This window comes from Phocoena phocoena, chromosome 1, assembly GCF_963924675.1.
Source record: "Phocoena phocoena chromosome 1, mPhoPho1.1, whole genome shotgun sequence".
In the NCBI taxonomy this organism is placed as follows: Eukaryota; Metazoa; Chordata; class Mammalia; order Artiodactyla; family Phocoenidae; genus Phocoena; species Phocoena phocoena.
Window position 1 is genome coordinate 127,345,633 of NC_089219.1, and position 144,179 is coordinate 127,489,811.

Genomic DNA, 144,179 nt, shown 5'->3' on the forward strand with positions numbered 1-144,179 from the left:
AGTGGCTGTACCAATTTATACTCCCAGCAACAGTGCAGGAGGGTTCCCTTTTCTCCACACCCTCTCTAGCATTTATTGTTTGTGGATTTTCTGATGATGCCCATTCTAACTGATGTGAGGTGATACCTCATTGCAGTTTTGATTTGCATTTCTCTAATAATTAGTAATGTTGAGCAGCTTTACATGTACCTCTTGGCCATCTGTATGTCTTCTTTGGAGAAATGTCCATTAGGTCTTCTGCCCATTTTTTGATTGGTGTTTTTTCTTCTTTAATACTGAGCCGCATGAGCAGTTTATATATTTTGAAGATGAATCCTTTGTCCGTTAAGTCATTTGCAAATATTTTCTCCTATTCTGAGGGTTGTCTTTTCATCTTGTTTACAGTTTCCTTTGCTGTACAGAAGCTTTCAAGTTTCATTAGGTCCCATTTGTTTATTTTTGTTTAATTTCTATTTCTCTAGGAGGTAGGTCAAAAAAGAGATCGCTGTGATTTATGTCAAAGGGTGTTCTTATGTTTTCCTCTAAGAGTTTTATAGTATCTGGTCTTATATTTAGGTCTTTAATCCATTTTGAGTTTATTTTTGTGTATGGTGTTAGGGAGTGTTCTAACTGTATTCTTTTCCATGTAGTTGTACAGTTTTCTCAGCATCACTTATTGAAGAGACTGTCTTTTCTCCATTGTATATCCTTGCCTCCATAGTCATAGATTAGTTAACCATAGGTGCGTGGGTTTATCTCTGGGCTTCCTATCCTGTTCCATTGATCTATATGTCTGTTTTTGTGCCAGTACCATGTTATCTTGATTATTGTAGCTTTATAGTATAGTCTGACATCAGGGAGTCTGATTCCTCCAGCTCCATTTTTCTTTGTCAAGACTGTTTTGGCTATTTGGGGTCTTTTGTGTTTCCATACAAATTGTGAAATTTTTTGTTCTAGTTCTCTGAAAAATGCCATTGATGGTTTGATAGGGATTGCATTGAATCTGTAGATTGCTTTGGGTGGTATAGTCATTTTCACAATGTTGATTCTTCCAATCCAAGAACATGGTATATCTCTCCATCTGTTTGTGTCATCCTTGATTTCTTTCATCAGTGTCTTATAGTTTTCTGAGTACAGGGCTTTTGCCTCCTTAGGTAGGTTTATTCCTATGTATTTTATCCTTTTTGTTGCAATGGTGAATAGGATTGTTTCCTTAATTTCTCTTTCTGATCTTTCACTGTTATTGTATAGGAATGCAAGAGACTTATGTGCATTAATTTTTTATCCTGCAACTTTACCAAATTCATTGATTAGCTCTAGAAGTTTTCTGGTAGCATCTTTAGGATTATCTATGTATAGTTTCATGTCATCTACAAACAGTGACAGTTTTACTTCTTCTTTACTGATTTGGATTCCTTTTATTTCTTTTTCTTCTGTGATTGCTGTGGCTGATTGCTGTGGCTAGGACTTCCAAAACTGATTGCTGTGGCTGATTGCTGTGGCTAGGACTTCCAAAACTATATTGAATAATAGAGGCAAGAGTGGACATCCTTGTTTTGTTCCTGATCTTAGAGCAAATAGTTTCAGTTTTCCACCATTGAGAACGATGTTTGCTGTGGGTTTGTTGAATATAGCCTTTATTATGTTGAGGTAGGTTCCCTCTATGCCCACCTTCTGGAGAGGTTTTATCATAAATGTGTGTTGAATTTTTTCAATAGCTTTTTCGGCATCTATTGAGATGATCATATGATTTTATTCTTCGATTTATTAATATGATGTATCACATTGATTGATTTGCATATATTGAAGAATCCTTGCATCCCTAGGATAAAACCCACTTGATCATGGTGTATGATCCTTTTAATTTGCTGTTGGATTCTGTTTGCTAGTATTTTGTTGAGGATTTTTGCATCTATATTCATCAGTGATATTGGTCTGTACTTTTCTTTTTTTTGTAGTATCATTGTCTGGTTTTGGTTTCAGGGTGATGATGGCCTCATAGAATGAGTTTGGGAGTGTTCCTTCCTCTGTGATTTTTTGGAAGAGTTTGAGAAGGATGGGTGTTAACTCTTCTCTAAATGTTTGACAGAATTCAACTGTGAAGCCATCTGGTCCTGCACTTTTGTTTATTGGAAGAATTTTAATCACAGTTTCAATTTCATTACTTGTGATTGGTCTGTTCATAATTTCTACTTCTTCCTGGTTCAATCTTAGAAAGTTATGCCTTTCTAAGAATTTGTTGATTTCTTCCCGCTTGTCCATTTTATTGGCATAGAGTTGCTTGTAGTAATCTCTTATGATTCTGTGTATTTCTGTGGTGTCTGTTGTAACTTCTCCTTCTTCATTTCTAATTTTATTGATTTGAGTCCTCTCCCTTTTTTTCTTGACGAGTATGGCTAAAGGTTTATCAATTTTGTTTATCTTCTCAAAGAACAAACATTTAGTTTTATTGATCTTTGCTATTGTTTTCTTTATTTCTATTTCATTTATTTCTGCCCTGATCTTTATGATTTCTTTCCTTCTACTAATTTTGGGTTTTGTTTGTTCTTCTTTCTCTAGCTCCTTTAGGTGTAAGGTTAGATTGTTTATTTGAGATTTTTCTTGTTTCTTGAAGTAGGATTGTATTACTATAAACTTCCCTCTTAGAACGGCTTTTACTGCATCCCATAGGTTTTGGATCATCATGTTTTCATTGTCATTTGTCTCTAGGTATTTTTTCATTTCCTTTTTGATTTCTTCAGTGATCTCTTAGTTTTTTAGTTACATACTCTTTAGCTTTGTTGTGTTTGTGTTTTTTACATTTTTTCCCCTGTAATTGATTTCTAATCAATTTCTAATTGATTTCAATTTTCTTAAATTTACCGAGGCTTGATTTGTGACCCAAGATGGGATCTATCCTGAGAATGTTCCGTGTGCACTTGAGAAGAAAGTGTAATCTTCTGTTTGCGAATGGAATGTCCTATAAATATAATTAAATCTATCTGGTCTATTGTGTCACGTAAAGCTTGTTTTTCCTTATTACTTTTCTGTCTGGATGATCTGTCCATTGGTGTAAGTGAGGTGTTAAAGTTCCGCACTGTTATTGTGTTACTGTCGATTTCCTCTTTTATAGCTGTTAGCAGTTGCTTTATGTATTGAGGTGCTCCTATGTTGAGTGCATATATATTTACAATTGTTATATCTTCTTCTTGGATTGATCCCTTATGTAGTGTCCTTCTTTGTCTCTTGTAATAGTCTTTATTTTAAAGTCTAATTTGTCTGATATGAGTATTGCTACTCCAGGTTTCTTTTAATTTCCATTTACATGGAATCTCTTTTTCCATCCCTTCTCTTTCAGTCTGTATATGTCCCTAGGTCTGAAGTGGGTCTCTTGTAGGTAACATATATATGGGTCATGTTTTTGTATCCATTCAGCAAGACTGTGTCTTTTGGTTGGACCATTTAATCCATTCACATTTAAGATAATTATGGATATGTATATTCCTATTAGCATTTTCTTAATTGTTTTGGGTTGGTTTTTGCAGGTCCTTTTCTTCTCTTGTGTTTCCCACTTAGAGAAGTTACTTTACCATTTGTTGTAGAGCTGATTTTGTGGTGGTGAATTCTCTTAGCATTTGTCTGTAAAACTTTTGATTTCTCTGTCGAATCTGAATGAGATCCTTGCTGGGTAGAGTAATCTTGGTTGTAGGTTCTTCCCTTTCATCATTTTAAATATATCGTGTCACTCCCTTCTGGCTAGTAGATTTTCTGCTGAGAAATCAGCTGTTAACCTTATGGGAGTTCCCTTGTATGTTATTTGTCATTTTTTCCTTGTTGTTTTTAATAATTTTTCTTTGTCTTTAATTTTTGTCAGTTTGATTACTATGTGTCTCGGCATGTTTCTCCTTGGGTTTATCTTGCCTGGGACTCTCTGCACTGCCTGGACTTGGGTGACTGTTTCCTTTCCCATGTTACGGAAGTTTTTGACTATAATCTCTTCAAATATTTTCTCGGGTCCTTTTCTCTCTCTCTCTTCTCCTTCTGGCATGCCTATAGTGCGAATGTTGGTGTGTTTAATGTTGTCCCAGAGGTCTCTTAGGCTGTCATCATTTCTTTTCATTCTTTTTTCTTTATTCTGTTCTGAGGCTGTGAATTCCACTATTTTTCTTCCAGGTCACTTATCCACTCTTCTGCCTCATTTATTCTGCTATTGATTCCTTCCAGTGTAATTTTCTTTTCAGTTATTGTATTGTTCACCTCTGTTTGTTTTTTAAATATTCTAGATGTTTGTTCTTTAATTCTTCTAGGTCTTTGTTAAATATTTCTTGCATCTTCTTAATCTTTGCCACCATTCTTTTTCCGAGGTCCTGGATAACCTTCACTATCATTATTCTGAATTCTTTTTCTGGAAGGTTGCCTATCTCCACTTCATTTAGTTGTTTTTCTGGGGTTTTATGTTGTTCCTTCACCTGGTACATAGTCCTCTGCCTTTTCATTTTGTCTGTCTTTCTGTGAATGTGGTTTTAGTTCTACAGGCTGCAGGATTGTAGTTTTTCTTGCTTCTGCTGTCTGCCCTCTGGTGGATGAGGCTATCTAAGAGGCTTGTGCAAGCTTCCTGATGGGAGGGACTGGTGGTGGGTAGAGCTGGGTGTTGCTCTGGTGAGCAGAGCCCAGTAAAACTTTAATCCACTTGTCTGCTGATGGGTGGGGTTGAGTTACCTCCTTGTTGGTTGTTTGCCCTGAGGCGACCCAGAACTGGAGGCTACATGTTCCTTGGTGGGGCTAATGGCGGACTCCGGGAGGGCTCATGCCAAGGAGCACTTCCCAGAACTTCTGCTGCCAGTGCCCTTTTTCCACAGTGAGCCACAGCTGCCCTCCCCGACCCCCACACAGGATACTGTTCAACACTATCAGGTAGGTTTGGTTCAGTCTCCTGTGGGGTCACTGCTCCTTCCCCTGGGTCCCGATGTGCACACTACTTTGTGTGTGCCCTCCAAGAGTGGAGTCTCTGTTTCTCCCAGTTCTGTCAAAGTCCTGCAATCAAATCCTGCTAGCCTTCAAAGTCTGGTTTTCTGGGAATTCCTCCTCCCATTGCCAGACCCCCAGGTTGGGAAGCCTGACGTGGGGCTCAGAACCTTCACTCCAGTGGGTGGGCTTCTGTGGTATAATTGTTCTCCAGTTTGTGAGTCACCCACCCAGCGGTTATGGGATTTGATTTTACTGTGATTGCGCCCCTCCTACCGTCTCATTGTGGCTTCTCCTTTGTCTTTGGATGTGGGGTATCTTTTTAGGTGTGTTCCAGTGTCTTCCTGTCAATGATTGTTCAGCAGTTAGTTGTGATTCCGATGCTCTCACAAGAGGGAGTGAGTGCACGTCCTTCTACTCTGCCACCTTAGACCAATCTCCCAGAAGTGGGTTTATTTAGAGAGAAACACACTCCACAGACAGAGTGTGGGCCATCTCAGAAGGTGAGAGTGGCACCAGGGTATGGGGTTGTCAGTTTTCATAGGGGTAGGTCATTTCATAAGCCAAAGAGTGGGAGGAGTATTCCACCTGTTTTGGGGAAGGGGTGGGGATTTCCAGGAGTTGGGCCACTGTCCACTTTCTGACCTTTGTGGTCAGCCTTGGAACTGTCATGGTGCCTGTGGATGTGTCATTTAGCTTGCTGATGTGTTACAATGTGTGTGTACTGAGGCTCAAAGTTTAGTGGAAGTCGACTCATCCATCATCTTGGACCTATTTGTTTCTAATCAGTTTATGTTGTGTCCTTGGGCTATGTCATTCTTTTAAAGGTTGTGCCCTGCCCCCTTCCCTCCTGTTTCAGAATCCTTATTCTATTGACTCACTGGTTTGGGCAAGGCACTTGATCCTTCACCTGTACAGTGCTAAGAGGATCACTTAACCTTTTAGGTTTCCAGTTATGATTAAATGACATAACTTAAAGGGCTCAATATAATATTTAGTATATATTCAGTACTCAGTGAATAATAGCTATTTTTATTCCCTCTGAAAAAGAAGCAGAGGAAATTTAAAAGGCAGAAAAAGAGGAAAAAAGAGAAGAACAATGAAGACAAGCAGGGAAACAAATAGCAAAGGAAAGGTAGGTGTTCAGGTGAAAGCTCCAGGGGAGTTTTCTGACTTGAAAGTGAACAATGCTTCAGACAGAGATTTGCCATTGATGCTGAAAACTCGGCCTCTGTGCACTGGTGCTGAATCAAATCTCAGAGACAGAGTTTTGGGTGAAGTAGAAAAGAATAGCTTTATTGCTTTACCAGGCAAAGGGGGACATGGATAGGCTCTGTGCCCTCAAAAACTGTGGGTCCCAACCCCAGAGGATTTGGTGAGGAGTTTTATAGCAATGGTTCAAGGGTGGGGTTGCTGATAAGATTAGGGTGTGTGCAGGGCCTGCACTCCTTTAATCTGGCCTCAGGTGGTCTCCTAATCTTGATGAGCTTCTCTGGTTCCTTTAGTCTGGCCTCAGGTGGTCTTCTGTGGAAGGAATAAAGCTAACATCTTCCATTTGTTGGTGGTTTTAGTTCTGTAAAGAGCTCAAAGATATTGTTGTGTGTATCCCTGCAGAACCAGGACCTGCCCCAAGGCTGCACTATTGTTTCTTGGCTGCTCCTCCCTTGTCTCTGCATCCCCACCCTTCCCTGATTAGCAACTGTTTGAATCTGCCCTTTGGAACTCATGGAAGGTCATGGAGGCTGGAATCTATTCCCTACAAAAAAAAAACCAGGGCATGAAAAGTCTTCTGTGCTGAGGAGCCCCACAGGTTCCTGCTCAGTTTCACCATGAGCAATCTCCTTCACAGAGAGCAGTATCTCCCACTGGTTTCCCAACCTACTTCAGATCTGAAGCATAGGGCTTCCCTGGTGGCACAGAGCCCGCCTGCTGATGCAGGGGACACGGGTTCGTGCCCCGGTCTGGGGAGATCCCATATGCTGCGGAGCAGCTAGGCCCGTGAGCCATGGCCGCTGAGCCTGCACGTCTGGAGCCTGTGCTCGGCAACGGGAGAGGCCACAACGGTGAGAGGCCCACGTACCGAAAAAAAAAAAAAATCTGAAGCATACACTCTCAAGTGAGAAAATGTCAGGGAATGTAAAGAATGAAAGATATGAGTCAGCAAGCAATGGAAAATATGAAGCAAGAAGAAGAAAAAGAAGACATTAATCAAAAAGTGTAGGGCTTCCCTGGTGGCGCGGTGGTTGAGAGTCCGCCTGCCGATGCAAGGGACACGGGTTCGTGCCCCGGTCCGGGAAGATCCCATATGCTGCGGAGTGGCTGGCCCCGTGAGCCATGGCCGCTGAGCCTGCGCGTCTGGAGCCTGTGCTCCTCAATGGGAGAGGCCACAACAGTGAGAGGCCCGCGTACTGCAAAAAAAAAATGTGTAAAGAATATGAAGGATAATGAAAGAATAAAGGCAAAGTTAAATGCTTGGTAGTAATACAGACTAGCAGGCAAAGGACAACCAACTGCCTTTATTAATTAAAAAAACAAGCAGATCTTAGTCCTGTTAAGTTTTGTAGTTTTGACCTTTAAGTCCTTTTTTTTTAGGTTTATGAGTAGGCTGAATCATGACAAATGCCTAATTTAAAATTGAATTAGCTGCCAATCAACCTCTCCTGTGAGAATCAGCTGCCAACTGAACTCTAAAACAAATAAAAATACTTGGATTAATCCATTCAGCAACAGAGAAACATATCTCTTTCTTTCTGGGATCTTGGAGACAAAGTAAATTAACTCTGTTAAGGAGAGAGAGCCACATAAAGGGAGCAGCCTTATAAGGGAATGACTGGATTGGGGTCTCCACTGTCAAAGGCACAGAGGGGATTCAAGGTAACATTTCTTGATTGAAAACATGGTTCAAGCATTGGGCCAAGTAGGGTTTTTAGGGGTCACATGTCTTGGATACTATTCCACATCAAACATTTTATTTCTAGGACACAGTGACCGGAAAGGTTTCTCATTCCAACCAATGTAAAAAAAAAAAACATGGCGTACTCCTCCCTTAATCCCACGCTAGCAGCCCTCCTTGGAACAACTTACAAGGTAAAACATCTTTGCGACAAAATATTATTAAATCTTTCCTTTTAGCCACTTCATTTTTTCTCACTTCAGTAAGATTCTTAACAGGAGTACAAATGCCCTATTTATTAGGAAAGACCTTGACCCTACACAGAGCAAATACAAAAACAGCAAAGTTATTCTAACAAACTATGTAAGTTGGTGATCTCTTCAATCTGCTTTCTTTGTGCCTAACTGTTGGCAGGCCAGTAAAGCTTAGGGCCCATGGCATAGGAAGAAAGAAGTGTAGGGAGCCCATGAGTTTCATGCAATCTGGGAGGGATTTCTGGACAGGGAAACATGGATTCCTGGCTCCAAAGGACTTGAATCTCTGGCTGCTTTGGGAAAGTGTCCTGTTTGTGTTGGAGATGTCCCAGGGCAGGGTTTCATTACAGAAATTGAGAGATGTTGCCTTAGGGTTCAGTGCCTTTCCCAGGCTTGTTAAGTGCCATTCACTCATTCCTTCATTCAGTAGGTATTTATAAAACATTTCTGACTCAGAGCTAGGAAAATGTGAGCCAAGGGCAGGCTGCATCTTAGGAGTTGTCCTAGGAAATGAAAGGTCACTGACTCTGACCTTGTATAGGCACAATTGTGTTTTAGAGGTTAATAACACAGATATTAATTGGAGTTAGGAAGTTCTGGGTCCCCGTCCCACATCCTCCATTTTCTAATATGACCTTGGGCACATTATTAACTTGTCTGGGTTTCCAGTGTGAATAATAGTAATTCTGATGTGAATAATTAGCAACAGTAGGGTTATTATGAGCTTTAAATAAGATAATGCTTTCCCTAGCACATTATAGCCTTACACACTGCCTGACACATTGTAAGTGTTATTAGTATTTGATAGTCTAATATCAAGACATATCTCTTCCGTTCATCAGATCCCTAAATTTAAATAAAGAAGCACAGCAATTATTGCCAGTTATAATTTCATCTGTAATCAGTATCTCCAGAGAGCCTTCTCAGTGTTGGAGTAGAGCCCAAGCCATCTTGGCCAAAATGTCTCAATCTTTGGGTGTCTGAAAATGGCTTATGTTCATTAAAAGTTCTTTTGTTCTCACTGGATTGCCAAGTGCTTTATGAATATAAACTGATCCCAAGAGAGACTGATGCCTATTGTCTCCGAGAGGAGCCCTTTTTCTCCACGCAGCCCATCCTGCCAAATCCAAGACCACTCCAGGTTCGCTGAGAGCTGAGCATTGCTGAACCTCAGAGTTGAAAGGAGCTTTGGAGGACATCAATCTCAGGCCTGCTCCATTGCATGAGCCAAACCACAGAGCTAAGTAAGACACTTAGGTCAACTGATAATATTTCCTCTCAAAGTCTCATATTTTTTTTCAGGCTTTCAGATCCTTAGACTTTCATGGAATAAGCTAGTGATTTTGAAGCACTACCTATGAATTATCATTCAGTAAAGTGAAAAAACAATGGCTCCATTTGGGGGCTCCCCCGCTGTTGTAGATGGCTGAACATCTCTGAACTGGCTGTGGGTTGGTGGGAAAGTGTCAAGAATCCCATTGCTTTTACCATTTATACGGTAGTAAAAGGTATGCATTTGCTTTGTGTGTACTCTTGGGAAATACATTTCTGCACATAAGTTCACGCAAAGTGGTAACAAAAACAGCCACAAAAAGGTTCCAAGAAGGGGTGACCAGAAGACAAGGAGGGAGGCCTCCACGTCATCTCCGAAGCTGAGATGTAGGAGGAGGTGAAGTACCTTTTCAAATAATAATAATATAATAATAATAATAGTGATCATAACCAGCTACACCAAGAAGTAAAGGGTTAAGCGGTGTTGTTCATTGTCACATGATGCTGGGAAAGAGCTGAGCAGGAACCTTGGGGCTGGGGAGGAGGCACATCTTGCCTGCACATGTGGCCTCTACCACAAACACTTCAAAGTGCCTCCTCAGACCGACATAACATTCTGACGCCGACTGTAAATGCCCTTGACACGCAGAGTGGAAAATATCAAACGCTCCACCAGTCCCCAAAATGCAGTGTCTCTGCACTGGGAAAGGCCTTAATGAGCCTGCAGTGAAGGGGGAGGTTGGGGGCCAGGACTCGGAGCCAGGGAGAAGGGAGGGGGGGTAACGGGTGGTTCTGATTTAAGGCTTGTACAGATACACGCCGGCGTGTGCAACTCTGCTCAGACCGCTGTGAATCTAAATGCCCCAGGACCTTGCGGAACAGCCCCAAACATCAATTCCAGGCCTTGCTGAGTCAAGACCCTACTGAGACTATTTCCCCTTGCACATTCCACAGCATATGACTCTTAAGTGGAAGAATTTTCCAGCCCACAGAGCTGTGATTTTTCGCCAAAGAATCTTTGTGCCCTGTTTTCTCCCACACAGTTCCCTTCCATTCTCATGGAGGACACCTTATCACGCTGTCCTCTCTCTGGTAAATTTTCATGATGAAGAAAGTCAGCTGCCTGAAAGGTCTCTCATCCTACCGAGGTGCACCTGCCTTTCTGTGAACAGAGGGTCTTTCCCTGGAGGTCTGTTGTTATCTGTTCCCAGTAAACCTGCTACAAAATAACTCAGGAGAATAGTCCAGACAATGTGAAGGAAGAGGGTGTGTCCCTCTTTAATATCCCATCTTTTCATCATTGGCCCCTCGGGCTGAGTTTGTCATCCACTCATTCTTTAATTCATTCACGATTTTTGAAACACTGGAGCACATAAACTTTATAAAACACCCTACCCTTTGAAGATATCACTGTGTAATAGGGGAAGGGAACATACAAAAAACCAATTACAAATGAGTGAGTACAGCGCTTTAATAGAGGCCTGTTACAAAGTGCCCAAGCACACAGGAGCGAAAGTGAAGAGGTCAGCTCTAGGCATATGGACCTTTCTTCAGGAGACTGTGTTTAAGCTGGACCTTGACGAATGCATGGGATTTTAGCAGGCAAAAGAAACAGCCGGTGTAAAGAATTGGGAGAGAGCAAATCCTAGTGAATTTGGGGAAGCTGTTCCGTGTGGTTGGAGTACAGGGTGTGGGGAGCAGTGATGGTAGATGAGGCTGGGAAGGCACAACATTAAGGGCTCGTGTGCCAGGCTGATGCACTCATTACAAAGTCTAAAGGATCTTAGGTTAAGCTCTGACCTAGAAGGGTAAATCTAGTGGAGTGAAAGATGAACTGGAAAATGGAAAGGCTGGAGTCTTTCCTGTGTGTGGCATGCTCTGTTCATCTTAAGAACATTATTTGCTCATCAGAAAAGACATTTAATTTCTGTTTCTTCCCACGTCTGTTATACTCGCTGGGTGCTGTTTCTCCCAACTCCTTAGAGGCTTAGCATCGAAAACCAGTGTTCTCAAGGCATTTCTTTGGCCGCTGCTCTCGTCTCTCCAGATCGTGTGTTCTAGAAGCAAGAATTTTGGGAAGTAATCAAAACCACTGGTCCATTATAGAGCTCCACCCCAGAGGAAATATGGAGGATGAAGTCCAGTCCCCAGGAGAGAGCAAACACATTCTTATATAAACATGGAGCAAATGCGAAATTTTAGCCAGAAAAATACACTCTGTTACTAAGCTTATATCAAACAGGCCCAAAGGGACCTATCAGAAGTTTTCTTGCAAATTATATTTACATGGCTTTAGATGGTGTTTGGGTGGTTAAAATTCTTCTAGTATAATAACATGGGAACATAAGATAAGTGAATAATAAAAAAGGTAACTGAATCTCATGTGTTAAGTCCTAAAGTTTTTACAGGTATAATTTTTAGGGAATAAGGAGGAATTAACCCATGAATAGGAAGGGTTCTGGAATGATAGAGGCAGTGCTCAGTGGTTTCTCCAGCTTTAATTGTCACTGCTGGAGACAAGACCCCAGAATGCATGAATTGATTTCCCTGCTGAAAACATCAGATTTTATGATTTTGAAAATGGTGGGAACTGCTGTAAAAATAATTACGACTTGATTCTCTCCTCACAGAAAGACTGTAGATGACCAACGTCATTGCTTTGTTTGGAATATTGGCTCTGATTAAAAGTCTTTAGTTAAGATTCAGTGATTTATTATTGGAAACTTGTGTAGCCTGGTCTAGATGTACTGACCACATTGAATATGCTCTTTTGATCTATCTCACCATCTGAATCATTTATACACTGCTCTACAAGTTATAGAACACAAGTTAGTGTGCTATGACTTTTATATGCATCATGTCATTTAAATCAATCTTACAACAGCCCTGTGAGATAAGCTCTACTATTAGCCCTATTTTACACGTGTGGACTGAAGGCTCAGAGGGATGAAGTTAACTTGGAGTTCCCAAGGAGCAGAAATGAGATTCTAATCCAGATCTGACTCACCATACTACATGGCACGCTGATGTTTCTAAAGGACAGTAAAGGCTGTTACCTGAGTATGGGGGCAGGGAAAGGGACTAGATTGGGTTTAACTTAACCAAGTGGCCTGGGTGAGTGAGGGACAGACTCAGAGAGGTACCAAAATATTCATCTCCCTTCTCTTTGGTGTGGGCTCCACTTTTGACTTTCTTGGGTGCTAGAGGCAGTAGGGCACTGTTATCCCTGGGCTTGGAGTTGCGTCTGTAGAGCCAAAGAAAATCACCAACTCAGCAGGCTCAAAGTCTGAAAGCAATTATGCTGGGCCCAAAAAATAAGTGAGCAGCAGGTAAAACAATTTAATAATGTCTATTTAATTTCTAAATCCATTCCTTGCTTTTCCAAAATACTATATATATATATTCTGTGTTTTAGCAAGGGAGGTGTTTTACCAGGATTCTATTCCTCAAAGAAACTGCTCCTGTCAGACAACTTCTCTGGGAGTTAGTCCCACAGGCAGGCTGTCCTTGAGCACTTAGCACCGTTCTCAGCTCTTACTTTAAATGGTCCAGAAGGGCACACGGAGCCCCCAGAGGGCCACCTTGCTCCCCACCACAGAGTCTAAGGAAGAGCCTTCACTGCTGTTCTACTCTCTCACCTGCTGTTCCTGACATGAGCAGAGGAAAATTGAAATTGTAAACTTGGCTTTGGTGAGCATCTTTACATGGCAAGTAGATTTGAAAGGAACCCAAACAAATGCCCTACTTCCTCTAGGAAGAAATAATACCCAGTTTGCAAGAAAAGAGTGAGGTGACAATTGATCTTGTTTCCCATATTGTTCCAACAGAGATTCTAATCCAGCAGGTCCCTTGCAATGGCATGACATCGGTGTTTTAGGTTGGAAAAGGAAATTGGGACAGGGACTTCCCTGGTGGCGCAGTGGTTAAGAATCTGCCTGCCAATGCAGGGGACACAGGTTCGAGCCCTGGTCCGGGAAGATCCCACATGCCTCGGAGAAACTAAGCCTGTATGCCACAACTACTGAGCCTGCGCTCTAGAGCCCACAAGCCACAACTACTGAGCCCGTGAGCCACAACTACTGAAGCCTGCGTGCCTAGAGCCTGTGCTCCACAACAAGAGAGGCCACCGCAATGAGAAGCCCGTGCCCCACAATGAAGAGTAGTCCCTGCTCACTGCAACTAGAGAAAGCCCATGCACAGCAATGAAGACCCAGAGCAGCCAAAAATAATTAATAAAAAAAACAAATTGGGACATAAGAGGACATGATTACCTGGAGGTCTTCAAGACACCTCACCTTCCCCCTGTGAATGTATTCCTTTGCCCATATGTCCTTGATTAGTGAATGGTCCCACCATATACCCAGACAACTGTGTAGGAATCCCAGATTCTTCTTTCTATCTTATCTCCCAGGACATCTTTTTGTTTTCCTCCTGAATATTTCTTTTCTCTACCTTCTTCTTTTCACCACTGTCAACTGTCAAAATCCTCTTTATTAATCTCGCCCCCCCGCCCATCTTCCACACTCTGCCAGGATGATGCCATGACCTCCCACATCCTGTTTTCCTGAAGGTCCCATCTTCCTCTACTTGTCCACTACCTCCCTTTGCTCACTTCTGCCTGAGTCTTGCAGCAGTGTGTCTGCTTGGTGGAACTCAGATCACCTTGGAAACCATAGCTATAAGGAAGTCTGGAAAATATCTTCTTATTTTCCACTATTCCAACCTCTGAAGTACAGGAAGACACATGAGACGGAGGCTGGAGTGGGTGTTGAGAGAACAAGTATGAAGTATTTGCCACTCTGCCAACTCAGCTTTACCTGTGGTTCTTTGTGTCAGAGCTGTCATTGTTCAGAATTGGTGGAGACAAACCGCAACGGGAATATATAGTGGAGTTTGTTTCATGCACGTGATGCTGAGGGAGAAAAATTTACAGAGTATAGGAAATAGAGGAAACAGAACAATCATTAGCATTTAGAGGACCTCAAAAATAATAGCAAATACCAACTAGCTATAGTGGATCCAATAACTGAGTAATTTCAACAGCAACCTAACTGGTCTCCTATTACTACCCCTGTCTCCTTCAATGGCATCTCTACACAATGATCAAAGTGACTTGATAAAACTTAAGGTACATCAGGGTGCTCTTCTGCTCAAAACTCCCCAGTGACATCCCTTCTCACTCCCTTCGCTCAGAGAAAAGCCGTAACCTCCCATCTGCCATTCCGCCCCTTTGTTCTTCCAACGTGGTGGGTGCACTCCACCTCAGCCCTTGCTCTGCTGCTCTCTTTGCCTAGAATACTCTTCCCGCAGGTACCTGTGGGACCTGTTCCCAAATGTCGTCTTCTCAGTAAGCCCTTCACTCGCTACCTTACCTCGAATTGCATCCCCCAGCTTCCCTCAGCTTCCTGTCGATCTTCCTCTTTATTTTCTCCTTAGCATTTGTTTCCAAATGCTTATCTTGTTTAAATCGTCCCTCTCCATCCCCTCAAATGTAAGCTCAATATAGGTAGAGATTGTTATACCCCTTTTTCACTACTATCTCCACAGAAACCAGCACAGTGCCTGGTGCATGACAGGTGCTTCATGAATATTTATTGAATCAAAGAATAAATGAACAAGCTGGTTAAATGAAAGAACTTTTGGATGGATGAAAAAATAAAAAAAACTTTTCCCATAGAGAGATAAAATGTAAAAGGGATTTCTAAGGAGACATAAAGGGAATTTTCTAAAACCGCTTTCCTTCTGGGGTATCGCTGGGGGCACGACCGTGGAGGTGCTTTCTGCCAGCCACCTACTAGAGAACCCTTGGGGCTGGTAGAGCTCTGGTGGAGAAGGAACACTATCCTGGGAGCCAGGACAGCAGGCTCTAGCCCTGCCTCTGCCTCTAGCTAAATAAGTTTGGGGAAGCCCTTTCTGCTCACTTGGGCCCTGATTTTACTGGTGGAGAAAGGCTGCTATGGGCTCTGACTTTCTTCCATGGTGGATTCCACTGAAAGAACAATTCATTGATCAGTGATGTAAACTCTGTGGGTGTATCTCCAAAGACTCAAGAGCTACATTTTTAGCCTATGAATTTCCTCCAGAAGTGCTTGTGGCCCCAGAAATTTCTCCACTCCGCCCCATGGAGCGGGGCTGTGTCCACTGGGCTGTGGCCTCTGCCGGCTTATGTTAACAGTCAGAGCTCATGACGATGTCTGTGGCCTGCCTCTTTAGGACACCGTGTTCCATCTGCTGCAGCAATCTTGTGGTCCAATTTTTATTTCTACTTTAAATACACAAGCTTTCTCTACACATTTCACGTGAGTATCTTGAGGGAATCCAGGGACATTTTTCTTTAACCTGCCTGAAATTTGTTTTGGCAGAAGTTCTGAAGGCTGAAGTCTTGAGAGATTTGGGTTTTGTTAAATTATAGACATAATTTCAGTAAGGTTAAATAGCTCAGGCAAAAATTGGAGTGCCCTCACATCATTTATGCCCGTGAAACTCTACCCATCCTGCAAGGCCCGACTCTAGTGCTGTCTCATCCAGAGAGCTTTCCCAGGTCAGCAGAGCTAGAAGGGCATTCTCTTCTCCCTGAGGCTGTGTGCTGGCAGAGCATGTAAAGGGAAGCCGGACAGATAAGGGTTTGAATCCCAGATCTTGCTAGTGGGTAACCTTGACCAAGTTTTATTCATCCTCTGAAGAACCCTGTGGGACAAGACATTTTATTATGTCTTCTCTATATATGAGGAAACTGAAGGTAAAAATGAAATGATAATTAATATCTCACTGAGTGATGAAGATTAAATTTAAAAAATATGGATCATGGCATTCATTAAGCACTTAATAAATTTAAGTTCCTTCTCCATTGTATTCATTAAACCAGCTTGGGTATGTCATTCTCACAACACTTACCCTGTGTCGCCTTATATTATGACTCTGTAGAAGTAGGGAGATGTACAGGATGGGAAGTAAGAGCCTGGGCTCTAACCCTTGGACATGTTACTTAATCTTTGTGAACGCTGAACTCCTCAACTATAAAATAGGAGGAATTCTACTGTGAAGGTTCATTGAACTGATATATAATCTAAAAGAATGCCTGGCACATAATAGCTATTACTATCGTTATTTATCAAGAATGTTAAAATCTATATTCCTTTTCAGTTTGAAGTTACCTGAGAAATAAAACAGGTCTTTTCCATTGTTGTACCCCTTTGTGACCTCATCCTGTGTGTTGTATGTTACGAAATTACTTCTCAAAGTGCACCCAAAGTGGCACCTGAATTAGAATGTCCTGAAAGCTTGATAAAAGGAAGATTCCTGGGCACCTCCCCAAACTCAATGGATTATGATCTCTGGCAGTGACCCAGGATTTTGTATTTTACCAATCTCCTCAGGGAAGTTCTACGGACCCTGATGTTTGAGGACCACTCTACTCAGGGAACCAAATATCTATGAGTAAAATAAACAAGTGGATGGATGATCAAAGCAATTTTTTTTTTCCCATGTGGCACAGCTTGCATGCTCTTAGTTCCCCCACTAGGACTGAACCCCGGGGCCACGGCAGTGAAAGCGCCGTCACTGGACCGCGAGAAAAATCCCCAAAGCAACTTGTTTAAGTATGCATTTTTCAAAAGTAATGGAAAGAAAAACTACCAATAGTGCTAATAATTTCGGGTTAAAAAGATTCTGGTCTTGCTCTTCAGCATACAGTTTTGGATCCCACTTACTCATTTGGCTTATTCTTGCCCCAAATGCTCCTTCAGTCCATTTCCTTGAGGAGGTGGAGTAGTTATGTATTGAGGCACAGGTCTTCAATAGACTCTGAAAATTTCCTAAGAACTGTGAGTCTCCAGCTGATTCCTCAGCAACATAGACTTACCCACACTCTGGGTGCCTGCCTGTAAGTATCATCTTAAAGCTCTATCGAGATGAATTATATTAATGGAGTCTATAAGAAAACAAACACCTCCAAACTTTCAGAACTTTTAATTGAGATAAAAGTCTTTTCAGCCTCGACATTTTAGCAAAGAAAATGAAATCTTGAGTTACATGAATCATATGAATCATATACATAGACATTTTGGATTTACCTTTTATCCCAAGTTTATTTTTTAAGGACATTTCTTAAAGCACCGCTAAACAAAAGATTATTTTTCTATAAAGACTTGTCATGCCAACATCTCAGTAGAAATGCCGCCCCTTTAGAAATAAAAAGGAGGGAAGACAGAAAGTGATGTGGTCAGCAGAGTAATAAATTAAATTCACCTGGCAGAGTTTGTTCTTCAGGTCTGAAACATGTAAAAGAACACACTTCCAGTGAATGAAAAAAAAAATTCCACAGAAAGAAAGGCCAGTTCTGAAACATGAAAAGAGAGGTTACTGTTCCCAAACCCTGACTCCAGCGTAAATGGCAGGCTCGGGTTAAGAGTCATAATTTCCATACCAAATGTGCAAAATTTTACAAGCCAAAACAAAAGCTGTCAAGCCCAACAAAGCCCAAGCTAATTTAATTTCTCCTACAGAAAAGAAAGATGATAACAACCTAGAATTGAATACTCTTGTCGTTAAAAGTTGCTATGTTTTAAATTTTTAGTTGAGTTGGGTAGTAAAAAACTACACACAAATATATCTTCTTCCAGGAGGTAGTAACTGCTATACGCTAAAGAGCTCAAAGTCAAAAGTTCTATAGGGTTTGTGTAGCATCTGTGCTAGCATATTTCTTACCCAGTAAAGCCTCAATTTCTTCATCTGCAAAACCAGAAACAGACCTGTGCTTTTTTCAAAGGGTGGTTGTGGGGATTAAATGTTAAAATGTCTATAAAGCTCTTAGCACAGTTCCCTGCACACTGTAAGACCTTAATAAATGCTAGTTGTTATAATTATACAAGCTTCAGCCTGGAGACAAAGATTTCTACCTTTATTGGAATGAATAACTGATGCTCATGACCTCAATAATAATGAGATATTATGTTCTGTAGCCCTGGCAGAGGGACTAAAGCAAAAGTGGAGACTAAATAACGTGGAAGAAAAGCCAATTACTTGAGCAGCAGGGGGTGATTGATGTACACTAGTTGGATATATCTTAAAGGAGTTGGTACTTCTAGACATGCTTCATGTCACCAAGAAGCTCTATGCCAACAATAAATTATTGTCATGTATTTAGGCAATAATGCCAAATGCAACACCAGATTTATCTGAGTTCTAGTTTTAGGAAAAATAGCCATCTGTTACCTCCTTTTTCTCTGAGGAATACAAAACACTTCATATGCATTTTTACATTTTCAAAGATTATATTGTGTTAGTGAGGGAGTGGGGAATATTAATTTCTATTTTCTGTTGGGTAGAAGCAGGCCCAAGAAGATAAAACTGCTTTCATAAAATCACATAACTGAAACAGAACCTCAGTCTCTTAATACTAAATTTCAAACTCAATCCAGTAAAGCTCACTGCATTTCACATGGGCTTCACGTGCAGAGTAGCTCTGCTGCTTTTTGGTTTCATTTTCAAGAGTAATAATTCATAAATTTCAACCATTTCCACGGTTTTTGCCATCACTGGCTCTCTGGACATGTTCAGGGTGTTTGTCTTTTCAGCTTCAACGTAAATGCTATGCAAGTGTGAGCCTCGTGCTGGGCAGAATTGGAAAGCAGTGCAGTCGTGAAGGCTCTGGGGAACCACACCTTTGGTTTTTCATTACAAGTGAACCAAGCTGGGATCAAATACGAGATCTGAGGGAGAAGGACCTGAATCACTGGAAGTGGCCTCAGCGTCCAAGCAGGATGTATCAGGTATGGTTGGAGGGAACTTGAGGATCAGAGAGATGGCTGTCCTGAAAGAAGCCCCAGTCCGTGGGGAACATTTTATGCCTGGCAAACGGGTGTGGGGATTTGAGGTAATGATCAGTCAGGATGAGAGAGGTGAGCTAGAAAAATCTTCTAGAAGCTGAGAGGTCATTAAAACAATGCCTATAGTGTTAAAAGAAACAAAAAATAGAATCCATAAAGAAATGATGGCCCTATAACACACAGGCAGAAAGTAAATGAAATAAGAGAAAAAAACTTCTTGGTTCCAGCTTTAGACATCAGTTCCTTTTCTCAGAAATAACAAACATGTATTTCTTGAAAAACATACCTTAGGGAAATAATCAGAAATGCAGCAAAGATTTCTGTTAGAAGATGTTCATCAGTGTGTTATTCATGTTAGTAAAATAATGGAAGAAAATGTAACACTCAACAATAGTAAAATTTAAAATAATTTAAATATTTTATTGATACAATAAATATTGATACAATGAAATAACTATTTTTGATACAATAAATATTGATACAGTGAAATAGTAGACATCCATTAAATAACAAGTTTCCAAAGAATGTTTTATCACAATATTATATTTAGGTGAAAAAGTAAGACATAAAACTGTGCGTACAATATGGTTTTAATTAGGTAAAAGAAACACAAAGACACACACACACACACACACACACACACACACACAAAGATTGGAAGTAAATACACCATAAAGGAAACAATGATACTCTATCTCTGGGTGATGAACTTCTTGGAGATTTTATATTCTTCTTTGTTTAAATTTTTAAAAGACTTGAAAATACAACTCACATATCTTTTCAATAATCTGAAGAAATATTATCTGAAGAAAGATGATGTGACAAACCCACATAGAAAAATGGTCAATGTGCCTGGCAACCAATGTTTTCTACTAAAACAACTTGTGCATTCTAAACCTGGAGAAAAACAATTTCAAATTAATCTTCTGCAACACCACTCCCATGGCTACCTTGATTCAAACTTTCAGAAATTCACAAAGACCACGCCACTCAGCTGGCCTCAGGAATGCAGATGTCTGAGTCATTTCCCTTTGGCCATGTGGGGAACATCATCCCCATATATCCAGAGCTGTAAGCAGGCCAAGTCCTGTCATTTTCTGTGGGCAAAGGGAGGGAAGGAGCTACGTGATGGCATGCACAGAATCACGTATCATCTCTTGTGCCATTACGTCTTACCAGCTTTCTGAAGGCACAAACGTTTCAATGCTCTGTTCATTTTTTCCTCGCAAGAATGTGGCCAAAATTTGACGTGTGTAGAAGATGTCTATTTAGCCTCCCTTCCTCAGCATTCTCCCCAGTCTTTCAAATATGTGGTAGGAAAAGAAAACTGATTTGCATTACAACTTTTTTATTCTCTGCATTGAATTCTCTCTAGTTATTGTTTATTTGGCTTTGAAATGTTCTCCTTTTGAGAGATGAGCATTTGCATACACTGCAGATAGGACTATAAATCGGTATAATATTTTGTGGGAGATCTCTTAATCATAAACAAACACATATAGACGTGTACATATAACTTTACCTATATATATTAAGAGTCTTGAAAGTATCTTTAAAGTACACTTTCACACCAAAATGCCACTTATAATCAGTCAAAAGAAGATAGTTTAAAATTTCTTCCCATTTTGATACTATTGTTCTCAAATGAAATTTGGTTTAAATAACAACAGTGAACATCATGTGTTATTGGCAACTTTTGGATAAAACTACGAAGCTCTGAGAAAGGTAAAAAGAAACCAACATCTGTTGAGAATTTTCTGTGTGCCAGACATTTTCCCAAGCTTATCTTCCTTAATTCTCAAGCTGAGATAGATGATGGACAGCTTCTCTTTAATCCCCCTTGTCCTATAAGCCCTTTGCACTGGAATGTAATTCTTCTGGAACATTTTCTCACAAGGTTCTCATACAAAGTGATTGATACCATCCTGTTTTCTTCAAAACCTTGATGATCAACTGATTGCTGAGGTTGGGACTGGAAACTATCTTATGATGGTGGGATAGGGGTCTTTGAAGGCATCTCAAGCAACACCACAGTGAGGAAGCACAAAGACTTCCAGAAAGGAAATAGTTCATGGGACCAAGAATCAATGTGTAAGATATAACTGTCATTCAACCTAGCCTCAGCAAGGTGTAAACAGATATTTCTACAAAGAACCAGAAGCACTCTTAAGGGACTTGTGTCCATTATCCTTCATTTTGAATCTAATCATTGTAGCATATTACTTGAGAAAATGCACCAAATTACAAAAAAATATAACTTTTCCTCTAATGGGTAAATTACCAGAAAGTTTATGAAATGGAAGAAATGAACATTAATTCCACCTTCTCTAAGTTTAGGAAATTTAATCTTTTTGAACTGATTTGATAGTTTGGTTTTGGCTTTTAAGGTCCTTCACTCTTTTTCTAATCTAGTATTTATAAGGAAGGAAAGACTTGATTTTTATAAATTCCTTCCTCCATTAATTAAAAATACCCTGAGTCTTCCCAGGAGTTGAAGTAAAAAATAAGGTTTCATATAGACTTCTTTCTTCTAATGACCACAGAAGTGGAGTTTAACATTTAGGAAACATGTACATCATTTTCTCTGGAGTGTTATTTATTAGGCATGCATCATTAGTCACTTCATGGAGAATGCTTCCAAGACAGTGTGGCTGGATAACATCTTAACTGCCGTTTGATGCGACTAAAAAAATCCTTTACAATTATAGGGCAGAAAAATAACGCAAGCTTCATTTAGGCAAAGCTTTTTGGCCTAGACGACTTTTAGAACTGAGTGACCCAGGGAGGGTCTGGAACTTTACTTAAGTGAACATGAAAACTGTCATTATAATTGACACCTGGGTTTGGTACCTAAAAGCTGCAAGAAAAGAACACAATTACAGATCACAATAGGACGAGATAGAGTCCCTCTATATATTGCTCTTCACCCAACACTTTTATCATTACCAAGATGAGTACATAAATCACTCCCTGATCATTCTTCATATGTTCCCCAGATTGTAGTTCATCTTCCTGAGCCTCAACTTATTGTACTTTGCTGGACCGTAAGACCAGAATGTGATATTGAAACCAGGCCCATATTCTTCAGAGCTCTACTATTTATATGACTCAACCTCCGTGGTTGTGCTAAGTGCCAAATCTATAGAAAGCTTCCACCCCCATCAAAAGCTTCCTGGATTTTTAAGCAAGATGATACCCTTTATTACTTCTTAGTGGCTCATGTACAATTTAGGGAAACCCTCAAGAAGTCCATTCACCTTGCCTAGTTCTGGTTGCTTCAGAATCCATACCGTATAACACATGTAGTGGCTCTGTGACAGAAAGGTCCTGAAGCTGTGTGGGACCAGGTATATATGTTGCCCTGACAGCTGAAGGGTGCTTTTAACTCTTAGGGAAAGTGCTATGATTGTGGCCAAGTATACACAGATCATTAGCTTTTTTTTTCCTCCTAGGTAAAAAATAATCACTAACTGTGATCTTTCCACCAAGTTTAACTTGAATGACAGGCAGAAAGAACACTGCTAAGAACAAAAGCACTTCTAGGCCTGGAGAAGGGAATGGTGGAGAAAAGAGGTAGCCTTTCTTAAAAGTCTCTTGAGTTGTAAGTGGAGGCACAAAGGAAGCCAGAATCAAAGAGATTCTTTCATAAAACTGGTAATAATTATTATTGGTTATAATTTAAATACTTGATTGCACCAATGTATTCAAAGAAAGCTGTGGTTTGGTCGTGTCTCCAGAAATTACAGAATATAAAACAAAGTTGGAAAGTTGCAAATGGACCTGATTTTGTGAAAGGAAGCAAGAGCATTTGAAATTTAAATAGCAGTCATGGAAATTATTTTGCAAAATAATTTATTAGGGGAAGCAGGAAGAAATCTGAATGAAAAAGAATAAGGTATCACATGCATTTTTTACAAAACAGCATAAAAGGGAACTTTCAGGATGCCTTCCAGGATGTAGTAATTAGAACCGGTAATGTAATGCAGGGATTGGGCCTGATGGGTGGAAGCAGGAAAATAAGTAAACAGTCACACATTAGAATAGATTTCATCTTAGGGGTGAGGAGCCAAATGACAGCTTTTGCAGCGAGACCACCATATTCTTGACATCCCTTGTCTCCATCAAGAAGCTGCAGACGGACCACACCCCGGCGCACCTGGCGCTGCTGGACGAGATCAACACCTGCTACCAGCTCCTCCACCCGCAGGTCCTGCAGCTGCTGGTGAAGCTCTTCGACACGGAGCACTCCCAGCTGGACGTGATGGAGCAGCTCGAGTCGAAGAAGACCCTGCTGGACAGGATGGTGCACCTGCTGAGCCGGGGCTACGCGCTCCCCGTGGTCAGTTACATCCGCAAGTGTCTGGAGAAGCTGGACACCAACATCTCCCTCATTCGCCACTTTGTGACTGAGGTGCTCGACATCATCACGCCCCCCTACACCTCTGACTTCGTTCAGCTTTTCCTTCCTATCCTGGAGAACGACAGCATCGCCAGCACCATTAAAACAGAAGGTGAACACGACCCTGTGACAGAGTTTATAGCTCACTGCAAGTCTAACTTCATCTTGGTGAACTGATTCAGAGCATCCTCCAGAGCTGGAGCAGAACATTCCAGGAGACCTGCTGTGGAAAAACCCTTTCCAGAAGCTATTGTTGAAGAGGCCCAGTCAGCATCTTGGAAATGGGCTCTGGTGGGAGGAGGTGGATAACTTTTTTAAAAAGGAAGATGTTAGCAGTGTAACGGCTATTAGGAACAGTTCCCTCTCCTCGTGAGTCCAGGGCTGCCCCCAAGTCCTGTTTACAGTATTCATTTCTCCCTGTAGTGGAACTAGGTTCCCGTTACCTCTTGGGATGTAGCCAACTGTCAGCCCCTTGGGTGGTGGAAATTCAGAAACTGAGACACTTAGATGAACTATTTTCAGAGTTGCTTTAAGTTTTCTCACAAGGCTCCATTGGTTAGTTCATATTATTGCAATTGCTTTCATTTTCCGAGAACAAGTAAAATGCCCTTCTGCGGTTGGAAGGTGTAGGTCCCGGTGTTAATGTTGTTTTCGTGTGTAAATAAAGCACTCAGATTCAAAAAAAAAAAAAAAAACCATGACCATTTGGCAGAAGATTTCAGCAAGGTCTTGGTCCTTCTATGGCCTTTATGTTTGTCAAGAAGTTCTGAAAAGTCCTTGCTGCCAAACCTTAGACCCTTTACATCTTGAACGTTCTGGGAATTCCAACCCTCCTTGGAGGAATGAGATGTTGATTTTCATCCTTCCCTGCCAGGTCCAGAGAAGTTCAGCACTGCCAAGGGCTGGTGTCAACTATACAATCTTGATATAGCATACAAATATCAAATATAGATCATTAAGTTTGAAGTTGCTAATGATCACTGATTCATTAACAAGTCAACAGAAATATTGACCAAGCATCCCCAATGTGTAAGGCATAATATCAGAGATATATAAATGAATTTAAGATATAGTCGCAATCAAGAAATCTACAATCTCATTGTAGAACAGAGATTAGACATTAGCTCTTAGTAGGTATTGTTAGTTTTTCATGGAAATAAACATAAATGGCATGATCAACAAGAACCATCAAGTTCAGGTAAAGTGATAGATCCCCAGGGACTAGAGGGGCTACCATACCTTCAGGAAATAAGGGGACCTGAGGAAGAAGTAGAGCAAAAAACATACGTTCTTGATAACCTTTTATGGGTCAAGCTCCACATTTATTCTTTCATTTAATCCTCTCACCAAGTGTCTGAGGTAGATTTTATTCTTATTTTTATAGATGAGAGCATGGAAGCCTAAAGATGCTTAGAAACTTGCCAAGGTTACAAAACTAATAGACAGCAGAGTCTGACTGAGTTCACCATCGTATACTCCTAACTTCATTAAGAAGGATGGCTGAAGTTGATAGACTAAGAAGCAGCCACAGAGCAACTTCCACACAGTCTGGCATGTACTTTCTCAATATGCACCTGCACAGATAGTTAAAATTAGTTCAGCGGTTAACGGTTCTCTTAGTGAAGTGGTGGAGAGAGAAATATGATAGCCTAACACATAAGAGGTAAGCGCTACAATTGGGTTTTTAGCTACATTGTTTTCTGGTTTTGTGCTCTCCCAGAAGCAGACCCAGAGATAAGGATTCAAATGCAAATATTCAATAGTATAAAAAGGCAAGCAAGAAATATTCATAGAAAAGTGGGGGAACAAGACAGGAAAGAACATGTAAAGGGTGACGTAGTAAAGCCAGTCACCGTCATGGATGACTGGAACATAATCTTGAAGGGGATCATCTCTGGAAAACAGTGGAGAACACAAACCTCAGAAGCACCCATCCAGGAAGTCATACAGCGGGAGGATTTATACCCTAGCTCCAACCAGTCATCGGTTAAGAGCAGAGGGACGGTGGAGTTGGGGTAGTTAACTCCCTAGTACTTCTTGTCTGCCATGAGCACAGGCAGAGTCCCATCTGAGGCTTGGAGGAAAGCCCCAGGAGAAGGTCATGCAGACACAATTGAGGCTGGCTGTCTTGAGTGACACAGGTAAGACTCAAGGGTTATGGGCAAGGCACTAGCAGCACCTATAAACACCAGTATCTTTGGTGCAGATTTTGTAATATTCTCTATTACTCCAGGCCTTTGGATGTGTAGGATTATGTAGGCCATTGTCTCTCAAACTTCAAAGTGCATAGGAAGCTCTTGGGAAGCTTGTTAACAAAGCAGATTCTGGGACCTCATCCATTGAGAGTCACCTGTGGTTCAGGGATGGAGTCTAGGCATTTATGTCATTAATAAGCATCCCAGGTGATTCTGACCCACATGGTCCATGGGTCACACACTGAGAAACAATGCCTGGAATCTCCATGAATTACATGGAAAACAGATGAACAGGGGAAGGCCATGTGATAAAGTGAAAAGAAGATGGTATTTGGATCAAGATATCCTTGGATATAAATGCTGGCTCCATTACTTAGTGACCTAAGAAAAATTACATAATCTCTTTGTTTCAGTTCTTTTTTTATAACCTATAAAATGGAGAGAAAAGCATACACTTGGACTGTTTTCTATGAGCGTTAAATAAGATAACTGGTAGAATAGTCCAGAGCACTATGTGTCATGTGGTAAACATCAGTGTTAATTCTTTTATTTTTTTCTCAGAAGATTGAAATCTGTTGACAAAGTGATACCAATGGCATTTGACAGTTAATGCTGTTTGACAAATTATACCTGACTAGAAGAAAACTCGATGACAAAATAATGCAGGGCTTAGCTCTAAAATTTCCCCCCAATTTCTCAGTGCACCTACAAATTAAGTTATTTTTTACCTTCCACTTACAACTGCATTACATAATGATTACCCTGGGGCTATAAATAGAAGTGTCCAAGTTCCAAGAGACAGATCAGGTTAAGTTGGCTCCAGATCTGGCTCAAGGACCTGGACTGCAGACTCTCACTCTTAGACACTGACTTTCTATACTGAGAAACTTTGGTTTATTGGTTCTTTGTGTTTCTAGGGAAGATATTTTCAAGTATACACTGAGAACAGAAGGAAAGGTGCCAAGAAAAAGATTAGAGCTAAACCTATGATTTTGAATAGATTGTACTTATTTATTGTTATTATCTCATCAAACTGATTGACAATCAGAATGAGTTTGGGATTATAATGGTATTACCACGATATAGACCTCAAGAGATGAATATTAGAGCAAAAAGCAATATGCTTTGTACTTAATAGATACTCAGGTGTTCACTGAATTTAATGACATCATTCAGGACACATAGTCACCTTCATGCTCCTCCAAGATCTCTAGATAGTTCACTCCCTCTGCCTCATCTTTACCTTGGTCACCTAGTTTGGCTTAAATATTAACCGAATCTCTCTTACCTTAATTTAAAATAAGTGACTTCTACTTGGTCCTCAGGAATTTAGAGGAAAATGTATCAAAGAGCAAAGCTTTTTTAGCTACTCCCAAGATTGGCTGACTTAATCTCATAACCAAAACATGGGTAGGCCAATAGTGAAGATTTTAGAAGAAAAATTTTTTTCTATAAATGTTGATCTCATTTAGTCCTGATATGGATCACAGGGGCCACTTACTGTAGAGTACGATGCTGCCCTCAAGCATGATGCCAGAGCACCTGTTTCTTTAAGCTTAGGTACATGAGCTATGCAGTCACCCTCTTAACATCACCAGAGAGATAAACACTGCTGGACATGAAGCCCGCAGCACAAGCCTCGTGGGAAGTCATGTTTTATCTCACCCCACTCGAGTGCACCTCCCAAATAGTCACTTCCCCATGCTTATGAAACCTCATACAAGCCTCTGTGTCCCTGTCCTTTCAAGTGAAAGCCTTTTGTTTTAGTGTCCCAGGCCTTCCCTGACCCCCAAAAGACTGGCTCAAGAGTTAATGATTAGGAAGTGAAGATTTAGACACAAAGAACAGCCTTTGGGACGGGAAACTGGTAACAATTTAGACTACAAACCAGCCGCATTCTCTGACACACATTCCCAAATTGTTTGCACAGGAAGCAGACCCCACCAGATAAAAACTGCTGACCTTGGGCTTCCCTGGTGGCGCAGTGGTTGGGAGTCCGCCTGCCGATTCAGGGGACGTGGGTTCGTGCCCCGGTCCGGGAAGATCCCACATGCCGCGGAGCGGCTGGGCCCGTGAGCCATGGCCGCTGAGCCTGCGCATCCGGAGCCTGTGCTCCGCAACGGGAGAGGCCACAACAGTGAGAGGCCCGCGTACCGCAAAAAAAAAAAAAAACTGCTGACCTCAAGCGCAGAGACCCCAGACCAGCTGAAACCAGAAGACTGGTGATGCCCACAACTTCACCTTGATGCCAATCAATTCAAGAACTGTGCGCGAGCTGCTCACACACCCTGCAGCCCCGTCTCTCACATTGTCTCTAACAGTCCTTTGCCTGCACCACAATGTCAAGATGGTTTCTAAGGACACTAGTCCACCGTCTTCTTGGTTAGCATGCTTTCTCGAATAAAGTCACTTTCTTTGCCTCAACACCTTGTCACTTGACCCACTGGCCTGTTGTGCAGCGAGTAGCCGAACATGACTTTGGTAACACTTCCACAGGAAAACCAGTGTGGTCTGGTGGTAAAAGGATGGGCTTGAGGGCTGATGCACCTTGTTCTGGTCCAGGTTCTGCCTGACTTTTCTTGTTTAGGGACCTGGATCAAGTCACATCTCTACACTCTCATTTTCTCTAATGTACAATTATGGAGTTTGAATAAATGATCACTAAACTCTCCTTCATCCCTGGAGGTGATTTTTCTAAGGAGAACACATCAGGATAACCAACGATAGATACATCTGATTCTCATTACCTGCAGCCATTATGTCCTCTAAGTAGCCAAGAACACTGAATTAGCAAACACTGAACCATGCTCTTAGGGGAAATACAGAGTTAGGTTCCTGCAAGCCTCAGAGCACAACATTTTCATCAACTGATCAATACCTAACCTTGTTTTATGTGTGTGTCTATTTAAAGACTCCTTATTTAATATATATTGTTCATTTATTAACATTGAACTCATGGCCAACAGCACTATAAACTTGTTCCTGAATAAAACTTATCTAACATTTATTTTCTCCATAAGGTACATTACAGCCTTCTTGTGCTTGGGAGCACAGCATTTCAGCACTCTGCTTGGGGACCATTATCAAACAGATGAATTCACCAACAAAAAGTACAAAATGCTAAAAACACGGCATTAAATAGACTGTGGAAGGGACACATTTACAGTTTGAGAGTTGAAATAAGAAGGCAGAGCGTCGCCTTGTCCGGCCTCAGCTGGGAACGTGTGCATCAGGCTATTCAAATTTTTTGACACTCGGCGCACAGCCAAGAATGACTATGAAAGGACCACAAATATTTATTTGGAAGTTACAAATAAATTTTAGCGAGTAGGCAAATCTGTAAATATGGAACCCACGAATAATGAGAATCAACTGTACCAATGTAAAATAAAAATAAATTATTGTGTTACTTTAAAGTCTCTTGCTTCTAAAAACAGCAGACTTTCTTCCAAATCTTGACTTCAAGCTGTGTAGTAATCTCCTAAATTCCCCTACACGTTCGTTAAAATTACAACTCCATCTCATAGATGGTGACATGTAGAGATGAAGCAGCTTCCTGAATGTCCCCAAGCAATGCAACAGCCAAGCCAGGATAACTCAGGAGTGTGAAACTAAGCCTGTGGTCAGCCCACTGGACTGTCCTGTTCCTGCTCAATTACTCACAGAAAAGATGTTCTCCCTTCCGGACCTGTTAGTTAAGTCCTGTGCTTAGGCTTCGTGGTGGAAGTCTGCAAATTGTTCTGGGACACACCTTTTGGAATTTCAGCAAGTGATTATAATTTTGTCCTCTAAGAGTGTTATCTAAGGATTAACTGGCTGTTCTTTTACCACACTTTTTTTCTTTTTTTTGTCTCAGAGATGGAATAGCTGACATTTTACCCCCACCCCCTGTATACAGGCAAGTTTTAATGCCATAGCCTCAATTAGGACATTCCCATCTGGGCTACTATAATGCATGTACTTGAGAACCATACGGGGCTAATCACTGTTCCTTTTCTGTAGGGCAAGAAACACTTTCTATTCCTTTTTAAAATTTCCCTCTCTTCCCCAGGTTGTCTGTAGCAGTGCCTGGGGCATAGAGCACACTATAAACACGTTGATGAAGTTGAATTCTCTTCCACCATGAAAAATTTCCCAACATTTCCAGTTGGGGAAGTGTAGCTGGAGGGGAACAATGGAGAAACATGTCCAGAAGAATTTACATAACTTGTCTAAAGTCACTAAGCTAGTAAATGCTGAACTATGATTGAAATTTAGAGCCTGTTTTGAGGGGTTTTTTTTTAACCAGGACCTATGGCTTAGTTTATTTGTAGTGGTAATGCCTTATATTTCACCAGGTGTAGTTTCAAATGAATTGGTAATTCCAGTTTACAAAAAAAAATTCTATTCTACTTTTTATTGTCTAGGGCTTCACAGGCAGACAAAAAGGATTGGGAAGTATTCAGGTTAAAAAGAACTGCCATTTACAAGTTGCTCTATGAGATTTACATCAAAGTTCTCTATCAAGAACCAAGAATGTAGCCATTCACTGGGAGAACCATTCTATGATGTTTATCTTTCAAGAAAATGAAAATTAATGAAAGTAATTATATCATAAATTGAGTGCAAACAGTATCAGACAACTCTAAACAGTACACAAAATGGCTTTTATTTCACATCCACTCATCTTTCAAGTAATTGCACAGCTTCTATATTATCACACAAGAAGACAAGTAACTGGCATTCTCTTCTCTCCATTATTAGATGTTGGACATTGTTGGTCTGCCTGGAACTGAGGAGATAATACAAACTTCATTATATAGATGATGTTCAGAAAGCTTAATATTTCCAAAAGATTCTTCTGTATCAGTCATGTGTCAAGCGTTGTGACTAACAGTCAACTCTAGATTTGATGACATTTTAAGATCCCTTCCTTTCAATCAAAAGTCTGTTCTTTTCTGTGGCTACTCTAAGGATGACTAGATTCTCCCAGTATATCTAAACCCATTAAAAGTCTTTGGAAGAATATGTAAGCTCATGAAAGAGATGTTTTTCTCCTTCTTTTGCCATCTGCTGAAACGATTCCAACATTCTCAGGGCTGAGCTTCTTTCTCTTTAAGATCTACTTATAACAGTACATTGATCAAGACACATGAAACCTTTAGAAGAGGCCTTAGAGTTCACCTTGTTCAACTGCGGTCCTCTCTGTAATATCCGTTCTCAGATTTAGCACTTCCAGTGATGAAGATTTCTCTACTGTCAGTACCATTTTGAGAAACTCTTCCTGGTATTTATTTAAAATCCATCTTCCAGTGACCTCTACCTACAAGTCATAACTCTTTCTCCTTGAACCAGAAAGAGTAAGCCCAGATAGTTTTGAAATGACTCTATGGTGTGATCATGAGGCCAGAACAATACTAGTTTATGTGTATTGCCCTGGTTTCCCATCTGGTTTAGTATCTGATCCAGACTTTTCATTGTACAATAAAATTTTACTGTAATAATTGCTTTAGAAAAAGCTTTAAACAGTTGGGCAGATCTCTCCTTTGTTCCTCTAGCTTCTACCATAGTCTTGTCCAGTAGTGGGTGAGACATACTTGTAGGGCACAGGGTTCTTATTCTCATATGTGGGCTAAATCTGAAAGATGCCCAGTGATAGCTTGTCTCTCTTTGCCTCACCTTTCCCCAGTCCTTCATACCTCCCTTTCAAAAACAGTTTTCTGATAAAATGAAGTGTACTCAGATGTGAATTGTTAGGTACAGCTGACCCCTTTCAGTCTCTGATAGTTCTAGGTGTATTCAACACTCTACCACTGCTGGCCACCTGGTGTGGCAATCAGTTGTACTGTGACCAGTTGCAAGGGCTGCAAAATACAGGAAGGCACCAGGTCACAGTCAGCAAGGTGACTGAGAATAAGAAATGTGGCAAATTATAGTTTAGGTACATGTGAAACAAGTGGAGGAAATAAAAACAGGGCAGTCCTGTCTGTGAAGCAGGAAGAGAACAGTTTAAACAGTTGGGTACTGTTGTTTTGTCAGTTATTGTACAGTAAAATAACATTGTTGTTGTAAAATCGACAACTATTTATTTTATTATTTGACAATGATTTTTTATTCTGCAATAATCACTTTTAGCAGCAATAAGTTTAAAAAAGGAAGTATAGGTTTAGTTGAAAAAGAGGAAGTGAATTTTGATTACTCAGGAGAGTTAATGATGAACATGTAACTTGCACAAAATGTTTGTTGACATTTACTATCCACCATGGGGTCATAGTGGTATAAACGACCACATGAAAACCAGAAGACACAAATCTGCTGGAGAAGCATCAGCAGTTACTTCAAAAGTTAGTAACTAATTTATACAGACTGGGCCCTATTTACAACCGAAGAAAGTACCCTTCATATCATTTGGTGAGATACACCTTTTCATTTAGATCAAATGGCTATTCTAAATCACTTTCAATCATTATTTATTCCAAGATTTTTTGTGTGTGCATGAATTCAAAATAAAGTAATAGCTGTTGGTGTGTGGCTTCACGAGCAGAAGAAATTCACAGTTAAATAATGAGAATTTTATGTTGGTCATCAAATAGTCCAAACAGAAAATTAGCTCATCTCAGTTATACTTCTTTTTTCATCAATTTCATGTAATTAAAGCCAACATTTTAGAAACTCATTCTCTTGACAGTGAAATATTTGATGTTATTGTAATATAAATTCAGTTAAAACATTTGACATTGAAGATAAATTATGTTTTTGCAATGATAATACAGCACACATTTTGGTGAAACACAATGTTCTTAATAAATTAAGAAGCTATGAAGGAGAGGTGCCCTTGGAATTGGATATTATGCACACATACTTCATAACTATGTTGAAATACGTTGCGATATTCCACCAGTTGATATAGAAACTGTAGCTTCAAACTGTACAACTGTGTTTTTTATTTAACACACAGAGTAACTAATTCCAAACTTTTGTGATAAAGCTGATTTAAAATTTTAATGAAGTACTTTGGCATGGCAGTTCATGTTTTCTCTCTTTGCTATTTGAAATCAGCTTTTAAAAATGTTTGAGCTTTTGAAGTACTACTTAGTAAAGTAACCCAAGTTACCCGCAATGAAAATAAACATTTTTATAAAGGATTTCTGTAAACTGGGATTTTTTTTTCAAAATCAGTTGGAAATATTGAATAAAAGTGTTCAATGAGTGGATCAGAGAAATACTTCAGCATTTGAAGCTTTGTGTATATTGTATATACTGAGATATATTGAATATTTATATTGACCAGATTGAAAACAAATTTGCAAAGAGAAACGCACTGACATGTATCCCTACACAAGCTAGGAAGAAACTGATCAAATTAAATGGTGAGAGTTCAAACAGTGTATGTAATAACTTTTATAATCAGTAAGGATTAGCTTTGTGCCAACTACTAAGCAAAGCACTTCATATACTTTGTCTTTGATGTTCCCAAGTATGAAAAAACAGTAATTGTAAAAAGGAATAGTAATAACACTACTATATTATTATCCCGGGATTTTGTTTTGGTTTGATCTCAGGGTTTTTTTTTTTTTTTGGATTAAGAGTCTGTAGCTTAAAGAGCAAGGTGAATTTACCCAAGATCATGTGACATGGCCAAAGAGCTAATGCAGCTCCCTCAGACTCCAAATCTGTGCTTGAAACCATTACACTCCAGTGTGGCATGCCTAGCTAGCAATTTGCTGAGCCTTTTAACACCTAAACTATGCTATCAAACTTTACTTTGCATAAATTATTCTATAGAAAAGTACTCAAATGTTTCCCAATGTTCTTTCCCAAATCCAAAAATACATTGCCACATTAAACATTTTTTTTTCATATTAAATATACAGTTCCTTCCTGATTAAAATCCTAATTCACCTTTGGGAAGATATAAGCATTTTTAACTCTTTCATTTTACAAATGAGAACTCTGAAGCCCCCAAAATGCTTAATGCCATCTCAAAGACACAATGCAATCTGAAGGCAGAGCTGGGTCCGGAAGCCAGGAGGCTTAGCTCTCTCCCCTAATGCATTTCCCTATTTCAGAGAGACCTTTAAATCTCCACAGGAACATTAGCATGGGTCTGAATCTTCATTCTTCGCCACAGAGAGGTCAATAGCGCTTCTGCAGAGGTAGAAAAGTCTAATGGGCCTTCAGGGTGTTCACCCAGAAAATTGTAGAGAAATCAAGAAGGGCTGCTCTAGTAAGAAAGAAACACACTTGGGAGAGCAAGAACTGATGGAAATAGGCACTTTGAAGTTGCTTGTATTTTATTAAAGTCCATTGTTTCTGAGAGAACATTTTCATTTGCAGGAAGCAAGGAGTGCAGGTCTGAAAGTCCTGTCTTCCTTGACTCACTTCCAGAGAAATGAAGAACAGGACCAACGTGGCTCCCAGCCACCCATGCTAACAAAGCTCCCCCAAAAGGCCCTTTCCTTGGGTGTTCAGATGATATCATCAGCTTAAAGTGTCTCCAAGTGAGATTGGCTGCTCCCAGAAATCTGTCAGCTGAATGTTTGGAAGAAACTGAGAAATCCTTGAAAAACATGGAGGGATCAAAAGTACTTATTAAAGTATTTTCAAAAGAGCTCTGGATTTAATAAGAAGCAAATGAGATCAGATGGAGAGGATTCCAGAGATTGGTTCTAGTGTGGAAAACTCGTGGCAAAGACCAGGAAAATGGAATATATTGATGGGAACAGCACTTATTTGGAAGCGGGGTGTTAGACAGTGTGTAGTTGAATTGCTCTGCCCTTGAACCTGAAGGAGTATGCAGAAGAAAGCAATTACTTAAACAGTCACATCTTTCCTAAGAGATCTGATCCAAGAAAAATAATGAATTACAACAAAAAATTTTTTTAAGGAAAAGAGAGGAAACACCCAGGCTCCTCTCTTACTGGAGAGCCTTTTGTGTCTCTAGAAGGTTTGCAACACAGAGTCCTAACTTCGTCAGCCATCTAACTGTTAGAGCCATCAGCCCTCTAACAGTTTGGTTAAAAGAATGTTCTTAAGAAATTACAAGTTTTCTTCTCTCATCAACCAACCAACTAACTAACCAACCATACAAACAAAACTACCCTCTGTACACGTTGTTTTAGAGTAAAACATAAGCATGCTATTATGTAGAACAATTGCTCATGGTAATGAGGATCCATTCACTCAATAAACTCCTAATATTTGAATAAGCCAAAAATTAATTAAATGTTCCGGTCCAGGCAAATATTAAGGCATTAGAACTAACATAGAAGATTTCTTCCATGGAGAATTAGGAACCCTGTGAATCTTATCTCCCTGTATTCTCAGTGAAACTTGAAAAGAGGCTGATTTGTAGAGAGATATTTATCCCTAAGGGATGAATCATACTGATGGCAGCAGTCTTCCCTTTTAAATTGCAAGTGTATAATTAATGAAATGTAGTAAGTTGTAACAGTGAAATGAAAAATGAAGTCATAACACCTGGTGTTCATTGGGTATGATAAAAGAGATACTTAAACACAGAATGTAAGATCTTAATTGGCATAACTATTTCTGTAAAAATGGAAGTATTTGCAACAGCTTTCATTTTAAAAGTTTAGCCTTTTTGACAGAAATTCCAGTTTAGAAATGTATTCTAAGGAAATTTTGCGTGCACACAAAATCTTAGCTACAGAGTTGTTCATTATGGCTTTGCTTAAAAAAAATAAGAAATTATCATAAAAGTGAACAAAGGGGGATTAAGTAAATTATGTGCATTCATTCAATAGCCATTTTAAGTAGCCATTAAACAAAAGAATTTCAGTGTATATTTAATAATATCTATTATATCTATCTCTATCTCTATATCTATCTAGCTATCTTGCTAGCTCTATATCCCTAAAAAGGTAAACTATAAAATAGAATCACAATATTCAAAATTGGTTAAAAATATTGAGAATATACATGCCTATGTTGAAACTTGAATGAAATATATTTAATTATATATGGCTATTGTCTCTGAGGGGTAGAATTGCAAGAATTTAAAAATTATTTTTCCTAAGTATTGGTATTTATAGTTTATATGTCTGATTTACTAACCAGCCTTACCTTAAGAGCAAACAACTATTCTTTGGGCATAGGTGACTCTCTTAAGGTCTGGGGTAGTTACCTGACCTAACCTTACCTCATCCTTAGGTTTTTTGGTACACCTTGAGATGGCTCTACTTTTCAAGGGTGATGAGAGGAGAAAGAAGGGAAAAGAGATAGAGGGAGAAAGAGAGAGAGAGAGACCATTGATCCCTAAAGCTGCCTCTGTTTTCCATTTTTAATCATTTCCTAGTGCCAACTATATACCTCACAGTAAACCCTCTTCCTAAAGGTGGCTCAGGTGTTCCTTGTAAACAACAACACAACAAAACAGAAAGCCTAATCTATTATAATCAGGAAAAAATGTTAAATAATATTTTAAATACATCTGTAGCAGAATAATTACACTTTTTCAATTATTAAAAGATAATTAGACACACTTTATATTCTTGTCATCTTGATGAGCAAAGTGCACTTTCTCAGAGAGATTAAAATCACTTGCACTGCTTCTCTGTTTTTATAATTCTGGGCAAATGACAACATTGTTTTACTTGAAACTTGGATAAGATTTTCCTCCTACATGCAAGTTTTAATCTTAGAAAAGTTTACTCTGTATTCCTCCTTCAGTGCAGTTTTCCTTATTTTTAGCCCTTATTCATCGATGTGTCTTTTTTTTTTTTTTTTTTTTTTTTAAATTTATTTATTTTTTTTGGCTGCTTTGGGTCTTCGTTGCTGCGCACGGGCTTTTTCTAGTTGCTGAGAGGGGGGCCTACTCTTCGCTGTGGTGTGTGGGTTTCTCATTGCAGTGGCCTCTTTTGTTGCGGAGCACAGGCTCTAGGTGCGCGGGCTTCAGTAGTTGTGGTGCGCAGGCTCAGTAGTTGTCGCTTATGGGCTCTAGAGCGCAGGCTCAGTAGTCGTGGTGCACGGGCCCAGTTGCTCCACGGCATGTGGGATCCTCCCGGACCAGGGCCCGAACCCATGTTCCCTGCATTGGCAGGTGGACTCTCATCCACTGCGCCACCAGGGAAGTCCTCGATGTGTCTTTCTGAGAGTGGGATTTTAGTAATGTTATTGATCTCCAATTCATTGTGCTTTTGAAACTCTGGGAATCCACCTGTACTATAAGCCGGCAATTATATATTAGAAGAAACAATTACTTCTAATGGATGAATGGATGGATCAATGAATGGATGGATGGACAGATGGAAGAGATCTCAATAACAATCAAGTAGGTTTTTTTATATCTATGATGTGCTTAGCACTGTGCCAGCCTCTGGGAAGCAACGAGGGTAAGTATCATGATTCCCTTTCTCAGGGAGCTTAAAATAATGTTATGTTGGACTACAAGATATCAGGTTAAGAGCCTCCCTAGGAGAAATCTATTGTTTTGAATGGCTCACTCCCTGAAGGCAGGCAAGATCATGCTAAGAAATGTGAAGCTCTGGAAAACTTCGTTTTGCAGGACCCCTACTCACATCAACAATTTGAGTCACCCCAAATCAGTGTCAACCCCATCTGAAGCCCAATCTCATGTGGTCCTGCCAAAGAAATTCCACACCAGTCAGTGGGAGTGATCATCTTGCCAGGTCAGCCTCTTGAGGTCCTGAGATGACCCCATAGGTAGCAGTGTTAGAGCTTCTAGAGGCATCTGATTGATCCTCACAGATGGGATAAAGGGTTGACTGAGGTCCATGTGGATGTCTGTCTTGGCAATGAAAGCCTTGTCTGGATGGCACTGTGGGCTTCACCTTCTCCTAGGCACTGGAAGGGGACTAGAAAATGTTGAGGAAGACAATCCAAAGGCCTGGGGTCCATAAGACATGCGGTTAAGGGCAGAAGTCCTTGATGGTCAGGTCTAATGGTGATAGTACAAGTAGTCATTTCTCTTTTCTTTCAAGTGCTCTTCCCCTGGACTCACTTTGTCCCATATACTAGATACCCACAGTATTTAAGGCACTAATAAATAATGACCTTGGTAATGGAAAATTCCACTTCCCTACTTGGAGTCTGACATGCCATCATTAAATTTCCAAACAGCTCATCATTAATGACAGAAGTCTGAGCACATACTTCTTAAGTGTATCTTCCAAAGCTCCAAACAAATTAAGGGAAAGAGATATGAGGTCTTGCTCCTATATTTAGATCAGGTTACTCTAATATTATATTTTTCTCTGTTGCTTAATTATGTGATTCCGTGGGCCGTGAAGCTAATGAGCTAGATGGCTTTCTTCTTTAAACCAAGAGCCTTCAACCTAATTAAGATCACTTAGCTATTACCACCTGAACAGTACATAAATTCCAGCCAAGTAGTAAAGATCATAGGCAGGAGTTAAAGCTGTTTGGGTAACTGAGGACTTTTGTCCCAGAGGACAAAAGTGGGACATGGAAAAAAGTGTGGCGTCCAGTGCATCCCTTGTCCCAGACACAGAGACATAAGTCTGAGCTCTATGGGAAGAAGAAGCACTAACAAAACTGAAATGGAAAATTTCCTGAGACATTCCGTGACATGGGGCAGTTCAAGCAGTGTAGCTTTAGAGCACAGGAGTGAAATGCAGTATATATTCCTTTAAAGGACCATTCTCCTCTTTCGGTGGGGAATAGAGCATGGCTTTTTCACAGAGATGATCCAAGAGCTGCAATTCCATTTTGAGACTTGGCCTCTTTGGAGGCACTGGGAGATGGTACCCTCAGCACTGGGATCAGTGTCCTTATAGTGAACACTGGCAGAGACGGCAGTGGTCAGTCTTCAAAGAGTTTTGAGCACATCAGCTGTATATAAGTGGGTTCCAGAGCAGAAGAACACAGCAGGTACAACTGCTACTGTGGCCAAACAGGCATCAAAACTTTTCTTTATACACTGAGTTGCTATGGGATTTAATGTAGATCAAACTTCTTCCTTCACTTCCCAGAAAAATATTTCTTAGAAAAATGGAAAGAACTTGGGATTTAGACATAGACCTGAATTCAAATCCTTTCCCTTTCAATTGTGAGTTATGCCTCTTTGAACAGGTCATTTGATCCTTTGGAGACTCAGAATCGGTCATTTGATCCTCAATGGAAATATTGACTTTGTAGAGGCAGCATGAAGATTAACTGCACCTTGTAAGTCTGCTACCACTTTTGTGTTACTAGTCACATGGTTATTCTTTTCTGAGGCCCTACAGTTATCGCTGTGTTCTTCTATGGGTATATGTATCCTGGTTCTTAAAAAATGTGGGCTTCTTTGCTGGATCCTTCCCCTGGCTGCCAGCTATTGTGGTGAGTAATTATGTGCAAATGAGTGTTCTCCACCAAAAGTTGTAAGAGGCAGAAAACTCATTTCTTCAGTGCCCTTGAAAAGCACAAGACACTAATGCATGTCTGTGTGCCAGCAGTTTAGAAATGAAAATTTCCACATTCCTTGTGCCTGGTCTCATTAATTCTCCCCACCCCATTGGTGTTAAGGTTTTATAAATAAGCAAGACAGGATTGATTTGTTCCATTTCAGCAAACTGTAAAAGAAAACAGTCAAGAAATCACTCCCATCATCATTTCCGCTCCCCGCCCCCCATCACATTACTCCTTAAAACTGGGCAAAAGCCTGTATAGCCTTTCCCAATTAGGTGAAAGATGATTTCATTTCAGTAATCTTTAGGGAAGTTATTTCTGGTTTGTGCAAACATGCCAAAATAATGCAGCAGAGACCAGTTTGATTTCTCACTGGCTAAAGGGAGATTCAAGATGCAGGAAGACCTGACCACCAGTATTATTAGTATTTATGATGTTCAGTCAGACCTACATGATGTAGCCTAGAGGAATGGAAGGAACATTGAGGGGAGAATTGGGACACCCCTTAAAGATGTCTGGTACTGGGGTTTGCAAACCTTTTCAGCAAAACCCTGGAGATTCCAGGCAAGGGTTGCCTTTTGGATATACACAGGGAAAGGGGCAAGAATCTTCAGCCAGAGCAGACCTATTTTTGTAGATTCTACATATAGGCTTCCACATACGATCAGTTTCTCATCAGTACAATCTAAACACCCTTCTGTTGTTTGAATTCTCTCTACAGCTTCCCAGCTGTTCATCCTCTTGCCGATGCCTAAACAGCTCCAGTGACAGGGTTCCCAAGGCAGCCATCTTTAGACAGATGTTGTTCCCTAAATTCCCTCCTAGCTCTATTAATCTCTACCAGAGTATGAATGTAAACAGGAAAGACAATGGTGCGAAGACATAGACTGAGCTTTCATTTGTCTAACTTGACTCATCAATCCAAAACATCCTATGCAGTTACTTTTCTGTCTATAACAAATGAGGATAAAAAACAATCTCAAATTTAATTTGTTTTAATATATTTTTAAAACATGTGAAACTACACCCCCCTCTTTGACACAGGGTGTTGCTTTTTCTCTTCAATAGGGAAAACATTCACATCAGGATTGATTTAAATTTTTTCCCCTTTTAAATCATAAACAGTCCCGGTACAAGAAACAGTAGCTGTTATTGATTAAAAGTTCATTTGCCTTGCCTGGGCTGATGATTGATACTTGGAGGGCAGGAGGGGTGTTGGATTTTGGCTGGGAAATTGGAAGTGGGAAAATTTTGTCACGTTACCTGTTCTTTAGAAGAGTGTTAGGGTTGGAGGAAATTTAGGTTTGGGGAGAGAGCTTTTTTTTCTCTGTAAATTTTGGTAGATGTTGGTCCAACTTTTTGTTTTGTTTTGTTTCTTACTCTGCTGGTTTCACCAGCTTTTAAGTACTCGTAGTGCACGTGAGCTGGTGAGAGGCCCTCTAAATGGGTTTTTAATGGTCTGTTGAATAAAGCAGCTACCAGTTCAGGAAATGCATGCATTTTATAGGTGCATATTTTCAAAGCTTCTATTTGTGAATGCTAGTTGAGAGGTGCCTTTGTATATGTTCTTCACAGACCCAGTACAGCAATAAAGACTGCCTCCGGAAGCATTAAAAAACAAGAAATAAATTTCCTTGTCCCATTTATACTTCTAATTTCAAGAATAATAATTTTTGTGGGTAAAAGAAGTATCTTTCCTTTAGGAAAGTTATCTGAGCCCATTGGAAAATTATAATTTCACAAGAGTGTGGCAATCAGATTCATTGAATGCATTTGTCAGTGATATTTGTAATCAAGGCATGGGATTTTTTTTTTTTTTTTTTTGCGGTATGCGGGCCTCTCACTGTTGTGGCCTCTCCCATTGCGGAGCACAGACTCCGGACGCGCAGGCTCAACGGCCATGGCTCACGGGCCCAGCCGCTCCGCGGCACGTGGGATCCTCCCGGACCGGGGCACGAACCCGTGTCCCCTGCATCGGCAGGCAGACTCTCAACCACTGCGCCACCAGGGAAGCCCAAGGCATGGGATTTTAAAGAAAGTAAGACGTGATTAGCAGTTACAACAGAATTCTTAGTCTTCAGTTTTCTAATTTTTATGTGTTGTGAACATTATCTCCCTTTTAGTTTTTAACCGTAGCAAACATCTACCATACACTAGAGATCCTTGAACTTGTCAGTTTGTACAACATCTGGAAATAATAGTGATCTTTGCACAACACCATTTAATATTGACATATTAAATTTAAAATAACAGAATATATAATATGACACCAAGTTTTATTAGATAGTAATAAAAGCAACAAGGAGCAGCACTGAATATTTGAGGGAAAAATGTGGTGAGAAACCTTGGAATTGAAAGATATTCCATTAAGTGTATTTTTCTGAAAAATTGGAAAGACTGCTATTATTCATATTTAATGGCACAATACCTTGGCTAAAATTGTGGAAGAATGGTGTTTCATGGAAGCCTAGTCTTAGAACCAGTATCATAAATAAAGATGAATGGAGATTCTGAGTTTCTAGAGAGTTTGTGTATCATAAGTCAGAACTTTTCAGTTGATTTAAAGTCCTCAGGATGGTCTAAGCCTGAAAACAAAGGGAAAAAACAAAGAAATGCTGATAAATTTGACGACCAAGAAATGTGAAATTTCAGTTTGTTGTATGAAATACCAGAAGAAAAATTAAAAGGCAAAAAACGAGCTGAAAAAAATATTTGCAACATATATTATAATGTATTACAATATTTAAAATAATAAGTTTGTACAATTAAATAAGCAAACAGCCAACACTAGGGTAGAAAATAATGGGCAAAAGAAAATGATAAGTAACTTACAAAATAAGAAATACATCTAGCCAATGTGCATAGCAAGATTATTCAACATTATTGCTAACCAAAGAGATGTATATTAAAATGATGAAATAACATTTATTTCCATCAATCTGTGGGTTTAGGGAGGTGGACACAGTTAAACACTACTATGTATGTTAGTATAACTTTTGGAAAAATAATTTGGGAACATCCATCAAAAGCCTTAAAATTTTTTATACACTTAGTCTAACAAAAATTCTACTTCCAAACATATGTTGCTATCCTTCATTTTTTCCCTTATGTAAACTCTTTTGTATGGCAGCCTTTGTATCACTATTTAAAATGAAAAGTTGGAAACAGTCTCATTGTCTAATTCTAAAGGACAGGTTCAGTAAGTTATGACACAACACACAATATCATCCTACAAGGTCTTTAATTATTGTGTTATATATGTTTCCTTATGGACATCAATAGGTACTCATAATATCAAATGAAAAAAAGCAAGTTTCAAAGATGTATTATGTTATGATCTTATTTCTGTTAAATTATATATGCAGAGAGAAGGGCTGGAAGTTCACATATCAAGGCGTCTATTATCGTTACATATATGTGGGTGGAATTATGTGTGTTCATTTTTTTTGTTTCCTATCCTACGCATATTTTTTTCTGTAATGATTATGTGTGTCAGGTTGAGAGAAAAAAAACCAAAATCTATTTTTAAGTTTCCATCCTGCAGAAGCTATCTAAGGAGACCAAATAACATATCTAGCCTAAGACATGTCATTACCTCCAACAATAATTTTTTTCCTCTAAAAATAATCTCTCTTACATATTCTTCCTCTCTAGAATGCTTTTCACCCATTTTATTCATGGGTCATCTCAGCCAGTGATGACTTTCGCATTTCTCCAAGGGGTCATATAGTTTGTTTCTATGCAATAAGCTCTCCTAATCACCAGTAATGAAATCAAACCACTCTAAATTAAGATCTTTGGAAGGGAAAAGCCAAGTCAATGAATAGCTTTGTATGATTTAAATGAATCCCTGAAGAAATAAATCAGACTCTTGGCTTTCATCTTATTCCCAGCCTCTGGAATAAGAATGTTAAGTCAGCCAACTTAATGCTTAGGAAAACCAAAAAAGAAAATAAAATGTTTAGGAAAACCAGAAAAGAAAAGAAAACAAAACTTTCAATCCTAGTGTCCATAACACAATGATAAAGATACTCACTGATCGCACTTTTTGAGCGTCTATGTAAAGGAGGTTAGTGTGACCTAAATATGTTTAAAATGAACAACAGGAACAAACTTGGAGGGAACAACGCAGAAATAACATGTAGATTTTGGAATTGGCAAGACCTCAGGGGTTCACAGCTCAGTCCTGCATCTTACAAACTGTGAGAATGTAGAGAAGGCACTTAATCCTTCTGAGGGGAGATTACACCAAAGTAAAGGTGTTATAAATACTAAAATCATATTAAATATATCGTGCACCAGACAATTAATAAATATCAGCTTTCTTTATTCCTGGGAGAATAAAGAGTTAGAAGGCAGAGGAGGAGAAGGCAGGAATTCTCCTCACCTCCAACCCCCATGTTCAGAATTTCAGGCACAGCCTTAGCAGTATGGTGGGGGCAACATACATGTGTTTGGAGGGAGGAAAACAGATAACGACTGGAAGCAGAGTATTTTAACATCCATCTGAGAATAAGAACAAAGAAAAATCCATGGTCATAAAGAGCAGTAGCAACGAAGATACCATAGAGGCCAAGGAAGCTTTGGGCCTGGAACACATAGATCATTATTTTTGAGAATCAGCTGTTTCTGTCCCTGCCCCGCTTCCTCCTGGATCATTGTGAGGGAATTAGCGATGCCACTTAATAGTTTTGCTGTTGTCAAATGAGAAAAAAATACCTTCCTCTTTTTACCTGGTAGAATGCTACAACAAAATATGATGATTTTTAAAAATGCTTTGAAATGGTTCTGAAGAACCTAGGGGCAGTTCAGGAATAAAGACGCAGACGTAGAGAATGGACTTGAAGACACAGGGAGGGGGAAGGGTAAGCTAGGACAAAGTGAGAGAGTGTCATGGGCTTACATATACTACCAAATGTAAAATAGGTAGCTAGTGGGAAGCAGCCGCATAGCACAGGGAGATCAGCTCGGTGCTTTGTGACTGCCTGGAGGGGTGGGATAGGGAGGGTGGGAGGGAGGGAGATGCAAGAGGGAGGAGATATGGGGATATATGTATATGTATAACTGATTCACTTTGTTATACAGCAGAAACTAACACACCATTGTAAAGCAATTTTACTCCAATAAAGATGTTAAAAAAAAAAATAAAAATGCTTTGAGCTCTAGGGAAGATAACCCTTACACCCAAAGTATTGGAGTTGTCATTTGCAGTGTAGTTGAAGGTATGAGCTTCATCTTGGAACTCTGAAGCTAGAAAATTCCATCTCACTTCCAGTTTAAATGGTTTGGAGGAGATTTGAAATTTTAGGAACTCTTGAGGTGTGGTGAATGGGAAGGAAGTCTGATTTAAAAAACAACAACAAAAAAAACAATTTGTGAAGTGCCTGGTGGGGAATGGGACTGGCGGTCAGGAAAAATGGGAATGGACGTGTGGTATGTACCTCGTACTGAGTGTGGTTTGAGAGAGTTGGTGTGAATTAGGAAGATCACGAATGTGAAATACATCTACCACAAGGTCTGGTATTGTGGGTTTGAGTTTGAAATACTGAAGTGTTTCTTTAGGATCAAAGCTTTGGCAGGAGGAGATGGGTATGGGGACAGTTTCCAATCTGGCCAGAAGCAAAAACTCCACATTCTCCTCAGGAGACATGTAGTCTGAGAAAATGCTTTTGGTTGCTCAGAGTGTACATGTTCACATTTATTTTGCAGTACTTTTTGAAATTTCTTAAGCAAAAATGCCTGTACTCCAAAACAGGGCAATCGTGATAGCTGTTCATTCTCTGTCTCATTATCTCTGTCTCTGTCCTTGTCTGTCTGTCTCTTAAACACACACACACATACACACACACACACACACACACTCACACACACACACACACACATTAACCCGCATTTACTCAATGCCTTGTTGCTGCTACCTTTGGGGGCACACAGTGAATTGGAAAGAATCCTTCTGAGGTCCATTGGGAAGTCCCTGCCTGAACTCTCTGGAGGAAAGAAAGAGTCATTCCCCAGTGAATCTTGGCATCATTCTTCTACCATAAGTATGGTTAGTTTATTTTGAAGTCAAAATGGCAAGTGAAGCATGAAGGGTGCTTCCAGTATTTAGAGAAGGAGGAGGGGACCTGGACAGACATAGGACACCCTAAGCCAAGAGCTTCACTCTATCTCAGGGCAAAGATAGTGCTGCCACTCAGCTGCATCGCTGGCGGAACAACCAATTGGGAAGGACAGTCCTGAGCATTCAGGCCAGATGTTCATGGCATCTTGCACCATCCCAGGAAATTAATTTCGGGATAAAGGCAAAGCAGATGACTGGCAAAGGCTCTTGTGATGGATATTGAAAACGTCAGGGAACAAAAGACATAGGAAATAAGAGTTCCCTCTGGATGCTGCTCTCCCAAGGGTAAGGCAACATCACATTCCCCGCCACAAACCTACCATTCAGCCCAAGAGAGTGAAATCCAGAAGAGAATTTGGTCCCATTTCCTCTATATGTCCTGAAGTGGAAGTGGGGAAGGATTACTCCCCATTCCCAAGATCCCAGCCTACCTTTTCTCCCTCCAAAAGGACTTTAGGTGGAGCAAAGTCTCTTTCCCTAACAAACGCAACAGATGGCCAAATTCCTTGAGCCAGGGATTAAAGGTGATTTATATTGGTATTCTTACTTCCCAATGAGACTCCCATATAGTAGGTGCTTGATAAGCATTTGTTGGTTGAATGCACAAACTGCGTAAATTGCGTGTGTGTTTGGGTAGTTCGGATGGGGTGGGGATTTTAGAGCACCTCCTCTGGGTCACGGTGTCAAGCATGGGACTATACTCTTTATATGAGCTATCTCACTCACTCCTTCCACCAGTCCTACAAGGGAGGTCACCAGAACTTCTCGAAAAATGGAGGCACATGGAGATTAATTTGAGTAATTGGGAGTTGGTATTCGAATCGAGATCTGTCCACCCCAAAGCATGTACTCACCAGGATGATGGAGACTCACTGATCGTAGTCTCTCAGTCAATGATCGAGGCAGTGCCACGCGTACGAGGTGTGAAGCTGGGCAATCCCTTTATTATACCATTTTAGGGAAGAAGCTCCAAAACTCAAATTGTTTCCTCCTGCTAGCTGATAGACCAAGTCCATTCTGAGTTCCTTTCTGAAGGAACCTCTGGGACTGAGAATCAGAGTAATGTAAAGATTACTGAAATTGAATCTTTGGATGTATTTCCAGCATTTCCTGTAACTGGATATGATGCTCTGTGAATCAGGTTGCCTTTCTGAGCTTCAGTTTGCTCAACTGTCAAACAGGAGTGTGTAACGTTGCTTCTGCTTTCACCACAGAGAATGATCTTGACTCAATGATTAAATTAGATGAACTTCATGAAAGAATTTGAAATCTGCTAGATTGTTACGGTCAGACACTGTCTTTTATCTTTACAAGCCCCCAAACATCTGGGAAAGTGCTCAATAAATTTGTGAAATGGAGGAAGTAGTGTAACTCCATATTTAATGCAAGATTTCCATTTTTCTAGGTTCAGTTTAGACAACTGTTCCCACAATCAGTGGTCTCTCCCTTTCCAGTGGCCCGGGGAGGTGAGTGGTAATTTAGAAGGCATGGGTTTCCTGGTATAACTAAGGAGAGGTTTGAGATGTGTGCCTTTGAGATGTATGGAGGGATCCAACTTCAGGAAAACACCTAGAACCCAAGGCTGACATGGAAGTAGCAGGGCTGCTCACCTTCAAGGGCACAAATATGCTGGACAATGAACATATCGATGATGATCAATGTTGAGCAATGACACAAAGGTACTCTGAACGTTCTGGATTGCTTAAGGTTCTCATAGTTCTTGAATGATACAGAGAGATGGGAGTTTCATTTCTTGCTGCCCCCTACTAACATTGTAAATCCCTGGATTTTAATTTTCCACCATCCTGATTGGAACAGATTAAATTGGCTTTAGAGGAACAAATGTATGTGCCATTTATTGCATACTGGTATTGTGAACTAAACTTCATACTTGTTAGAAAAGCAATATATAACTTATTTTTAATTTTTATTTATTTATTTTTTTAACATCTTTATTGGAGTATAATTGCTCTACAATGGTGTGTTAGTTTCTGCTTTATAACAAAGTGAATCAGCCATACATATACATACATCCCCATATCTCCTCCCTCTTGCGTCTCCCTCGCACCCTCCCTACCCCACCCCTCTAGGTGGACACAAAGCACCTAGCTGATCTCCCTGTGCTATGCGGCTGCTTCCCACTAGCTATCTATTTTACATTTGGTAGTGTACATATGTCCATGCCACTCTCTCACTTCATCCTAGCTTACCCTTCCCCTCCCCATGTCCTCAAGTCCATTCTCTACGTCTGCGTCTTTATTCCTGTCCTGCCCCTAGGTTCTTCAGAACCTTTTTTTTGAGTCCATATATATGGGTTAGCATATGGTATTTGTTTTTCTCTTTCTGACTTACTTCACTCTGTATAACAGACTCTAGGTCCATCCACCTCACTACAAATAACTCAATTTCATTTCTTTTTATGGCTGAGTAATATTCCATTGTATATATGTGCCACATCTTCTTTATCCATTCATCTGTTGATGGACACTTAGGTTACTTCCATGTCCTGGCTGTTGTAAATAGAGCTGCAATGAACATTGTGGTACATGAGTCTTTTTGAATTATGGTTTTCTCAGGGAATGTGCCCAGTAGTGGGATTGCTGGATCATATGGTAATTCTATTTTTAGTTTTTTAAGGAACCTCCATACTGTTCTCCATAATGGCTGTATCAATTTACATTCCCACCAACAGTGGAAGAGGGTGCCCTTTTCTCCACACCCTCTTTAGCATTTATTTTTTGTAGATTTTTTGATCATGGCCATTGTGACTGGTGTGTGGTGATAGCTCATTGTAGTTTTGATTTGCATTTCTCTAATGATTAGTGATGTTGAGCATTCTTTCATGTGTTTGTTGGCTATCTGTATATCATCTTTGGAGAAATGTCTATTTAGGTCTTCTGCCCATTTTTGGATTGGGCTGTTTGTTTTTATGATATTGAGCTGCATGAGCTGCTTGTAAATTTTGGAGATTAATCCTTTGTCAGTTGCTTTGTTTGCAAATGTTTTCTCCCATTCTGAGGGTTGTCTTTTCGTCTTGTTTATGGTTTCCTTTGTTGTGCAAAAACTTTTAAGTTTCATTAGGTCCCATTTGTTTATATTTGTTTTTATTTCCATTTCTCTAGGAGGTGGGTCAAAGGGATCTTGCTGTGATTTATGTCATACAGCGTTCTGCTAATGTTTTCCTCTAAGAGCTTTCTAGTATCTGGCCTTACATTTAGGTCTTGAATCCATTTTGAGTTATTTTTGTGTATGGTGTTAGAGTGTTCTAATTTCATTCTTTTGCATGTAGCTGTCCAGTTTTCCCAGCACCACTTATTGAAGAGGCTGTCTTTTCTCCATTGTATATTCTTGCCTCATTTATCAAAGATAAGGTGATCATACGTGCATGGGGTTATCTCTGGGCTTTCTATCCTGTTCCATTGATCTATATTTCTGTTTTTCTGCCAGTACTGTACTGTCTTGATTACTGTAGCTTTGTAGTATAGTCTGAAGTCTGGGAGCCTGATTTCTCTAGCTCCATTTTTCTTTATCAAGATTGTAGAAAAGCAATATATAACTTCTGACCTAGGAAAAGTTTATATAGCTCACATGAAATGTGTGTAAGTGATTTAGCAACACATGAAGAAGCTTCCTAATTAATAAATGTGGCTATATGAAGCCCTTTGGGAAGCTCTGGTAGTAACCACTCCCAATATATCACTCAGGAACTTCTTTAATTCTATTTATATTCACATTATTGTTTACTCTTTACCAAGTGCTTTATGCATATTAATTAACCTGAGCCACACAATAATCCTACCAGATGGATGATAGTATTACCATTTGACAGATCGTGGTACATAAGTAACAAAGACGAGATAAGAATCCAGCACTTTTGACTCCATAAACTTCTGTCTTTTAAAAGCTGTGTGTGTTCCCACAGACTAGCAGTTACTGATTCTGAATGCAAAGTCCATATGACAGGTGTCTTGGCAAACAGGAAATGGATCACAGAGCTTTCTAATAAGTGTGTAATTTTAAAAGGCAGATCAAGAAGACATGAATATAGGATGGGGAACAGATAGCTGTCATCTCCTGTTAACCACAGCACACAGTGAGGAGAATGCAGAGTCCACTTGGGTGTTGGAAAACAAAAATTTCCTTGCATGTCCAGCACTTAACACTCTCCTCTCCTGCTTAGGGGAAACAAGCACATCACAATAATTGAATAAGCACACTTGAAGTTCTGCTTATCAGCTTCCTTTAAAGAAGTTATAGAGAGAGAAGAAGAAAGAAAAATAATTAGAACAAACAAAACCCAACACTTTGCTTTTTGTTCTCACTGTGTCATCATAGCTGAATCACCAAGTTGCATGCAGATATTAACTCTGAAAGATGCATGGAGATGTGAAGGGAAATATTTATGATTCTGACAGTTGGTGATACACAACAGCTGGGGTCATGGATTCCACAGCTTTTGTGGGTATATTGTCAGAATGTTTTGTTTGAGGAGAATATAAAATTAACAACTCTCCCTTCAGGACTTGCCTACTCTAAAATACTTTCCAGTAAAATGAAGTAACACATCCATGAAGCCATAAGATTTTCAGTCGGTAGAACTTTGTTTCTCCCATCCGTTCTGCACGCTTTTCTTCTTCTTTCCTTGATTGTTGCCAAAGCATCAGAACCACTCCCCACTTCAGTTCCGAAACTGAGTATGCAGACATACTCAGCCTCGTTTAGATCAGCCCCCACTGGGCTTAGGTATTTTGATTCCAGCCACAGATTAACTGACCTCTCATCCTCCCATTTTCCTTCCAGGGATGCCTGTGGTTGAAGCCAAATACTATGCATCTCTAACCACTTAAAACAGAGCTACTGATTAAGACACAGACGGCTATAACAATTGGAGGCAAAGCTCCTGTCCTGAGAGTGACCAGTGCCCTGCACCCTGACAAACAGCCAGTCCAAACACACTGGAGACTAAATGGAGCTTTGGTGGAAGGGTGGTTAACTGTGTGTTGGTTCCCATGGACAAAGTCCATGTTTCCATGTGTCATTTCCAGAATATCCAAAAGGAATTATAGGAGAGGCCAGATGAAAGCCTTGGTATGAGTGATAAATACGGGCGAGAGAAGCAAAGAGTGGTTGGGTTAGATGAACTTGTCAGAAGGTTACTTGTGGACATTAAAGCTGGGCATTGTGCCCTACATGACTTGAATATGGGCCATCCTTGCTTGGATCCCTGAAGCAATATCTTCATAGGCCCCACATTAGGATCCAATTACCCACGACAGAGCTTTACTTGATCCATTTTGGTTTCTGTTTTTCTACTGATATTTATTGAGCACCTTCTATATGCCAGGCCATACGTGCCAGAAATAAGTAACGAACGAGACAGACAAATTCTCTGCCTTCAACATAGTTTGAGTCCAGTTGGTGGAAACAGAAAAGTGACCAATAAACAAGGTTACTTTGGGACATAAATAGTGTTATAAACAAAAATAAAAGAATTAAACAGGGAGAGATGCTAGAGAGTGACTGGGATGCAGGAAATCCCCTTTAAATTGGATGTTCAGGAGAGGCCCTCCCATAGTGGAAAGTGGAGGAAATTTTGGCTAAGAGTTTAAAGATGAGACAGAGGCAGCCACAGGAAGATCTGGGGGAGAAGAGGGAGGATCACAGAGAGCATTTGGAGGGAGAAGGAGCACTACCTGAGACAGTTGTAAGGCAGGACCTTAGGACCTGCATGTTTTAAAGGAGGCCATGTGGCTGGAGCATTGAGAAGAGGGTAGAGGGAAGACCAGAGGTGGTTGGGAAAGCCATCAGAAGCCACGTTATGTAGGACAATAGGCCATGGTGAAGAGTTAAAATTTTATTCTAGATGCAATAAGAAGATTTTGAACAATATGGCTACAAAAGACTCATTCTACTTTCTTCATTTCAACTCAGTAGTCCATCCTCCTAAGTTTGCGTTTGGCAGTTGGATAGCTACGTTAAGGACATCCACTCCCAATCTTTGGCCAACACTGAATTGAACTCTAAGTATATAGAATTGAACTAAAAGTATATAGGATTGCAAATCATTCACTACTGACTCTTTATATTAAGCTTTTTATGGCAGGAATCAGTTCTCTCATTTGGCATATCCAACCTAATAGCTCCTCATAATTTACCATCCTACTTTGGCAGAGAATAGACATTGATTTAAGTGAATGATTTCCGAAGGTAGATTTTTACCTTTGTTGGCTCTCCATGATGGGAAGACCATGAAGGATGTCTTGATGAGAAAGGGGCAGGTGATCTCTCTCTTGGTCTACAGTTAAATCCAAATAAACACTTTTATGTAAAAGAAACAAATTGAGATTACAACCCAAACTTTCCCGTATTAATGAACAACTTTGTGGTATGTAAGGCAATGGACCTGCAGCTGAATACTGAGTAAAATCAGAGACTCAAGACTGGAACTTGTTTTCCCCAAAACATACATTGAACAGTTTCCGCTACACAATTTCACCAGAGTATCAGTAATCTGACATTTCCTAGGCATCTGGGTTCATGAATATTCAGATAGATAGAGTGCTGAATACTTTATTGAATGATGACATCTGGCACTCCTAGATTAAGTGATGCTTTCAGTCCTAGCAGAAATAAAATAAGTTACTTCTAAGAATACTGGCATTTATACAGGATTCACTTATTAATGAAAAAATTCAATCTGAGGCCAAGTTTTTTCTAGGTTATAACCTTGTGCAAGATGTTGTGTTAAGGTCTAGAGAAATATGAAGTTTCATATTTACAACATTATACCTGACATTTACCAGTTTTTTAGAGACGTTTTCTTTGTTTTTAAGCCCCAGGTGCTATTCAAATATTAAGTCTGCTTTTGTCTCTGAGAAACTGGATGATCTCATTTGATAAGCTGCAAAAAGCATACTTAAAAAAAATCTGTAACTCTAGGATCTAAGTGTTAAATTGACCCTAAGGAAATTTCTGGAAATGTACAGGACCACAGTGAACCAATTACCTCCTAGCTCAGGACTGTTTGGCCAAGGACCCTTAGGGGTTATTAATGTGTGTGAAAATCTTGTACACTTCTTGTCTTTCCATTTCTAAGGCACAAAAATTACAAGTGTAGATTGTAGGTAAAGCATATTTACATTTCCTAAGCCCTTGTTTTTCAGTCCAAACTATGCATTAATGACAGGTTGTTGGTGCCATAAGGAATCCTTAGACTTTGACATTCCATGCTTTAAAGTGTAGGTTATTGTATATTTCCCTGATATTCATGCCTTATTACTCCTTTAAGAATACAAATTCTCTGCATTGATGCTTCATTTCTTCACTGGCAACCCTCACCTTCATCCTGAATACATGAGCCACATCAGTTCAGGTCTTAATGATCATGGTACCTACTGTACATAAGTCTTTTCTCTAAAAATATCAAATTGTCCAGAACTGATAGCTTTCATGGAAAGTTCATTACTTTGTTACTTCTGGCAGGCACATGTGTTTTTCTTTGGCTGGCCAGGCTAGTGGTGTTTCCAGCAGCATGGATAACTGGAGATCCTGCATAGTTCCTTCTCTTAGGCCTGTCAAAGTCTTGTCTGACACAGGTAAACTGGACATGACTATACAAACATACCAGGCTTTCAGTGCTGCCTTGAAATGGTCACACCCTGCCAGAAAGTCTCCCTAGCATGTCAGTGGCTGGTTAGAGCTTTCTAGGCCCAGCACAGTCCCCACAAGATAAGATTTCTGCAAGCAGAACTTTGTCTTCAAGGTTTACGTCTTGCTTAAAACTTAAGCTCCAAAGGTTTCAGGTCAAATTCCATTGCCATTTATTTCCCCTCTCCATTTAGGATTGGACAATCCCCCAGGGTTCCTTTGTGGAACCCTGGGTCCACTACTTTCCAGTTTTGTTTCTGCCCCTTTCACTTCTCAGCCATAAGTGTGTTTATATTGATCCATATTACTGGCTTTTTCTTCCAGAACACTTTTGAATAAAATTGTAAATAGGGCTCCAAGCTGCTTTTTCATTTCACATTCCATGGTATGAGTGAGAGGGAGAGGGACTACCCTACTGCCAGAACACCCTCCATACTATTGCGTGGAACTGCCCTCAGAGGAGCACTTATTCTCTTTGCACATTCTGCTGAAGCTGATTGACAAAGCATGGGAAATTCAGAAATCTGCCCTGTAAAATGCTCCTGTAGTATGTGTTGCACACACTTCTAATTTCTAACATGTTAAGTAACCAGTTTAAAATATGCTTTTGGGGCTTCTCTGGTGGCGCAGTGGTTGAGAGTCCGCCTGCCGATGCAGGGGACGCAGGTTCGTGCCCCGGTCTGGGAAGATCCCACATGCCGCAGAGCGGCTGGGCCCGTGAGCCATGGCCGCTGAGCCTGCGCGTCCGGAGCCTGTGCTCCGCAGCGGGAGAGGCCACAAGAGTGAGAGACCCGCTTACTGCAAAAAAAGAAAAAAAAAACAAATGCCTTTTTTTCCTCTAGACTAAAACCCTCTTAAAGTAATGGTGACTACAGTTTTCACTCAGCGCTGTGCCTCTTGCACTTAGTAGACTCTCAATGAGTATTTGATGAGCTGACTATAAAACCATCTTCATAAACTTGTTAGATTTAATTTGGCCTTTTAACATACCCTGATTAATTGATGGTCCTTCTCCTTAAAGTTCTATTTTAGGGTAGTACTCTTTGAATTTTTCAAGCGTGAAACTTTTAAAAATAGGAGGTTGAAGAATTCCATCCACAGCCAAAGTGGCTGAGGTATTTTCAGTCCAAGGTAAAAATCTATATTGCCTCATCTGTAGCCTAAGTATAGATTTATGCTTGACTCTTTAGGATAAATTTGTCTTCCAAAAGCTCACCTAGGTTAACGGAGAAAAGCTTCCATCTATCCTCACTAAAAATAAAGCCTTTGGGCTTAATGGAACACAAGATGTCTCCCTTGCACGAGATACAATGCAGCTGAGATAGAATTCTCTGATGGGTTTTTATCGAAAAATGCCCTTGTCTCTTTCTCATTTCCTAAAGCACTGGGTGGCTGCCAATATATTCAGAATGTGTAGGCATCTGGTAAAGCTCGGGTTTGATTGCCTTGGTCAGGTTGGATAGAAGTAGACCCAGGCATTGCTCTTCTAAGCACGGGTTCACTATTACTACCTTGAAGTTTATCCACTCTGTAAGTTCAATCACCTTAAAAATTACCCTCTAGTTTTCCATCGCTCACATTACCTTAGCTAGTCAGTTTGTTAGCTACTTGGATTTTGTGTGGAATATTTACTAAATTAAATCACACCAGTGGGCCCTGGGATCCATGAACTGTAAATATATTTATAGTTAATCATCTGACTAAATTCCTTCCTGAGAGGAAAACGAAATAGTCAAAAGCCTATCTTCTTGTTTCCAGATTGCAAAAAGGCAAAACTTGCCAGCATTCCATGATTTTCATTTAATAGGGCTCTGTCTGGCCTTGAAAGGGATGAAGAGCTTTAGAGAAAAGTGTTAGTCCCTGGTTATTCAAAAGTGAAGGGTGACTTCAGTAAATTTTGGGGGTTTTGTCAAGACTAAGCATAAACAGAGGTAATTGTGGAGTTAATCAGATTTCAAATCATACAGAATTTTTAAGTCTGCATTTGTACATACCATGACAATGCTTTGTTAATAAGAGGTTCTTGATCATATCATTTGTTAGTGGAAGTTTCTTCATGGATAAATGGACTGCCCTGTCAGAAAAAGATTTATTTGAACCAGTTTGTTTTTTCACAATAATAGAAAGGTTTAATGTTTTGATATCTTTTATTTGTGGACAACTTTCAAACACTTAAAATGGCCTGTAAACACGTCTAACACTACACCTTTCAACTTAAAAACTCAAAAAATATCTGAGAACTTACTAATGGTAAAAAAGCCCAAGTGAGGGTTTTAAAATAGGTAAATGAGGCATAAAATTATACAAATATTTTACAGGCAGACCTATCATTACCTAAATACCATCCATCTACAAATGCTTCTTTTTTTAACCAGTTTTTAATTGAATTATAATTAATTTACAATGTTGTATTAGTTTCAGGTGCACAGCAAAGTGATTCAGATATTATATATATTATATATATATTATTTTACATTACAAGATACTGAATATAGTTTCCTGTGCTATATAGTAGGTCCTTGTTTATTTTATATATAGTAGGGTGTATATGTTAATCCCAAACTCCTAATTTGTTCCTCCCCTCCCCTGCTAACCCCTTTTTGTAACCATAATTTTGTTTTCTATGTCTGTGAGTCTATTTCTGTTCTGTAAATAAGTTCATTTGTATCATATATTTTTTAGATTCTACACATAAGTGATATCATATGATATTTGTCTTTGTCTGACTTAATTCACTTAATGTGATAATCTCTAGGCCCATCTATGTTGATGCAAATGGCATTATTTTATTCTTTTTTATGACTGAGTAATATTTTGTTGTATATGTGTACCACATTTTCATTATCCATTCATCTGTCGATGGACACCTATGTTGTTTCCATGTCCTGGCTATTGTAAATAGTGCTGATACGAACATCAGGGTGCATGTATATTTTCGAATTAGAGTTTTCTCCAGATATATGCCCAGGAGTGGGGTTGCTGGATCATATGGTGACTCTGTTTCTGATTTTTAAGAAGTCTCCAGAATGTTCTCCATAGTGGCTGAATCAATTTACATTCCCACCGACAGTGTAGGAGGGTTTCTTTTTCTCCGCACCCTCTCCAGCATGTATTATTTGTAAATATTTTAATGATGGCCATTCTGACTGGTGTGAGGTGATACCTCACTGTAGTTTTGATTTGCATTTCTCTAGTAATTAGTGTTATGAGCATCTTTTCATGTGCCTGTTGGCCATCTGTATGTCTTCTTTGGAGGAAGGTCTATCTAGGTCTTCTGCTTTTAGATTGGGCTGTTTGTTTTTTTGATATTAAGCTGTATAAGCTGTTTGATATTTGGAAGCTCCTGAAAGCTTTTGAAAAAAAATAGGACAAGCTTTATGCTGTGGGAACACAAGAGACAAAGTGGATGATGGTGGTACAGGATGCCAGGTGGAGGTCTGAAAGGTGTATGAGCCTCAGAACTTTCTTTAAACAGAGGCTTTCAGAACAACGGAAACTTATACAGCTTCCTATATCCTCAATGGCTCCCAGTGAATTCTCACTTTCACAATTGCCTAATACTGATCACACAGAGCTTGAGAGATGATATAATAGAAGTGATATAATAGAAGGACAAAGGTATCTATCACTTAGCAGTATGTTACATTCTGTCTTTTGAAAATTGCATGGTGTGTTATTCCTGTGTTACTGTGGTCTCATTAATTAAAATATGTAGCTTGTGGGGAGGGATGACATATAATACACTTTTTTGGGTTTTTTTTTTGCTGTACGTGGGCCTCTCACCGCTGCGGCCTCTCCCGCTGCCAAGCAACAGGCTCCGGATGCGCAGGCCCAGCGGCCATGGCCCACGGGCGCAGCAGCTCCGCAGTATGCGGGACCCTCCCGGACCAGGGCACGAACCCGGGCCCCCTGCATCGGCAGGCGGACTCCCAACCACTGCGCCACCAGGGAAGTCCCATATAATACACTTTTAAAGGCAAAAAAGTGAAATATATTATCTCATGTAACAAGATGCTGAAGCAAGGGATTTGAATTCTATCGGTCTGTCTCCCCTCCACCTTTTATTCTCTCCTTCTCTCTCTTTGTTTCTTTCTCTGCATGCTGGTCCCATTCTTTTGGGCGAACTATAAGCATGGCTGCTGCTGCAGCCCTCAGGCTCATATCTCAGCTTTGGCACCAGAACAGAACAGAATCAGATAGTAATGTTTGTATTTGTTTGAAAAATGTAACACCATGCTCCATTGTTCCCCTAAGAGTGATTTTATCTTGAAAGGCTTTTGTCCATAGGTGAAATGTCAAATGGAAATCTTGAGTATTTTAAAATATATAAGGAAGAGATTTTCTCAGGTAACATTCAAATAAAATATGAATTTAAGGAATAATATAGTAATGAGGCAAATGAAAATCTCATATACCTCAGGTGGGAATGTAAAGTGGCATAACCACTTTGGATAACAGATTTGCAGTTTCCTAAAAAGTTAAACAAACATGTACCATATAATCCAACTTTTCCATTCTTGGGTATTTATCCAAGAGAAATGAAAGCATGTATCCATAGAAGTAGATGTACACCAATACTCATAGAAATGTTATATGTAATAGCTATAAAGTGGGAACCACTACAACTGGTGACAACCTGAAAGTCCATCAACATGTGAATGGGTAAACAAATTGTGGTATATCCATAAAATGGAATACTACTAAGCAATAAAAAGAATAAACTGGTGAAACATAATATAACATAGATGAATCTCAAAATAATTATACTTAGTGAAGGAAGTCAGATAGAAAAGAGTACATATTATATGATTCTACTTATTTAAAGGTATAAAAAGCAGACTAATCTACAGTAACTGAAAGCAGATCAATGTTGCCAGGAGGAACCAGAGTGAAGTAAGGAAGAATAAGAGGGAGATTACCAAGAGATTGTTTATAATAATAAATTACTTGGTACCACGGAAATACTTGGTAGTGTTTGATACGTTCATTATCTTGACTGTAATGATGGCTTCAGAAAATATTTCAAATGATATCTTTTAAATATATACATTTTAATGTAGGTCAATTTAACCAAATAAAACTGTTAAAATTTTTGTGGAATTCAACTAAATTAATGCTTAAGGAAGAAATTATAGTAATAAACATTTACATTAGAAATGAAGAAAGGTCTCAAATCAATAGTCAATGTTTCCATCATAAGAAACAAGCCTGAAATACTTAAGGATAAATTTAACAAAACATGTGTAAGACCTGTACATTGGAAACTACAACATGTGAAGATAAGGTTAAAAGAACCCAAATAAATGGAGAGATATACCATTTTCATGGATCATAAGACTCAATATTAAGTTTTCAATTCTTCCCCAATTGATCTATTGATTCAAAGGCAAACCCAGTTAAAATAGTTTTTTTTGTTTTGTTTTGTGGTACGCGGGCCTCTCACTGCTGTGGCTTCTCCCGTTGCGGAGCACAGGCTCCGGACGCGCAGGCTCAGTGGCCATGCCTCACGGGCCTAGCCACTCCACGGCAAGTGGGATCTTCCCGGACTGGGGCACAAACCCGTGTCCCCTGCATCGGCAGGTGGACTCTCAACCACTGCGTCACCAGGGAAGCCCCAAAATAGGTTTCTTTTTGTAGAAATTGAAAAATGAATTCTAAAATTTGTATGAAAATTCAAAGGACCTAAAATAGTCACCCTGAAAAAGTTGAAAGTGGAAAACAAGTTGTAGGACTTATACTACCTGTTTTTAAGCCTGTAGAGTTACAGCAATCAAGATAGTATGATAGTATGGTGTTGGCAAAAGGATAGACATATAGATCAATGGGATAGATTTGAGAGTCCAGAAATAAACAATCACATATTTGCTCAATGTTTTATGACAAAGGTGCCAAGGTATTTCAATGGAGAAAGGATATTTTTATCAACAAATAATGCTGGAACAATAAGATACAATTAAAAAGATAAATCTTGACTCTTACTTTCACCATACAGAAAAATTAACTCAAAATAGATTGTAGACTTAAGTTTAAGTGCTAAAACTAAAACCCCTCTGGAAGAGCATATGAGAAAATCTTTGTGAACTTCAGCTAAACAAAGATATTCTAGATTGAACCAAAAAAATCTGCAAATGAGAAAAAATAATTGATACATTGGATTCCAACAAAATTTAAAGGCTTAGCTCATTAAAAAAACAGTATAAGAAAATGAAAAGGCAAACGACAGACTAGGTGAGAATATTGCCAAAAGATGTATCTGACAAGAATCTATATAAATTACACAAAGAACCTCTACATCTCAATAATGAAAAGACAAACAACATCAAAAAACAGGCAAAATGTGGGCTTTCCTGGTGGCGCTGTGGTTGAGAGTCCACCTGCCGATGCAGGGTACGCGGGTTCGTGCCCTGGTCCGGGAGGATCCCACATGCCGCGGAGCGCCTGGGCCCGTGAGCCATGGCCGCTGAGCCTGCGCATCCGGAGCCTGTGCTCCGCAACGGGAGAGGCCACAACAGTGACAGGCCCGCATAAAAAAAAAAAAAAAAACAGGCAAAATGTTTTTATAGACATGTAACCAAAGTAGATATATACATGATAAATAAGCACAGAAAAAGATGCTCAAGGTGATTAGTCATTAGGTTAATGAAAATAAAGCCACAATAAGTTAGCAATACATATATACATGCATACACATATACATACATAGAATGGCAAAAAAAATTTTAAACCAGCCATACCAAATGTTAGCAAGGATATGGCAAGTGGAGCTCGTATACAATGCAGGTGGGGATGAAAATTGTACAATCACTTTTCTATGATTAACCATACAAGTAAAGTATGTAGTGAAATATATATACTTACTAGATATCCCACCAATTCTACTCTTTTCCTTTAGTCAAGAGAAATAAAAACCTAAATTCAACCAAAGATTTGTACTCAAATGTTTATAACTGATTCATTTATAATAGCCCCAAACTGGAAACAACCCAGTTTCCATCAACTAGAAATATTTTTAATCAGACCTAATTTTGAAAAACAAACAAACATGTTCCGACCTGATTGGAAAGCCTAAAATCACAGGTTTTTCTGAGTTTATAGTCGTAGCCAAATGTCTTAATTATCAATTAAGAGGTTTTAGTTTTTACTAAAAATTAGAAGACACTCCTCTAGGGCCCATTAGTACCACTCTCAGAAAGGGGAGGATAATATGGCTGCCACCTTGGGTTTTACTCTCCTCAGCAACTGCCATACACATAGCGTAATGCTAAAAGCAATTTTAAGAAGAGCTTCAAAACAAATGCAATCTCCATTTAGTTTTTATAACCAGGCTTTCCTGTGTTTCTCTCCACACGTCTTGATAGAAGAGAATCTTTTCAAGTGGACAGTCACTCCCTGGGCTCTGCAGAGAAACCCCAGCGGATTTGACAAGGTTGAGTCATCAGTACCCCATGTCCTTGTTTGTGCACCACAGTTCAGCAGCCTTTTCTGAATCATCTTGATAAGAAGCCAACTAGAAGAAAACAGGAGAACCAGTTGAGAAACAGGCTTTTCCTTTGATGTGTGTTTGTAGGAAAATCCAGTATCCGTCATGGGGAAATCTCCATCTTCTAACACACACACACACACACACACTCACACACACACACACAAAAACTGCCTTTATTACAAAGTTGTCACTTGAGTAAAAACTTTTATCTTTAGCTGATTCACTGACGGGAAGCTGTTTGGCACAGACTTAATAAAACCTTCATATAAAAACAGCAGAGTAACTACCAGAGCTTCCATATAGAGTGTAACTGGAGGAGTTATCCTGATCCTTGAAGAGCCAGCCAGCTTTCCAGAAGGAGGCCAGCTAAATGTGGGGAGGGGGAAGGCTAAATTGGAAACGCTGAAGGGGCAGCTTGTACTTCTAAATATTCCTTCAAATTTTATTTCAGATTTCAATCTTCACGTCCACTCAAGATAGGGCGGCTCAGTGTCAGAGCAACTTCTCGAGATGTCCAGAACTCCTGCTTTTTTTGGAAGTGGTTATATTAGGACTACAAGAGGGTGAAAACTGGTAATGCATGAAAAAGTGATAGAGCATATTAACGTAATAATTTGTATTTGCTAAATCTAATGGAAGCGTGGATGATTCAAATCCTACGATAATTCAAATTTTTCATTTCATCAGTTAAATTCCTACCATTTTACATGTAGTCTTTTTGAGGATATTGTTGTACATGTTTTCTCCTAAGTTCATAAGTGTCCAACAAAAGGGAGAAAGAAAAAAATAAATTTCGGGGACAATTGACACATATGGAAATTTGCTTTTGAACAATTGAGAATTTGATCCATGTCTGTGAAAATGATGCAAAAATATCAACTAATTCACTGTGGGTTAGTAGGCTTAAAATTTTCTCTAGACAGCAACATACAGCTCTTGCCTTTCTCTTTGTGCCCTACATCCAGTCCCAAAGAACTTTGGGAAAATCTCTTTGCATTCCAGGCAATGCTTGTTCAAGCTTCCCTTTAAAGAAGGAAAAGCACAGTCATCTGAAGAAATCCTTGTTATAATGTCACACGAAAGGATAGGTGGTCTCCTAATAGACTGTAGACCAGCAGGGTTTGATCCAGCCAATACCTCAATCTTCAAAGATGGGGAGCTATTAGAGAGAAGGCATCTGAGAAATCAGACCTTGTGTGCTGTTGTAGGAGATAGCCGAAGACTGAGTACATTACAGGGTGCCAAGGAAATAAGGCAAAGGATAAACTTGGTTGAAGGAGAAATTTGATTTTCAATTACCTAGTGAGAAATAACTAATTAAATTGAAATAAAGAGGAAGGGTTCTTAAATTACACATGTATTGTTCTTATCTACCAGGGAGAGTCAACTGCCACTAAGGTCTAATAGATAAAGATGGACAACTGAGATGTGTGTTACTCAGAAACAAACTGAAATTCCTATGGCAGGCTTGTTGAAGCAAAGGTGAGAAATGTCTTCTTGTTCTTGTTTCTACAGATACTTCCCAAATCTCATCATCAGGTGTTGACATTATTTTGGTTTCTAGCAAAAGCATAATTTGTGAATTTCCCTTACCTCTTTGGATCATGAAACTCTAGCTAGCTAGACATGGGAGCACAAGAAAAATACATCTTTAAAAATGTGTGTTTTGTAAGAATTTAAATATGCTCAGGGAAATAACACTAATTCATCTTGGTAGGAAAACTTCTTTGAATAAATGAAATTATCTGAATTAACTTTTTAAAGTGGGACTTTATAATTTTTCTATGCTTAAAATAATTGGAGTTAAGCTAACAATATGTTGCTTGTATGAGTGACACTCAGGGGATCTATTTAGTGAATACAGAAAATGATTTTAATTATACATACCAAATATTTATATTTAGATTGCAGCTGTAAATTGTTTGGGAAAGTTTTTCACCTAAATTGCTTTAAAATTCTATTTACAATCTTTTTAAAAGCCAAGAATTTATTTAACAAGCTCTTTCTCCTCACCCCATGGAACTTAAACTATGAAAGTTCCCATCCAAGAATCATTAATTATAAGTTAAGGTATGATAAATTTTCCTTAAATAGCAACTACTGTGATTGTGCTCCATGTACTTTATTTAAGTCTTATATCTTGACTGTATAAGACTGGAATCTACATTAAATATTATCTTCTCTGTTACTTCATCTAAAAATTTAAAACCTCCTTATCCTCAATACTCCTACTCTTCCTTCTCAGTGTTACTTTTTTAAAAAAAATGTATCATTACATAGTATACTGTATATGTATGTTGCCGTGAGGGCAAGATTCTTTGCATGTTCATTGGTATATCCCTGTCATCTGGAATAGTGCCAGGAACATAATATTTGCTCAACAAATAATTGAATAAATGAATGAATGGGATGTATCTGAGTTTTGACATCTTTTCATATAGCACACAGACATTTGAGGAATAAAATTATACCTGGTTTACTACCCACTACATTCCACTGAAACAGAAGAGAGGATTAAATGATGAACAAGTCAGGTCTCTTCCTTTACTGAGGACGTTGCCTACGTAGGTATACAAAAATGATGACCATTACAGAAGAGGAAAAAGTGGCTGACTACTCTCGAAGGTGGGAAATAGTTGAGGAATGTTTCCATGGAAACCTAAATTTCAGTTAAATCTTGAAGGAAAAGTATGGCAACATTCCATGTAGAGTCAGGTCCAAATTAAAACATATCTTACTCTCAGAAGATGCTACCAGAAATAATTGGGGGTTGTGTAGCTTTTCAGATTTTATTCAACCAAATGCCCCAATACAAGCCCCAAATTTGGTCAACCCTGCCCTTAGTCTAATCCCATAATCTAGTCAACTTTACTTTATTGTTTCTTCCTCAGAACAATCCCTCATAATTCAATCACCTTCTCTAGTTAATGTGAGCACTTTGAGCACGAGTGTGTACACACACACACACACACACACACACACGCATGAGCGCACACACAGACACACACATGCAGAATCTAAAAACCTGCATAAATCCTTTGGAGAGTTTAATAAATAAATAAAAATAGCAGATAAACTTCTCTCTGCGAATCTGAAATTCTGATTTTTTAAAAACCTTTTTTTATTATTTTTGTGAAGCTGATAACCTTCCCCTTCCTCTTTGGTTTCCAATGTGATAAAACGTTACTAAACTAAAAAGCTACTACAGTGTTTTAGTTTTATAAGAAGAAACCAGAAAGACAATAGGCAGACTACTTACTCTAATCTGAATTGTTTAGGAAAAACAAAGATGCTACAAGCAGCCTCAAAATTAACCTATGTGTGGATCCTTTTCTGCTAGCCATGATAATAGGTCCCAACCTATAGTGAGGAATTTTGTCCAGTCTATAAAAATGAAAGCCACGTATTCTGTGTGCCTTATGCAAGTGTTAAGTGGTGTGACCATATTTCATAAGAACTTTTAAAAGGGAATTTTCGTGGCAACCAGAAAGCAGCCATTTATTTTCTAAAAATAAGAACAGAGCATAATTTCTATGTCCAGATCGAGTTTCACTGGCCCAGATTCTCTCCATAGATATCTGGAACGACTCCAATTCTATCTTTTCTTGATTGTGAGAACTGAGAGAAGCTTTCTGCTATGGGTGACCCAATACAAGAACAGGGAGGAAAATATTTGAGGTTCATACTTCATAAGAGTTAAAACTTCTTCCAATGTTTGCTTAAAGTGTGGAACTGATTAAATATTTCTGTTATTCCTGTCCTACACGAAACAAAACAAAACAAAACAAAACCCTGCACAGGCTCACAATTTGAGCCAATAATCTAGGACTTTTACAAGTGTATATCAGAGTAGAAAAAAATGACAGCAGCTGTTTCCCCTGATTAAAATAATGGAAGAATTAGTCCTGGCTGAAGATAACACAGACTCTAAAATGGACCATCTCAGGCAAATCTCTGTGTTCTGTGAGATTCCCTGAAGTCATCGAGAGCATTCCCAGGAACCCACTGAGTGGTCAATCAATGCCAATTCCACACCCTCTGACCTTTCTCAACAAAAGGGAGCAGCAATGTTGTTCTAAATCATTTTGTGTGCCCTGGGTCTGGATAAGTTTGGACTTAAGAGAGTATAATATTTATGGATCTAATATATCTCAAAGACGTGAGTTGCTCTCTGTTGTTGTTTGATTGTTTTGTTTTGTTTTTAAACTCTGTGTATGCACAACACACACACATACACCCAAAATCCGAAAGTTTTCATTACCTCCTTGTTATTTTCCCCTCGACTAGGCTGAAATGTCTGATGGCTTACATGAACAAGTGGCTATTATGAAAGTTCATGGTACAGAGGTCTATTTCTTCAAACCCTACAGCTTGCCTAACACATAGTGAGAAGCTGTTTAGCATGTGATAAGATGCTTTGAGATGGTCATATAGGACTGGGTTATATCCAAATATTCTATCAGATATAAAAGTGTCACACACACACACAAAAAAAAAAAAAAGAAGAAGAAGAAAGGGCTTCCCTGGTGGTGCAGTGGTTGAGAGTCCGCCTGCCGATGCAGGGGACGCGGGTTCGTGCCCCGGTCCGGGAAGATCCCACGTGCCGCAGAGCGTCTGGGCCCGTGAGCCATGGCCGCTGAGCCTGCGCGTCCGGAGCCTGTGCTCCGCAACGGGAGAGGCCACAACAGTGAGAGGCCCGCGTACCGCAAAAAGAAAAAAAAAAAGTGTGACAGTTGCAGGGTAGCCCAATTTAGATAACTATTTCATTGTTGCCTGAAGCCACTTGAGAAGGGGTCGCTCCATCAAATACCTTGCTTTTGCACCTCAATCTATTCAAACTTTTTTGTTCACATAATTTTCACATGCACTGAGTCTTTCACTAGGACTTGAGAGGAAGGTGCCGGGGGGGGGGAATTTTTGTTGTTTTTTTAGCATAAACCTGGGCCCAACTGGGCTTAGAACTACTTTCCATCTTGCCAACTCATGGAACCTAAGAATGAAGCCACAACTTAAAATGTTGAACTGAAAGACAGAGCAATGAAGGTCTATTGGCACCTGTTGAATCCTTCTTTATAGCTGCATCTAAAACTTTTTCCTCCCTTACTCTGTTTGGTTGGGAGAACCAAAAAATTCACTCCTCCACTCCCTCCCTCCACCTTTTTTTTGGCTTAAGCCAAATTTAGTTAGGTTTTCCATCATTGCACAAGAAGGAGCTGATACAGATGGAGAACCACTGAATCGTCAAGATCTATTCCAAAATTAAAGTTGCCAATGTTCTGAGGATAATTCCATTATAAATTGGGTGTGGTGTGTTTCACAAGCAAAATTGAAATCTGAAATAAAAATAATATAAAACATAAATTAAGTTGGAAGATAAATTCTTTAAAGCCTACAGTGTTCCATCGTTGGAACTATTTTGTAAGATAGATGGATGGATAGACAGATAGAGGTTAACTTGGAAGTGTTGGGTGATGCCGATGTTGCTGAGGTATTTGTAGCCCTTGGAGAGATAGCCTTATAAGGTATAAACTTTTCTTTCCTTGCACAAAACATAGAGTATTGTCTTGAAGCCATTGGAATTGAGGGTACTGTGAATGCCCTCATTCTCGTGATGTCTAAATCACATATTTTTCCTTTCTAGATTATAGTGGCATACCATAACAATACAATCTCTTAATAAGAGGTGCCAAGTATCACTTTAGCTGTTAGCATTTCTGGATACAGTGAAATTTAAAACTACACAGAGAAAAATCTGTAGTGGGTGGTGACCTTTCGGGGATGGTGTTGAAATCTGGTTCATGATTAAAACAGGGTGTGGTTAAGAGGCGCAGGGATGGAAAATTCTCTTTTTGGCAACTTGGTAGAGATGTGGGGTTAAACTGTCGAAACAACCACAAAAATCTCTTGCAAGAAGAAAAAAATAAAAACTCTTAACAGCAGCTTTAAGCTGTGCCAGGCACTGTGTTAAGTGCTTTATGCATGATCTCATTCAATTCTAGGAGTGATGTTGATTTCATTTCTATGCACATGTTACAGATGAGGAAGTGAAAACATAGAGGTTAAATAATTTGTCCAAAGTTTCACAGATAACCAGTGGTGAAGGCTGGGTTTGAACCCAGGTCTACCAAATTCCTAATCTCATATTCTTAGCAGCTAAGTGACAGCTCATCCCTGTTGCCTTTCTCTAATCTAAAGCAGATTCATAAACACTTATTTGCTTCCTTTCATACACAGGGCGTTTTTTTCCCCTTTGATGATTCCCATATCAATATCTCTTTTGTTTGAAAATCAATATGCATGGCATACTCACAACCGTGGAAAAGTGTTTTATTTTTCCTGGAAATTTCTGAATCTGAATTATCACAAGGAAAAAAAAATTATTCTTCTTCATTGCCTTTGAAGTCAAGAAAAAAAACTACCATTTAATTTTTTAAGGCATGAAATCTCAATGTTCTTCCCTAACTCTGTCAAGGAAGCTTTTTACAGCAGTGAATATTTTCAAAGCCTCTAAAATTTCAAGAAGTTAGAAATAGGACCTGCCCTGGCTTAGCATGCATCTTTAGATGTGTTTTGGAAATCACTGGTCTGTTGCTCAGTCTCCTGATACCATCACTGTTTAAGAGGAGTAGCTTTCTAGAAGAAGAAATCCACTCTCATAGCTTCTGTGTGAGGGGTTAAGTGCTACTTGACCCTTGCTGAGGAGGCAAATGTGCATGCTTGTGAGAGTCTCATGCAGAATACTTGGGGTCTATTTTGCTTCTAACAGGAGCACATTCTTAGCTTATTGAGGTGTCTAGAGAGCAGTGAGCACCTTGGCCAGTTAGAATCAGTTTCACCAAGATTTCATGTTGGTTAAGGTAGACTGAGTTTTCCTTTCATTTGTCAAATTTTAAAAGCACCTTTAGACACTGGGTATTTTCACATTAAAATATAAGGGCATGGAAGTTTACCATTTCTCAGAATCAAAAAGAAAGTTAACATATATTTTAATTTTGAAAGAGATATAGGCTTACTATTGCCGACCACTCACTTATCACACACAAATTACTTTTATTTCCATTCATATTTCCCAGTTTAGGCCAAGAAGTAAGCATTTTCCTAAAACTAGTGTGTAATCTGAACATAAGACTTTTGGAAACAAACTTCTCTCAAACATCTGAATAGCCTGGAAGGAAAGTAAGAGGCAGTTTCTAAAAACTTGAAAATGAAAGTGGTTAGAAGAAACTTCAAGGAAGGGTAGCTCTGGTGTTGGGAGAAGTAGAATCCAGTTTCACTCTGTCCAGCAGAAGCCTCTGTGAGGAGAGAATAGAGAGGGTCCTGCACGTGGTGCAGAGGGCCCAGCCAGGTGCCCTGAAGACAGAACACGGGATTGGAAAGCATCTCTCTGGTGACAGCAACCAGCCCACCTCTGAGAATATATAACCAGAGAACATTCCTTCTCCTCATTGGCCACAGTTTATCACAGTGGTAAGCAAGAGTACTTAATATCATTCAACTGTGGTCACATTACATAAAGCAATAACTACCCAGAGAGCTATCACCATGCCCTGCCTTAAGACAATGGAAAATCTGGCATGGCTGCCATGGTAATCATCCTGGCAGAACAGTAGGAATCCTGTCACTATTTTTAAATCGTGCTGGAGTCTGGGTGGTCTCTATCCATAGGAGTTATTTTCTTGTTTCCTTATAAAACTTTTTAAAAGAAGTATTAGATTTAAGAAGGGAAATTAGCATGAGATTCATACTTTGACACACTTAACACAAAATTCTGTCTTTAGGAGTATATGGCATAGAAAAGTCAAACCCAACCTGAAAATTTTAAGTGAAGATAAAAAGTGAAGGTTGTCAGGGTCATCCCTCCATTTCTCTTAAAAAATTAAAAGAGAGAGAAGTGGATAGGGAAATGTAATCCATTTTAACTCATCTGCCAAAAAATGACCAGCTTTACAATGAAAGATTCTTCTACTCTAGGCAGCCTTCTCAGATACTGAGAACAGTATCTGACCCTTGGGAGGTATGCAAATGATTGCCCATTAATCTGAAGTGAATCATTCAGCATTCATTCAACAAGTAGATATTTCGATATCGTTTATTGATGGATAATGAATTACAGTTCAAATAGGATTTTCAAATGAAAATTCTGGACAGAAGTCATGAATAGAAGCTCTCTTTAAGGAAATCAATGATGAAAAAAAAGAGAAATAAGAAGTCCCATTAGATGTCCTTAAACATATGGATATGTGTTCCAGCCATTGCCTTTAAGGAGAAAAGAAAAGAAGAGAAAATTCTGCTCTAGAATTCTGTCCTTTACATTCCAGGACTTTTCAGGAGCCACTCAGGAGCTTCATCTTATCCAGACTTGGTGCGAATCAGCACCAGTTCAACATCAAATCAATGGACTGAATTGCTCCTCTTTGGTGTGGACAGTTCTCAAGGGCTTGGGAGAGTCTGATCATGAGGGTATGTGATATGCCAAGGGGCAGTTAGCTGAGCTGAATCCTTTGTAAATACATATTTTGCTATGCAAAATTTCTGTTGCAGACACAGGGCTATTTGAAATAAAGAAGACGTTTAGCTGGGCCTCCACCTCAAACTCAAAACAAAACCTCTTTTAAACTCTAAAAATATTTGGCTAAACATGCTCTTAATGACTCTGGTTTTTGAGATTTGGATCTGCCCCAAATCAATGACAGTGATTAAGTACCCACTGGGTACAATGTACTAGTGAGTTCAGGGGTCTATGGGGAGTTACAAAGAAAGCAATGAATTCGTCCCTGTCCCCTGAGAGCTTATGGCTCAATAGGAAAAGGACTACCACATAATTTCTTACAAGAAATGCTAGACTAGAGCAGGCTTTCAGCCAAATTGCTAAAAAAGAAAAAGAAAAAAAAATTCCCAAACTTTGTAATCAGTATGCTTGTTGGCAGAATCTTTCCATTCAAAGATCCCTCTCTGCCTGCTTTGTGTCTTACACCAAGTCTCATGTGGCACACGCAGGAGCCCTGTACTCCAGGAGGCCGCCCGCAGGACACACCCGTGCCCTCACAGAGCAGGGCCAGAAGCTGATGTGTTCCTTCCTTGATATTTATGTTGTCTTCCAGGCTGATAGAAGTTATTATTGCACTACCATTGTAAGGATTTTCTGGCTGAAGAAAGTCAAATAAAGTTGCTATTAACTTCTGAGCCTAGAAACCAGCGCAGCATTGCTGATGATGGCTCTTTCTAATTATTTGCAGATGACCAGACTCATGTCCATGTGCAGATGAAATGGCAGATTTTCAGCACTAGTTTTTTTTTCTTTATTTCTTTTCAACACCCAATTTGTTTACCGGTTACTTTAGTCCAGCTAACTTAAACGAAGGAGAATGAAGATGGCAGTGACTGCAAGAAGGAAACTTGTGACTTACATAACAAGTATCAGAATCATAAACTTGAGTGGGACATACTAATAATGTGAACCATCTTCTTACCTTCAAGTGGGGCTGTCCTTAGACAATTGAGACTTTTCATATATATATATGAATATATATATACATATATATGTAATATAGGTATATATATTTTAAAAACCAATTCATTTTTTTATGGGCTTATATATATACTTTTATATGTATATATTTTTATATGTATATATCATATATATATATATATCTCCCCATGAAGCATACCTCCCCGCTATGGTTTTTGTGCCCTTGTGTAGACCATACCCGCATTGACTCTGGACTCATTGAGATATAATCAAGCAACACGCCGAGGCTTAATAAGCACTTTAACATTGGGGCTTGTCATCTTGTAATATTTGCTCTTGGAGCCCTGAGCCACAATGTAAAGTGGACTACTCTGCCAGAGAGACCCCCATAGACAGAAAGGTAGCTAGCGAGCCCTAGATGTAACAGTCATCCCTCTGAGGAGCCCCACATGTGACTGGAGAGACAATCTTAAAAAGTTCAGCCCTTGTCCAGCCAAGCTGGTCCACCCACAGGATCATAAGAACAATAAAATACTGTTATCGTCAGCTACTAAGTTTGGGTAAGTGGTGTGTTACACAGTAATAGGTAACTGAAAAAACCATGTATGGATAGCATATTTATGAGTAAAACAAAGTAAATACACTTTATATGTACATTTTAATATAATTAACAAATAATTGTAAAGCAAACACCTATGTAAGCACTACCCAGGTCGAGAAATAGAACATTACTAGCACTCAAATACATTCTTTTTCTTTCTTTTCGAACATATTCTGTATGCTCTTGCCTCTCATAACACCCCCGCCCATAGGTAACCATTGTAATGGTTTCTGTGACTTTAATTGCCTAACATTTCCTTACAGTTCTACCACTAATGTATACATTCTTTAATATTATGGTTCATTTTACCTGGTTTGAATTTTCTATGAACGGAGTCACTCTGTATGTAATCGTTTATGACTTGCTTCATTTGCTGAACTTATATTTGTGATACTCAAGAATATTGGCACACGGAGCTGTAGTTAGCTCATTTCCACTGTTGCATAGCAGTCCATCGTGTGAAAATAACAGTGTTTGTTTTTTTTTTATTCATTCTACTCGAAATGGACATTTGGGTTGTTTTGATGAGCATTCTGGACATGCTTCTATGAACATCTTCATCTCGCATCCTGGCGCATGAGTTTCTCTCTGGCAACAGTTCTCAAAGGGTGATCCAGAGACTGCCGGGGTTCCCAGAACAATCTCAGGGGGTCCATGAGGGCAAAACAATTTTCGTGATAATACTGAGATATTATTTTTATTTTCCACTCTCAGTCTCTCATGAATGTAGAGTGGAATTTTCCAGAGGCTACATGACATGTGATACTGCACCAAGTCAAAAGCAGAAACAAATATGAGAATCCAGCTGTCTTCTAGTCACCCAGACATTAAAGAGATTTGCTAAATGTAAAACCATGCCATTCTTCTCCCTAATTTTTTGGGGGGTTGGAAATTATAGTTATTTTGATTAAAAATATGTTAATGTTTATTTTAAATATTATTTTAACAACATTGTTTTCTAATGAATTAATACATATTTTAATTTTTTTCTTAGTTTTGATTTCAAATACAGTAAATACCTACAGATTTGACTCGCATAAACAAAGTTCTTAATAATTTTTAAGAGTATAAAGGTGTCCTGAGAGCAAAAGATTTGAGAATCACTACTCTGGGTCATGAGGTCTATACATCTTAAAATTTCATACATAGTGCCAATCTGTTTTCTAAAGATGTTATATGTTTTTTCTCTCCCATCAGCAGCATATGAGTTTCCACCGCTTCATATACTCATCAACACTTTGTTTTGTCAGATTTCTGTTTTCAAATCTGGTGGAGTATAAATGTTTCTCCTTGTAGTTTGGTTTTGCATTTCACTGATTACTAATAAGATTATATCTCTTTTCAAAGGTATATTGGCCATTTAGACTTCTTTTATGAACTACGTATTTAAGCTTTTTGTCCATTTTTTCTATTCCATTTCCTTTTTCTTATTGATATATAAAACTCTCATACATTCTGAATACACTCTCTTTGCCAATTATACATGTTGAAAGTATATGTTAAAAGCACACTACATGTTGTCTTAGTCTCTCTATGATTTTCTCTTTTTTTAATAAATTTATTTATTTATTTATTTATTTGACTGCATTGGGTCTTCATTGCTGCATGGGGGCTTTCTCTGCTTGCAGCGAACGGGGGCTATTCTTTGTTGCAGTGCATGGGTTTTTCACTGCAGTGGCTTGTCTTGTTGCAGAGCACAGGCTCTAGGTGTGCAGGCTCAGTAGTTGCAGCTCGCGAGTTCTAGAGCACAGGCTCAGTTGTTGTGGTGCACAGGCTTAGTTGCTCCGCGGCATGTGGGATCTTCCCGGACCAGGGCACGAACCCATGTCCCCTGCTTTGGCAGGCGGATTCTTAACCACTGCGCCACAAGGGAAGTCCTCTCTATGATTTTCTGATGAACAAAAGTATTTAATTTAACATAGTCAAACTTATCAATCTTTTAGTCTGTGGTTATTCAAATAAATCCTTTCCTGTCCTGAGGTTATTTTTGTTTACTTGAAGTTATTCTTGTTTATGTTCATAAAATCTTCATAGTTTTTACTTTCAGATTTCAGCTTTAACCCTACCTGGAATTTATTTTTATGTATGGCCTAATATAAGACCCCACTTTCATTTATTTCCCACCTGGATATCTAATTGTCCTTGTATCATTTCTTGAAAATTTCTTTTCCCCACTAATCTCTCATGCCGCCTTTGTTGCCTATCAGGTGCCAGTCTTCTAGTGGGCCTGTTTCTGGGTCTCTTTAATCTGTTTCACTGGTTTATTTGTTTGTCCCTGTGCAAAACCACACTGTCTTAATTATTGTCTTTATAATAATTCTGGATATATGGTAAAGCAAGTTCCTCCCATATCCTTGTTCTTCAAAAGTGTCTTGTCTCCTTGGCCCCACCTTGTATTTTAATCTTCCTCCAACTAGCAATCATGTGAGGTGTGGGGAGTGGTGCATTAGACACAACAGTAGGTAACCATCTGTAGGTAGCAGATGAGTGCAGAAGTGAGCAATTACGACCCACAAAGATTTTGTTGATTTTTGGTCTACTTAAATAAAGAAATATGTCAGTGGCTTATCTTAAGAGTAAATTTTACCTATTAATAATAACAATGAATTGGGGTGAGAAATTCCTTTTCTGTTAGTCTTACTTGATTTATTGGGCTGGATCTGATAAGCTAATGAAATTCAAGCAAAGGAGGAGACAAGCATGGCTTTCATTTTTCTAAATCTGTGGTTAGAGCCTTTATTTATACACAACCTACAGAGCTGGAACACAGTAAGTACCTAATAAATAGGGATTGCATGAATGAACGACCTCATTATCATGAGTCAGAGCCCTGCAACTTAAAAAGAATCTTTAAATATGCTTCTAAAAAATTTAATCATTAAGATAAGATAAAATATTCAGTCCTCTCTGTTTTAAAACAAATGGCTTCCCTCACTTTCCTTTTTCACCCACACCAAGTTGCTATCTTCTTTTACAAATACTGAATTAAGAATCTACTTTCTCGCTAACTCTTCGTTCTCAATCCTGTGAAATTTGGCTTTCCCCCTTCTATTTCTTCAGCCACTGCTGTCTCAAAGGTTAATGTTCTCCAAGTTGTCAGATTCAAAGCTTTTTCTCTGATGATAAATAGGGTCCTTTATCAAGGATGATAACTACTTATAACTCAATTGTCAACCCCTTTTTATGAATATTTTGTCCTTGTTGAGAAAGGATTGCTAATAATCACTGGGCATAGTTCAAATGCCAACATCTATATGGGACCTTCCCGATCACCCTCTCTGGGAATGATCTCACCTTCCTTAAAATGCCTGTGTATTTGCCTGAACTATAATTTTCCAAACTGTGATACATATTACACCAGTGTCCAGATACACTCTATTAGTCAGCTGTGAAAATCTCCAGCACCAAGTAAGTCCAGAAAACTCTATACTAAAACCCCTCATGCACAGTGATAATACATATTAGCATGTTAAATCTTCAGATAAGTCCTATAATAAAGAAAGCTTAGTTCAGCATATCTTGGGTGTTTTTGGCATGAAATCCTTTTTACTTGTAACACCTGCTAACATCTCAAGTGGACATGAACCATGTGGGTCAAACATGATTTAAAAAATGATACCCAACTATTCATTTGACTCTTCTGGGGCATCAAATTTTAGGTAGGTACTTGCATACACACTTTTCTCCCTCTCTAGAATAGAAGTGACCTCAAAGCTGGGACCTTGTCCTATAAACTTTGGTGTCCCCATGAAACCATCTCCTTTTCCAAGAGTTTCTAAAACAAATATTCAGACACAGACAAAGTTATCAGCCTATAGTCCTGGACACTATGGAGATATTACAATTCTGAATCTGGGGGATTTCATTTGTAATCCAGTAAGAGTTACTAGCTTACGGTCGTAGCGAAAAGTTTAACTATCCTACATGAGTTGAAACTGAGAATAACCATGAGAGCCCAAACATGGTATTAAGATATGATGAGATAGTTTAAGAAAAGAAAACATGGCATAGTCAAGTCACATTCCTGGGTGTATAGCATGTGGCTATACAGTAATCTGTCCAGATGAGTGTGTTGTAGAAAATGGCCTGTTGATTGTGTGCATGAGAGGCCCTTGGGAGAGCTTGTTAAAACACAGATGCCTGAGCTCTACTACAGATCCACTGGATTAAATGGGACTTGGACCCCGGGGTATCTGCGAATTTATTTTAATAAGATTCTTAAATTATGTGATGCACATTGAAGTTTGAGAACAACTGCTTTATATGTATAAGGTTTGGCATGTTCAAAGGAAATACTTCTCACTTTACATTTTAAGAAAGCAGTTGCCTTTGGAAACAACATATTTATTCCAATGACGTTGCTGTTTCTCAGTCCAAACATTTTTTGTGACTACGCCTTTTGTGTTGCCATAATGGCCTCTAAAACATTCTTTGGTATCTACTCGGTGCTGCAAATCTGTACTTTTAAAGAATGGATTTGAATGTTAGCAACAGTCATGACCATTTTGAAGCATGTGAATGAGGTAAATGACCAAGCCATGTAATATGGACCTAAATAGGGTGTGATTATGAGCAAATTAAAACCAAAGTTTTCTTGGGTGGCTCTCATAAAATACGAAGATGAGTAAGTTTAACAAAACCTATGCATACTTTCACAATCACTATATTTATCTTTAATGAAAATTGTTAAAATATTACATTTGGCTTGTAGAAACAAATATTCAAAATGTTCTGTTTCTAAACATTCTTGAAAATACATTTATGCATTTTTGTTGTACCAGAAACACATACATGCAGACATTAATTCAACATGGTGCCTCAAATTTAAACCATGTTGATGACTTTTTAGCACAGATATTTTCAGATCAAGTTTTCAGAGTATGAAAACAAGAGAGTTAGAATACAGGCTGGAAGGGACCCATAAGGACAGCATTCCCAAATTTTGAATTACACTTTCACTCATCTTGATGATGTAAATTCATTGTTTTATTATTTTAAATTATTTTTTATTGGAGTATAGTTGATTTACAATGCTGTGCTAGTTTCAGGTGTACAGCAAAGTGAATCAGTTAAACGTGTACATCTATCCACTCTTTTTTAGATTCTATTCCCATATAGGCCATTACAGAACATTGAGGAGAGTTCCCTGTGCTATACAGTGGGTTCTTATTAGTTATCTATTTTATATACTGGTGTGTAGATGTCCATCCCAATCTCCCAATTTATCCCTCCCCCACCCCCATCTTTCCCCCTTGGCAACCATAAGTTTGTTTTCTACATCTGTGACTCTATTTCTGTCTTGTTAATAGGTTCATTTGTACGTCAAATTTTTTTGTCCTGATTTCTGTTTTGACTGCAGGTTCTGCCCTAGGTTCTTGGTTTCTGAATCCTGCTGCCTCCAATGAGCTCAGTTATTTGAGCAGCTCACCACAGATTCACATTTTCCTGGCACCGAGGAGAGAATAGCAATGGCCGGTCATCAACAAATCAGTAGAGATGGTCCCTGACTTATGATGGTTCAACTTGTGATTTTTCGACTTTATGGTAGTGCAAAAGGGATACACATTCAGTAGAAACCTTACTTCAAATTGTGACTTTTTATATCTTCCCAGGTTAGCGATATGTGATATGACCCTCTCTCATGAGGCTGGGCAGCAGCAGCCACAGCTCCTAGTCAACCGCACAGTCATGAGGGTAAACAACTGATACTCTTACAACCATTCTGTACCAGACAATTATTCTTTCACTTTCAGTACAGTATTCACTAAATTACATGAGATGTTCAACACTTTATTATAAAATAGACTTTGTGTTAGATGATTTTCCTCAGCTATAGGCTAATGTAAGTGTTCTGAGCACATTTAAGGTAGGCTAGGCTAACCTGGGATGTTCAGTAGGTTAGGTGTATTAAATGCATTTTCAACTTACAATATTTTCAACTAACAATGGGTTTATTGGGACTAACCCCATCATAAGTCAAGGAAGATCTATATATGATTTGTTAGATTTATGGATTAAATGCCATTGTAATTTTCAAGGCCTTTTGCGGTCTAAACAAGTTTATAAAAACACTCTCAACACTGTGGAAACAATAAAAAAATTCTCAAAACAGTGTTCTCTTAGCTAAATTTCCTCTTAAGAATATCTTACTGAGAGTCACTTTGAATTTAAAACTTAAGCCTTAGTTTTGTCATCTGTAAAATATATGTAATAGTGAGATGACTTCAAGTTCTTGAAAGAATTCCATGAAATAATTCAAGTAAAAAAATAATTTAGGGCTTCCCTGGTGGCACACTGGTTGAGAGTCTGCCTGCCGATGCAGGGGACACGGGTTCGTGCCCCGGTCCGGGAAGATACCACATGCCGCGGAGTGGCTGGGCCTGTGAGCCATGGCCACTGAGCCTGCGCGTCCGGAGCCTGTGCTCCGCAACGGTAGAGGCCACAACAGTAAGAGGCCCGCGTACCGCAAAAAAAAAAAAAAAAAAAATTCAAGTGTGTCACACTGTGCTATTAGCTATTGTTACTATTATTATGTAAATGTTAGCTATTATTACTATTATGTAAAGCAACCAGCACAGCACTTGACATATGTGGTTGAATAAAACAAAGGTAGCTATTAATATTGTTATTATTTTTTTTTTAATTACTGATGAGATAGGCAGGAATATACTTTAATCAAAAATTTAATTGACTCAGTGATTATACACACCAGAGTAGACACACTGTCAAATTCTTAGTTTTTGGACACTACCTAAAGTATTTTTTATTCTAAATAAATATTATTAAAAGCACGGTTTCCTTTGTTGAGTCTGACTTTCTGATTGGAATTAGAGCACATGTAAAAAACGTCACTAAATGCTGAGATATCCTAAGACTTTAGTCTAGTACTTTCCCACTAGGGAAAAGACAATCAAGAAATTAAACTGAGGCCTTATGCATTTAAATAAATGTTTACAAAGGCTAAAGAATGATCAGTTTATTCACAACTAGTAAAAATAACCTAGGGTGAAGAAAGATGACCCAGGCATCCTATATTCCAAGCCAGATCCACTTTCTAAATTCTAACTTGATGGTCAAAAATAGTTTAGCAAACTCACTTCTACTTTTTCCCTTTTTCTCAAAATACTGTGCCCTTCTGTACTTCTGGGCTCTTACCAGAGCAGAGGGAACAAAACTGCCAAAATATCATAAGATGGGTCGCTCTCAAGGGTACTTCTTGTCAAGCAAGAAGTGCCAGAAATCTTGTCGAATGGCCAATACAAATTTTCTTTTGCAGACTCTAGAGGTTTGCATCTGCATACACATCTGCATTTTCTGAGTGCTGGGCCAAACTGAAACGTTCAGTTTATCCATTGCTAATAAACATGTCAGCAGTTTCTTTGCTCTCACATCTGTTGTGAAAAATGTTATCTTTCCTGAAGTGTATTTATTTTGTCTTTAATACCAGCTTTCATGGATTACAAAATAGAGATATGCTTTCACTTAACCAATTCAATAGCATATGTTGGAAGGTGCCCCACAAGAGTGATGAGATAAATTAAATATGTGTATTATATCTTGGGTCCTGAAAAGGAAATCAAATGTAAAGAATAACAGCGACTCTCAGGAAGGCCATGCCAATGGAAACAACTTGCCTCTTAAGTTCATCTCAAAATCTATTCAAGACACTCTATGCATCACAGGAATTCAACAAAAAGTAAAAAAAAAATCTATTATCAGTTTTTTCATTATAAAGCCTGTCTTCAGTCAAGCTGATGACTTTCTTTCCCAAGGAAACAATTCCCAAGCACTTGCCTCTCATTCTATATTCGTCAGAATACCTGCCCTGCCAACTTTACTAAGATTAGGGTTGTTAGAAGATCAAATGAGGTTTGGTTTATTAAGATGCTTTAAAAAGAAAAATTTTAGCTATCATGTAGATGGTAAATAATTGCCAACATTTTCTCCCCTTTCTATGCTTTCATTTTATTTCACAGTCTTTTTATTTCCATTTTCCAAGGGTACATTCTATCTTCAGCAACTCTCCTTGCCTTTCGCCACCAATATCCCAGAAAGGTTATGTCTCTCACACAGGTAAACAATAGCATATTTGGAAATTTACTAGTATATAGTTTAAGGAAGCAAGTAGGAAAATCCTGATAACAGGTGTGTGGTAAATGTGATTAGGGCTATCAGAGATGTAACTGTGTCCACTTCAGACTCTTCCTCTGAGGTTATGGATATTCCTAGTACCACACACCACTCTCTGAAATCCAAAGCACTTCTGGTAAAGTCAAGAAGGGAATGGGGTGGAATTCCCCCATCCCACCACTCTGTCCCTTCAGCTCTGTAACATAAACCAGCAAATGGTGTACTCATATATGAAGTTCTTCGCTAAAGAATTAGGTCAATATCAGAAAGAAATGTGCCATTAAATGGACAGTGATTAGTTAATAATAGAAAAAAAAAAAGATTTAAATAGAGAGGATCAAAAAAAGCCAAAAAGTTGTTCTAAAAAATGCTCGATTTCATTAGTAACTAGGGAAATGCATATTTCATAACACCATAAATGAGATATAATTTCACACACACACAAATTAACAAAACAAACAAAAAAGGCCCTGTTTCTATAGTGTAGTGGTTATTACATTCGCCTCACACAGACAACTTGACCAATCCAAATGTTGAGAATGTAGAGTAAATAGAAATATAAGTTGGTACAACCATTTTAGGAAATAACTCAGTATTATCTAGTTATGTTGAAAGTACTTGTAGCCTATGACCTAGGAATTTTCCTCTTAATTTTACAACCTACTAAAACTATTTAATAAATAAACCAGGATATATGCATATATATATCCATAACAGCTATTTTTATAATAGCAAATAACTGAAAATAACCCATATATCTGTCAAGCAAAAGTAGAAGGAATTAGTAAATTGTGGTATAGTTACATAATAGAATTTCTTGCATTAATGAAAATTAATTAAGCACCATGTATTGATAAGCATTCTTTTAAAAATAGTAAGAAAGAAAAGCAAGTCACAGAGGCTATATACATCTGTGGCTATATTTGTAACCCTCAACAAAAGCAAAACTAAGCATCTCTTAGGGATGTATGCATAAATGGTCAAATCATTAAAACATGGAATAACAAAAACATTTTGAAGGGATAGGAACGCATGGGCAATCAGGAGGAGCCTAAAAGGGCTTCAACAATATTAACAGTATTCTATTTCTTGAGCTTGATAGTGTACACATATGTTAATATTATCATTATTTTTTAAAACTATCAAGAGTTATAGAAATGAGTATATTCAAGAGTTATAGAAATGAACTAAGTTGATTGACATATGTAATTTCATATCCATATATTTCAAATGTAATAAATATAGAAAGTAAGGAAAGCAAAAACAGGTCAAGAATTTAGGATGTATTCATACAAAGAAGACATGACGCTCAGGGGAACTTAGCAGGGTACTGTGCGCAAGGACTAGATAAACAAACATGTCAATAAAGACCAAGGGCAGTAAAGAGGTGACAATGAAAGTGTCAGATTATTTAGGCTTCTTGAAGAGCAGTTTTGATCTGGAGTCAAAAAGTGTTGAATATGGAGCCAAGACAGTAATATCTAAAGAGAGCTAAAGAAGATAAGTGGATTTAGACCAAAATGGGGGGGAAGGCAGTGAGTAAGGGTGAGGTAAGCAAAGCCTTAATTCTAGAAGAAATGGGCACCATTAAAGGGAATTTTGGAACTTTTCCAGTCGTAAAGCTGCATCAAAACTCTGTTGCCCTTTAAGAATCTACCATAAACATTTCTGTTCACATGGGATCAAATTTTCCATTTATATGAACCTGGAGTGTATAAAACATGTTCTCAAGATGGCTTTTTATAGAGATGAAGTAAATGGACTAAGGGGTGATATGTGAGCTTCTTCCTCCAGAAGTAGTAAGGCAACCCTTTGTAAGGTTTCAAAGGACAGAAGAGGGGCACTTGTTAGGTCACCAAAGATGAAAAAATGACTATATCACAATCAGAATATCTACATTTATTGTAAATCAACTATACTCCAATAAAATTAAAATTTAAAAAAATAGACAAAACAAAAAATATTATAATAGTAACATCAAAGATCACTGATCACAGGGGCTTCCCTGGTGGCGCGGTGGTTGAGAGTCCGCCTGCCGATGCAGGGGACACGGGTTCGTGCCCCGGTCCGGGAAGATCCCACATGCCGCGGAGCGGCTAGGGCCGTGAGCCACGGCCGCTGAGCCTGCACTTCCGGAGCCTGTGCTCCGCAACGGGAGATACCACAACAGTGAGAGGCCCGCGTACCGCAAAAAAAAAAAAAACAACAAAGATCACTGATCACAGATCACCATGACAAATATAATAATAATGGAAAAGTTTGAAATATTGCAAGAATTACCAAAATGTGAAAATGGACACAGAGACACAAAGTGAGTAATCGCTGTTGGAAAAATGGCACCAATAGACTTGCTCAGTATGGGGTTGCCACAAACCTTCCATTTGTAAAAAATGCAGTATCTGCAAAGCACAATAAATCAAGGTATGCCTATCCTCTCTTAACAACAACAACAACAAAAGAATATCTATGTTTAGTGTTTATTTTCAAACAGACCTAGGAGCTTGGGAAGTCACACCTTTTTTCTGTGCTCCAATTCTTTCATCTGTAAGATAGAAAGGTGGGCCTCTGCTTTCTTCAACATTTTCTAGACCTAACATGTGACAATGTTAGGATTCATACATTTAATGATTCAATTCTAATTGAGATTTCTATGTTCAAGCAAATTTCTAAAAGCTAAAAGAGAAAAATGTCCACAAAGACTTTTACTTCCCCCAGTTTTTCTTCTTCCATTTTGGCTTAGCAAGCCCTGCTTTCTCTAGGAAAGCCATGTACTGGTGGCTCACTGGGCAATCACCTTTTCTTGCTTTGAAGTCCTACCCACCGCTACACCATCATTGGACATTTTATTCTTGAAATATTTTTGTAAAACTGGCACACTAAGTGGCTCAGCCTGGAGTGCCCCTTCATCTAGAAAGTGCCTTGCAAAGTTAAAGGCAATAGAGGCTTTTTGGTTTCAGTAAACAATGCTTGAAGGTGAGGATATCACATTTTTTCCCTTCTTTCACCTCATGAAATTTCTTTTTATGGCCTTCAAAAATGAAACAATTTTTATCTTAAAAGAAAAATTTCTCCTGCTCTTAAAATGCCAGCATTTGAAAATCAATATATAGTGGCAAATAACGTGGGAAATAGACATGCAGAACACTTAATAATGATTGAATACATAAAGCATTTTTCTTCTGTTGTTATGTGACAGCCTGATGAGTTTCAACTTCCTGCTCACTGCACAGGCTCTAAACTTCCAATTCTGGGATTTTTCCTTTTCTTTTTCTTCCCTGCCTCCCCATCCCCTTCTTGCCTCCTCCTTCTCTTTGGGAATACACAAATGGTTTTGATTACATACTAGCTGCAAACTTTATATCTCCCACTTCAATAGTTACACATCATAAACAGAAGAGCGAACTTCAGACTCCATTAAGACAAAGGTTGGTCTGGATTGTTGGGAGGCCTTTCATGTTAGCACAGTTTAAAAAAAAAAAGAAGTTTCTATAGGAAAAAGGAATGTACTGGGCCTGGCTAGAGATAACGCTCTGACTACCAACCACTCAGTCTAAAGAGTGATAAGATCTCATTCTAGTCAAGGCAAGAGTGAAGCCTGGAGCCCAGGACCAATGCAGCCCCAGCAGGACTTGCTCAACCCAGTGAGAGCTTTAATATGTGAGGACCAATAAATATCTAAATGTTAAGCAAGGATAGCCAGAGCCTGTATGAAAACACTGTGCAATGTGCTTGAATCTACTGGTTCTGATTCTCCCTTCTCTACTCTGACGTTTTCTCTGGAATTTTCTTCTATAAATGAGGTTCCATTATTGTCATAGTGCTCAGGTAACCAAATTGGAAACAGAAGGAGCAAGACAGTGCTTTTTATTCTTTATACCTTACTTCTGAGTACATTTAATTCATTATAATATAATAATTTTTATTGAGCCCCTACTAGTAACAGGTACTGTTTTAGGTGCCAGAGCTACATCTTTAAGAAGGTAGGCAGGATCTCTGTGCTTTTGGAGTCACTATTCTAAATAGGTGGGGCAAATACATAAAAGAACAAGATGTTTTCAGATAGTGGTGAAGGTTATGCAGAAATAAATAGGGTAATAGGGTGGTGGAGAAACAGATCTCAGATAGGAGGTTCAGGGCCAGAATCTCTGACTTTGATCTGAGAGCTCAATGAGAAGTTTATGGTGGACAGGTGAAAGTTTTTCTCAGCATGAGGAAGAGGAAGTCCAAAATCTCTAAGAGAAGTTGATGCCACTGACCTGTTCTAGGAACAGAATGAAGGCCGTAGGTCTAGAGCAAGAAGGGGAGTGGCAAGAGATGATATCAGAAAAGTAGACATTGTTGTGAACTGAACTGTGTCCCCTAAGAAGATGCTGAAGTCCTAACTTCCAGTACCTGTTTGTGGATCTTATTTGGAAATAGGGTTTTTGCATGTTAAGATGAAGTCACTAGGATGGGCTCTCAACCAAAATGACTGTGTCCTTTGTAAGACAGGAAAAGAGGAAATTTGTATATGGAGATAGACATGCACAAGGAGACTACCATGTGATGAATGCAGGGGTTGGGATAATGCATCTACAAGGCAAGGAGCACCAAAGATTGCCAGCAACCCACCAGAAGTTAGGAGAAATGCATAGAACAGATTGTCCCTAGCACCTGTCAGAAGGAACTAACACTGCTGACATCTTAATTTCAGATTTCTAATCTCCAGAACTGTGAGGCAATGAGTTTCTGCTGTTTAAGGCACCCAGTTTGTGGCACTTTGCTATATCTGCCCTAGGAAACTAATATAGGAAGGGACAAATGCCCTGGACATTTATGTTTTAATCTAAGTGCAATGAGAAGATACCGAAAAGCTTTAAGTATGATCTGATGGATACCTTTAGAAAGATTATATTGATGTTGCCATCTGGTCCCGGCAGTACAACCATGGAGAGCTTGATGATTTCCCCAAAAGAAGCTCAATAGAACTTTACAGAGTCATTAGAGAGCAACCATCATATCTAGGATAGTTGTCGCAATTCTTAAGCATTAACATTTACCATTCTCAATCTTTAAAAGCAACTTTTTGGATAGAAGTTTTAAAAACAAACATAACCTATAAAATTTTGAATATTTAATTCAATTATGCGGTATTTAATTTAACCCTTTTTATCATTCAGAAATATCCATTTTGGTTTACAAACCATTTATGGTTTGGAATGTGAGGTGATGTGCAAGACATTAAGGTATAAAAATGAACAAGATTGTGCTCTTGAGTTTATAGACTGATGGAGAAGACAGATACCTAAAGATGTATTGAATAATATCAATCGTTGAGAGTAAATAATAAGGAAAGGTGTTTATAGGGTTCTACAGGAGCACAATGAAGTATTCAGTGATGTTTTCTTGGAGATGATGTTGAAGCCAAGTATTGAAAGTAAATAACAATTGGCCACATGAAATAAGGAGAGGGATGTTCTCCAGGAAAAGAGAAGGGTCCAGCAAATCCATATGGTTTCCAGCTAACTTTCAGTAGACTAGCAATCCTAGAAATAAGACTGGTGACAAAAATGTGAGGGTGAGAGAGGCTCCTGGTTGTGGAGGCCCTTATATGGGCAGCCAAGGTGCTTCTTCTGCTCTGTAGGCAATGGGGATCCCATGGGGAGATGTAAATAAGAGATCAGATGCGCATTTGAGCAAATGTATCAGTCAGAGTACGTGGGTTGTAAGCAACTGAAATTGACCCCAACTAAAAAGAAACATTTTTGGCAAAACTTTAGAGGCTGGAGGAAAAGCTGAAGAAATAGTTCTTGGGAAAAATAACCCCGGAGCCACAGGACAGAGGTGGCAGAATGGTAGTGGGCATCCTCCTCAGCGGTGAACCATTTACAACTGTGTACTTTGGGGAAAAAATTATTTTATCAAATAAAACCTTTCCATATGTACAAAATGCCAAACAGTATTGCAAAAATGATACAAGAAGAAAGAAATCATCCCCAAACTGATTTCCACTCCAAAGAGCTTCTTTCAACCATTTCAGCCGTTCTTTCTTTCTAAAATGTATGTCTTTATTTCTAAGTTTTAAAATGCTTATACTGCTAACCAAAAATAAACAAAAAAAGATTATACTGTCTGCCATGTGGCGAATGAGTTGAGGGCAGTGGTGGAAATGGAAACAAGGATATGTGTTGGGAAGCTATTATCTTAGTACAGAAATGATTTGTCTTATTTCTATGGATCTGAATAACTTAAATGTATGCATTAATTGCCAAAAATGTACACTATTTATTCTTTATATAAACATAGCATGGCTAGAATAGGACAAAATATTTACTTATCATAAATCAGGGAAATTAGGGCTGTATCCAAACATTTTTGTAATGCAAGCAAAGTATGAATATATATTTAGGGTTAAAAGAAATCTCTTTTGCAGAAAAAGATGTTTGGAATGTATGGGTTTGCTTAAGTTTCTATTTTGTTTACTAGCAGAAGTGTAGGCTCAGTCAAAGCTTTCATTTATTGACTGAGTAAACTTCATAAGAAAAATGAAAACAAGCTTTTAAATCATATATCTAAACATGTTTATAAACACATCTAGATATGTACATATGACATACAAATATACGGGGATATACATGTGCATATACGTATCCATCTACAGTGCATACGTATATTATTTTTACACTCTACACTCTTGTCTGGATACATTCCTGACTTTTGGAACTGCAAACAATGTTAACCATTTATGTCTTGTAAGTCAGCACCAATTTCGATGACCGTTGAAACAGATAAACCATCTGCTACAAAAGGAGGTTCTTAGTAATGAAAACTTAGGGGGAAAAGTGCTCTTAAGTTAGCTATTTCCTTAATCTGTTCTGATTGACTTTTTCTTCTGAAGGTTTGATTACTTTATTCATATGTTATAAACTTTTTGAATAAAATCCAGAATATGGAAAATTCACAGGACAAAACACCAAGTTTCTTCAAGAAATAAATAGCAGGTGAAGTGGCCAAGTTGGCAGAATAGGAAGATCCTGAGATCACCTCCTCCCGTGGACACAACAAAACTACAACTATTTACAAAGACACTAGTGATGAGAAAAACTTGAAAACTAGCAGAAAAGATATTCTACAACTAAAATATAAAGAAGGACCACAAGGAGAAGGGTGGGAAGGGCAAATTCATGTATATATTTTTGCATAACTATACATAATACAGTATACAGACCATAAAAGATGTTCAACACTTTTTAAAAATAAGTAAATGAGCGAGAATCCATAGAGAAACTGTGAGCATTTTTAATAAGCAGCAAAGCCATGTGCAAATGAAATAAATAGTATATAAACTGGGGCAAGCAGCAAGTAGTACAACAAGCTCTGCTTTCGGGAAGGATTGGAATTGATTTTGTGAGACATTTAGAAAGAGTTCAAAGAATGAGGTTGTGTGGGGAAAAGCTAGTATAATACGTAGAGATATATATGGAGCCAGTATACTCCTGAGTACCCCTGCCTTTTCTCCAAATACCAGATAGGCTGAATAATGACTCCTCAAGATGTCATGTCCTAATCCCTGGAATATGTAAATGTTATTTTACGTTGCAAAAGGAACTGTGCAGGTGTGGTTAAATTAAGTATCTCAAGATGGAGAGATTATCCTAGATTATCCAATTGCGCCTGATGTAATCAAGGGGTGCTTACAAGAGAGAAGTACGAGATCAGGGAGATAGAAGGCAATGTAATGATGGAAGATAAAAAGGTAGAGAGAAAGATTTGAAGATACTATGCTGCTGGCTCTGAAGACATGAAAAGGCAGCTATGAGTTCAGGATATAGATGGCCTCTGGAAGGTGGAGAAGGCAAGGAGACAGATTCTTCCATAGAGCCTCCAGAAAGAACCAGTCTTGCTGGTGCTTTGACTTTAGTCCAATAAAGTTGATTACAAACTTCTGACCTTCAGAAATGTAAGATAATAAACTTGTTTTTGTGATAATTTGTTACAGTGGCAACAAGGACCTAACAGCCATGTTTGTAATCAGTATTTTTTTAAAAAAGGATTTATAAAAATTAAATAAAGATATATATATATATATATATATATATATATATATATATATATATATATATGACATTCTTGCCAAAGTACTATAAATACCAGTTGGTTTTAGAAATGCAGTAATTTGGCCGAGGATAATTTTAAAGGAAAAGCACTTTGGATAGGGAATAACAATTATTCTTCATAGTTGAGGGTATAGGAATCATGATTAGGTAAGAGATAAAACTGGCTAGACCACCCACAAATGGAAGATCTCCTGCCTCTTTTCCACTACCTCCTCATGGGGAATTTTCCATAATTCACTTTGGGACAACAACCATTTTTCTTTATCCCTCATGAATTTTCTTATTCCCTGATAGGCTGAAACAAAACCGTTTAGATGGCAAGAACACTAATGATCATTTTGGTATACAAGTTATATTTTTGTAAGTAGATAGAACTTTTTTGACTTTAGCATCCTAATCAGGTTCTAGTCCTCTCTAATTCAGTTCCCCATGGCTGGCCTGTGTCACATTTATCCTGTCCCTCCATGCTGGGTACCAGGCAAATCCTTCGGTTGGTAGCAGCGTCCAGGAGGAAGACATTGTGAACCAACCCAAGCTGAGGGAAGTGGTCAAACTAAAGAGCAGGTGTTCTAAGCCTAAAGTGTCAAGGTCCTCTCTATGGGGCTGCAAAGAAAGCTACAGCCCAGCCCCAAGTGAAAGAATGTGGTTAAAATTTGCTGCTGTTCAAAATAACCAAGCTAGTCTCTAGAGCTTTGCTAATGACTTTTGTCATGTGGTGAGACAGAGAACTTCAAAGATTTTATATATATATATATATATATATATATATATATATATATATATAGCAAGACTTTCATATCTACATGAAAAGCATTTGGCCATAGCAAACATTGGCAAACTTTTCCTGCAGGAATAGCTTACCTAAAGACCAAATAGAATAGTAAGATCCCTTAGTAATTGCCTTTCAGATAGAAATCCAGCTCCTAAGATATGCCTAGTGGGAAATAATTAGTCCTAGATCAAATACTCTGGTCCCATCTAACAAATCTTAAAGGAGGTACCCCAAAAGATCAACCTGTTTCTAAGTAACCACATCTCAGAAGAAAGCTCAAGAAGATTTATAGGAATACAAAAATATCCAGGACCCCAAAGTATAAAATTTAAAATGTCTGGCCCCCAGTCAAAAATTACCAGGCATGCAAAGAAGCAGGAAAATACAGTCCATCATGAGGTGAGAAGGCAATCTATTGAAATTGACACAGAACTGACACAGATGTTTGAATTAGCAGACAAGGATATAAAAATGGTTATTTTAACTGTATTCCATATGTTCAAAAGTTATGTAGAAGCATAAAAGAAATTTTAAAAAAACAAATCAAACTTCTAGTGATGAAAACAAAAAGTCCGAGATGAAAAATACACTGGGTGGATTAACAGCAGATAGGATCTTACAGAAGGAAAAATAAGTGAACTTGAAAATAAAGCAATGGTGGGAGGGAGATGCAAGAGGGAGGAGATATGGGAATATATGTATACATATAGCTGATTCACTTTGTTATACAGCAGAAACTAACACAACATTGTAAAGAAATTATACTCCAATAAAAATGTTAAAAAAAAGAAAGAAAGAAAATAAAGCAATAAAAGCTGTCCAAGATAACGCACAGAGAGAAAAAAAGAATTAATATGTAAAATGGCATCAGTGAGCTATGGGACAACTTTAATCAGCCTAACATAGGTGTATCTAAAAGAGATGTGGGGAGAGGCAGTAAAAGTACCTGAAGGAATAATGGCCACTTTAAAAAACTTTGATGAAAACTATAAACTTAAAGATCCAAAAAGCTTAATTAATTCCAAGCACAAGAAATATGAAGAAAACTATCCACCAAGTCCAATCATAATCTTTATGGGAAAAATTTAACTACAAATGCAATGTCTTTATTAGATTTAGGGCTATTCACATTATCTATTTCTTTTTGAGTGAGCTTGGGCAGTTTGTGTCTTTCAAGGAATTGGTCCATTTCATCTAAGTTGTTAATTTGGTGAACTCCACCAAATATTAAAGGAAGAAATAATACCAATTTTACACAAACACTTTAAAAAAACTTAAGAGAAGAGAATACTTTCCAAATTATCATTTTGTTCCAGTACTACTCAAATATCAAACCGGAAAAAGACATAAGAACAAAGATAGTGATAGACGAATATCATTTGTGAGCAAAGATACAAAAATTCTAAATAATATTTTTTGCAAGCAAATGAAACTATACAAAAAATGATAACATATCATTGACAAATGGAGTTTCTTCCATGAATGCAAGGTTGATTTAACATACAAAATAAATTAATGTAATTCACCATATTAAACTATAAAGAGAAAAACTATATGATAATCTCAATAAATGTATGAAAAGCACTTGACAAAATCAACATCCATTCCTGGTCAAAACTCTCAGTAAGCTAGTAATAGAAGGAAAATTTTTCCAATTGATGAAGGTCATCTCTGAAAGACCTAACATCATCTTTAATGGTAAAAGACTAAATGTTTTCCCCCTAAGTACAAGAATAAGACAGAAATGCCTACTCTACCACTCCTATTAATCATTAAATTGGAGATCTAGCCAGTAAAATATGGTAAGAAAAATAAATGAAAGGCATCCAGATTGGAAAGGAAGAAGTGAAATTGTATTCACAGACATGTTCTCTATGTAGACAATCCAATGGAATCTATGAAAAAGCTACTAGAACCAATCAGTGAGTTAGCAAGATTACAGGATATAAGATCAATAAACAAAATCAATTTTATTTCTATGTACTAGAAATAAAAAAATTTTTTAATATATAATTCATAGTAGCATAAGAAAATATGAACTTCTTAGGGGCAAAACTGACAAAAGACTTACAAAATCTGTAAGCTAAAAAATGCAAAACATTGCTGAGAGAAATAAAGGAAGACCCAAATAAACAAAGAGGTATATTGTGTTTGGGGATAGAGATATTCAACATAGTTAAGATGTCAGTTTGCCCCAAATTGGTCTATAGATTCAACAGATTCAGAAGACTTCTTTTTTAAAGAAATTATCAAGTTAGTTGTAAAATTCACATGAAATTCAAAGAACATAAAATAACCAACACATATTTAGAGGAGAAGAATAAAATCTTTAAAGCAAAGACTTATCATACTAAGTAAGTCAGACAGAGAAAGACAAATATATATATCACTTACATGTGAAATTTTAAAAAATGGTACAAATGAACTTATTTACAAAACAGAAATAGACTTACAGACATGGGAAACAAATTTATGGTTATCAAAGGGGATAGCGGGGTGGGGGGGAAATAAATTAGGAGTTTGGGATTAATATATACATACTACTATATATGAAATAGGTAAACAACAAGGACCCACTCTATAGCACAGGGACTATACTCCATGTCTTGTAATAACTTATAATGGAAAAGAATCCGAAAAAGAATATATGTATATATAATGGATTCACTTTACTGTACACTTGAAACTAACACACAATTGTAAATTAACTATACTTCAATTAAAGAAATCTTTTTAAAGTTATTTCTCCTAGTCATTTACAGGTCCTTCTCTGGTTCACTGGGTTAGTAAAAAAAAAAAAAAAAAAAAAAAAGCACATTTGTAAATTACATATTCAGACACACACACACACACACTCACACAATTTTTTGGAAAGCCTTTGCAATATTCTTTTTAGTCCTGTCACTTCATTCCCAGGCCTGTTTTAATTCATTTTAGACTCTGTAGTTTCAAGGTTGTTCTAGCTTCAAACCCTCTCCTGTGAGGTGAGGTGAGGAGCCCAAGGATGTAGAGTTAGCAAATGTCAATAATATACTTCAAAGGGATTGGGATATATAAATTGAAAGTTGTTATTCTTCCTGTAATAGAAGAATTGGTTGAAATGTTGAATTTCCTTTAATGAAAGGTTTTGATACCTTTCATTGGTAAAATGGGTTACTGCCAAAGAAATCTAAATAACTAGTGATTTGGTGTATGGTAAGAATTTCTACAATAACACCTGAACAGCAGGAGGTGCAGGTATTTTTCAAAGTAAAAGAGGACTGGAAGCAGAGGGGTCATGCACCTTGCAGTAAGGTGAGACATCAGTTATGCCCCATGGGCTGTTCAAAGGGGCAGAACAGATGTAAAGAAGGGGAAACTGGAATGGAGCCATATAACACATGCCTTTATTTCATCCATGGAGCAGACAGAGCACAGAGCAGATGGTCCCTCACTTTGATGAATGATCAGAAAGGAAGCCCACGGATGTCGTAGAGAGTAGGAGAGTACAAAATGCTTTCAGGGACCATGTGTCAAGGAGAGCTCCAGATGGGGTGATTGGCTCCCTTTTCTCACCCTCAGAATCAAAATCCATCAAGAAGTTGACATTGGAAAGGATGGTCAGTAAAGAGACAAACAGGATCAAATGGTTAATGGTATGGGAGTAAATGTCCTCTTCCTCATCAAGCTCCCATTCCAGGCACACAGATCTACATGCTTTCTTTTCAGAGTCTTTGCCCCCACCATTTCTTCTTTCTGAAAATCCCTTTGCATTATCACACTGATTTCATGTCTACTGGAGAAAGTATAAAAGTAAATCCAAAGCAGTCTCATTTTTCTTTGTTCTCACTCCCTGAAGGAACCATCACATTAAAAGATGGCAAAAATTCTAGAGAAAGTACAAATTGCTTCAAAATATTAAGATAGTTCAACTATTTGTAAAATTTATTTTCACAAAGATAAAAACCCGTTCCAAACGGATTGAAGAACATTGTTGAGAATATTAAAACACTTATGAGGCATCCTTGTAATTTGTACCTGAAAAATAAGCATTTGACCATGCTAGTTTCTAAGCATATGCAAATGTCACTGAAGAGACAATTAAGAAATTCCATTGGAGGAATTCCATTGCATTCCATTGGAGGCCTATACTCTGCTTTGGAGAAGTACCCTAGCTCTAGTGTATACGCCCTCCATTGTCTGTTACTCTGTTGGCTTCTCAGATAGAAACTCTAGCTCAAGCTAAATCATTCCATCTTTAACCATGCGATAAGCCTGGGCCCAACCTGGGCCACCACTTCTACAAGTGTGCCAGACCCTGGGGTCCTCCCACTTACCTTTTCTCCCACTGCAACTTCTTCCTCTGGAGTAGGCCTAGCTGATCCAACCCAGGCCGAGGATGTCTGGCATAGTCAACCCTGTCCATGATCTGAAGCCACCTCCCTCCTCCTCCCCCAAGTCCTCGTTTTTCTCCTCCACATCCCCTTCCTCCTCCATCTTCTCAAGGACACTTCCGTTTCTTCCTTCTTTTCCTCCTCAAGGCCTCTCTTCCTCTCTCTTCTTCCTGCCTAGCTCCTCCTCATTGGTGAGGTTCTTGTGCCTAAATACTGTGACCCAGTCCCCACTCCATTTCCCACCTTCCTGTCAGAAGTGCATAGGAACCAGTTGCCCCAGGAAGTTGTGATTTTAAACCCCTTCCTTCCTTGCTAGGAAATGTATCTGTGCCTAGAGTCCATGTCCTTTTTTTTTTTGCCGTACGCGGGCCTCTCACTGCCATGGCTTCTCCCGTTGTGGAGCACAGGCTCCGGACGCGCAGGCTCAGCGGCCATAGCTCACGGGCCCAGACGCTCTGCGGCACGTGGGATCTTCCCGGACCGGGGCACGAACCCGCGTCCCCTGCATCGGCAGGCGGACTCTCAACCACTGTGCCACCGGGGAAGCCCCATGCCCTTTTTTAAAGTGCAAAACAAAACAAAACCCCAAAATGAAAACCAGAAAACCCACTCATCTGAGACATCTTGCTAGCTTTTATACACATTCAAAGCAAAAAAGTAGAAAAATGGTCTCTTATGGACTCATATCTGAATGTGTCTCCTAGGAACAGATTACTTTAGCCTTCAGCCTTCTCCCCTTTGGGGTCTCCTTCCACAGGCTTATTTCCCTGACCCTCTACATTCTTACAGTAACCCAGAGTTTCCCAAAGTTTCTAATCAGAGTTTTCAACTTCATTAGTTTGTAAGAAAGTACCATGTCTACCCACCACCTGCGTCTTTTCCCTTTGGATCTGTGCGTGATGAAACAGATGCAGTGTTAAGTAACTACCCCATTTATCAAACAATGACCCATCCTTGGGACTCTGGTGATCTAAATCACAGTCTACAATGGGCCACATGTAAATGGCCACATTTTTCTTCATTAGTTAAGATTAATGAAAGGAATGTGTCATTTAAGAAACGTATTCATGCCTAACAGCTTCAGAAATCAGAGGTCATGATTGAATACTAATTTTAGAAAGATTAAAAAGGGTTATAATCTTTAAGTTTTGATCCCAAAATTCCGTGGAGTATACTCCAAATTATTAAAAATCCCTTTTAAGGAAGCAAAGCTCAAATGAGCTATTTCTGTACTCCTTTCTCATTTCTTCACTGAAAAAAAGATATTTTTCCCATAATGTGAAAAAAACTCCCTTTGGAGTATTTTTCCCCTCCCTTTGTTGATGTATACATAAGTCATCATTGTACTATTTAATGAATATTCTCAAAGTAAACGTTCTCATGTAATAGGGAGCCAGATCAAGAAAAAGAAGTCATCACAACCCCTAGAAGCCCCTTGTGCTTCTTTCCAGTTACTATACACACACCCCAGGTAACAAAGATCTGACTTCTAACATCATATGTATTTTTGGCCTGTTTTTGAAATTTACATCCCTGTCCAATATATACTCTTTTGTGTCTTGCTTCTTTCACTCAGATATAATGTTAGCGAGATTCACCCATGTTGATGCATGTAACTCAGTTTGATTCTTGTCATTGCTATTTAGTACTTCAGTATATACATAGAACGCAATTTATTCATCCATTCTTTTATTGATGGACATTTGGCTTATTTTCAGTTTTCACTTGAATAATGTTACTATAAACATTTTCATACATGTCTTTTGATCATCAAATGTATGTACTTCTATAAACCTAAGGGTAGAATTGTTAGGTCATCGGATATACATATGTTCATCTTTAATATATAGTATCAAACTGTTTTCTAACTTTGTTATGCCAATTTACACTCCCACCAGCACTGTATGAGAGTTCCATTTGCTTAACATCTTTGCCAATCTATTCTGGTAGCTGTGTAGTGGGCTCATATTTAGGTTTTAATTTAGATTTCCCTGAAGAACTATTGATTTTGAGCACATTTTGATGCACTTACTGGCTACTTGAATCTCCTCTTTTTCAAAGTGCTTCTTCAAGCCTTTTGGCCTTTTAAAATTAAGTTGTCTTTTTCTTATTGATTTGTAGGTATTCTTCATATATTCTGGGTATGAACCCTTTGACAGATACGTGTATTGCAAATACAATTTCCCACTCTATGGTTTGTCTTTTCACTCTCTTTTTGATAATTCTTAGTGGGAAGAATTCTTAATTTTAACCATCATCATTGGTTCTTAATGCTGTTATAAGCTCTAGTTTCTACTTATAATGGTTAAAATAATAATGAAAGATGTGTGGTATATGTTCAAAACTGTATCTGAGTCTAAATCCAAAGGCTTCTTGAGGTACACAAAATGACAAAAATCTTCATGCCACAAGTCTCTCCCAAACCTGAAAGCAGCTCAGGCTCTCACAAAGTACAAAGCAAGTTCAGAGTCAGAGATTTACATCTCAAAGCACTAGAGTCACTTAATGTTACCTCAGGTCCAACGAATGCATATCTCCTCTAAGAATTCACAAAACATATAGAAATTCTCCAACTTTGCCACAGTCGAGTTTCTTGGACAGAAAAAAGAGAGGGGAATAGGATGATACCCAACCATGTTTTGCTTAGAGGCAAAATCATCAAACCAAAGTTCTAAATAAAAGAGAACCTCGGGCTTCCCTGGTGGCGCAGTGGTTGAGAGTCCGCCTGCCGATGCAGGGGACGCGGGTTCGTGCCCCGGTCTGGGAGGATCCCACGTGCCGCGGAGCGGCTGTGCCCGTGAGCCATGGCCAGTGAGCCTGCGTGTCCGGACCCTGTGCTCCGCAACAGGAGAGGCCACAACAGTGAGAGGCCCGCGTACCGCAAAAAAAAAAAAAAAAGAGAACCTCTATCTTCTCTCAAGATCAGTGATGTTCCCAGAATACCCTCCCCCATTCTACAATCTGAGTTTTAGTTATTTTTTTCCTTGAATTCTTTGAGTCAATCTTACATTCCATAATAGTCCCCATTTAAAAATCTAAGTTGAATAGTTTTCCTTCATCTAAACACATGTAGCTAACATAAATTTAGACAAAAACAAAACCATGAGTGTTCCTGAACACCCTGTAATGCCCCCTGGAAAACTGTGGGAAATTTTGTCACTCAGGTACCTGGGAGGTTGGTTTATGGCAATGAATCACAGTGCCTCTCTCAATAAAGTTAAGTCCCTTTTCATATCCTGGAAAACTATAAAGAAAGGTGGAAGTTAGTGAACAGGACTGTTACAAATTTCCTAAGAAGTGGTGACTAAGACAGAGATTTGTGTGCAGGATATTCATTAGGAAACACTCTTGGAATTAACACTTGTGACAAAAGAACAGAACTTGTGACAGGGAGCATAACAGAAGATAGAGATGTTAGGCTGCAGTGCTGTCACAACAAAGGACTCATCTGAACTCAGTAGCAACTCTGAAACTGCAATGTTCTTTCAAAGTTGTCCAACTTGGGGTCGGGGCAGGGCCTTTATAATCTCCAGTCATTGGACAAAGGCAGCCCTGGAAAGAGAGTGTGATCGTTGGTGAGGGCATTCCAAGGGAGAGCAGACATATAAAGGCTTTCAGCTAGCAGCACTCTCGTCAGCTATGGAAATGAGTCTTCCCCACCTAAAAGGGGAGATGAAGAGGTGAAGGCTGGAGCACACAGCACAGCATCCACTACAAACCCTTTCCATACACATGCAAAACGTTTTCCAACATAATTCTTAAGTCAATATCCCAAATTATGAGGCTATATATTCCCATCATACAATGGGGAAAACAAATTGTCAAGGGGACAACTAAGAACCTCACAGAAACAAATGTCTTATTGTAACCCAATGATCCTAGGTAGAAATAAAGTAACCAACATTTAAAAACTCAAATTTACAAGAACCTGTGTCTTTCAGCTCCAGGGTACCTTAAGCCCCGCAATTTCTCCAAGTTATCTCTGCAAGCCTCCAAGGGAGGCTTTTACAAGTGGAAAGAACAAGTGGGCTCTTGTATCTCTCTGACAGCCTCGGTATCAAGGGATTCTGCAGTTGCCATCTTGCCAGTGCCCTGCCCTACTAGGCAAAGCAATCTAAGCTGATGGACATTTTGAGCCTCAAATTACTAGACCTACACTGTAAGGCAAGAGACAGAAAAAGTTCTTCTTTCCTATTCTGGGTTGCATTTTGTTACTGGTCCCAACAGCAGCTGTGCTTATGCCCAGAGTTCCTTCAAATCTTTCTGGAAAAGAGACCCTGAAGCTTTGGTCTATAATCTCTCTCAACAAAAAGTTAAAAATCAGTTCATGAGGCCAGATGAAAAGGCAGACATAATGCCATTCTCTTGGCCATTCTTGTCCATCCTTACTTTTACTCTTTCACATAACTCCTTCCTCTGCCTCCTAAGCAAAAGCCTTTTACTCATGTTAATTCATACAAACAGATACGTGCAGAAATCACATATCTATCACCTCCACAAACTACGTTCGTTATGACAGCCCTAACAAACTAATATATTCATTTTAGGTCAAAGCATTAAATTTCACTCATTTTACAATCTTTTGATAGAAGGCCAAGACCTTTATTTTGAATGCACTGACTGAAATTTCAAATTTTCTCTCTTGTACTGATATTAACCACACTCACAAATCACACAAAGTCTTGTCTATGATTTTCACTTCTGGTTTCTTTAAGTAGAGAAAGAAGTCAAAGACACATGTAAAGCGACTTACATGATATATATCTTTGGACCTTTTTACTTTCAATCTTTTATGTACTTAAAGTGTGTCTCTTATAAGTAGCATACAGTTGTATGTGTGTGTTTTTAATACAAGTCTGATGATTTTAGTCTTCAAGATGGAGTATTTAGCCCATTTATTTTTAATGTAATTACTAATACACTTGAATTTAAACCTATCATTTTACTATTTGTTTTCTTTTGTTGTTGTTGTTGGTTGTAAATGTTTCCACTATTTTTAGTGGCTACTCTAGATATTATGACATGCACCCTTGACTTATAAAAGGCTTATGTAAACTGATACTTTCAACATTTTCTACACATGCAATTACCTTAGGACATTAACTCCTTTACTCCTATCCATATTTTTGTGCTTCTCAAGTCATGTGCTTTGATTTATATGTATCTCTTGACCCCACAAGATATCATCACCATCATCATCATTGTTATTATTATTTATTTATTTAAATATCTACCCTTTTCATTTCTCTGTATTTCACTTTAACTTCTCTTTAGTTCTTCCTGTATTCCCATGCTTCCATCTAGGATCATTTTTATTCTGCATGAAGAACTCCCATTACAATCACCTTTAGTGATGTTCTTCTGATGAAGGATCTTATTATTTGATTGCTTGGAAATTTCTTTATTTTACCTTAATTTTGAAAGATAATTTTACCAGGTACAGAATTTGGGGTAAGAAATTCTTTTCTTTCAGCTATTTGAATATGATTTCCATTGTTTACTGGCTTCCATTATTTTGATTGAAAAGTCAGTTATTATTCTCATTGTTTCTTCTTTGAAATCAAAATATTTTTTATCTAGCTGCTTTTAAGATTTTTCTCCTCCTCTTTGGTTTTCTGTAGATTTATTATGGTTTTCCTTGGTGTCATTTTCTTCATATTTTCTTATTGGGCATTCATAGCATTCCTCAAATCTATGCCTTGATGTTTTCCAGCAGTTTTGGAAAATTGTCAGCCATTACGTCTTCAAATATCACTTCTACCCCATTCTCTATCTCTTTCTTCTTCTAGGATTGCAATTAAACATTTATCATTCTTTCCATTTCTATATGTCTCTTATCCTCTGAACTTTTTTTTGTCTTTCTATATTTTATTCTGGATTTTTTTAAACTGATTACCTTAGAATTCACTAATTCTGTCTTGGCTATATCTAATCTGTTCTTAAAACCATCTATTGTTTTAAAAGTTCAGTTATTGTACATTTTAATTTTAGAATTCCAATTCAATTATTTGTATAGATTCTGGTTCTCTGCTAAAACTTTTCATCTTGTCTTATATTTTCTTGAAAATATTAGTCATATTTATTTAAAAGCTCATGTCTCATAACTCTAATAAATGTTTTTCCTTATAGGTCTTTTTAATTTTTCTTTTCCCTGAGTGTTTTTTCTCTCTACTTTTGATCATTTGATCTCACTTACTGGAATGTCTGACATTTTATTCAATGCCAGCATTGAGTATGGAATATTTTAAAGATCGTTGGAGATTTTGATGATGTTATCTTCCTGCACAGAGCACTTACTTTGCTTTTGGTGGACCATTGGCCTGCACAGGTCACTTTATTTTAAACTGGGATTAAACTGATTTTAGAGCTTGTTCCAGTCTCTGTTAGAGTTAATTCTCTTCATTCTTACTCTCAGTTTGTAGTCCTTGAGGGGTCCCACATGAAAGCCTCATTATTTACCAGATACAACACCTTCACAGACTGCAATATCTAATTTTTGTCCCTTCGATCCCATAAAACTGCTAGAAGTTTCCCTCAGTATATTAATTTCTTGGCTGCTTTTAAACTGGGAAATCCTTGATGGGAAAAGCAGCACCAAATGTTAGGCTCATCTCTTTGTTTTTCTATTATTTTGAAGATCTTGAACCCTCTATTTCTGTTTTATAGTTTTCCAGTGTCATCAAAAAATTTTTGAATTTATCCAGCTTTTCAAGTTGTTATTGTTGGAGTGTTGGTCAGATACAAACTATTCTGTCATCACTAGAAGTGAAAGTTAACCACTGCTCTAGAAATTATCATCTTAATGTTTATCATATCTAAATTGAAGTGAGCATTTTTTAATATAGTGTTTAGTTCATTAACACTAAAGGATGACAATATTCAAATTAATACTTAGGACTAATATTTAAGAACAATCTTTTAAAAGTGACACTAAATATATGAGATTTCCTTTTCAGAATGCTAAAGGGTTTTTTTGTTTAAATTTAAACTCTTTACATTGTTCACTGTTTTAAATAATGCAGTGATAAACATCATTGGATATATATTTTTGTGTCATAATTTCCTGATTATTTCCTGAGTAGGCTTCTAAAGGCATAATTTCTTGATCAAAGTTATAAATATTTTTAAAGTTCTGCTACATTTTTGCCCTATTGTCTCCAGAAAGGTTTGGCTATTTACATTCTAATACTTAAGCTTAATTTTATGTGCATATCTATAACTTTGTACTTTTGTTAATTCAAGAAGAAATAAGAAAATATTTTGATCCTGGAAAATATTTTTCCCTACCCATCTAGCCATAAAATTTTATAAAGGGAATTTTTATTTTATTCTTCACACACAACAAAAGATCTCTTTGAGCTTGATTCAAAATATATTAAATTTTATCCATAAAGATCTTTTATTCCTAGCAACATGTGTGAGTTTATATCAAAGAGGGTGTTCCCATTAAATTCATGTTGTAACATTAAATGCTTCAATAATTACTGAAGTAGAGGTCTGGTAAGTGAAGTCTAACAAGTAGAAAAGTACTAAAGTTTTGCACATGGTTTAAGATTTCCAACATATCTGGGTGGCATGACAATGCTTACACATCTTCTGTTGCCATCCATTGGGAAAGCACCATTTGAGTATGTTTAATAAGGGTTAGTATATGGCTTGGTTCGGTTCACAAGACATAGAAGAAAATAGGGTTCTGAACTATGGAATGATAGGACCAAACATTGTGTGACTACCTCTTTAAAAAGTTACAAGAATATGGGGTGGCCTAGGGCACCTCAGTGAGGGAGGCTGACTTCAAATTACCAGACAGGTCTATTATGAAGTGTTGAAAGGAGAAAGAAAAACAAATAATAAAGTTACAAAATAAAGTTTATTTTATCAAAATTAAAACTGTTTCCTTCTCTCCACTTCAGAGCAACCTTGAGATGGAACAGTCTGAGGATTACATTGCTATATCCCTTAGCAGTTAGTTCCACAGCAGGAGATGCCTGCTACAGACAAAATTATAGGGTTAGGAATGTTCACAATTCAGCAACCTGATTGGCTGACTATTCCTCAGGGCTTTTGAATCAAATATTTATACATCTAAATGGGAGGAAAGAAAAGAAAATGGTTCATAAAGAGAGTCCCAGAGCATGTATTATTAAAATAACAGATGGAAATATTATATTTTTGAAACATTCTTTCTATAAAGATGTCTTTTGAAGTGTGTTTTGGTAGGATAAACTGAGCCAAAAGTAGAGGAGAGAGAGAGAGAAAAAGTTTTACTTTCAAATATTTAATGTCAGCAGTGTACAAAGTTAGCACTTTCCAAAAAAGGCATGTCTCAAAATGCACTGCAGCACAATGTGTTTGCAAAGTCTCTACTTTACATAATAGTCCCAGGCGAGGAATAATTCAGAAAACACTTGATTGTTGTTGCTCAGTTTGTGTGTATCATCTCCTGAATCTTGACCTCTGAAATCTTTAAAGAGGGTGTAGGGCCTCTCCCCACCGAACTTTTCATGTCTCCTAAACTTATTGAAACCTAAGCTAAGACTCAGAGCATCGTCTCATAAAAGCTATTGGCCACCTCATTCTTGCTGAGATTTTGGAAACAAGCAGATTAAGAGTGTGGATTTTAAGCCACATGGCCAATATAGCTGGGCCATCTAGTCAGGGTTTAAAGAATAAAAATAGAGGCATGAAATACACGGCAAAAAGCAAGAAATCCAGGCAGAAGGCCAAATGAAAAGTTCATCACACTTGCTTTATTTTCCTTTACATGGGAGCTTGTACCCTTGACAAAATCAATAGTTCAGAATTATCCTGTTCTTTCCAGGAAAAATACCCCGTGACTAAGTCATCAATTTGAAGTGCTCCATGTTCAATTTCTCCATCACTTAGCTCTCAGGACATGGTTCAGTTATCCTGCTAGTCTCAGCTATTAACTGGATCTGCTATATGATGATGTGATTTATTGCATGGCAACTGGCAGTTGCTCTGGCCAAGGAAAGAGAAAATTCACAGAGACACAATTATTTTGACCTTGTATCCAGACATGATCTATGTGACAGGGATCTGAATGTAATTTCTGTTTGAGTCTATTTTTATAAGGAACAAAGGAAGACTAGCCTGGGAGAAGGGATCATGGTTATGATGTGATAAATAAAGGAAGTTCATTTCTGTATTGATATTTGCTGATCAGGTGATCTAGGTATTGCTAAGAGCTTGAGGATTTGGTTTTTGTATACATGCCATGAGCATCAAACAATGGCCAGTTAGCAAAGCGTAAGAATCCAGTAATCTATGGCTTCTGAAAAACTCAAAGTGAGCAATCAGATGACAAACTCTGCCAAAAGGAAGAAGCGAGAAAGAGAAAAAAAGAGAGAGCGACTCACTCCCACCCCCCCAGTGGGGCCACCTCAGAGCAAAGCAAGAAAATGCTTTAGTAATGGCTCTGTAGGTGACAGCATCTGCTCAGGGAGTTGACTCAGAGAGCCTCAGAAGCTCAGGGTACCAGCCAGCAGCAGAAAGGACTCTTGGCAGAGCTACTTCCTGTACGTCTTTTGATCACAGGGCTCAGGCTTGGAAAGGTTTTCACCAGTCTGTGGTTTCCTGGTTGTGCGTCAGTACATTCTGGCTGAAACACTTCACTTCCTTCAGGCCAGCCCCTCCACCAATGGCTCCCAGCTCCATGGTTCACTTTCTCCAATTTTGAACTAGACTCCAAGGACACTGCTGGCTACGGCAAGAACCCTGAATGAGAGGCTTACAGCTGGGATGATAGCTCTCTCCTACTTGTGACAGGGATCCTAAGTGGAAAAAAATAGGTTTAATGGGGTCACACCAAAAATCCACTGAAGTATTGAAGCATGGAATATTATGTAGTTCTCACACAATCTCTTTTCAGAGACATTCTGCAAAAATAGAAGCACCTGGGCAAGTAGTCAAAATACAGAGATTCCCAATCCAATCTCAGACCTTCTAAACCAGAATCTCTAAGTGGAGACTGGGAATCTGTGTTCTTAAGAATCTCTTTCACCATGCTGATGTATAGTCACTGTCTAGTATGATATACCCAATTTTATAAATTAGGAAACTCAGACCCAGAAAGGTTGAGTAACTTTGCTAAGGTAAAACAGGTTCTAACGACGCTCCTAACCATGGAGTGTCCTTGTGTGATTTGACCCCATGTACCTCTCCAAAAAGAACTCATTCTGCTTACATAGGGCCCCTTTTTAATTCCACTATCCTCAGCTCAGGTCATATTAGAAAAATGTGTAAGTTCAAAACAGCTATCAGAAAAGGTAATACTTTTGTTCACCTGTTTTGGGTGAGGAGATTTATATAAAGGAACCTGAGACACTGGAAGTTCGCGATAGCTCACTCACAAGAAAGGAATTCCTCAGACTGATAATTATATTCAGTCATTCAAAAATGTCAGGGTTAGCCATAGAACAAGGTTTCTGCTGGGTGGTTTGGGGGATTGGTAGAGATCAGGAAGGATTGAACAGGAGACCGAAGAATTTCCCAAAGAAAATGGATGATTTTCCTCTTGAAAATGAATGGTATTAGAAACATTACAATTTGCAATGGATCAGAACCATTGTAAGCTGAAAATTGTACCAAAAATAATATATGCTTTTATCATTCACACAGTTACAGACCAGAGTTTAGATTGTGCCAGGAGTCACAGACTATCTCAGAGAAGTCATAATCCCATGTGATTAAGTACTTAACAGTAAAAGCATGGAAGAAATTTTTTAAAGAGTACAAAAATAAAAATTGTGGTTGGTTATACAATTTTTGGAGTGAGATATATGAGTCAAAATCCCAGATCTACCACTGACTAGCTGTGTGGCCTTGAGGAAGTTATTTAACTTCCTTCAGTCTAATTTCCTCATCTATAAAATGAAGCCTGACAGGGCTCTTAAAAATATTAAAGAATGGTAGAGTGTGGGGGGAGTAATTGGTGAAGGGGTCGGGGGCTGAGGTTACTGAAGAAAACAAAAGGCGAAAGGCAAAATGCAGGTGAACCAAGATTATCCAAGGAGAAATACATCTAGACTAATAAGGCCCAAAGAGTAACAACCTAAAAATATTTGTATGATAATTAATCTAAAAATTTAAGCTGAGTTTTTTCATCAAACCTCCAGAGTCCTGTGCCCATAGACAAACTGTACCCAGCCTAAGGAGTATGTAAAGATTGTTAAACATGACTATAATATATGCATTGGATCTGCTCCATGAAATTAAGAATTTTACCTGTTTTGTTCACTCTTGTGCCCAGTGTTTTGTTGTGGAATGAATGAATGGGTTAGTGGAATCTAACAAGGTCCAAAAGCCTCAATACCTCCACAAGGGAGGACATCAATGAATATGTAATGAGTGTACTTCTGGATGATGGTCTATCCTGTATGCAGCTGTGCCATTTCTGTTAGCCATAACAATCAAGGGATGAAGAAAGTTGCTCTATTATGTTGCCAAAACACCTTGAATGCTACATTGATACCAATGAAATTGAGGAACAATTGCCTAGAGAGAGGTTCTGATATTAGTAATAAACTGCCCAATAAATAGAAGGTATTACTGTTACTATCTCAAATTAGATGACATGTCACAAAAGTCAAAAGTTTGCTCTAGATTCCACATATGCAGGGCAGGAATAGAGACGTAGATGTAGAGAACGGACATGTAGACACAGCAGAGGAAGGGGAAGGTGGGACTAACTGGGAGATTAGGATTGACATATATACACTACCATGTGTAAAATAGCTAGTGAGAACATGCTGTAAAGCACAGGAAGCTCAGCTCGGTGCTCTGTGACGACCTAGACGGGTGGGATGGGGGGCAGAAGGGAGGTCCAAGAGGGAGAGGATATATGTATACATAAAGCTGATTCACTTCACTGTACAGCAGAAACTAACACAACATTGTAAAGCAATTACACTAATAATAATAATAATAAAAAGTTTGCTCTAAATGTCTCCAAAATATTGCTACAATTTAATGAAGACGTGGTGGATAGGTGTTGGAAATAGATGGCAATTTAACAAATCCTTTTTGTATAGAATTGAAGTTCAAAGTCACTAACTTTTAGAAAGAAAAGAAGGAAGGAGGGAGAGAGGGAGGGAGGGAGGAAGGAGGAAGAAGGTGGAAAAAGAGGAAAATGAAAGAAGGAAGGAAGGAAGGAAGGAAGGAAAGAAAACCAACAAAGACAGCATAGGACCATATACTTAAACCAAATTGTAAGTAAGCAGAAAACTGTAGTTATTTTCTAATTTATTTTTTGTTAAAATATTCTTAGCATAACAATACTTGTTATGCTAAGAATATGAGTCAAATTGTCACAAAGAACAAGAGTTCCCACTTCACAGCTGTCTGCTGCGAACCCTGTGCCTTGGTCAGTGAAAGTGATATGGTATGCTGGTTATGAACTCAAGGTTTATGTCAGAGAGGTGAGAGTTTTGCATCTCACTAATTCTGTGAATTAAAACAAGCCACTTATCTGGACTAAGCCTCACTTATTTTTGTTTTTCTTCAAAAAAGAGAGAGTAATACATACTTCTCAGGAGTTTTGTAAAGTTTGATCCAGAATCTGGTACACTCTTAAGGCTCAACAAAGGCTATATATCATTTTCATCATCATTGTTAATATTACTGAGATTTTAAAATACTTCAGATTTATCATTTTAAAATGTGTTATGTCATTTGGTCTTGAAAATGGAGCTGAGAAATAAACTCATTGCTGGGCCTCATGGGAGAAGGATCTGAAAGCTCTAATCCCCTGCAGCAGTTGGGATGGCTATATTTAGCTTTTATATATAGTCTTAAGCTCACAAACTGCATGCAACTTTTACTATTCTTTGCAATTGACCTTCTGGTTACACAGAATAAATTTTACCTTTTGCTGATGGAGCAATGAAAGCAAAGAAAAATAAATACTTGGCCTGGGATCATAAGATGAGCCATAATTATCATAATTCCCCAAATCCCAGTCCCAGGTTCAGCCAAACAAACTAGCATTTCCATGAGGTTTAACAGTGGCGTCAACCCTAGAGATATTTGGGACAGTTTTAAAACAATCCAAGTATACTTTGTATTTCCGATTTGAATAAAAGAGTGAACTAAGGGCTTCCCTGGTGGCGCAGTGGTTGAGGGTCCGCCTGCCGATGCAGGGGACGCGGGTTCGTGCCCCGGTCTGGGAGGATCCCGCGTGCCGCGGAGCGGCTGGGCCCGTGAGCCATGGCCGCTGGGCCTGCGCGTCCGGGGCCTGTCCTCCGCAACGGGAGAGGCCACAGCAGTGAGAGGCCCGCGTAACGCATAAAAAAAAAAAAAAAAAAAAAAAAAGAGTGAACTAAAACAGAGGAATCAAGAATACAAGGCAGTGTAAAGGAAGCAAAAAAATCTTTTCAGTTCTGTTGTAAAAACAAAGTACATTTGATTCATGAGCTATAGGAAGATTATTCTGCCAACAGAGAACCAAGAGTGAGGTCAGTTTCAGAGAAAAATTATTAACATAGTCTATGTTGTTACTAAGGTGGTTGCACGGAGACCTAAAAAAAAATTTAATAAAATAAGAAATATTGAGTCAAATTCTGAGAGGCCAGAGAATGGAACAGAAGGGACATAGAAGTAGGAATAAGGTGGCCTGACTCTGTCTATCAGTAATTGAACTGCTTTATGGAAATCACATAGTTGTTCAAATAGAGATATGTAACCTAACCCTACAGAATTGTTTTAAGGACACAATAAAAGTGCGTTTTTTAAAATATTTTCAAAACTTTATCCAGGGAACTCCCTGGTGATCCAGTGGTTAGGACTCCACGCTTCCACTGCAGGGAAGATCCCTGACTGGGGAGATATTGCATGCCGTGGGGCACGGCCCCCCAAAAATTAAATTAATTTAAAAAAATAAAAACCTTATCAGGCTTCCCTGGTGGCGCAGTGGTTGAGAGTCCTCCTGCCGATGCAGGGATTGCGGGTTCGTGCCCCGGTCCGGGAAGATCCCACATGCCGCGGAGCGGCTGGGCCCATGAGCCATGGCCGCTGGGCCTGCGCGTCCGGAGCCAGTGCTCCACAACGGGAGAGGCCACAACATTGAGAGGCCCGCGTACAGCAAAAAAAAAAAAAAAAAACAAAAACCCAAAAAAACCTTATCCACTCAAAGCAAACAAACAAACAACAACAAAAAAAACCCTGGGAAAAATGTAGCCCTAAATTCCACTCTCCTTTACCACAAATAAATGTTTACTAACCCCTAGGTATTAGATATTGCAAAGGGTTCAAAAATTTATAAAACATGAATTCTATACTTGAAAGTTTCAGTTAAAGGGTAAAACATAAAAGGATGTAATTATATAAAGAGAAATCAAGACATATTTTGAAAATTACTGAAAGATAGAAGACTGTTGTAGAAATGCATTCAAGATGATGAGAGACTGCTAAAATCTGGAATGTCAAGGAAAACAAAATAAAAGGAAGTTGAATTTGAGATACAACATGAAGGATTTAAACTGTTAAAATGAAAGTGTGGAGGGGTTTATGTTATACTGAAGAATTAGAAATTTATTTTATGAAGAATAAAATCCAAAGATTTTTGTGTAGAAATGAATCTTTTGGAAGACTCATCTAGCAAAAGTGGTTTGGATGAAGATTATAAGTAAGAAGACTCTTTAGAAGGTATTTGTGAAAATACAACTATAATAACAAGAACCTGAAATACAGTGATGGTTGTGGGAATTAAAATGAAATGAAGTATGTGAGAGCTCGTCTGAGAGATTTCTTAAAAAAAAAAAAGCCTATAAAGTCTGACAATAGATTAGGTGGAAAAAGTAAAGATCAGGATAAAAATTAGGCAAGTGTGAGTGTGGTTTTAAGCCTAAGTCTAGAAAAATATGGTACCATTTATAGACCTAGGATATCAAAAGGAGAATGTTTTGGTAACTTCTGAGAATAAAATTTTCAGTACAGTGCTTAGGGAGTGGTAATAGCTGTAAAAATTCATCTGGCAGGTATGCTCAGAGATGCCACAAGAAATCAGGGGTAGGCTAGAGGAAAATCAGAGACTGGGAACCAAAGAATTTAGGGCCATATTTGGCAAATCCCAATTATCTGTAAATATCTTATCTACCTTGTAGACAAAGCATCATCCATTATGACATAAGCAGTATATCAACTTCACATGGCCTCAGGAAAATCAATAGCAAAATCTGCTTAAATGTTACCAAAATCCAGGTGCCCTCATGTCTTTCAGAGTGTATGTGGAATATGTCAACAGAATAACTTTTGTTATAGTACATTCTAAGAATGATGATTTATTATCCTAATAATTGGTGAAAAATACCATAATAACTGTGGTAGGCAGAATGATGGTCCCCCATAGCTATCTACATTCTAATCCTTGCAACCTATGAATATGTCACCTTACATTGCAAAAGGGACTTTGCAGAGGTGATAAAGTTAAGAATCTTGAGGTTGGGAGATTATCCTGGATTATCCAGGTGGTTCCAATGTAATCAGAAGAAAATTATTTCAGTGATAAAGTAGGGCAGGAGAATCAGAGTCAGAAAGTGATTGATTTGAAGATGTTATGCTTCTAACTCTTAGATGGAGAAAGTGGCCATGAGCCAAGGAATGCAGGCAACATCTAAAAGTTGGAAAGGGCAAAGAAGCAGATTCTCCCCTAGAGCCTCTAAAAGGAATGCAGCCCTGTCAACACCTTGATATTGCCCAGTGAGATGCTTACTGAACTTCTGACCTACAGAACTGCAAGGTAAAAATTTTGTGTTTTTAAAGCCACTATGTTTGTGGTAACTTGTTACAGAAACAATAGAAAACTCATGCAATAATATTACATATATTTTCTGAGTAATACTTGCTCATTGTAGAAAATTTAGAAACTATAAACAGATATTTTTAATAATATAAAGATCAAAATTACTTTTCTGACCGTGACAGAATAACTGGTACCTGACTTGCCTTCCTGTCATAAAAAAATCTAGAAAACTGGACAAAATATAAGAAATATTTTTTTAAAAACCTGTTTTCAGACACAGAACTTTACTCTCTATAGGAAGTAAAGAAAATGAAGTGAGCTCTATAATCCCCCAGCTTTGTCCCTGAAAACACTTTTCAGACCACATTTGTATTCCAATCATCCAAAATGGAGGGACTTTTTTGAACACACATAGCATAAAGTAGAGACTCAAGAAGTTTATACCTTAGTTGTAGGACAAAATTAGCTCTAGAGGAGAGACAATTCACACTTCCACTAAGAAAGCTTTTTTTAAAAAACGCCTGAAAGAACTAAGTGGAATCTCAATTAATTTAACCAGCACTCCAAACAAAATTCAACACTCTTTAAAGAAAGAAAACATTCAGGAAGCCTTGTTGAATTTGCTATTTCAGCTTCCCCTCATGGGTCTCACAGATCCTAATAATATTAGGTTAATAGGAGAAAGTGGAAAGGAAGAGGACAGAATCAAAAGGCTAGTCTTAGGGTGGAAATTTTTAAAACCTTATTAAGGAGTAAGATGAATAAAGCAAATACTGATAGGGAAAAATCAAAGAAGAAACAGGAGAGTCACAGGATTCATCCAGCAGGGTGGAAATCATTAGACAGCTATTAAACTGTGGGATGAACAAAACAGATATTGATGGGGTTAAAACAAAGGTTTTAGTACAGCACTACCAAAGGTTGGGTGGACCAAAGGACCTCCCTGCTGGTCCCTAAAAAAAAGAAAAGAAAAAAGAAAGAAAGCAAAATACCCAAACTCATCAGTGTAATAGTCACAATCAAAAAGGACAAGATAAACAAAAAAGCTTAGAAATTCGACCCATAACCAAAAGAAAAATGAATCAATAGAAACAGATGCAGAAATGATAGAGATGGTAGAATTAGCAGATAAAGAATATTAAAACAGCTATTACAAATATGATCATGAATTTAAAGTAAAAGAAGAACATAAGAACAAGAGAAGTGGAAACAGTAAAGAAGAATCAAATTGAACTTCTAGGTATCTTAATATGTATAGAGTTAATAACAGGGCTTCACATTATTTACAATAGCCAGGACAGGGAAGCAACGTAAGTGTCCATCGACAGATGAATGGATAAAGAAGATGTTGCACATATATACAATGGAATATTACTCAGCCATAAAAAGAAACGAAACTGAGTTATTTGTAGTGAGGTGGATGGACCTAGAGTCTGTCATACAGAGTGAAGTAAGTCAGAAAGAGTAAAACAAATACCATATGCTAACACATATATATGGAATCTAAAAAAACAAACAAAAAATGGTTCTGAAGAACCTAGGGGCAGGACAGGAATAAAGACGCAGGTGTAGAGAATAGACTTGAGAACACGGGAAGAGGGAAGGGTAAGCTGGGATGAAATGAGAGAGTGGTATGGACATATATACACTACTAAATGTAAAATAGATAGCAGTGGGAAGTAACTGCATAGCACAGGGAGATCAGCTCAGTGCTTTGTGACCACCTAGATGGGTGGCATAGGGAGGGCAGGAGGGAGATGCAAGAGGGAGGGGATATGGGGATATATGTATATGTATAGCTGATTCACTTTGTTATACAGCAGAAACTAACACACCATTGTAAAACAATTATACTCCAATAAAGATGTTAAAAAAAAAAAACAGGGCTTCAAAAATACATAAAACAGAAACGTAAGAATGAAATGAGAGACAGAAAAGTCCATGATTATAGTTGGGTGAAAAAACACTTCTGTCCTAGTAATAAAACAAGTTGATAGAAAATCAGTCAGGAAGGTTTGAACAACACTACCAAACAATTTGAAACCTATTTGACATACACAAACAATGACAGGATAGACATTCCTTTCAAGTACAAATGGAACATTTACCTAGAGAAACCATATGCTGAACTATAAAACACGTTTAGATAAACTAAAAAGAATTGAAGTCATACAGAATATCCCCTCTAACTTCAACAAAATTAAATAAGAAATTAATAACACAAGGTATATAAAAAATTCCCATGTATTTGGAAATTTAATAAGATACCTCTCAAGCAGTGAATTAAAGAAGAAAATTGCAAGACAAATAAGATAATATTCAACTGTATGAAAATGAAAACAGCATATCATTTAGCTTGGATGCAGCTAAAGCAGTGCCTGGAGTTAAATTTATAGCTTTAGTGCTTATATTAGAAAGAGAAAAAAAAAAAGAATGTCTGCCATCAATGATCTAAGCTTTCATTTTAAGGAGCTAGAACCTGCTGTATAAAAAGTAAACAAAATAAAATTTAAAAATTTTTTAAAAAGGGAGCTAGAAAAAGATGACTATTAAACATAAAAGAAGTGTAAAGAAGAAAATTATAAAGACAAGAGCAAAAATCAGTGAAACAGAGAAGAGAAAATCAATAGAGAAAAATTAAAAATCTAAGGGCTACTTCTTTAAAAGTATCCATAAAATTTATAAACATCTAGCTAGGTTGATTAAAAAGACAAAGATTTTCACTAACCATAATGAAAAAAAATATTAAATTAACTTAATTAAAAACTTTAAAGAAAACCAAACTCTGGTCTTTAAATGACATCCTTAGGAAATTAAAATGCAAGCCATAGACTGGGGGAAAAATGTCTATAATACATTATGATAATACAATATCAGATAATACGTAATACATGTATTTGGCTTGTAGCATATATATATGTATATATGCCTTATACAGTATTAAAAAACCCTCAAATTTTCAAAAATGGTTAAAAAAATTTGAATAGAACTTTTGCAAAAGAAAAAATATATATGACCAACAAGTAGCAGAAAATATGTTTCACATAATCAGTAATCAGGGAACACAAATCAAACCCACAATGAAGCATTACTATACTTGCATTTAGAATGGTTTTAAAAAAAAACCTGTCAATATTCACTGGTTTTATGGATGAAAAGCAACAGAAACTCTCATACATTGATGGTAGAAGTATAAAATAGTACACCTCTTTAGAATGCAGTTTGACAATTTGTATTAAAGTACACTTACTATTTGACCAGTGATTTCATTTCTAGGTATTTACAATAAAAGCTGAAAACATATGTCCACAAAATGTCTTATATACAAATGTTCATAACAGCTTTATTTTTAATGACCCCAAACTGGAAACAGCCTAAAGGTCTATAAACAGGTTAATGGAGAAACAAATTATGAATACTACTCAGCCAAAAAATATTAAAAAAATAAAAGAGGAACGAACTACTGCTGCATTCAACAACATGAAGTTTCAATAACATTGCACAGACAGAAGAAAGCCAGAAACAAGAGTACGTGCACTTATATGTATTTTCCATTACACTGTTGTATATTCCATTATGTGAAATCTAGAGTAGGCAAAACTAATATCTCAATTTTGTAAGAGTTAATTCTAATTTTTCCAAACTTTTTGTTTATAGTTGAGGTAATATTCTGTGCACTATTTGATACCATTTTCTCTACCTCTACCACTTATAGTCAATTTACCATATCATCAATAATTATTTGTAGACATTAAACAGCTTAATGATCCCTACTTTATTATTTTAATAAAAATTATCTTATAGTTTAGACTGTCAAGTTTTCAGTTTTATAAATAATAGTCCAGTGATCATCTCTGCACATAAAGCTTCATCCACATTTGTATCATTTCTTTAGGAAAGATTTCTAGAAAAGAAATATTGGGTTAGGTTAAAGGATAAAGGAAGACAATATTCTTATGTGGCTCTTATTTTTCTGGACTTGCTTTATAAGAATTCTACTTAAAAGCTTAGACACATTGACAACCTGGCCTGTGATTCTTATTTCAGGTTAGTGATTTGTTTGGAAGACACATTTTGATTAATTAGCCTCTTAGGAATTAGGGCAAAGACCATAAGGAGCTGTTAACAAAACATAGTGGCAAAATGCCCGTGGAAGTTTGGTTCTGTTGCTGGTAGATCCTTTGCTTTGTTGAGTCCTATAAGGAGTTATCTATGAACTTTGGTGGTAGAAGCTGGAGTGGAGGTGAACTGTTCCACTGACTCCTCATGGTTCGTTCTCCTTATTCCTCAGGTCTCTCTCGATGTCTCCTCTCAGAAAGGTCTTCCCTAGCTTCCCCTTGTAATTCAATGACTCTCGTGCTTGCGTGCACACACATGTGCACAAACACTCCAGTCACTCCTTCTTTCTCTTTAGTCTGATACATACTTTTTCTTCATGGCCCTTTTCCTCATCTGACATCTGCCACACGCACCATTCCCTTTCCCTGGAAGAAAGTAAGCTCCATGACAGCTGGGATTTTTTGTTGTTGTTCATTGTCATATCCCTATTACCTGGGATGTATCTGTCTCATAGTAGGTGAGTGACTGCTTCTCAATAAGCCCTTAATTATTTGTTGAATGAAAGCTTGAATGAATAGGCACGAGGAGCTTTAAATTGCTGACAGAAAATCCTGGAGTAAAGAAAAATTAATGCAAGGCTGGGTATTGCCGGAAGAGGAAACTAAACCAAAACAAAGCAAACAACCCCTGAGGAATAATTAAAATGTCTACTGTGATTGTTTAAATAGTTTGCTATTTAAATTGTTTGCTATAAGTTTATGAGGAAAGCTCAACACCTACCTCCCATTCTGCTACAAAATCTTTAGTTAAATCTACAATATATGAGTGACTTTTGTGGGAAATGTGGAATGGGTTGAGTTCTACGGTAAATTTGACAAGAGAAATTCAGAGTCAATCAGTAAAGCACTTGTAAACAAATGTAAGAAAAGGTGCTTCCAGATTCTTCCTTTCTTGGCCATAGATATGTTGTAAAGAATGAATCACCGGGCTTCCCTGGTGACTCAGTGGTTAAGAATCCGCCTGCCAATGCAGGTGACACGGGTTCCAGCCCTGATCCGGGAAGATCCCACATGCTGCGGAGCAACTAAGCCCGTGTGCCACAACTACTGAGCTCGCGTGCCACAACTACTGAAACCTGCACGCCTATAGCCCACGCTCCGCAACAAGAGAAGCCACTGCAATGAGAAGCCTGCACACCCACCACAACAAAGAGTAGCCCCTGCTCACCACAACTAGAGAAAAGCTCGTGCGCAGCAAGAAAGACCCAACGCAGCCAAAAAAAAAAAAAAAAAGAAAAGAATGACTCACCACTCATGATTAGGAGTACACTATTTTTAACTTACACACATTATATCTCTTCAGGGTCACATAAGTGATTTATGAAGAAAATGAATTTTATCATGGAAGACATTAGACCAGAATAAACAAAGACATTGGAGGTAAATGATGACTTAAGGTCTTAAAATTCATAAACCATTTAGATAGTAAGTCCACAAACTCTCGAAAGGTGTACTGGAAATAGTAGACCAAACTCATGATTAATGAAGACTATTCAACATGATCATATGTTCTATTTCAAAGTTTTATATTAAAATCAATTTAGTTCCTCCTTTATTTTGACTAGGTAAGATGAGAACACCATAACAAGAGTATCTCCACAGGAAGGCATTTTCTCACCAGCATAATAACACATTTTACAGATTCTTAGATTATGGTAGTAGTAAAAAATCCAGACGATTGCTTATTAGTTCAAGGTTTCTGTCTACTGAAATCAGTAGTTACCATGTTTTCTAGATTCTAAGATGCCATTGACTGTCACATGCACCATTAATTTAATAACAACTGTGGGCACAAAAATAAACTTACTAAATGTTCACACTAAGTATGAGATGCATTCCAACCATGGAAAAAGTAAATTATGGGCAAGCGCATTTTATCATTGAGAAAATACTATACTTTGAAAATAGATGATGTGAATTCAGCAAGTTCATTGTTTACTGGTTTTGAGACCTGTATCAAAGCACTGGATCCTTTTGGTTCTCAGTCATCTGACACTACAAGGAGACCATTCTCTTCCTCCCTGTAAGGTGGAGGAAGAGAAGGACTGAGGAAGGGAAAAGCAGATCAGATGATCTTTGAGGAATCATTCTAGCTCTAAGGCTCTAAGGCTGTGGTTCCATGTTTTTTGATAATACAATTATTGAAAGGGAGAAGATCCTGATTTAGTTAATTCATGCCAACACTTGTGTTGATTTTCATGCTCATCTAAATCTTTATCTAAGTGCTTAGAGAATATCTACCTTTGTAACCTCTGATTTTGAGAAGGCCCTTGAAGTTGACGATTTAAGGAGTCGGTGAGTCATTCTTTCTTCATAAAATCTTCGACGACAAGCTCCAATAGCTAAAGTAGACATGGCTTCCAATGAGCAGGACGGCAGCTCCACTTCTAATAAGTTAATCCAATGGGTTTTGTCATGAGCAAAACAAGAAATCATGTTTTTAATCATACTAAAAGGTCTCTGCATCTTGTTAACATCTGGAGTTCAATCACTTCTGTGCTAAAAACCGGGGAATGCTTCAGCAGGGCATAAATCTTGCCCCTCATAGTACATGCGATCCAGATGCTGGAGGAGAATTAACGTTCGTTTGTAACACATCTGGTGTCGGCAGCTTTGAGTAAACTCTAATAGAAAGAGTGCAGAACTAACATGGCATTACACCTTTCCTCGGGCCAGGGGTTCTAGACTGAAGGTAAAAGCCTGCAGGTGTCCCTTGGGGCTTAGCAATAAACTACACTAATCAGCTCTGGCATTGTGTTAAGTGCAGGGTGTTTTGGATTTTCCACAGAAATTTCACAGCCAAGTAATTTTACATTCTAACTGTCTGCTTTTGACAACTCTTTAGATTTGCCACCATCTTGAAACTCCAAATAAAGTAAAAGTCCAGAGTCATTGTCAGGGTTGGGCTACCCCAAAAGATGGAAAGGGCAGATCATGACCAGATTGGTAGTGAGGGAAAAAAAAGGCTGAACTAACTGTAGGTATGAGAAGTAGCTTGGAATCTGCAGTGAAAGGCAGTCTGGTGGAGTTGAGAGAGCAATGAATTTGAATTGGGACATCTGAGCTTAAGTCCCACCTCTAGTGTGTGTGCAGAAGTCCAGAATTACGTGGGTCACAGTTTTCTCACAAGGATATTTAAGAACCAAATAAAAATTTGATGATGGTTTTTTGTAACAAAAGAATTAAATCCAAATTTCTTAGAAGAGCATCTTAATTCACTTCATCATATAGCTTTCCTTTCCAAATGCCTTTGTCTTCAACATATACCTGGGTTTTAAACTACCACAAATATCTTGCTTTTTAAAGACCTGTTGTGTATGGCTTCCGTGGTGGTGCAGTGGTTAAGAATCTGCCTGCCAATGCAGGGGACACGGGTTTGAGCCCTGACCTGGGAAGATCCCACATGCCGCAGAGCAACTAACCCCATGTGCCACAACTACTGAGCCTGCGCTCTAGAGCCCGCGAGCCACAACCACTGAAGTCTGCGCACCTAGAGCTGGTATGCTGCAACAAGAAAAGCCACGGTAATGAGAAGCCCGCGCAGTGCAATGAGAGTAGTCCCTGCTCGCCGCAACTAGAGAAAGTTTGCGCGCAGCAACAAAGACCCAACGCAGCCAAAAATAAATAAATTTATTTAAAAAATAAATAAATAAAATAATAAAGTTACATCAATTAACATTCAAAAAAAAAACTGTTGCGTACTTTTGCGCTTTGGAGTCTTTTTCCATGCTATTCTTACTGGTTTTAATGCTTTGCTTCAGTTCATTTGCTGACTTGTTATTTCCCACTTAGATCTAAGTCTCCATAATGCACTTGTACAAGTCTCTATTCGTGAAGCACTTTTCATGAAGCATTATATATTTCCCATTGTTTTTTGTGCCTATCTTCTTGGCTAGACTTTGATTCTGTTTCATGAGAATCTATGAGAGAAGAGGTGGTATCTATTGGAAGCATTTAATAAAGTCTGAGGGATACATTTCATGTTGTTGCAGATGGCCTCCAAGTAAATCATACGTCTAGGGGAAAATTATTTGTTATAGTCAAGTGATAGAACATGCAAATGCTGCTGGGTAATTGGAGGGTTTATATTAGGGTTTTAAAGAACATCTAGTTAACTATGTGTTTTTATGATGGCATTGTGTTCTGTTGAGGGTCGGGCTTTGAGGTCAGGGGAGTAAGACGTTCACACCACAAGACCATCTAAAGAAAGATCAGATTCACATCTTCCCATTCACGCTCTGCTGGGCTCTTGTGCTCATTGAGGGAAATTGTGGGTGAAATCGTCCACCCTATTCAAAGTGTTCTTCTTTATTTTAATTTTGTGCAGCATGTATGGTTGAATTATATGAGTTAAATGTGCATATGACGTGACTCCATTAATCTCTTATGTTTTGAATTTGGTATTTGTAACTATAACTAGAATGCCAGAAGAAGTTACTTTCCAATTTAGACTTGAAAACCACCACACCACAAAATGAATCATATAGAATAAAAGAGATAAGACATGAGCACTGATAAATGTTTATCATCTCATTAGAAGAAAAAATGTGAACTAAAAAAGTAAGATTGACAATGGTATTGATGTCTTACAGCGACAGATCTCTAGCAGTGATAAGATCCTAACTTGAATTTGCTTGGATAGCACTTATGTTTTCCCCAGTACTTGTTTCATTCATTTCATGTATTTGCCATCTCTGTCCATCTGTGAAGTAAAGCACTAGGGAAGCAGGAAAACTAAAGAATGGCTATAACAATCTAAAAGTAGCCAGGCAGGATTCATCAGTTGTTCAGTAGAAAAGTTTTGTAAGTTAACTTATAAAGGTTTATTGAGGAAAGCAACGTTGATTGAATAAGACATATTCAACTCAGGTTTGATGGATAAATAACTAATAGAAGATAAGGCCATTGATGTGCTGAAAGAAAACATACACATACACACACACAAATGCTGAGAGAATTCACAGCCAAGAGACATTTACTATAAGAAATACTAAAGAATGTATTTTAAGCTACAAGAAAATAATAGCAGGTAGAAGTACAAGAAGCAATGGACAGTTCTGAAAAGGGTAAATATGTTGATAAATATAAAAGAATATTGACTGTTTAAAATAACAATAGTGTAATGTCTGTGGGGCTTACAACATGTAGAAGCATATGACAAAAGCAAAAATGGCAAGAGTGAGGTAGAGAATAACAGAGTTATATTGTTCTAAATTTCATGAATTATTGAAAAAGCAGTAAATGTATTAATTTAAGATAGACTATAAGTTAGGATGTGTCTTGTAACTTTCAGGGTAACCACTGAAACAAGGACATTAAAAAGTATAACAAAAGACTAACAGAGGAGATAAAGTAGAATATTAAAAAATTTGACTATTACAAAGAAAGGCAGGAAAGGAATTTTAAAAAACAGAAAGAGAACGGAAAAATAGAAAACAAATAGCAAGTATGGTAGACTTAAACCCAGCTATATCAGTAATTGCATTATATATAAATGAATGAAAGACTTCGGTTAACAAGATTTTAAGACTGGATTTTTAAAAGAATGCAATTATGGCTGCTTATAAGAAATACACCAGAAATATAAAAATACACAATGTTTAAAAGTAAAAGAAGAAAAAAAGATATACCAAGCAAGCATTAATCAAAAGAGAGTTGGTATGACTATATTGATATCAAAGTAGATTTTAAGGTGAGAAGAATTAAGAGAGATAAAGAGGGATATTTCAAAATATTAAATGGGTCAATTCATCTTGAGAACACAGAACCCTGAATAATCCGTAGCAAGTTTAATTTAAAAAACAAAAGGGGAGAGAGAGGAGGAGCAGAGCGAGAAGGTTGGATGGGGAGGGAAAAGGGTAGGAGGAGAGGGGAGGGGGACGAGAGAGAACAAGTGACCAATATCAAGATAAAATGGGAGAAATCATTACAAGCATTAAAAGGATGAGAAATATTAGAAACAACTTTACACCAATAATTTAACAACTTAGGTTAAATGGGCAAGTGCCTTTAATACCACTGCTTAGTAATGCTTATGATAAGGTGGAAGAGTACCTTCCTGGTCATGCTCGGCTCAGTCCATCACAACAGAGCTGCAAGAGCTGAATGCCCACGGGGACCACAGGATCTGCTGCAGACCCTCCAGCGCGCACAGACAGCTCCGAGGTAGGGTGACTACCTGTTGGCCTGAGACTGAGGGATTTCCCAAGATACAAGACGTTCAGTGCTAAAACAAGGAAAGTCCCAAACAAACCAAGAGGATTTCATTATCCAGTGCCCTCCAAAAATCTTCCACGGTGGAGGGGACCAGTACCGAGCAGTCCATGTCTCTCCTGGCATCCTCAAGGGTTGAGGGGATCAGTATCTCAGAACACACCCATATCTTGAGGCGCAGCTTTTGGGGAAGCTCAGATGTGATGACATCTTTAAAAGATGTCTCACCCAACTCACCTAGTAAAATGGCTTAATTTTTGTTCCTTATTGGTCAGTAATAATGATATCCTCAGTACTTATTCAAAATATCATCAACATCTTACCCTTCATCCATGCATAAATGTATTTTCTAAATGGAATTTTGTGTTCATATTTGGTTACCTAAAGCTACCCTGGCTTACACCCTCTACCTTTCCTAAGTCCTCCTCCAGCCCAGACACTATTTTGCTTAAATGTAAGCACAAACAGCCGTAGTCCTATGTAGCATCTGACCATTCCTTCATTTAGTCAGCTAAGATAAGACAATGTGAAAGCCCCATATTCCCACTTTGCTGCAGGTTTTTTAAATGAAGGAAAAAAGCAACAACCCCACAACTGACTATTTGCATTTCAGTTTCCCCTATTTTTTTTTTAACTTGAAGTACAGTTGATTTACAATGTTGTGTTAATTTTGGGTGTATAGCAAAAGGATTCAGTTATACATATGTATATTTTCTCAGATTCTTTTCCCTTATAAGTTATTACAAAATGTTGAACATAGTTCCCTGTGCTGTACAGTAGGTCCTTGTTGTTTATCTATTTTATATATATAGTAGTGTGTATCGGTTAATCCCAAACTCCTAATTTATCGCTCCCCCCATTTCCCCTTTGGTAACCATACATTGGTTTTCTATGTCTGTTAGTCTTTTTCTGTTTTGTATATAATTTCATTTGTATCTCTTTTTTTGTTTAGATTCCACGTATAAGCGTTATCATATGATATTTGTCTTTCTCTGTCTGGCTTACTTCCCTTAGTAAGTGAATCTCTAGGTCCATCCATGTTGCTGCAAATGCCTAATTCTATACAGTATAAGCACTCAAAATTAGAATTGACTTGAAGTTATCTAAATAAGTCAGGACTTCCTAACTGAGATTTAAGTTGTCATCAGCCAGAGGAAGAAGCTAGGTGTCACTGAAAACTATTTCCTTAAACTATAGGGCAATTTAATTCTGGAAATTACCCAAAAAAAAACCCCATAAATTAAGCAGAAAACACTGTCTTAACCTTGAAAGGAAAAACCTCCATCCCATTGCACCTCTTATTGTGGGTGAACATTTTCCAGTAAAAACAAAGCAGTAAGAGGCACCAGGAAAGAGGAGTGGCTGCTTTGGAAAGGTGCAGGAGGGGAGGCTTGCATATGAACAGGGGCTCTTAAAAAATAACAAGTATTCTCTTTAATCCAAAAAAGGGAAGAAAACTGGTAAGTGGCTTAAGTTTACAAAAAATAAAGAACTAAATGTATATAGGATGCCCTACTAACTTGAGAAAATTGGCTTGTATATCAACATTTTGAAGGTGTTTTTAATAAAAGATCAAAAAGACATAAAATTCTTCTCCAAGTATACATTTCTGGTTAAAAAGGTGTTTAAGGAGCCTTTGGATAAACTTGGAGATAATAGAGTGAATGATTTATTAAAAGAAGTCTGGAGGGCTTCCCTGGTGGCGCAGTGGTTAAGAATCTGCCTGCCAATGCAGGGGACACATGTTTGAGCCCTGGTCCGGGAAGATTCCACATGCCGCGGAGCAACTAAGCCCGTGTGCCACAACTACTGAGCCTGCACTCTAGAGCCTGTGCTCCGCAACGAAGAGTAGCCCCTGCTCGCCGCAACTAGAGAAAGCCGGGGTGCAGCAACAAAGACCCAATGCAGCCAGAATACATAAAAATAAAATAAATAAATTTATTAAAAAAAGAAAAGAAGTCTGGAAAATATGGAATAGGTGCCACCTTAAGTTTTCTTTGGTCTGAGACAAGTACAGTTAAAGTTGTGTTCTCTGTTAATCAGTTAATTTTTCCCTGGTGTACTTTTATCACTTTTATTTTCAGACTTATGTCATTTGGTTTTATTTTGTAAACAGTATATTATTAAAAGGCTTGTCAGATGAACTCATTTTTTGTAGTTATATATTATAGCTATGGTGAACTTTTTACGCCATTGTTTTATCTATTTATCATGAGTTTTTTTTCTCCTCTCCTAACTTCCATGAGCTATATCATATTTATGTTTCCGTTACTTTTACTATATATTTTATTATTTTAGCCATTACCCTTTAAATTTTATCCAAAATACTTATATTTTGCTTTTAAAAAAGGAATGAAGAATTAGTATTTGTTCCCCTGAAGACAATGAGATTAGTATTCTTTAATTTCTTCCAAAATTCTCTTACCAGAGTAAGAACTTAGGGACTTCCCTGGTGGTCCAGTGGTTAAGACTCTGCACTTCCAATGCAGGGGGCACAGTTTTGATCCCTGGTTGGGGAACTAAGATGCTACATGCCATGCAGTGCAGCCAAAAAAACAAAAACAAAACAAACAAAAAAAAACAGAGTAAGAAGTTAGTGTTATCTATATTTAGATCTACTTTAAAAAGCTAATAATTATTATAACAGAAAATGTTCATTTAGAATGATCAATACATTTTACTGATTTATATGCTTACAGTTGCTCCTTGCATTACATTCTACTTCTGCTTCTCTACCCAGACATCCAGTTCTCCTCCACAAAAGCAATCACTCTGAACAGTTCTTCTTTGTCCTTATAGAAATAATCTATGTATCTACAAACAGATATAGATAGATAGATAGATAGATAGATATAGATATATGTACATGTGCGAGTCTCTGTGTGTGTATGTGTATGTGTAGACATACATAATATTTTCATATATTTTTAACACTGAATTATTGGGTTGGCCAAATGGTTCCTTCAGTTTTTAAATAAAAATAAAAGACACATTTTTCATTTTCACCAAGAACTTTATTGAACAACTGTTTTGTTCCATTACCTTCTGCCATTTTCCAGGCAATTTCATAATTCAGTCTTCCCAAAACTCTTTATCTTTTCGAGCAAAGAACTGTTCCAGGTGCCTTTTACAGTCTTCCAGGGAATTTAAATTTTTTTCATTAAGAGAATTTTGTAAAGGCCTAAATAAATGGAAATCCGAAGGTGCAATGTGTGGTGAATACAGCAGATGAATCAGAACTTCCCAGACAAGCTGTAACAGTTTTTGCCTGGTCATCAAAGAAACATGTGGTCTTGTGTTATCCCGATGGAAAATTATGCATTTTCTGTTGACTAATTCTGGACACTTTTTGTCAAGTGCTGCTTTCAGTTGGTCTATTTGGGAGCAGTACTTGTTGGAATTAATCATTTGTTTTCCAGAAGGAGCTCACAATAGAGGACTCCCTTCCAATCCCACCATATACACAACGTCACCTTCTTTGGATGAAGACCGGCCCTTGGTGTGGTTGGTGGTGGTTCATTTCACTTACCCTACGATCTCTTCCTTTCCACATTATTGTGCAGTATCCACTTTTCATCCCCCGTCACAATTTGTTTTAAAAAAGGAACATTTTCACTACTTTTAAATAGAGAATCTCCTGAAGAAATATGGTCAAGAAGGGTTTTTTCGCTTAACTTATGTGAAACCCAAACATCAAAGCAATTAAAGTAACCAAGCCGGTGCAAATGATTTTCAACACTTGATTTGGATATTTTGAGTATGTCGGCCATCTCCCGCGTGGTATAACGTTGATTGTTCTCAAGTAAAGTCTCAGTTTGATCGCCATCAACTTCAACTGGTCTACCCAACCATGGAGCATTGCCCAGTGAGAAATCTCCAGCATGAAACTTCACAAACCACTTTTGACACATTCCATCAGTCACAGCACCTTCTCCATACAATGCACTATCCTTTTTTTGCATTTCAGTTGCATTTTTACCTTTCTTGAAATAATAAAGCATAGTATGCTGAAAATTTTGTGCTTTTACTTCCATCTTCAATATTAAAAATGGCTACACAAAAATTCACCAATTTTGATAAGTTTTTTTAAAAATGCACGCTGATATGACAGCTGTTGCAATACAATCTAACAAAATTGTTTCGAATGAAGTTAAAGAAACTAAGTGCTACTAGAGACATCTTACAGAAAAAACTGAACAAACCTTTTGGCCAACCCAATATAATGTGCTGTCCTTGCTTTTTAAACTTAAAAACGTATTTCAGAGATAATGCTTTATCTATACCTTATTCTTTTTAAGGAATTCATATTATTCCATAATGTAATCATGCATAACTTATTTAATCAAACCCATATCATTAAACATTTAGGCTGTTTCAAAACTCTTGCTATTATAAACAATACTGAAACAAAAATCCTTATAAAGACACACATTTCAGTGTGCTCATAGGGTAAATTTCTACAAGTTAACATGTGAAAACAAAGGCTATATGAATTTATAATTTTGATACCTATCACCATGTTGGCCTCCAGAGAGGTTTAACAATGTACACACTTACTAATTATGTATAAGAGTGCCTGTTTCACTCATCCTCACCAACACACTATGACGTTAAACTTTATGATTTTTGCCAATCTGGTAGGTGAAAAGGTGTAGCTTAACATAGTGATTTGTAGGTTTCTTTTGTATGGGTCAGGTTAAGCATTTTTTTAACAGTTTGAAAGAGATCTGAGGGTTTTTTCATTTCAACTCTTCCAAGGCATCTATTTTAGGCATAATTTTTATATAAAACATAGAGCTGAAATTTTTATTATGATCAAAAATGGTTTTTTTAATAGGTGAGTTACCCACTTACATTTATGGAGGCCAGTCTTGTCGGGTCTTAATTCTGTCATTTTTGTCATGCTTTCTGTTTTTACTGCCTCTATTAAAAAACTTTACACTATATGATCTATTTTCCTCCCTTTGTTCTCTATTTACATGTTCTTGATTTTTAAAACTCTTAATAAGGGAATGATAATCATACTTTATAATGCAAAGAAGTGTACATCTCAATCATCATCTGACTTAATGGGCTACTTCTGCCAAATCTTCAAAAAATTGATCATTCCAATGATATTAAAATTGTTCCAGAGAAAAAATTTCTACTAAAGTCAAGGATAAAACATAAATGTTTATTACCATTACCTTCATTTAACATTATCCTGGAGGTATTAGCCAACACAATTCAAAAAGAAAAATAAACTAGGGTCTAAAAAAAAGGAGGCAAAATTACCATCATGCAGATGATACGATTGTATACCTGGAGAAAACAAAGAAATCAATTTTAAGAAGTATTACATCAATAAGAGAACTTTATAAGGTGGTTTGGTAAAAGATTAATGAATAATCACAGTCCTTACACTATAAACAATACCCAGTTGGATGATCTACAGGAGAAAAAGATTTACAAAAGCAATAACAACAACAAAATCTAGGAATATACTTAATGAGAAATCAGATCAATATGAAGAAAAATTTAAACTTCTCTTGAGAATCACAAAATATACACACACATACATAGATATATACACACCTGCACACATACACACTTGAACATAAGGAAAAGTATAGAATGTGCTTGGAAAGGAATATCAAAAAATACTTTAAAAATCAATGTCACCTAAATTAATTTATAAATTTGATGTATTTGTTTTAGAGGGTAGGTGTGGGACACCTCATTGACTCTAAAATTCATCCAGAAAAATAAGCAAGTAAAAATAGTCATACATTTTCTGAAAAACTAAAGCAGGAGAAAGAAGCCATTTTTACTAGGTTTTGATACATATAATGAAACTAATATAAATTTAAAATTTGCTACTTGCACATAAATAGACAGAAAAGCCTATGAAACATACAATAAAATCTAGAAATCAATCCAAATGCATATAGTTATATAGTAAAAAACAGGAAACATTTCAAAATGGCATTGAAAATATGGATTATATAGTAGTCTGTGATGGGAAAGCTGGGTAGCCACCTTAAAAAAAGAAACTTGGATTCATATCTCTCCCCACAGTAAATCTGAAACTGATCAAAGATTTAAGTGTAAGAAATGAAACAATAAAATAAATGAAACCATGAAAAAAAATTCTCTCAAGTGAGAAGAGTTTTTCTAATTATAAACAAAATCCAAAAGCCATAAAAAACTGATAAACTTCACTATATAAAAAAATTTTTAAACAGTTTGTATGGTAAGAATCACAATAATCAAAATCAAACAAAAAATTGAGAGAAAATGTCTGCATAAGAAACAAAAAGCTAAAAAAAAAGAAACAAAAAGCTAATTTCCCTAATATATAAAGAATTTCCACTAATCAATAAGGAAAATCCCAATAATCCAGCAGCCTAATGATTAGAGACTATGAACAGATAGATCACAGAAAGGAGATACAGACAAATCTTAAATACATAAAAAGACGTTCAAGAAATGCCTCTTCAAAGTACATTAAAATAGCATTTTTTTTAATCTAGAAGATTTTGGCCAAATTCAGAAACTATGATTAACTATGTATCGACTAGAGTTCAGGGAAACAGTCTCATACATAGACTATGTACATTGAAATCAATAAAACATGTTTGCAGGGCATTTGACCAGACTTACCAAAATTACAAATACAGCAGATCCACATTTAGGACTCTATCCTACAGATTTACTTACACATGTGGTAAAGTGATGTGTATACAAGATTATTCACTGCAACCTTGTTTATAAAAGCAAAATATGGTAACCACCTAAATATGCACCACTAGAGTACTGTTTATATAAATTGTAGTATATACACATAATGGTATATTATAAATAGTAAATAAAGAAAAAGAAGGAGCTTTATGTACAGATAGGATGATCTCCAAAGTATGTTTTTAAAAGAAAAAAACAGAGAATATTGTGTGCAATATACAAACAATTGAGTAAAAATTAATTTATAGGTCAAGAGATAGAAACATAAAATATATATCTTAACCCTGACTAATAGAGTCTACATTTCAATAGCATCAGGAGACTTATTCTCCACATACACCTTTTAATTAAAGCCATCATACATTTGATTACATTCTTCCCCGGGTAGCATGTCCTACATCCTTATTTTGCTTGACAAAATTCAATCCATCTTTAGATCCTCCTGTAAATTAGTCTTTATCTTCTTTTCTTTCAACATTACCATCTGAACCTGGATTTTTTTTCTAATAAAAGTTAGTAAAATCTATTGTCTACATAATGCTGAAAGAAGGGAAGGAAGGGAAAAGAAACAGCTACTAAATATGTGTCTGCCAGACACTTTAATGCACCATGTCACTTAATTGTATAACAACCATATAACTCAGTTATTATTCCAGTTACAAATGTTGAAACTAGATTGAGGAGATTAAAGAATGTTCCCAGTGTCACACATCTAATAATTGGACATGCAGAGGTTTAGACTCAAGTACCCAGGATCCCCCAAATTTCCTTTTTCCACCATACAGACTTATACCCATGGAATTTCTGCCACTTTTCTTTAGAACCCAAACAAATGTGAGATCATCTAGTTCAACACTCTTGACTTACAAATGAGGACAAAAAACGCTGGAGAGGTTAAGTGCTTTGTAAACTAGTTTGTTGGTGTTGAGGTTGGATAGAACGTCTATAAAAACACATGTATGTAATTAGGGCAAGGGATGCAAGGTCAACCTGGTACTTCACACTTTTATAGTAGAATTTAGAATTAGCAGGATAATTGATAGTCTTTAAAATTAAAATGTTGTCACATACCACAGTCCGGGGAGGTTCAGGAATGAAAAGCATAAACATCTGAGAATGAATAACCTTCTGTGAAAATTAATGTCCAGCCATGACATTTATAAGAATGCTTTAGTGTAATTAATTCTTTGCCAAGCATCTTTCTGGGCTAAAGACAAAATGAGTTCTTGACATTCTGATACAAAGTCCATGCGCCCGACGATAAAATCCTGAGGTCTCCAGTGCTCACATGCCTTCTCCCTCCAATATCTGGCTCCCATCCACAGCCTCTACCACTCTGGCTCAGGAAGTAGGCAATTTCCTGCCCTGACTGAGCCGGATATTAAGACCTCTTTGTTCCTTATCTCTGAGAAATAACACCTCTCTGTAATACTTCAGATGGCTGACTGACTAGTGGTCATACCTACCTAAGGCCTCTCTGCTGTTCTTTAACATCAGTGTTAACTGAGGCAGAGCGATTTGCCCACATTCTAATTGTAAAATGTTGTTGGGTGATATGGAGCATTTGGATTATTATAGTTTGTGGATTGTCTATTAGGATAAAGAAGATTTTTAAAAGAACTATAAAGGTAGAGGATATTGGGGCTTCCCTGGTGGCGCAGTGGTTGAGAGTCCGCCTGCCGATGCAGGGGACACGGGTTCGTGCCCCGGTCCAGGAAGATCCCACATGCCGCGGAGCTGCTGGGCCTGTGAGCCATGGCCACTGAGCCTGCGCGTCTGGAGCCTGTGCTCCGCAACGGGAGAGGCCACAGCAGTGAGAGGCCCGCATACCGCAAAAAAAAAAAAAAAAAAAAAAAAAAATAGAGGATCTTTCCTTCTGTGCCCCACCGCCCCCCAACTCATCTACAAACAAAAAAACCCACCATTTTATGTCAATTTGCATTTATGGAAGCATCCTCTTTCCTATGAGACATCTTAAATGGATTCATTCATATTGGTGCAGACAAAACTAAAAGTTCTAGGCTGCATAACATGGGCAATTTGACTCTTCTCCTTGGAGGCAATACATACAGAGATAAAAACTGCTGACAAATTCTTGGTACATCCCAACGTATAAAGACACGTGACATATTGATCCGTACGCATAGGCTGTGTTCTCTACTTGACTGATGGTTAGTAGTAACCATCTGCACATTCACAGTTTGTCCAGTTTCCAGGCTTCTTCCATTTGGTGGAATGTTCTTAATACAATATTCCTATTCAACACTTCAAAGCCCTTTCAAAACATTTTACTTTTCATGTAATGCATGCTCTACATTCCAGCTTCTTCTGTTTGGAGCTCTGGTACCAGGTATAGCTAAAAACAGTTCATCATGGTAACCAAGCACAGAAAATAAAATCTAGAAGTAAAAACATAGGGAGCACATTCTGCCCTCCTCCTTCACTAGCAGGGTTAAAGGAATCAAAATATTTTAGAGCTAAGAAATCTTAAAGATTATTTAGTCTCACCAACTTATTTTATAATACCGGAAACTGGGCAGGATTATTAACAGTATTTTAAGTAGTGGGATGGAAAAGCTTCTAGGTAAAGAAAACTCCATCTCCATGGACACAGGAATGCTGACTGGGCTACCAGGAGAAGAACCTGAATAAATGGGCTAATCAGGAAGAAAGAGAACACAAGATTTAATAAGTAGGGTTGAAAAAATTTACAAAGGACCTTGAAATTTCCATCTGCAATTTGTGGATCAATTTTCTACTTTCCTGGAAATTTAAACATTAAATCATATAGTTTACATTTGGAAAGAAACTCAGGATCTCAGCTTTTATTTCTTGCCTTCATTACAGTTACTTTATTTAGTTGTAATTTTTATTTTATTTAATTTAAAAATCTTTGCCATCCGCTAGATTGTAATCTTCATAGTATCTGGCCCAGCTGGCAGGCATATAGTAAGTATAGAAAAACTATCTCTTGAATGAAGGAGGTCATCTGAATTAACCTTCTACATAGAGATGACATCTTTTTTTATAGTTTCCTGAATAGTTGACTCCCTAACCATGGTCTCCATAAATATCCTCAATGATAAAGCCTGGCCATCACCAAGGTATCTCATGTCTTTGTCAGGCTGCCATTATTGAGAGGGAGCCCACTTCCTCTGGAGGAAGAAGGATGGACTTTGGGTTACTAGGATATTCTAGGTCAAAGGACATGAGAATATTGAATGATCCTTACGTTTCTGGTAGGCACTAGGCTTTAGGTAAGATACAAAGAAATGAAATATATAAGGGCCTTTCTGCACTTCTCAAAAAGCTTTATGGAATTAGACATCACCATACTTATTTTTCATATAAAATAACTCAGGCTAAGTTTTGAGTACTTTATTCAAGACCAGACGTAGTAGTGAAATTGATTTGAAACCAAGTCTGGCTTGGAAGTTCAGATTCTTCCTCACTTGCTACACTGTTTGTATTAAAAAGTATAAAACAAAATTGCTACCCTAAAATAAGTCACAATGTAGCTGGAGAGACAGATTTGTAAACACCCACTATCATGTTTATTGCAAGTATGTAAAATGCACTAAACACAGAGAAAGCTATTCGTTTGGCCTGGAGTTTGGAAATGTCAGGGAATGCTTCACCAAAGCAATGGTTTCTGACGTGGTTCATGAAGATGACTATCAAGTGGAATCAACCTGACTCATCAGAAAGAGTGTTCCAGAAGAAGGAGTCCAAGAACTCAGTGCAGCCAGAAGACTTTCTCATTGGGGCATATAATACATTCCAGCCAGGCTGGGAGCACAGCCAAGTCAATATGTGATGTTTTCAGTGGGATTCTTATAAGATCTTATTTGCTTGATACATAAGTACCCCCTTAAATCTCTCTACCTATGTGTGTACATGCATACACACACACATATACACGCCACCCGCCACCACCATCACCATCACATACACCCCATCGTCATGCTTGGACAGATTGTCTCAGTGCCCTTTCTACTACACTCACTGCCTCTGAGCATTAATAAACAAGGCACTCAGTTTATGTGATAATAAGAGTACAACCAAAGGAACTTTAAATGCCAGACACGGCTAATTTAACTAACTTGAATGTTACAAACAATTGTCTAACACCAAAATTTAGCATAGAGAATAAATACGGACTAGGCAGCAGTAGAGAAATTCCCTGAACTTCTCAATTTCATAGTAGAAATTGATGAATGCCCTCTGCAATTTCTTTTAATGTGGATGGAATCAGTCTACCATGGAAACAGATACCTTCCTCTGTGTTTATTGTGCATTAAAAAAAAAAAAAAAACTGTCTGGCTTTAAGGCAGCCACATAGACCACCTCGCTCTCTTGCTTAAAGGAGACTCAACAGGGAATTTAAAATTAAAACTCCAGCTTGTTCATCAGACAGAAAACTATCCAATACTAATCGGCTAACTGCAAATCAAACTTGCTGGTATTATGGTATTCAAATAGACCAACAGGGGTTATTTGAGACTTTCAGTAAGTGGTTGATTTGTGATTATTGCTTAGCTGTTAATAGGTATTGTGAGAATAATGATCTTTCAAAGAAAGCATTGCTATTCCTGAACAATGCCCCTGGTCACTCAATAAACTTTGAGTCTTTGGCAGCAAATTTTAAGTTTCTTCTACCCAATACATATCCATACAGCATCCAATGAAGCAAGAAGTCATTGTGTGTCCAAGATGTACTGAATGTAACACTGATTTCAGAGCTCATCAATGATACTGAGGCTGAGGGTGGCATGTGTCAGGGATTTTGGCACAGTTCTACTAAGAGGTTAAGAAAAATATTGAAAAGTGATGGTGGGAAGTGATATGAACAGTGTGTGGAAAGAAGTCTAATTTGAGAGTGGACCTGATTTCCTTAGTCTTGAACTTGATATGTCTCAAATTCCCGACACTGCATGGTTTGTACAACTGGACAGTCTTAATGGGGTCATGGAAGATGATGTGGAAGTGACATTAACTCCTTACAATGAGTCCTTAGAGAGCAAGTGCTGCTGCTGCTGCTGAGAATTCAGAGTTTTCCAGTGCAAAGAGCTTAAATATATTCAAAGGAGCCAAACAGACTTCTGAAAAAGAGGTCCTAGAAATGGGAACCACAGCAGTGAGCTGTTAAAGAAGATGCCAAAAGCACTGACCTATAATGAAGTGAATAGGAAGAAAGGAGAAAAGACACATCTTTAGAAATACTCAGTTCTATCTGGATTCACAGAAAGAAGCAAAGGAATATCAACCTAGGAAGAGAAAGTTGAGGAAACTATGCCTCTAAACAGCATAGTCTTTCTTCCACATTGTCACATTACCTTTTTCAGGGAAAATAATCTTGGAACTTTAGAACTAGAAGGACCATTAGAGACCAACTACTTCAACTTCATTATTATACAGCTGGGAAAACTGAGGGCCCAGAGGTAGTGATTGGCCCAGGGCTGCACAGCTAGTAACTGGTCAACCAGGACTAGAGCTTATCTTTCAGACTTCTGATGTTCTCTGATTTCGGGATCAGAAGACTCTGGATCTAGTACTTGTTCTCCTACCAACTAGCTATTGTATATTGAAAAGATTCTGCAAGCTCTCTATGCCCAGCTTTTTCATTTACCCCGTTTCATACAATTATTAGAATAAAACAAAGATTTGGTATGTAACATTCATTGTAAAAGGCAAATAGTACTATTCAAAAATAATTCAAAAAGAGACATGTACCACAATGTTCATTGCAGCACTATTTACAATAGTCAGTACGTGGAACCAAACCTAAATGTCCATCGAGAGATGAATGGATAAAGACGTGGCACATATATACAATGGAATATTACTCAGCCATAAAAAAGAAACGAAATTGAGTTATTTGTAGTGAGGTGGATGGACCTAGATTCTGTCATACAGAGTGAAGTAAGTCAGAAAGAGAAAAACAAATACCATATTCTAACACATATATGTGGAATCTTATAAAAAAAATGGTACTGATGAACCTAGTTGCAGGGCAGGAATAAAGATGTAGACATAGAGAATGGACTTGAGGACACCGGGTGGGAGGGGGAAGCTGGGGCGAAGTGAGAGTAGCATCGACATATATACACTACCAACTGTAAAATAGTTAGCTAGTGGGAAGCAGCAGCATAGCACAGGGAGATCAGCTCGGTGCTTTGCAATGACCTAGAGGGGTGGGATGGGAGGGTGGGAGGGAGGCTCAAGAGGGAGGGGATATGGGGACATGTGCACGCATATGGCTGATTCACTCTGGTGTACAACAGAAACTAACACAGTATTGTGAAGCAATTATACTCCAATAAAGATCTATTTAAAAAAAAAAGGATTCCTACCAGATGGTATCTCTTTGGAAGTAAGGTATGAGAATTAACTTTGTATCTTTCTCAGGGTCTAGCACAGACATTGCATGAATAACAATGAAATGAACTTCCATTTTAATAAACTCAAAATAACCTGAGACTGTGTATAACAGGGAAGCCATCTAGTAGGGCTACTTCTAAGAAAGTTATATTATGTTTTCGAAATAATAAATACTCCTTGGGAAAAAGCAACACCCCTCTGCAAAATACTCTGAGATCTACTAAGAGTTTAAGGATACAGAACTTGTTGACACAAAAAAATAAAAAAATTGATTATACTTCCAAACTTCGGAATTCAACAAATAATTTCTAATTGCTATGCAACTTATTCTTCCTTATTACTCTATTTCATTAGGGAAAACCCCACTGAAAATAATCTTTCCTATTTTAGCAAACTAAATAAATTTAATTTAAAAATATGTACAGGACCACTCAGATAGTTGGTTAATGAATTCAAGGCAATTGACATTTACTAAAAATATTATCAGCATTTATGAACCAACTCATTCATGAAATATTTCAGTCAAGTTATAATTCATTTTAAGCTTAGCATTTGAACTTTCTAAAAATAGAATTACTCCACTGATACAACCTGACACTATTTCACTTGTTACCCATTTTGAAGCAGAAGGACATATACCAGATATTTGAATTCATAAAAATTTATTGTTTAAAGTTATTTTGTTTAAATTTTTTTTTTTTTTTTTTTTTGCGGTACGCGGGCCTCTCAATGTTGTGGCCTCTCCCGTTGCGGAGCACAGGCTCCGGACGCGCAGGCTCAGCGGCCATGGCTCACAGGCGCAGCCGCTCCGCGGCACGTGGGATCCTCCTGGACCGGGGCACGAACCCGTGTCCCCTGCATGGGCAGGTGGACTCTCAACCACTGCGCCACCAGGGAAGCCCCCTGTATTTTCTTAAATATCTTTACTGTTAACTAAGATGTCAAATGCCTTATGCCAATATTTATTCTTTTGCATCTTCTCCAGAGGACATTCATAGAGCACATAAAAATGACACCCTCTCTCTCATTTCAGAAGTGGCTGAATTTCAGTGGGTTTATTCTGTGAAATTAAACTAGCTTTTTTTTTTTTTTGCGGTACGCGGGCCTCTCACTGTTGTGGCTTCTCCCGTTGAGGATCACAGGCTCCGGACACGCAGGCTCAGTGGCCATGGCTCACGGGCCCAGCCGCTCCACGGCATGTGGGATCCTCCTGGACCGGGGCACGAACCCGTGTCCCCTGCATCGGCAGGCAGACTCTCAACCACTGCGCCACCAAGGAAGCCCTAGACTAGCTTTTTGTCAGCACTGTCAGGGAAAAAAATGGTTCAAGTTGCCACACTTGATTTTACATCTCAGCTCTAGAGAATAGCAACATTAGTTATCGTCATCATCAGAAAGTTCTAGGACCAAATTCTACTAGGTGAACCAGTATTGTTGCTAAGGAAATAAGATACCTAAGAGGAATAAAGTTGATCCTCAAATCTAGTTTCCCTCACCAAAGAAATTCCAGATGGTGTATTTTAACGTATAGAGCTTTCATTGCCATCAAAACCCTCTTGGGCTCTTAAATTTTTGTCAGCTAACACTTTCAATTTTCAGAGATGGAAGAGTGTTCCATCCTCCTCATATCTTGTGACAGAGGTGCCATGGAAAATTCCCACACATTTTGGTTTGTCAAAACATACTCTTGGGTGGACTTTGCTAACTCACAACAGACAGCAATATTTTAATGTCCATTAAAAACTTCCTGAATTTTTAAGTTTAGGAAAAACTTATTCCTATTTCACTTACAGGAGAAGTTCAACAAGGAAAATTAAAAATGACTCTATAGGATAAAAGAAGACATCCATATAGTTTGGCCTAAGCAAACTAAAACAACCAGGACTTACTTAGAAATAATCTCTGGATCAGGGTGATGAGGAAATCAGAAGAAAGGGAGCATCAACATGTGACCTCCATATACCAAGGTTGTATGAGGTGGTATTGTCCAAGGGGGTGGACTTTCTTTATCAAAAATCCAGACAAGATTTATCAAGTAAACTGATTGGCTCCAGAAGGAGTTCAGTGAGGGTCCCACAAAATGCTGTAAGAAGGGTCAAGTATTACTTCTAAAAGCTATATGGGGTCACACTGCAGACCATAGGCTTTGGAGTCAGACAGATCTGGGTTTGAATTCTAGTTCCACCACTTACTAGCTGACTGACCTTGCAACAGCTGCTTAATCTCTTTGAACCTCAGTCTCTTCATCTGGAAAGCGGAGATAATGCTGACTGTCTCCATGGGCTGCTATGGGGTCAGGTGGGCACCTGAGTGTGAATGCTTAACACAGTGCCTGGCACACAGCAAGAGATTTTTTAAAAATGGCTACTCCAGGGGAAAAGATGTAACCAAAAGGTTATGTGGACTAAACAGGAGTAGTGTCCTACCATTGCAAGTGAGAGGGCATGACAAATCCAGACACCCCATTTAAATCTTCTGATTTTCTAAGTGAAATGCTTGTTTATTAGTAACCATATAAAACAAATGCACAACTAGAATGAAAAGTAGATTTCACTAATAATTAGAGATAATTTGAAGAACTATAAGAGTAAAGGATATCTAGATGTAGTATCATCAGGCAGTAGAAAAGTGTACCAACAAAAGAAGACAAAAAGAGTTGAAAGCACTATGGTCTTCAGAGTATTACTTGCTGATGATCACTAAGAGTTTCAAGATACCCCTTAAGAATTCCTTCACTTGGCTGGATAAGTGGAAAATTATACAGTAGTGTTTTCATTGTCCACTAAAGTCAGTTGTTGCCCATCTTGTCCCCAAACCATTTGTTCCATAGTTTAAAAACTGGATTTAATTTTGAGGTTTACATAAGCCAAATACATATTTTTATACCCAAAGAGGCTCAAAACATATCCTGTGCTCCAAAAATTTAGTTTGTTTTTAAAATTTGAGAAAAACAGTGTTATATCCATTTGTCAGAGCAAGTTGCTCTTGTCTTCCATATCTAGAGGGGGTAATAGAAGCAAAGAGTGGAAGATACATAGTTTGAATAAAACATGTTCAGTATTATAATTTTTAATATCTAAAATCATGTAAATCAATAAGATTTTTCGAAAGCTACAGAAAAAGAAACAAAAGCTTGATATAAACTTCTTGGCTGGTGAAGAAACTCAGAAAACAGAAAGCAAATGAAGCAATCATCCCTCCTCCACTCCTCACTCATCTTGGTCTTTCCCCTTTTTCAGGCGGGCCATAATATAACTTCCAGAGAAACATGAAATTTTTCTTTATCAAAGAGGGGCAGAGGTTATAAAAAGGTTGAGAAACACCTTTAGAAACCCACCAGCTGGAGAACTATTTAAACATCACTAGGGACAACATACTCCCCCCATGAGGCACGCTGCAGGAAGGAGAGGAATTGAAGCCTTTAATCTCTTCTGTGGTAAAAGGAGTCCCCCAAAATCAGATTATAAACATTGGAATACTAGCTCGAGTGGTTCCACCAAAGATTTTATTGCAGTGACTATGTCAGACCTTTGCTCTTATCAGTTCTCTTAGGAATAGTCAAATGAACAAGATCCCTGAATAAGGATCTTTACACACTGCTAGTCCTACACTCATTTAAAAAGAAAAATGAAAAAATAAATATTACTCTTATAAATGCCAGTTTTATATGCGTTTAATATAGGTTACTCTTTTAAAAATGACCTTTCACTTAAATGAGACTTGCACTGATATACACAAATTTTCTATAAAAGCCAAGTACTTCTTGCTTATACTAAGAGTCTGCTTGCTTTCTGCTATGAAGTATATGACTTCAGTACCTTCCATTGGATTTTTATCTCTTTGCATCATTGAGCTCAGTGTGTTTTCAACCCCATTTTTTTCAATGTGGTTTCTCATTAAGATTAGATTTTTGAGTTGAAATAATATTTCACAAAAAAGAAAAAAAATTGCTTTCTTTGGGCAATAATGACCAATTCCAGATGATTTGCCCAGTGCTAAAGAACCATAGATATGGCAAGTCCTGATATCTCATCTGCTGCTGAATTTCTGAATGTTTCAGGAAAGTTTGTGTTATTAATGACAGTTCATGGTTGTAAGTACATACTTATATGTCAAAATTATCAGCTGACACTTAGGCTTACATTGATAGAATCACTGCAATATTTACATTATAAAGGGAATAAACATGCTAGAGACAATTGAGTTGCATCAATGCTGGGCTGTGGGTGATGGTTAAGGGGGTTTTGACACTTTGAGTCTTGCTAGGGCTTGGTTGATACTGCAGTTAGAATAAGGATGGGCTCAAGGCCAAACGGATGTTAAGAGCTGAGAATCTCAGACAACAGTAGAGGCTGCTTCTAGAGTTGTATAAAAGAAAAGCCTATGCAGCTCAGTAAACAAGTTACATCTCCTTGCGTGAAGGATACTTAGAAACACTGTTTACTACCATTGATAAAGCCTCACTGTATATGTGGCAAGGCTGGGACTGGCTGAAACGGCAGAGCAGGGCCACTATGCAAAGTGCTGGACAAGACAGTTGGGCTCATCCAGAGACAGACTCAAATAAGGTAATAAAATCAGTCATGGAAAACAGACAGCTTTGAGATCATATGTAGCAGCTGAGTCAATCTTCCCCTCATGCCCAGATGGGCAACTCCAAATTCTTTTGCTGTATGCAGATGATTTATCTTAGTGGACATCTTGGGACTAGGTAACAATGGCATGAGGTGGATTTAACTACTGAGATGCTTCATTGGCAGTGGGTCCCTGATATCAAACTCAGAAGATTTCTGTGAAAACTATTTAATTGTGGGTAATTTGAATCATCCATTGCATTTGTAAGACTGACCACTGGATATTTTTGTGATTTCACTGTCTTGCAAGCCAAGACACATTCACATGAATCAATATTCTAGTTGATGAAAAAATGAAATAGACATCGAATATAAGATGCCATACATATTAAGGAAGAAATTATGACATGGACCTATACCATTAGGACTACTCTTAAATGGAGGATCAGTTTCAAAGGACTCACTGTATATAGCTTGGTGAAGAAAATAAAATAAGAGTAGACTCTCCTAAGGCTTTAGTTCAGACTTAATTATTTGCTCAGGATGGTGAAATCAAAGCATTACTCTTGGACTTAATGATAGGTTCTAGATTTTCTTTGGAAGCTAATGAATCATTTCTGGCATTTCAGCCTCCACATAATATAAAAGGGACCCAACAATTTGGAGATGAGAGACACAAACATTCTACATATTGGTTAGCTCTCAATCAATACGAGCTGGATAAATTTGAGAGTATGTTCACGATTTTGAGGTCAACGTTTAGATCACTAACATGACTAATATCCCATTTTCTCAATCCTTATAATGTCCTAAGTTTAAGAATGTAAGTTCCACTTAATATTTGAATATCTAATATACCCAAAACACTGATACTCAGGTAAAGATGAAATGTTTTTTGTCCAAGAGGCAGTAATTGCATAAAAATGTAAGTTAACCTCAAAAGGAAATGGAGTTAGTTACCTGGGGTACAGTTTCTTACTAACAGATACATAGTTGTGAAAGGATGGAGGCAAAATTTGGTGTTAATATACATTTTTTTTTTCTGTAAAAGGGAACCATAGCTTTCATCAGACTAAAAATTGGTCAAGATTATTGTTTTGTAGTTTGAGTTGTAAATTCTGTCTCCACATAGCACCAGATGTCTATTATTTCTGAGATAAGGGTGCTGATAATTTATTATCAAGAGAGAATAGTTGATAGGATCTGAAGTAACCTCTACAGATTTTAATTTTAAAAACTGTTTTTCTTGGTGTAACTGGCCATAAATCTGCCATTCAGATGGACCTGGTTTATTGCTTTGGAAAGGGAGGGGAAGGAAGACTTTCTAAGGTGAAAGTCTTAGAAATGATTAAAAGTAAAAAAAAAAAAAAAAAAAGTCAAGATATTAAAAAAAATTAGAAATGTGAAAACATGAGCAGCAACATCTAATTCTTAACAAGCAATTGAAGTAAACTCAAATTTTAAACAAACTTAGGAATAACAGTAGTTTTAAAATTACTTTTTGCCAAAGCCAAACTTTTGAAACTACTTGGCCTATTTTTAGGCTAAAGATAGATATAGCTAGATGGATAATGGAGATAGATGTAAATAGATCAACCATGGACACCAGATCACCTAAAATTCAAAGCCATGGAGTAGCCTTGTTTTATTAGCATTTTTTGAACAACAGAGCAGGCAATCTTATATAAGTTTTAAAATACTGTGAACAATATGAAGTAGTAAGAGCCAATATAGACTAAAACTCATCAGAACAATAAACGGAATTAAATGAAGTAAAGTTTGCCCACCTATTTTCAAGCAAACCAGAATACGCTATTTGATATATCATCCTTTGGGGCTCTCAGCTTTAGAATGAAGGGACTATCTTGTTGAATAGCATAACCTGAGAGCCTGTTACACAATAGACACTTGATAAATATTTGTTAAATGAATGGAGTTTGATATTGCAGAAACTCCCCTACCATCACAAAACCTGTAGCACCTTCAAATGCTAATGTCTGGACTCTGAGATGAATCCTGTTAGTAATATTAAGAGAGCTGTTAGTAATATTAAAAACATGAAAAAAAAAAAAACCCAATAGGGGCTTCCCTGGTGGCGCAGTGGTTGAGAGTCCTCCTGCCGATGCAGGGGACACGGGTTCGTGCCCCGGTCTGGGAGGATCCCACATGCCGCGGAGCGACTGGGCCCGTGAGCCATGGCCACTGAGCCTGCGTGTCCGGAGCCTGTGATCCTCAACGGGAGAGGCCACAACGGTGAGAGGCCCGCGTACCGCAAAAAACAAAACAAAACATGGGACTAGCTCTTCAGAGCTGAGTCAGAAGGTGCCAATAACCTGGGGAGCAAAGGGAAGAGGGGAGGGAGGACTTTGAAAATGAAGTATATACATCACATTTATTGGAATACCTAGACCAGCTTATATCTATAACCAGTATCTGATTGGTAAAGGGGGTAGTAGTTTATTCATTCTTATAAAGAACTATAGTGGTTCCTATCATATATCAGCAAGTCAAGCTTTCTGTGATTTAATAAATGCCTAAACACGGATTTTTCTTACATATATGTGCATGCTGGGTAAGGTGCAGCATGCATAAATCAGAATTCAATAAAAAATTCTACTCATAAATGACAGATTTTCAACAGTCTGACCTTAACCTTCAGTAAATAAAAGCATTTTTTGTGTTTGAAATGTACCCATTCACGATATGCAATTCACTTTATCTTGTTTCCATATGGATGGGGCTGGCAATGGGGGAAACAATGACAAATCTGTCTTGACTGAAAGTGTTCTACCAATCCTCCCTCCTCTCCAATCCATCTCCTGTTCCCTGCCTGCCTCCCCCCCTCCCCGGCACCCCGCCTCAAACAAGTGGCTTCAAGAGAGGAGTAGCATTAGATTGCTACCAGTGGTGATTGCTGTTGGCTGCATCTTTGAACGTAGGCACATGTCTGTCTAGCAGTGGAAACAAAGGTCTCTGCAGCCCCACTAGCTGGTGCTGTGCTGCTTCTGTCTTCAGCATTCATTACTGAGGCAACGTGAAGGCAAAACCTTCCATTCCTGTCCTCAATCCCTTCCCCCAGCGAAGCATGGGATAGGCATTAAGTAAGGCCTCCTTCTCCGAGACCATTTCCCCCACTTGAGCGTTCTCTCACAAGCCCCCTTTGTTCCCTGCCCTCCGCCCCATCTATATGCTGCAGCAGCAGTTGCCCAGATGTTCTCTATCAAAGCCGAAGCCATGGCAGCAAACTTTGGCACACATGAAAGTGCACTGAGTACTGGCCCTCCAGAAATACCTTTTCCACCCCTCTGATTTCTGCAAATATTTTTAAATGTTAATGGGTTCCACTCACCCACAACCTAGGGGGAGGTTACAGAACAGGGCTCTGTGTGTCCAGCAAATTAGCAGCCCGAGGATACTGCTTGGCGCCTGGGTTCTGTCCCACCCTCGGGCATTGGCTGTGGTTCTCCAACCTTGAACTGTTGAGGCCAGTTTGCCAGCGCATAGCTTTCTAGTGACAGAGGTTAGATGGATGGTTGACAGGAAAGTTGCTTCAAGCTACAAAAAAGAAAGGTCCCTATCTTGCTCTGAAGTTTCTGAGAGCAAGAGAGATCCTTTGAGCATCATGGAAATAAGATTTTGAAGTGTTTCTTTTGCCTCTTACTCATCCTCTCTTTTTCTTTTTTTTTGGTTAAAATTTTTTTCCAATTCAATACATAGGCACAGAACAATGTGATGTGTGCTCTGGGCCTTTGGGTATCATGTCCATTTTCAAGTACTTTAAATATACAATAGAAAATGGTATATTAACAGAAGCCTTCGTGCAAATTTTAATAAAATAAAAATTTGGATCTTTCATATGGAGGCAGGAAAGTAATATGTATTTGCAGGAAGAAGAATCGATGGCACAAGAAAGACTTATTCATCTTCCTTTGCATTGAGACAGTATGACAGCTGTTTTAAGGCCCAGTTTGAGGCCTCTAAAATGCCCAGTTTCAAAAGATAATTGAAAGCTACCTTTGAAGATTCTTTGTTTCTAATCCTGTCCTCACAATCTCACAAGTCACTCTGGAAACAAATTGCTTCAATGTCATCACCTCTAGGCCCTTGTTCTCCATGGCTAAGCCTCCCTTGATATTCACTGAAGTCACAATGCTTGGGCCAGCTAGCCCATATGCTTTGTTCCTGCCCACGCTTGGGAGTGGAGAACGTGGCCCTCAGGTCTCGGGCCTCCTAGATTTGAGCTTCAGATAATCACACCATGCTTCAAAGACTTCAGAATATGCCAGTTAGACCATCAGTATTCCTGCTTCCGGGCAAAATTTTATTCTACCACTTTTTAGAGAGGAGTAGTTGGAAAATTAGGAGATTTGACTGCAGAGCAGATAGAAGAGTACATAACCTGGATAACTCGAGAATCTTGAGAAGTAAAACCAACTACCCACACACTCAGCCTGGGCACTGAGAAAGGAAATAACAACTTACTGCCTAGATTCATGCGATTTTGCTATTTCACTGTCCTCATTAGCATTTTAAATATTTATTTATTTAACTCTTCCAGGACTGTCCTACTGTTTGATTGTTCAATACAGGAATTTCCCCAAAGACCTACCAACTCTTCAACAGAAAACATCAACAGACAAATGCTCAAATTTTTTGGAATCCCTTGGTTCAAAACCTTCCCCTTGCACTTTCTACCAATCCTGGACTTCTTGCCCAGTCCTAATCTAGTCCCCACATTAAGAGAGCAGATTTAAACCAGACTTGCAATCCTCAATAAATTCTGATCTTACCGTTCCCCCTTTCCCCTCCCATATACTGCCAAAGCTTTGTGAGGTGGTACTTATTACCTTACCTTAGCAATAAATTCAGCTCTATCTTACCCACAGATTGTGTTGGTGATATTTAGGGAGCCAACTGTTGACACCCGTTTGTTTAAGTATAACCTGAGACGGATCTAAAAGTTTTAGATTGAATTTCACGCTAAAAACTGGGGGAAGCAGGACAGTTTTCTTCAATTCTCTATCTTCTTTCCCTCAAAATTCTTCTTCTCTATTATTTGAAAAGTTCTGAGATAATTTAAAAACTGAAATTAAGAAGAATTTCCATTATGAGTTAATTCTAAAATGAAATTTAAATAATGTTAAGAAGCAAAGCTTTATTTAATAAATTAAAAATATAAGCAGAGGCCATGTCTTTAATCTCCAATTTTTAGTGATCACAAATTAATTTGGTGCAAACCAAAATATCTGTAATATTTATGTCAATGTCAAATCACTGGGACTTTTTAGATGTGGGAAAACTCAGCATACAGAATTCTCTTGTTGGCAGTCCCTGTAAGCGTGACTCATCCTGGGTCCATATTGATAAGGTTCCAACATAGGAACTACCTTGATATCAGGCAAAAGAGTGTAACCAGACAAATAAAGCACACATGGAACTTCACTAAATATATTTTTAAACAGCAAACAAACAAGGCACAATAATAGATGTCTGATATAAGACAGGTGTCTCACCAAAGAATATGATGATAATTACACAGACCACTAAAAACTCTGCAGAGGTGTGCTGAGTCAAAGGAAAGCACTGTAAGATAAACACTGCTCTATTTACAAATGCCTTAGTTTAAAAAAGAAGCAGAAGCAGAAACAGAAGAAGAGAAGAAGAAATCCAATGAAGATTTTATATACAACAGTGTTTCTCAGGCTAAGTCAGTAGACACTAGGAGCCTGCAAAAATTTTGGCTTTTCTTTAAAAGGGTTCTGCAAGTTTGAGGACCACTGTTAAAACACTCTAAATCCTTACTTAAACCAATATAAAGAAGATAAGACTTCTGGTTTAAGAAGGCAAGCTAAACATAATTATTCATCTGTTTCACCTCCTAAAAATCAGAGAAAGCGTAAATAAACAAATTTTTTAAAAGGTGCTAACAAAAAAAAAAAATACATCAACCAAAACAGGATGCCATGAAAAAGAAGTTTCCAGAAATTATCATGATTAATGAAATATGGGCTGAATTGTAGAATGAATGAGACTCAAGATTAAATCAGTGAGCCAGAAGGGTAAACCGAAAGATTCTATCAGAATTCAGTTGAAAAAGACAAAGAGATTAAAAGCATGAGAGAAAAGATGAGATATGTAGAATATATCTAAAAGTTCCGCCATGCATTTAGTAGGAGTTCAAGAAAGAGAAATTTAAAAAATAGAAGGAAAAAAATCAAATAAATAATAAAAACACTAAAGAACAGCAACAACAAAATTTCCCCTAGATAAAGAAAGTCCTTTCATAGTGAAAGAACCCACTGATAGCAGGGAAAGGATAACATCTAGACACATTTTATTAAACTATATGTACTCCAACAATAAGTAATAAACTATGAAAGAGACAAAGAGTATAACTAAATAGAAATGAAAATTAAAACAGCATCGGACCTCTCATCTGCAACAAATACCTAGAAGATAACAGTACAATACTTTAATAAGGGAAAATTAGAATTTACATACAAAGTAAACTATCATTTAAAAGCCAGGGCAAATAATAATATGAAAAGTCTAAGAGTTGAACACCAATAATCTTTCTGAAAAAATACAAGATAATGTACTATAACTAAAAACAGAATTTAAGAAAGACGCTAATATAAGAAAAAACTGTGAGCAAATGAAAGATGAAGCCTGCAGTTAAGTTCAAGTAGAAATTGACAATTGACTCTAAAGTTAATTCAATTCCAAGAAGTGATTCATCAGCAATCAGAAACACAATGATAGAAGAGGATGCAAATACACCCAGATCAATCCAAAAGGATTCCAAAAAATCTTCAAATGTAAATTGATGATGCAGTGCATTGTTAAAGAGAAAGTATGGTAAAGGATTTGTCTGCTCTGGGAGATAGAGGAGATTCAGATTCCGATTAATTCTTGATGCTGATAGAAAAGTCAGTATCAGTATGTAATTATAAATGCATAAGTAAAGGTATTTATTTTTAAATTAGCATAACATGGACACTGCATATTATTTCTCCCTTCTGCTTTGGCCCTAAAAAGTTTCAGAGCCAAAATCGTGATGTAGCTCTAGAAAGTATATGAAACCTTGAAACATGGTTTTGGTAAACTACCTTCATTCCTGGCTCCTTTTTATTTTTTCTGCCCTTACTTTCCCTTAACTTGGATTTCCTCATTTCCTTTAAAGTAAAATACATTGGCAAATGTGTGTACATACGTACCTATTCAATATATATGTGTGTGTATACGTAAGCATCACCTTAAATTCTTTCGGGCCTAGGCAGGGATATAAAGAGTACAAATTTATCATTTCTTGATATATGATTTCCATTAACTAAAGGCAAGGGTACACCTTAGCCACATTACTATTTAATCTCCATTTTATTAATGTAATCCAAAGATTATCTGGCGTAGAAATGTCTTAACCTTAAAAAATGGTTTCCAAACTGTCTACCCTTCTGAATATCAATGACAGCTTCACTATATCTCTTATCCACTTATTGAATCTTACGTAAATTCAATGACCAAAAAGAAACATTTTTTAATATTCAAAGTGATTGGCTAACTGCCGTAATCTTAAAAAAAAACAAATAAAAACAATACTCTTTTGCTTTTGAAGCAAGAGTGCATTAAGAGCATGAACTCTTGAGTCAGACTTCCTGGATTAATCCCAATTACTAGGTGTGGCAACTTGGAAAAGTTACTTAAACTCCTTGTTCCTCAGTTTCCTTACCTGCAAAATGGGAGGGATAATAAGAAGGTTGTTGTGAAGATTTAAAAAGATAAACATGAGAACCTCTTAGAACAGAGAATGCCAAAATAAACGTTAGCTACAATTATTTTAATAAAATATTTTCCTGAAAGACATCTTTCCCAGAAACATATTAGCATTCTATCATACAAATGATTGTTTCAAGGGATCCAGATCAAAGCTCATTCAGATTCTTTGTGAAAAACAAGTAATATAAATAAAAAATGACCACTTTGACTTTTTCTATTTCCATTCATTTTGCCAAGCCACTTATTCAATAGCTACCTAAAGTTTATAACTAGGCATTTGCTCAAAATTCTCCATTTGATAAGGTGACTAAATTCTGTCAAAACTTTCCCAGGTGGTATATCCCCAAAGAAATGGTACTAGTCCATCTTACCCAGTTAAATCAAATTTTCCCTTTAAACTTAGACCTTTATAACTGATGGCTTCCAAAATGTATGTTTAGTAAATATAAAAGAATTCCTCTTCAGTGGTCTGCTGGAGCAGGCTGGCATCAACTGATAAGAGGTGACTGTATGCATCTCTTCTTAACTCCATATTTCATATTTACACTATGGGAATCGAGAAGTCAAGGTGGTTGCTGGCTTTTTTCTTTTCTTTCTGGAGAGCCTTTTGTTAAACATTAACAGCAAATCATAGCCTCTAGCTCAAAAGAACCAGTCTTTGTGAAATCCCAGAGTTAGAATATCCACATTATCTTTTACAATGCAGTGTATTTTAAAAGCAGGTATCAGAAGACATCCTGATTTGAATATACAAAAGAAATACAGCGCAAAAAAAATGTGTGTTTTTATCTATAATATTCTTACTTGTGAA